Source organism: Macrotis lagotis, chromosome 1 (genome assembly GCF_037893015.1).
Source record: "Macrotis lagotis isolate mMagLag1 chromosome 1, bilby.v1.9.chrom.fasta, whole genome shotgun sequence".
Lineage (NCBI taxonomy): Eukaryota > Metazoa > Chordata > Mammalia > Peramelemorphia > Peramelidae > Macrotis > Macrotis lagotis.
The window spans coordinates 10,540,660-10,684,838 of NC_133658.1; the positions used below are offsets into that span (position 1 = coordinate 10,540,660).

The 144,179-nt window shown below is 43.6% G+C and overlaps 3 protein-coding genes across 3 annotated transcripts; 1 reads left to right on the forward strand and 2 right to left on the reverse strand.

The window, feature by feature from the left end:
• Window positions 1-15,621: 15,621 nt before the first annotated feature.
• STAMBP (STAM binding protein) lies at window positions 15,622-36,814 on the reverse strand. Its single transcript, XM_074195179.1, has 10 exons — window positions 36,708-36,814; window positions 34,277-34,488; window positions 27,495-27,570; window positions 26,582-26,677; window positions 24,981-25,338; window positions 22,421-22,545; window positions 20,705-20,842; window positions 18,173-18,285; window positions 17,634-17,733; window positions 15,622-17,175 (listed from the first exon to the last, which is right to left on the reverse strand). Exons 2-10 carry the CDS (start codon window positions 34,477-34,479, stop codon window positions 17,119-17,121), a joined length of 1,266 nt encoding a protein of 421 aa, XP_074051280.1. The 5' UTR covers window positions 34,480-34,488; window positions 36,708-36,814; the 3' UTR covers window positions 15,622-17,118.
• Window positions 36,815-40,167: 3,353 nt separating this feature from the next.
• DUSP11 (dual specificity phosphatase 11) lies at window positions 40,168-57,443 on the reverse strand. The gene is given in 10 exon segments (XM_074195183.1): window positions 40,168-43,911; window positions 46,884-47,132; window positions 47,274-47,349; window positions 47,586-47,632; window positions 47,793-47,853; window positions 50,395-50,518; window positions 52,047-52,159; window positions 52,162-52,177; window positions 56,783-56,858; window positions 57,328-57,443. Coding segments are annotated over 10 exon segments (1,140 nt in total). The 3' UTR covers window positions 40,168-43,649.
• Window positions 57,444-71,412: 13,969 nt separating this feature from the next.
• C1H2orf78 (chromosome 1 C2orf78 homolog) lies at window positions 71,413-83,020 on the forward strand. Its single transcript, XM_074221800.1, has 3 exons — window positions 71,413-71,833; window positions 77,758-78,525; window positions 80,984-83,020. Exons 1-3 carry the CDS (start codon window positions 71,674-71,676, stop codon window positions 82,882-82,884), a joined length of 2,829 nt encoding a protein of 942 aa, XP_074077901.1. The 5' UTR covers window positions 71,413-71,673; the 3' UTR covers window positions 82,885-83,020.
• Window positions 83,021-144,179: the final 61,159 nt, after the last annotated feature.

Sequence of the window (144,179 nt, forward strand, 5' to 3'; positions counted from 1 at the left end):
GTTGGGGGTACCGCCATCTTCACAGTCACCCAGACTCCCAAGGTAGGAACCATTCTGACTCCTCATTCTCACTAACTATGGTAGAGTCCTTTTTATACTTCTTTCGTAGCATCTTAAATATATGACACTGTGACCACCTTGGTATAGACCCTCATAACCTTACTCCTGGGTGACTGCATTAAATAGGCCACTGCTTGGTCTCCCTGTCTCCGGTCTCTAACCATTCCAATTCATCCTGTCAATTATCTTCCATTGTATTTTTCTGTGTAAATGTGATATTACACAGTAGTATGTAAGCTCCTCAGTCAATGAACATTTATAAAGGACCTACTATGGGCTAGCTAATGTGCCAAGCACTGGGTATTCAAATACTAAAAAGAAAGATGGTCCCTGCCCTCAAGAGTTTACAGTCTAATGGGCTGAGATAAAACAAAAGGGTTCAAGGGCTGGTAGCTGTCTCTGTCTGTCTCCTCATCCCTAGTCCAGTGTTTGGTAATAGGTAGTTATAAATGCGTGTCCTGTTGAACTGACTGTGACTTCATCCAATTTGAGAAGGGAAAGAACAGGGTCAGAGACAATGGTAGGAAGGGGCCTCCTGGTGTTCCAGATTATAGGAAGGGAAAGTTATCTCTAGGATTATGGGCCTGCTATAGAAAGGGCACTGGATTTGGAGTCAGAGCATCTGAATGACCTTAGGCAAGTCACCAATCCTCAGTTTCCCTATATGGAAGAATGATCCTATCTAGAACAAAACCCAAAGATTCTGTAAATCAAGGTTTTGTGCGGCTCTAAGTGATGAGATGATGGACAAGTGACTGTCCTAGAAATAGGCTGCTTCTTTTTCCAGTTTCCCAACTGGATATTTAGAATTGTCCTCGAGGCCTGAGGATTCCAAACTGACCATTCCCAGTGCATAGGGCCCAGAGGGAAGGAGCAAAGGAGCTAGAGGAAATGGCTTCTCTGTAACAAGTCTGGCATTTGGAGAATTCACCTGGCCTACTTTGGGAATGCTGTGCCACCCTGGAAAACTTGAGGACTTATTAGAGATATGATCTTGAGTAAGTCCATTCTTCAGAATCTTTCTCTGCCTCTAAAATAAGGCCCTGTCCATGGAGGAGTTCTTGATGTTCTCCATCTCTGTCTGCCTTTCTGTCTGCCTCTCTGTCTGCCTCTGTCTCTGCCTTTCTGTCTCTGTCTCTCCTGTCTTCTCTTTTCTGTCTGTCTGACTCTCTCTCTTGCTTTTTTTTGGGGGGGGGGATGGATAGTCTTCTCTATCATAAGCCTTTCAGAGTTCTCTTAGAGCAGAGCATTGCTGAGAAAAGGCAAGTCTGATCACCCTACTACATGGCTATTATTTTGGATATAATACATTTCCCATTAAAGCTATAGCACATTTCCCATTGCATCTATCTAGCCCTCTAAGTCTTTTCAGGTTTTACTGAGAGCATCTGGTTCATCATTTCTTATACAGAATAGAATTCCCTTCAATCAGTCTCCAACCGATGGACAGCCCCTCCATCTCCAGATCCTTGCCAAGTAAAAGGAGTGCCGCATCTTTTGAACAAACTCCCCTATCTCCCCTGACACTCTCCCCATCCTGGCGCAGGTTCTCCTGGCTCACATCTGGATTACAGCAACAATAGCTGATGGGTCTCCCTGCCCCAAGTCTCCCCTCTGATCAATTCATCAGCATTCAGTTGCCAGAATGATTTTCCTAAAGCACAGATTTCAGTTGGTCTCTCCCCCTCCCCCCACCCCATCAACTCCAGTGACTCCCTAGTGCCTCCAGGAGCAAATACAAAAAGCAGCCTCTTTCCTTTCTGGGCTTCTTACTCATTAATCCTCTATTTTTCTTCTCCAAGCATTCTCCATGGCCACCCCCTCCCCAGCTCTGCCTTCTGGCTTCCCTGGTTTCCTTCAGATCTTAACTAAGACTTCACCTTCTCCAGGACTTTTAGAATCTTCTCTCTGTTGAATATTCCCATCTATCCTCTCTATTACTGGTCTCTAGTTCCTTGCCCTCAAGGACTGTCTTTTCCCTCCTTTTGTATCCTCAGTGCTTAGCCCGGTGCCTACACACAGGAGGCGCTTAATAAATACTCATTTTCTGGCTGACAATCTGGCTACAGATTCCTCCAGAGACCTTCTTTCCTATTATTCCCATTTTTGCATTCTCTGCCTTCCAGTCTAATTGCCACCTACTCTCCCACCTCCAAGCCTTTGTGGAGGTGACTCCCCAGGCATAGGATTGATTTTCTTAATCTCTTATAATCCCTATTTGCTTTTAAAGCACAATTTAGGAGGTAATTTCTCTGTGTATTGGTTGTTTATCTCCCCTCCTTGAATTAAGCTCCCTGAGGGCAAGAAGTGATTAAATTATTCCTTTCCCCCAGGGTTCAGTTTAAAAGTCCCAGCACCCAGTAGGTGATTACTAAATGTTTATTGAGTCAAACTGAATTAACGGATTATTTGAAGCAGGGTAAACTTGGTAGAAGAGTTCTTTGTCTTTTTAAGGACATGATGCTGAGGTAGGAAGTTCTGGGGCGTGGGGGGGGGTTGGGCAGGGGTTGGGGGGGGAGGGAGAAGGAATTAAGGGAAGACTCAGGGAAAACCCCTCCTGTGAGCCAGGAGGAGCCCAGAACAAGGACTCTATTCTTCTGAGCCCCGGAGCTACTTCCCTTCCTTTCTATGACCCTGCCTAGTTGGACTCCATTCTGCTATTTATTCTCTTCTCTCCCAGCCTGAGGCTCAGGAAGGGGGGTGAGGTCTCTAAGGACCTCTAGGGACCCCATTTCTACTTCTTGCAATGCCAGGCATTGCAAGGCTTCCTTTGGCTCACCTGCTTGCCTCAATTCAATTCAACAAATATTTATGGGGGTGATGGCGGCAAGTTCAGGACATTCCCATTTTATGCAGGAGAAAACTGAGGCTTGGAGGAGCGAAGGACACGAGGTTCACACTTAGAAAGTAGTGGGGCTAAGACTGGTTAGGGACTAGGCCTTTTGACGCCACTTCTCAGAAGTGTTGTTTGGGGTTTTTTTGTTTTTTTTGTTTGTTTGTTTGATTTTTAGATTTTTACAAGGCAATGGGGTTGAGTGGCTTGCCCAAGGCCACACAGCTAGGTCATTATTAAGTGTCTGAGACCGGATTTGAACCCAGGGACTCCTGACTCCAGGGCCGGTGCTCTATCCACTGCGCCACCGAGCCGCCCCAGAAGTGTTCTTTCTAATGTGTGGAGATTCCTAAAAATCTCTGTGGCTAAGATAGTCTAAGATAACATAGACGAGGCAATGTGGCCTAGTGTGCAGGGCTGGACGTGAAGCTGTGGAGATAGATCTGAGTCTGTGCTCAGCCTCTGACACGTCCTGGCTGTGGGATTCTGGGCAAATCCCTCAATGTTCTGGGATAACAGACTCTTCCCATTTCACATGAATTCAACTTTGCATAAAGAATTCTGAGAGAGGGGCAGCTCGGTGGCACAGTGGATAGAGCACCGGCCCTGGAGTCAGGCGGACCTGAGTTCAAATCCAACCTCAGACACTAAACAGTTACCTAGCTGTGTGGCCTTGGGCAAGCCACTTAACCCCGTTTGCCTTGCAAAAACAAACAAAAAACAAAAAAAACCAAACCTAAGAAAAAAAAAGAATTCTGAGAGAAATCATCCTTCTTTCCTTCCAAACCAACCCTCATTCAGTACTGTGCTCTCTCTCCACTCCAGTTAGGTACTCATGCTCCCTTCCAAAAAATCCCACTAGTAGGTATTGGGGGCTTGATGAGATCTCCAGAGGCCCCCCAAAAACCACCACGCATGAATGGAGGCTTCGCTTGAGATCTCTGATGCACCCCCCAAAATGGATTGAGGACTTGGTTTGAGACTTCCAGTGCCTCCCCAAAAAATACCACCATGGATTGGGGGCTTGGATTGACACCTCTGTTGCCTTCCCCCCCAAAAATACCACCATGGAGTGGGGGCTTAGTTTGAGGCCTCTGGTGCTCCCCAAAACACCATTGGGGATTAGGGTTTCCCTAAACACTCCCACACATATCTGTCTTCTTTCAATATAGACTTGGGAAGTCGAGTCTGTCTCTGGTCCATATCATAGGTTCTGTCCAGTTTGGGTCTGTGTTGGGCCACCACCTACATCTTCCTCCTCCTCTCCCTTCTCTATCTCTGGCCCTTATGTTCTCCCTTCACTAGTCCCCTTTCCTGCCTCCCTCGAGCCCTTCCCCATGTCCATGACACAAACATATCTTGAAGGAAAGTTCTGCATAATGTAAAGTGAGAATTGTCTGGCAGCTAAAGAGACTGTGCCAACTGGCATGGGTGGGGGGAGTTCACCAGACCAGTAAAATCTAGGGCCCAGATTCAGGCGTATTCTAAAGTCTTAGATAAGTGAGAATAGTCCCCAAACTAGCAGGTGGTGGCAGACAGAATATCAGACCTGGAGTCAGAAAAAATACCCAGTTAAAATCCAGTCTTCCCACCTATCAGAAATGACAAATGGGGGAAGGGATGAGGGAAAAAAATAGGCATTTTAATGAATCCTTTGTGGAGTAGTAAACTGGTGCAACCATTCTGGAGAACAATCTGGAACCCTTTGACCCAGTAATATCACTTTTAGGTCAAAGAAAAGAGTTCAGAAGAGATAATAGAAAAGAAAAAGAGAAAGGACACACATGGATAAAAGTATTTATAACAACTCTTTTTGAGGTGGCAAAGAATTGGAAACTGAGGGTATGCCCATGAATTGAAGAATGGCTGAACAAGCTGTGACATATCATGGTAATGGAGTATTAAAAGGCCATAAGAAATGGTGAGGTGATGGTTTCAGAAAAATCTGAGATCTAGATGATCTGCTGCAAAATGAAGTGAGAAGGACCAAGAGATCATTGTGCTCAGCTACAGCAATGTAGCCAGGAAAGACTTAGCTACAATGATCCACAGTGATCCAAGAGAATTCCAAAGTTCATGATGATGGTTCCAGACAGGGAACTGCTGCTCTATGCATGAAAATTGAAATATAATTTTCTCACTTTATTTTTTCTTGCTTCTTTGGGAAACAAAACTACTATAGAAGTGTTTTGCATGATTTCACAGTATAATTGATACCATGTTGCTTGCCTTCTCCATAGATGAGGAAGGAGTGGACAGGAGGGAAAGAATCTAGAATGCAAAATGTAAAAAAAGGAAAGAATATTAAAAATAAATATTACATGTATTTAAAAACAAAGCAAATCCATCCTCAGACACTTAATAGCTGTGTGACCCTAGATCAGTCCCTTAACCTCTGTTTGCTTTCATTTTTCTAACTCTAAAATGGAGTTGATAGTACCTACCTCCCAGGATTGTTTTGCAGGTCAAATGAGATAATTTCAGTATAGTGCTTATTCCAATGTTTGGCACATAGCAGGCAATATAAATCATAACAATGATTATTCCCTTTCCCTGTCTTATTCAGACAAGGAATTTGGGATCTGTCTAGAAAACTGGGGGTAAACCAAACCATATCATTCCCTTCTCCCTGGGAACTGAGAAGGACTTTAGAAGTGATCTAGTTTCATCTCATTTTGCAGATGAAGAAAATAAGGCCCAGAGACTCAGTCATTTGATTGAGATCACTTGGGCAAGGGGTGGCAGGGCTGGGACTCCAAATCCCAAGTCAAGTTTGGACTCCACTTCCCTTGAGCCTCTTGCCACCCCTGGGTCCCTGAGCTTGCCTTGGCAGGCCCTAGCTTTCCCTATGGGCACAATTCTCCAGTTATTCCCCCTCTCCCTTTGCCCCCTAATTCCTGTCTGGCACTATACTGAGGCAGACTCCAGTTCTTGCAGATGCTTTCCATTCTTGGCAGCGGTGGTCCTGGCTCCATCAGCCTCCTTTCCTTTCCTTTCTAATTCTCATGGTGACTGGTCCTGTGACCTTTACCACTCTGACCCTCAGTTTCTTCATCTGTAATGTAGGGATCATGACTACCAGCTACTTCACTATGTGGTTTTGAGGAAAGTGCTTTGCAAACCCCCAAGCTCCAAAGAAATGATTTATCAGTATTGTATTGAATTGATGTCATTTACATTGTATATCATTGTATACTGATATTGAGATATTGTATAAGTCTCTCCCTTAGTAGGAAAAAGAACGTCCTGGCAAGTAGGCCAGCAGACACAAAAGGGAGCTCTCCCACTCTCTGGCTTCTGTTCTGTGACCACCTTCCCTCCTCATGCCCATCTTGGAGAATTCCAACCTTCCTTCAAAGCTCTCCTTGAGAACTTTATAAATGGAACTTTTCCTTACACCCACCCCAGCCCCCAGGACTTTATTTTCCTCTCATGCCTCCCCTCCACCCCGCCAATCACCTTGCATTTACTTGGAAAATATTTTATATTTAATTACCCCTTAGGCTGTTTTGCTTGGCAGAATATAAACTCCTTGAGGTCAGGGACTGCCTTGTTTTTGCCCATCTCATACAGCACTTGGCACATAATAGGAGACTGTGTCACCAACCTTCCTTGATCTGTCTCCCAGTGCATTGTAAAGGGTTAAAGATAAGGCACAGTCATCATTTGTGTGGGGTCATTCAGCAGCATCTGGAGCAGCACACTGGGTGCAAATTGGTAGAGATGTCTAAGGGTAGGGAGAGTGAATGCTGAAGGCACATCAATATTCCCACTATAATGCAGAACAATTGGAAATTATCTTAAGAACATCACACAAATATCCAAACCTTTAGATCCAGAGGTCCTACTGCTAAACATATTCCCCAAAGAGGTCAAAGAAAGAAAGGTCCCATATACACCAACCTATTTGTAGTAGTACATTTTGAGGTAGCAGTAATAATGATCACAAGAACCGCTAACAAACATTTATAACAAGTTTACTATGTGCCAGTTGCTTTAAAGATATTATTTCACAACAGCAACCATGGGAAGCAGGTGACATTCATATCCCCATTTTACTGCTGAGAAAAGTGAGGAAGGTTTATTTTTTGGTAAGGCAATGTGGCTAAGTGGCTTGCCCAAGGTCACAGCTAGGAAATTATTAAGTGTCTGAGGTCACATTTGAACTCAGGTCCTTCTGACTCCAGGGCTGGTGCCCTATCCTCTGCTCACCTAGCTGCCCCAGAAAGTGAGGGAGATGGAGGTTAAGTGAACTGCCCAGAAGCACACAACTAGGGAGTAAGGTTGGATTTGACCTCAGGTCTTCCTGACTCCAGGCATCCACTGGGTCAGCAAGCTGCTCTAGGTAAAGAATGGGAAACAAAGCAGATGCCCATCCATTTAGGAATGGGAAAAAATTTGGAACATATATTATTATTATTTATTATTATTAGAAAAACACTGTATATCCTAACAGCAACATGGGGATGATGATTAACCTTGATGGACTTGCTCGTGCCATCAGTGCAACAATCAGGGACAGTTTTGGGTTGTCCTGCAATGGAGAAAACCATCTGTATCCAGAGAAAGAACCGTGGAGTTTGAACAAAGACCAAAGACTATTACCTTTAACTTTAAAAAACCCATTACCTTATTATGTAATTTTGCTATCTCTTATACTTTATGTTTCTTCCTTAAGGATATGATTTCTCTCTCATCGCATTCAACTTAGATGAAAGTGCAGCATAGAAACAAATGTAAAGATAGACTGCCTTCTTGGGGGGTGGGGGGAGGGAAGAAAGAATTGGGGGAAAATTGTAAAATTCAAAATAAATAACTTTAAAAAAAAGAAATAATGTATCTACATGGGGATGATGATCAATCCTGATGGACTCACTCACTCCATCAGTGCAACAACCAGGGACAATTTTAGGAGATCTGTGATGGAGAATAGCATCTGTAGCCAGAGAAGGAACTGAGGAATTTAAATGAAGACCAAAGACTATTACTTTCAATTTTTTAAAAGCTGTCTTATGTACTACATAATTTTGCGATCTCTAATATTTTATTTCTTCTCAAGGATGTGATTTTCCTTTCAACACATTCAATTTTGGCCAATATATAACGTGGGAACAATGGAAGGATGATCAGACTGCCTTCTGTGGGTGGGTGGGGGGAGGGAAGAGAGGGTGGGGGGAAAAGTATAAAACTCAAAACTTTACCAAAAAAATCATAGGTGGTGCAGTGGAGAGAGCACTGGTCCTGGAGTCAGGAGTACCTGAGTTCAAAATCTGACCTCAGACACTTAATAATGACCTAGCTGTGTGGCCGTGGGCAAGCCACTTAACCCCATTGCCTTGCAAAAACTAAAAAGAAAAAAAAGGTAGAAACTACCATTGTATATAATTGAAAAACAAATAAAATATTTATATGATAAAAAAAGAAATGATGCATCTGAAAGATACAGAGAAATACTGGAAAACCATTGGATGAATTGATGAGAAAAGCAGAACCAGGAAAATAATATGCACAAAGACAAGAATGATGATACGGGATAAGAGAAAAACCCCAAACCATTCTGAGTGCTTATTATTATAATGACCATCTTGGGGTTCACAGAATACTTGAAAAAACACCTCTCTCTCTTTCTCCTTTGTTGGACTGATATATTGGTTTAGCTTTTTTTTTCCTTTGGTTTTTGCTAGGCAATGGGGTTAAGTGGCTTGCCCACGGCGACACTGCTAGGTAATTATTAAGTGTCTGAGGCTGGATTTGAACTCAGGTCCTCCTGACTCCAGGGCCGGTGCTCTATCCTCTCCTGACTCCAGACAAATAGAGTGAACTCCTTTCCATTCCTCTTTGCCCAACCACATATCCAGCCCTTGGATTGCTTTCTCATCTCTGAATCTTTGCTTAACTGGAGTGGACCGCCACCCCATCATGTCCCTCTTTCCATCATCCTCTTTGCTGTTCCATCATGTCCCCCTTTCCTTCATCCCATCTGCCACTCCATCACCTGCTCTGCCACGGCAGCATCCTCTCCACATCACAACTTCTTCTTTCAGTCCATCTTCCTCCTCCTTCTCCCACAAGGGCGGAAGCTTAGATCCCATCCCTTGTTGCTCTGACTTGTGGAGGTGAGCTCTGGCCCTCTCTTGCTAGAGCCCATGATGTCATACTACTTCTTGGCAGTCTTGGTGTCCCCCTAGTTCCAGGCTAGGATTTTTCAACACCCCTTCATGTACTGTCTCCAGTTAGAATGTAAGTGCTTTGAAGGCTGGGACTGTCCACTTTGCTTGTTTGTAGATCTCTGGCACTTAAAATAGTTTTGTAATAACTTGGCATACAGTAAGCACTTAATAAATGCTTGCTTCTCTATCAATCTAACTACTCCTTTGCTCTCTTCTCTCTCCCTTTCCTCTCTCTTCAGTCCATTTCTATCTTTTTTTTTTGTTTTTTCTCTGTCTCTTCCTCTTTTTTCCTTTTTTAAAACAAACATTTTTAAGGCTATCTTTTATTTTTCCCGGACCCACCTTTTCCAATCTCCCCCTTCTCTCCTCCTCCCAGGGAACCATCCCTAAAACAACCTCAACTTTCAAGTTACTTCCTCTTCTCCTCCCCCACTGTAGCTGTCAGACAGGGCTGATGGATGGACTCACATACACTGGGACAGCATTTTCTCACCTAGGCCTGAGTCTTATTTTGGGAAGGCTATTTCTAGGGCATAGACTCAGGGCTGCCAAGGCTGGTTGATGGGTCCCAGCTGGAGCTTCCCTGTTGGCTGGGGCACGTGGGGTCAGGAGAGGAGTGTGGCTGGGAGAGGAAGGAAAACTAAGATACCTGGACCAGGGAGATGGATATCCAAGCACTGTCTTGGCCCCTGAGCCTGCCCAGGGCGGGTGCTTGCTAAAGCGGGTTGCTAAGCTGTCCTAGCAATCACTGGGTCAGGGTTCCTTCTCATTCTGTCCCCCCCCCCCCATGTAAGACCATCTTGGGCTTTCAGAGACTTGTAAAAACTATGGAGTGCGCGGAGAACAAGGGCTGTGATGGAAGTGGCCCTGGACTGGGAAGCCAGAGATAGGTGGGTTTAAATGTGAACCTGGCCCCTGGCGCATTGGAAGCCCTGAGTTCAAATCCTGCCCCTCAAGCCAAATCACCTAAACTGTCAGCTTCAGTTTTCTCAGGATGACAGGAGGAGGTTGGAGTTAGGTCCCTCCAGTTAACAAGTTTATGATATTCTGCCATTACCAAGGGATTTTAGGGTGCAGAGGACTTTACACATTTGACTATTTTCCCCATTTCATTGATGAGGAAATAGAGGCAGAGTTGAGTGACTTGTCCAGGACCAAACAGCTCCTAAGTGTCTGAAGTGAGATTTGAATTCAGGTTTTCCTGGCTCCAGCCTCAGGACTTAACCAGCTGTGTGAACCTGAGCCTGGCCAAGTTTCTTCAGTTGTCAGAAACCCTCAATCATAACATGGGACTTTAATAACCGGCCTTCCCGCTGAGGGTGGGTGTGAGAGTTCAGTGGGCTCCCAGATTCAGAACTGGATGGGACCTTCGAGGCAGTCTGGTCCAACCCACCCATTTTACAGATGAGAAGTACGTGACCACCCCAAGTCACACAGGCAGTAAGTGGCAGAGCCGGGATCCGATCCCAGGATCTGGCATCACTCTGGCACTCTAGGAACACGAGCAAGGCTTATGCCATTTTACAGAGACCAAGTCTCAGGCCAGGATTTATAAAGCAGGATTCACACTCAAGTCCCTGACTTCAGGTTCATTCCTGATCCACCATACCAGCTATCTCATGGGGTTGTTGTGAGGCTCCGAAGAGATGGATGACAGTGTTGCGGAGGTCTCACGGGATCGGAGAAATGACAGTGCCTACTGTTAGTGGTAACGGGGCTTACGCATCCAACTGTCTGCTGCCAGAGTACTGAGTCTGGTTTGTGGAAAGCAGAGAGAAAGAGAGAGGGGGGAGAGGAACACAGAAACATACATGGAGGAAGGAAGAGAGAGAGAGAGACACACACAGAGGGAGGGAGGGAGAGAGAGAGAGAGAGAGAGAGAGAGAGAGAGAGAGAGAGAGAGAGAGAGAGAGAGAGAGTCTGTGTAAAAGGATTTGTTTGCCCCGTGACCATCATGTGAGAGGCCTCAGCTCACCTGGCCTGGAAACCAGAGCACTTAGAGGCATCTGAAGGAAGAGAGGGGGTCTGAGCAGTTCTGTCCCCACTGGGACCCAAAGACAGGAGTTCCCAGAGGAGCAGATTTGGCCTCAGTGAACTGGCAAATTTTCTCACATTCAGAGCTGTCCGGGGGGAAGGACCCAACCTGACTCTTCACCAAGTGATCCACTATCTGCTTTGGGGTAAGAGGTCCGACTGCCCAGCCTCCAGGGTCCCTTGGATTCTCTCCTTTAGGATGCATGCCGACTTCATCTCCCTGGCGACTACCTCTGTGAACTGTGCCCCAGCATTGAGTAAAAGAGGAAGTGACCCAGGGCCAGCTGTCCTGGGGTAGCCAAGAAATCCGTTTTTCCCTAATTCTGGCCCTGGCCTTCTCTAGGTCAGGACTGAGTCCTTGAGGCCAGGTACTGGCTCTGACTACTTTGGGGATCGCCAGAAATGGGGCAGGGAGGAAACTGGCTTTGCCCTCCTTGAAGTTACTCTGGGATTGAGAGGTAAGACTGAAAAAATCTAGACTGTCATCAGACCCTAGAGTGGGAGGTGGGAAGGGGCTGCGTCTTGTCCTTGGAATCCAAAAGACTTGGCTGGAGTCCTGGGGAAAGGTTTCTTGGGAGCCACCCTTGAACTGGGTCCTGGACAGACAGGAGGGCAGTTCATGTGGAGAAGCACGGCCCATAGGGCAGTGTCTTTTGGAGGCCATTTGGAGGCCACTAAGGCTACTTCACCTTTGCTTTAACTTCACACATTTTTAAAAAATTATTTAAGCATCAGTGGGGTTAAGTGGCTTGCCAAGGCCACGCAGCTAGGCAATTAAGAAGTGTTTGAGGTGACATTTGAACTCTGGTCCTCCTGACTCCAGGGCTGGTGCTCTATCCACTGTTGCTCCTAACCTTAACATTTTTAAAAGCAATTTTATGTAAGTTTTCCCATTTATTCCATGAAATCTCGAGATCTTAAAAGAACCAGAGGTTGGTGTCTGTGTACTGGGGAGGCCTCCTTTGGAGGATTTACAGGAAGGAAGGCATGCCTACCTTTGGGCATGGCCAATGTATCCAAGCCAATGGTGCTTGCCTATTTTGTTACTTTTTTTATTTTCTTTTTTCTTAGCATAGGAGGCAACGATAATAGATTTATATATATATATATATACATATATATATGTATATATATATATATATATATACATATAAAATGCTTAAAACAGAGAAACATGGGTAGGAATGTCATAGACTCTGAAGCATCAACTCTGCACTGATCCACACTGGGAGAGCCATAGAATTCTTTTTTTTTTTTTTTAGGTTTTTGCAAGGCAGTGGGGTTAAGTGGCTTGCCCAAGGCCACACAGCTAGGTAATCATTAAGTGTCTGAGGCTGGATTTGAACTCAGGTCCTCCTGACTCCAGGGCCGATGCTCTATCCACTGAACCACCTAGCCACCCCCCATCCATAGAATTCTTGAATTGAATCCCCAAGTCCTCAGGACCGAGCTCATTATTCCTCTTTATAGCTAAGCCTTGGGAAGAACCTTACTGAAGCCTCTTGGCTGGCAAGGGATGACACTGGGCTCCAGAAGACGGTACCTTCTATGGAATCCCTGATGAGTGGACCCCCCCCCCCCACTGAGGGGAACCAGAGCTCCACTTGGGGTCATCATCAATGCCGCCTCCTCGGGTGAGCCCTCTGGAGCCTCTCCTGAGGATGGGGGCAGGGAAGGATGATGACCTTAACCTGAAGAGATGCTCATGAACAGCGCCGGCTGAGGCCCAGCTAGGCCCCCTCTCCCTGGGGCCCTTGAAATGAGTATGGGGGAGGCAGATTATTTTCTAAGGGAGGGGAGAGACAGGGGGATTGTTTTAAATATAGACCATTCCTCCCCAGATTTCTGACCAAATATTAGAAACTCCCGCCTACTGGAAAGCTGCCCCAGGATGCTGGGGCTAGGGATTCCTTCCCTTCGGCATTTCCGGACTCTGGCTCCCTTACTGAGGCTGGCAAGGGGCGCTCTCCAAGCCGAACCATATGAGGACTGCTGGAAGGAACAGGAGAGATTGACCCTGGAAAAGAGGAGTCTTTGGGAAGATGGGATTGCTAACTTCAAAGATTCCACTTTTCCCCAGAGGAGACCTCTAGGACCAACTGCAGACACAGATTTCAGCCCAACAGAAAGAATTTCCTCACAATTTGTATGGATTCCCAATGGAAGGGCCAGGCTGGGCGGTGCCCTGTCCTAAAAGCTGAACGATCCATTGAGGTCCCGTGAGGCCTCTTAGGGTTCCAACATGCCATGATCTTCTGGGGTCTCTTGGCCTCTGAGTGGCAACGGGGGGACAGTTAGAAAGGGAAAGCCTCTTCTTCCATGCAGCCTGGAGGACTGGCTTCCATTTGGCGCCTCACGGCTGCGCCTGGTGCCACAGAGGCCATGCTAAAGACCACCCGGTTTCATGCAGCTGGGCCTAGGCAGCCCTGGCATTGGCCCCCTCCCAGCTCCCTTTTCATTCCTCGCTGTCTCTTGGTGGTCTCTCCTTTTCTTTCCTCCCCAACCATTCAGATGCTTTCCTCCTCAGGGGCAGCAGCAGCTTCTTCCAAGGTTATCAGTAATTTCTCACTAAAGGCTTTTTCTCAGATCTATCCCTTGGGAGCCCTTGAGCCCAGAGCTTGGGGCCCCGGAGGCAGCCCTTGCATGGGTTTTGGGGAGTCTCGTCTCTTCACCTTCTTTGTCCTATCAGAAACTGCATCGGTCTCTGGGGACCGAGGCAGAGGGCTTGAGCAGAGCACCCCATCTCCTTGAAGTCTTCCAAGAGAGACCCCAGACGGGGCTGTTTAGTACCAAAGGTTTCCTGTGGCCAAATAAGGCAACACTGCCCGGGTCTGGCCAATCACAGGGGCGAGGAGCCTGGCCAATGGCAGGGGGCGGGCTTCCTCAGTCCTGGGGAGAATCCAGACCCGGACTCGGGAGCAAGTGGCCTCTAGGCAGGGACGCCAGAAGAGACTGGCATCTTGAGGGTGGGGTGGAAAAAGGAGGGCAAGACCATCTCAGAAGGGCTGCTTCCTGCCACGGAGGAGGGGAGGGAGGCAGACAGGAAGCCGACTAGGAGGTACGGGCTAAACTGGAGGTCCATGTGCAAAGTCCAGGTGGGCCAGGGCCCTTAGTGTCACTCCCTCCCAGCAGCACCCCGGTTTCTAGCTCCTCCACATCGTGGTCTGGCTCAGCCCCATTCAGGTCTCTTCTTAAGAAACCCTTTGACCCTGCCTTGGCTTCCCCATCTGCTTCCTAGCCTTCCCTGCTCTCCCCAGTAGCTCACCAAAGCCACTGGTACTCTTGGTCTTTCTCCTTTGTGGCCCCTCCACCATACCCCATCTCAGGTTCCTCCTCTGTGCCCCATCTTCAGATCTATGCCGGGCACCGTCCTGGGCCTGCCTCCTTCCACCGTGCGCCATCAGCTCCCATGAATTCCCCTCTCACCCCCGAGGTCCAGGCCAGATCTCCCAACCACCAGGATGCAGATGCATCCCCTTCCCACAGTGCCTTCTTGGATCCTCTGGCCCGCCCTCACCCACTTTCCTGCAGTCAGGTGCCTAGTCTGATTTGACATGCCTCTTGGAGCTCCCTCCTCATCACTGTCTGGCCTGACGACTCTAGCGGCCTCTCATTCAAACCCCCCTTTCCACGCACCCTCCACTACATCCTACAACACAGGTCTGGCTAGGTCCTTTCCCTATTGGCCAGAGGCTCGATACACGCGGCTGCATGCTGTCCCGACTGCCCAGTGCCCCCTGCCTTGCTTCAGCCCCCTTCAGAACTCAGGTCACCCACTGACCACCTCCTACATGAGCCATTCCCCATTCCCTATTACTCTAGCTGGGTGACATGTTCCCCACTCCCCAATACTTGCCACCATGAAGGGAATACAATGGATATGAAATATGGACGGGGAGGGAGAATAATGGGAAGCAGGCAGAGTTCACCATATGGAAGGCTTCCTAGGCCTGAGGGTGACTCAACTGTGGACCAGCCCCTCCCCAGCTGCCCTTTCACCCCCAAAGTTATTCATTAATTCATTCCTCAAACCTTAGTCCACAAAGCAGGGACTGCATGGGCCTGAGAGGGACCCCCAGGTATATCCTCTGGCCTCAGGGAATAAAGCAGCACAGGACTAAGAACAGTCAGAATCTGGTTCTGATCCCAGTTTGGTGGGGTACACCTGGGGGGGGCAGGTCAGGAGGGGCTTCAAGAAAGACTTCCCAGAAGAGGCCATTTTGAAGCTGGATCAATACAGCAAAGACAGAGAGGAAGGAATTCTGGGGCAGAAGCAAAGGCATCAAAGGGAGTTGGAAAAGCCTGGGGTGCATGTGGGACATGATCCAGGCTGGCCTAAGGGAGGCTCTGAAGGGAGACCTAGGCAAAGTACTGGGATGAATTCATTGGGGCCACTGAACCACTGAGGGAAGAGGAGGCTGAGACAGTTCAGACAAGCCCGGAGTGTGAGTGTGGACTCACAAACAGCAAAAAATAACAGAAATGCAAACAGATCATGTGGGGGGGGGGGGCTGGCAGGAACACAAACACTCTGGCTGCGGGTGTGAACTGGCCCCACCATTCTGGATACCCAAACTGAGTTCTGCCAAGACCCCTGACGAAACTTCTCCACTCTTGTGTCTCTGCTAGAATGTTATCAGCAGTGCTTCAAAGGGGGCACCCAATGGGGGCACGGTGGGGGCCACCCAAACACACTATTATCTGCATGAATGTCATCAAATACTATTGGGTATAAGAAATGACAATACAAGAATTTCAGAGAAATTAGAAGCTTTGTATGAACTGATGCATGGTGAAAGCAGAAGAACCAAAATAACAGCAGAGACAATGACTAACAATAATGGAAATGCAACTATTGGTGAAAGGAAGCCAAAGTATGTTAAAGACCACCACCAAATCCAAGAACAAAGCAACAAGACCCCAGTCTCAGGGCTCCCTCTTAGCAGAGGCAGACAACTGCCAGGGCAGGGCATGGCGTGGGCTGTTGGCTGAGGTCACAGCACTGGCTTTTCTTTGATACGAGGGAAGCAGAGTTGGGAGGGTGGTACTCCCAGAAATAACTGTGATGTAAAAACAAAAACATCCACACAACTTTTTTTTTTCTTAAAGAAAAAGGACAAAAAGCCAACAGGAGTTCTAAACTACACCTTAATTGGGATACAATGCAAATAAAGGGGGGGGGGGGGAGAAAGCCAAGAAAAACCTGACCAAAGATGTTGGGGGCATGAGATGGCCCAAAAGGTGGCACAAGAACCACCCACAGAAAGGCTTCCTGTCCCAGGGAAAGGGGCACCTCTCTTCCCTCTTAGAACAAGCACGACAATGCGGGCGTGAGAGGGTGGGGCTGCTCTGGGTCTTGTCGGCCTCCAGCCCTGACAGGTGTCCTCCTGCTCCAGCCACTTACTCCAGAGCAGAAGGGAATGGAGGAGTTTATTTAATCACTTTATTTTAGGGGAAAAACTCTCTGGAACCATTTGTTAAACAACAACTGAAACATCCCTGGGCATTGGCAGCGAAGCACTACGCCATTCCCTTTTGCCCACCCTGCCAGGTCGGGGTCTCTGCTGCCCCTTGCTCCGGCCTGGCCCCAGGTCAGGATCGGTCTCAGCTGGGAGATGCCTCCCTGCCCAGGGACACTAGGGCGCCTTAATGGGGTCCCCACAGTTCTGCCTGATTGCTGCTCTCAGGCCCTTCAACTGGCAACAAATCAAGACTGAGCAAAGAGAGAGAAAAGGAGAGTCGAATTAGAGATCGACCAGGAAGTTAGACGAGTGCCATCCGTGTAACCAAAACCAAGCCCACCTCGAATCGTATTCCCTTATTTCTTTTTCACCGGGGAGTTCTGCCTAGCTCACATGCTCTCCCTGGGGGATGCCAGATTTCCTTTTTCGGTTAGAGACTCCTGCATCTAAAGGCAAAGCTCCCCCTGAAGCTCCCAAGCATTTCTGAAGGGTACAGAGAAGGGGCTACGGCACACGGAGAGGGCTGTTACAGTAGCTGGAAGGTGTTAAGGCCAACACTTCATCGGAGGTCAGTGATGATGACTGCCTGGTCCACAACGCTCACGTGACTGCAAGTCTAGAAGGGAAGACAGCCCAGCCTCAAAACCCCGGAAAGTCATCTCTCTTAAAAAGCATGGGGTCCAGGGACTGGGGGGCTGTGCAGAGGTTCCCCAAGTCCCTCATACCCAGGACCCGCTCCCCATGGGGTCCCAGGCAGCCAGGTCCCTGGGAAGGAAGGTGAGCTGACTACAGGTTCTCCCAACCCTCTGGGGGCTCCTTCTGGATGTTTCTCAATGACTTTATGTGTGTAGTTTGGGAGTGATTAAACTCACATGATGGCAAAACCTCAGGAAGACCCCCCCCCAAGGCATCTGTCTGTCAAATTAGGAAATCCTACTGTCTCAAAGGGTTTGGCAACCCAGGCTGGCCAGTGGGTCAGTCCAGTGAAGGGGGTTGTTCCACTAGAGCGGGGTGATTTGGGAGACCGGCCATCTGCCTGGTTGTTCCTGCCTTGTTGGCGGCTCCCATACTCACACAGAACAGAGGCGGATCCTTGCAGTGTGGATGAAATCCTTTCTGGCGACAGGAAGAAATCTCCTCCAGGCCATGGTCTGTCAGCCTAAAGAATCCTGTTCTGAAATGAGTCAAGAGGGTCATTGGTGAACCCCAGTTGCCTGGGGTTGCCCCCCCCTTCTACTTGCTCATCAGCTTTGGGGCTACTCTGCATCTACTTGGCGTGCTCTTGGCAAAGGGGGGGTAAAGCCAGAGCAACAGATCCCCTTCTCCCCCCACCAAAACTGACCCTCCTTATAGAAGCAAGGCCAAAGAGAAATCCTGTAGGAAGAAAGGATGATGTAGTAGGATATTCGGGGGGGGTCCCCAGTTCTCTTTCCAGGCACATTTCCAATCCTTTTCTAATTTCCCTTTGATTAATCTCCAAATGTTCCCTTTAACCTCTGGGGGGCTGCCTCCTCAGCCAAGTATTCATGGATGGACCTGCCAGACTTGCCCCAAGACAGAAGCTTCTGGTGGTCCAGGGGCCTCCCACCCAGAGCCCAAGCTCATCAACTCACTCCTGAAACTTGGGGGAGCAGACGATGGCGATCGACTCGGGTAGCATCATCTGATATGAGCAGTGGGTGTGCAGGTCCACGCTGGAGAGGAAGGCCGTCTGCGTGGGATGAGTCTGGGAGCACAGAGACAAAGGTGGATGGAGACCGGGGGTCAGAGTTCCCAAGAAGAGGGACAGCAAGCACTGGGGTCTGCCCGTGGAGGAAGGGCCAGAGCCTTGGCTTCCTTCCCACCTCTACACGTACTCTGATAAATAAACCTCGGAGAAAGTGGGAAAAGAAAAAGCATCCCAGCCCAAAGAAGCTGCTAGGAGACAAGATGTCCTAGGGACCTCCCCAGCTCCCTGGCCTCAGTTCGGCAGCAAGTGAAGATCTGATCACCTGATCCGACGAGTCGGCTCCAGTGGCGGGATGCCCAGACTCAGAGGCCAAGAGGGAAATGGAGATGCCAAAGGCCTGGAACTGGGGAGGGGGGTAAACTAAAGCTGTTTGGACAGAGGGGGAAAGGTGCCCAAGAAAGAAGGATGCCATAGAGGAAGGACTGACTCCCTTCTAGTTTGAAGTTAAAAGGAGCCACTTGGAGGATTTTCTGCTCAATGCTGAAAACGGAACATTATCTTTGTAACTATCTCTGGTGTGGAAAAAGGTGGGGGAGGAGGGAGGAGGGAGGAGAGAGAAACAGAGACAGACAGAAAGAAGAGGAAAGCACAGCTTCTATGATGGAGAAGGAATGGGATTAGTTGCCCAAATGGGAGGGAAGTCAGACCAAAGAAAGACCAAACTGGGCCAGCAAAGAAGGCAGAAAGATGGGGAGCCATGAGAGTGTCAGAAATGGGAATGAGGGAAGGACAGTCCCAGGGAATTGGTGGAAAGGGCCCTTGGGCAACAGGAAAGAAGAGAGCTGGATGGAGAGGTCCAGGGGACGACAATGGACCCAAAGGCCCTCGCTCTGGAGAGCCTGCATTGAGCCCACAGGGCAGCCTGTGGATGGCCCCAAAGACATCTTGGCATGCCACCTCTTGGCTGGTCCCAACTACCACCTGCCTCCTCGAGTGGTGACAGGAAGGTAGTGATGAAGAGACATCCTGGAACACATGGATGTGGGCATCAGGGTTCATGGTAGGAATGGTGGGAAAGAAGGCTGACTTCTCAGGTCGTGATGGACCCCACATGGCCAGCAGTGGGGAGCCCCTGGAGGTTTCTGAGCGCCCAACAATTAGAGGGGAGAGACTGATGGCAGAATCCTGGGAAGGGCCTTTGGCAGCAGCCTGCGTCTGAAGTTAGACTGGTCTGCCAGGAGGGCATCTGTGAGTCTAGAAAGAAAGGGCCACATTGAAGTAAAGAGAAGGGCAGCTCAAAGATCCAGGAAGATGTCAGGCCTGGGGTCTGGACAGATGGGGGCTGTTCAGAGAAATTGAGGGTGGGGACCCAGCTGGATATGGTGGTGGTGCCCCATGGCAGGGATGGAGAGAGACAAGGACAGAGGCCCACATCTGAGCATCACTAACCAGGATGGACATCAATAGGATCACAACAGGAGAGAAAGATGGGAGAAGAGGGAAAGGAAGGGTGGCCAAGGATAGACCTGGGGCACGTCCCGATAAAAGGGACAGAAGAAACCTGCTAGGCTCCAGGCAGAGGAGGACCCAGGGACAGTCTGAAGATGGTCAGGGAGTGGCTGCCCCTATCTCCCACTTTTAGGGTCAACCAGGTAAAGCTGGAGTTATTATCCCCACTTTACAGATGAGGAGACTGAGGCTCAGAGAGGTCAAGCAGTAACAAAAGCTTAGGTGGACTTGGGTCACTGCCTTGCTTAAAAAACTTGGGGCCTTCCCATGGCCTCAAGGATCTCCTGGGCCAGAAGCGCCTCCTCAGCCCCCCCCCCCCCCAAAGTACATGAATGCTTTCTCTTGGTCTTGCTCATATTTCTAGAGCTGGGTAGGATTTGAACCCAGCCCTTTCCAGCCTCCAATTCCAGCACCCTTTCTACAATGCTATCCACCACAATGAGAAGAATCTGCTGAGGGCAGTGGGGACAAAGAAAAGGAAGGAGTTTGGAGGCCCATGCCATGGGAGAAGCAGGAAATTGTTTATGACCACAAACAGCAGGAGTTATGTGTGAACCTGGAAGGGGAAGAACAGTTTGTGGGGAGGCACCCCCCCCCCAGATGCCATCTCCTTCACATGGTCACAGGATGAGCCCCAGAGAGGACAAAACTAGCAAGAGCCTTATAAGCATCTGCCTGGCTTAGGCCTGTTCCCGGACATCAGGGTTCCCTGTCTGAGATGCCTTCGTGGCCCCTGAGCCAGGGCTCCAACCTCCCCTTGACTCCTGGTTTCTGAGCACGGTTCTGCCACACCCCCAGAGACAAAGACTGGCTGTGACACTCCAGTCGTCCCAGCACCCTGCAGGTGGGAGCAGGGGCACTGAGGAAGCCTGCAGTCCGGCTCCAAGGATGGCAGAAGACAGAGAAAGAAAGCAGACGCTAGTGAGACCCTGACCCAAGGGGCCTGGGGGCTGTGGGTAGCACTCACGTGTATCCAGCCCAGAGTGATGAGGCCCTGCTGATCCTGGATGAGGAACAATTCTTCCTCGTTCTCTGTGTTGCAGTAATCGGGTCCAGAACTTTGCTTGGGGATGAGGACGTGGGTGATGGTAAATTCATTCTTCATCTGTCAGAGGGGACGGAAGAAAAAACCATCATGCTCATCTGACTGGCAAGGGTGGCAGCTGCTGAGGTCTGGCAGGGAGAGCTGGGCCCACTCTGGTGGTCCCAATCCCCATCTCCACTCCATGTCCCTCGATGCCCCAGTGCAGATCCTACAATCCAGGCAAACTGGCTAACCCTCAGACTGTTAAAGCTGGACGATCCCCCAAGATCATCTGGCCCGGGAGTTTGGTTCTTGTGCCTAGGACTCTCTGGATTCCTCAGAAAAATGCTTTTAAATGCATACAATCGAATGCACTGGAGCCAAAGAAATTGAAATGTGCCTAACAAAATATTTTTTCCAAACAAATTTGTGAGCCTCATAAAACAAATTCATTTGGATAAATCTGGCTAAAAAGTGTTTGGGGGAGAGGAGGACGGGCACAAAGGGAAATAGCCTCGAAGAAAGGAAGCGCCACACTTCAGATAGAAGTGGTTTCTGTCCTTGGGGCCGGCCTGTGAGTTGGCTCTATGAGCCCATTTATTTTGGTTTTGTGTGCTTCCTCTTTTTTTTTTGCCTTTTTTTTTAGGTTTTTGCAAGGTAATAGGGTTAAGTGGCTTGCCCAAGGCCACACAGCTAGGTAATTATTAAGTGTCTGAGACCGGATTTGAACCCAGGTACTCCTGACTCCAGGGCCGGTGCTTTATCCACTGCACCACCTAGCTGCACCCCCCCCCCTTTGTTTTTTTTTAAACAAGGCAATGGGGGTTAAGTGTGATTTACCCAAGGTCACACAGCTAGGTAGTTATTAAGTATTTGAGTCTGGATTTGAACTCAGGTCCTCTATACTTCAGGGCCAGTGCTCTATCTACTGCGCCACCTAGCTGCATCAATGCTTCCACTTTGATTACTAAAAAGTTCCTCTGATGTAATTATTGGTCAGAGTTGCCTATTGCGAGGAGGCTTTTTAAGAAATTAAGAAAAGTTCTGGTCATCGTTGGGCTTGGGGGGATGTCTGTGCTAGGAAGCAAGTGGAGCTTGGAAAAGATGAGCGTGTTACTCCAGTCTGGGGTGCAAGCCTCTAGAAGTTTCTAAGACAGCTAAATAATTCAAATGCTAAGAAATTCAAGTGACAAACCATCAGGTGGTTTAAGTTCTGAGAGAAAGGTCAGTGGGGCCTGCCATCTTTACTCCTTTGTTCCTGCCAGCTGCGAGGTGTCACTCTTGCACAGTCCCCAAAGAAGCAACATGTGGTCACACCCTGTAGGTCACCAGGCTCGAGGCCTGGTATATGCCAACGACTTGGTCATCAGAGAGTTGGTGTCCCTCACTAATGAGCCCAGCAGAGTGGACGGCTGCCATCATCTTAGGAATATGCTTAAAATTAGGAAACGTGGAAAAGGCAACATCTAGGGGCACTTATTTCTAACAGCTTCTGTCTCTTGACAGGGGAGGGGCAGAGGGAAGAAAGGCCTCTCCAAATAGGAACAGGGGCCCTACCCATCAGGCAATCTTTGGTCAGGCACAAGTTGGGTTAGGTGACCTCCAAGGGCCTTTCCCATCTGATCTCTGGCAAAAGGCCCCACTGAGGAGTTTGCTTACCAGTTTCCCACAGAGGATCCCACACGTCTCCACACCACGGACAGTATTGGCGTCAGCCAGCTGGAGAAACTGCGGGCAGAGCATCTGGGGTACCACCATATGGCGAAGTCCATCAATTGTAGGCACTGCAAAGGGGAAAAGAGAAAGGTCAGGGGCCACAAGCCTAGGATGTTCAGCTGGCCTCTGCTTTATCAAAACAAAGGCCAGTCCGTGGCATGGAAGGTACATTTCTCCAAGAAAACAGTATCTGAAGCTGGAGATCTGTTTTAGCAAAGGCTATGTGCAGCAGGTTGGTCCCATTTGGCTGAACAGCCAGGTTTTTATTTCCTTTTCTTTTCCATGATGCCCCCTTGGCAGCAGAGGGTGACTTGGGGGACCCCACGCAAGTTCAAACACAGAGGCCCAGCTGCATCCCAGGGCGGACATTATTCAGGAGGTTGGGGCCATGGTAATCAGAATTCTGAAGGGAATGTCCCTGGGGGAGTCAGTTCCAGGGGGAATCTGAGACAATGCAAGTGGTTCAAGGAAATATCTTCAGTGAGACGTGGCTTTCACTTGGCACAGCTCCATCTCTATGTCCCCCTGTCCATTTCTGATGTATGGTCCATGTTTGCTGGTTTCTCTTGTGTAGGCTCGGAACATCAAAGATCAAAATAAGGGATGCCAAGGCCCTCACTAATCATACAAGGAGGGGGCCTGGGCCGGAGGAGCTGCACTGCTGCTTCTTCAGAATGGCTCAGCCTCCTCTGCCTCCCCCTCCCCTTCCTAGGGGGCTCCCTTGGCTACTTCCTTCAAGGCCTTGGGCATGTAGGCAAACTCTTCGCCCCAGGCCCACCTTCATTGCTTCTTTGGCACTCACTTCCCCCTCTGGTCCTTGATGCCTGAACCAGACCAAAAGCTCCTTGAGGGGAGGAACTCTTCTTTGGCTCTGCAGCTCCCAGCAGAAGGCTTGGGCCCAGACACTGTCTTACAGGTCTGCAGGGGAGAAGCAGTGGTACAAAGTGTTGGGCCAGGGCATTGAGAAGATCTGAATGGGAATCTTGCCTCAGAGACTTGTCTGTGTGACCCTGTGCAAGGCACTTAAACCTTTACAGCCTCAGTTTACTCATCTGTAAAATGAGGATAATAACAGACCCTCCCTCCTAGGCCTGTCTGATGAGCAGAGAAGACACGTGTCCAGAACTTTGCGTCTGATGAAGTTCAAAGTTCCCTTCGTTCCCTCCCTGGCTTGCTGTGTGACCTGGACACATAACGGATGATCTCTGAACCTTTGCTTTTCCATCTGAAAAATCGAGGAAACACCCTGCTAGCCTTCCCTCTCCACAACAGACACTAGTATCTCACATAAGGCAGATCTCATAGCGCTACAAGACTGACCTTGGGAGTCAGTTGGCCATAAGCCTAAACAAGTCCAAAACCAAGGGAGAAAGGGAAATCTTATTAAATTTCTGTAAAATTTGCCCAAATATAGGGTAGTTAGGTGGCACAGTGGATAGAGCACTGGCCCTGGAGTCAGGAGGACCTGAGATCAAATCTAGCCTCAGACACTTATTAATTGCCTAGCTATGTGACCTTGGGCAAGTCACTTAAACCCATTGCCTTAAATTTAAAAAAAAAATGTGAGTTCACAAAATGAGAGTTAGGCCAAATGTTGGACAGTGAAGGACCTGGATGAAGAGCTGCTCCGGGCTCCTCTTTCCTGAGCTTCTTTCTGTAATTCATTAGGCAACATTCCTTAACTGGAGCTCCAGAACACCTGACTCAGTTTGAATTTCATTGGATTCTCCTTAAGCAGAGCTTGGAGGGAGGTTTCTACCACATTCTGGCTTCCAAGCCCCTTGCATGCCTGGGATTCCCATCTCTCTTGTTTTCTGCACCTTCTCAGGGAGCTAGTCCTGTACCTACTTTCAACAAGGGGAATCAGGGAGGCCAGAATGGCAGGGTCAAACAACAGAAATTTAGGGAGTGCTTTCAGGGCAAAAACAATTCCTTGGTTTTACAAAAAAAAAAAAAAATAATAAAACCAGTTAGGTGCAAATTGGAGTCTAAGAGATGCAGAATTTCCTTTGAACGGATGATGGAGGTACTGAGAAAAACTCCAATCCCTCCATGACCCTCACGCCATTCTCCAACAGTGTGGCTCTCATGCCAAGGATGCTATTCTTAGGAAACCCAGCAGGGCTCCCCACTTGCCACGTGGCCTAGAGTGAAGGCCCTGTTCTCCACTGTAGCTGTAATGCCTAGTGTGTGGTACAGGAGAGGAAGCAACAAAATGCAGGAAATGTTCAAGTGGGTTTCTGCAACCCAACTTTTTTTTTGTTTTTTTTTTTGCAAGGCAAATGGGGTTAAGTGGCGTCACACAGCTAGGTAATTATTAAGTGTCTGAGACCGGATTTGAACCCAGGGACTCCTGACTCCAGGGCTGGTGTTTTATCCACTGTGCCACCTAGCCCCCCCATGCAACCCAACTTTTTAGCTGGTGGGACTGGGGGCATTTTTAACCTGGCCTCTTATGGAGACCAACCACAAAGGTCAAGAAAAGAACTAACGGGGGACTCACTATGTTCTGGGCTGCTCAGAGCTCCGGGCTTCAAGGACCTGTCCACCATCGGGGGTTTGGCTGGCAGGGGTCCCAGGCTGGGTAGGCCAGGTGAGGTCACAACCACATCTGTGGGAGGCCTCTCCACCCCAGGCACCAGGGGACCATCTGTGATCACAGGATCCACATCTGGCTTCCCAAACTCCTGCACTATCCGGAGCCGTTCCTTCTCCAGCTCCTGCCGACGGATCATTTCCTCAAAGGCATGAAATTGTTCCTGTTCTGCTTGCTGCTGCTTCTGCTGGGCTACCCTTTGTCGCTCCTCTTCCAGCTGCTGCTGGATGGCCAGGTTCCGAGCAAACTCCTCCGTTTCTTTCTTCTGCAAAGACACAAAGTGATCTGGGCTCACTCCAAAGTGATCAAACCTCAAGAAAACTCATCAGAAAGATTCCACCCAGGTCTCATTGTGCCCCCACCCCATATACACTTCCCTTCTGTAGCCCCTTCTTTCTGGAGCTAGTCCTCATTCTCTCTTGACTGGGCTATCGCAATGGCTTCTGACTGACTTCCCAGCCTCAAGTCTCTTCCCACTACCCTCAGCTGCTAATGGGATTTTCCCAGAGCACATTTCTGACCACATTCCCCACTCCTCAGTGAAGTTCTGTGCCTCCCTAATACTTCTAGAGTGAACTACAAAGTTCTTTGGGGGGCACTGAAAGCTCATCCCACTTTGGTGGCAGTCCTCCCCTCCATTTACTGGTGAACCACACCGGCAGGTCTGTTGTGTCCTGTCCATTTGCATTCATCTCTCATCTCTGCACCTTTGCCTTGGGCTAGTCTACAATGTTCTCCCTTCACATCTCCACCTCTTAGAAGCCTCCTTCAAGACTCGACTCCAACCCTATGAGGACATGAGGCTCCTGCCTAGGCTTTCTCCCTAAAGCTCCCTTCTCTTCACCCATGCCTATCTATGTATCCAAGGATCAATGTGGGCTCCTGGAGAGCAGAGGTTGCTCCATGTCTCACGAGCACTTCACCCAAGCCTAGACACACTGACTATCCCCCTCCTCTGCTGCTTGGCCCTGGAGCCCCCTCTGCCAAGTCAAGGATTCTCACGTGGTCCTGTGGACTCCAGTCCTTTGTTTCCCTGAATTCCTATTGCATTTATTGGAGGCATTTCTCCATATTTCAGCATTTTGCATCTATATACATCTTGGAATAGGTAGCACAAGCATTCTTGGCTTCTTTTTCACAATTGAGGAAATAGACTCGGAGAGACAAATGGCCTAGAAACCCTCTCCAGACTTTGAATCAGAAAGACTTGGGTTCCAATTTAGACTCAGATGGTTCCTGGCTGTGTGATCCTGGGCAAGTTACTTATCCTCTGCCTGCCTTGGTTTTCTTCTCTATAACATGGGACTAATAGAAGCACTTACCAGCCAGGGTTGTTGGGAGTGCTCCAAAGAGATAACAGACTCAAAGTTTGCCAACTCTAAAGTGCTTATAGAAATAGATGAACTCTGAGGGGGCCTTTCAGAGATGGCTATCTCCTGGCAGGAGGAGCTGGCCTGGCCTGCTAATCCATCATCCCAGGGCTCCCTTTTGTCTTAGGCCGTACTGACCTTTCTCCCAGTGTATTCCACATATTCTTTGGTATATCTTTTTAACAGCTCCTTCTTCAACTCTTCTGCTTTGGGAAAGGCAATCTCCTTTAATTTCTGGGATGAAAACAGAGAGACGGATGTTAAGGGGCACCGCCATCTTGTCCCCTCCTGACTAAATGCACAGTGTTAACAATGAATTAGAGAGCAGATGCAGAAATGACTTAAGAGCCCCCCCCCCCCCCCAAGAGCAATCTGAGACATCTTTTCCTTGCTCCTCTGCAGAGTTGGGAAGCCCGTAGGGAGGGGGATTTCAGATCTTGTCATGATTCTGATCAGTTCTGGGTTATTTTTTTCTCTGCCTCCTCTTTTTCTTTTTCAACTTCTTTGCTGGGGCAGCTAGGCGGCGCAGTGGATGGAGCATAGGTCTTGGAGTCAGGAGGATCTGAGTTCAAATCCAATCTCAGACAAGTTATAATAATTACCTAGCTGTGTGACCTTGGGCAAGTCACTTAACCCCAATGCTTTGCAAAAACAAACAAACAAAAACCAAATCAACTTCTTTGCTATGGGGCATGACTCTTGAGGAGTGGGAAGAAGAGTGATACAGCAATGAAAAAACAGAAGATACTGGTTCAGATAAAAAAGCCAAGAGGGCAGCTAGGTGGTGCAATGGCTAGAGCGCTGGCCCTGGAGTCAGGAGGACCCGAGTTCAAATCCTGCCTCAGACACTTAATAATTATCTAGATGTGTGGCCTTGGGCAAGTTACTTAACCCCATTGCCCTGAAACAAAACAAAACAAAACAAAAAAAGCCAAAAGGACTGCAGCAGGCTGAGTTGGCCGAGGTAGACACTACTCTGTCAATACTGGGCAGGCACCTCTCATGGGGAGGGTGGTGCTGGGGGAGGGTCTGTGTGAGTGAGTCAGCTCACCTTCACTGTGTCTTTCTTTTCAGGGATGACCGCTGTCTTGTAGTCTCTATGCTTCGGTAACTTCTCAAGAAAAAGCCTAAGAGAGAAAAGAGTGAAGTGATTATGCCCCCAGGAAGAAGGCACAAGAACTGGACGTGATGTGCCTCTGGTTGCTGGCCCAGCACGAGTGGTCAGGATTGACCTTGGCAGGCAAGAGCAGGGATATGCAAGGCGGTAGCAATGCCTCCCCAGCAAAGGTGGGCAAGGGGGGCACAGCTCCCAGCAGCCCAGGCCTCGTAGATGGCCCTGGAAAAGCCAGGTCAGGTCCACACAAACAGGCCACCATATGGTCTGAAGAAACTTGACTCAAGCCTGTCCCAGTCCTTGGACATCAAAGTCAAAGATCTTTGGACTTTGCAGAGAAGCATTTTTGAAAGGGAGAACTCAATGGCAAAAGGGACTTTTCAGGAAATAGTTGTGGGACCCCGGGTGCTGGCGGGACTCTGGCAGGCCTGGGGTCTGGTGAAAGGGGGCCCTTTGGGGGCTCCGTGCCCCTTCAGGGACATCTGAGAACCATGCAACATGCTGCTCCCTGTCCCGGAGGCCAGATTTAAACATCGGTGTGTTGGGTGCAAGTTTCTCTTTCTTGGCCAGAGATTACGAGGTTAAATCCTCTCTCCCTTCAGCAGTCCTCCCAACAGACAGGAAGGCAGGAAGGTGGCCCCTCAGCTGCGCCAAGTGCCAGTCTTTAGAGAAAGCCATTGGGCCAGACCGACTTGGATATGTTCAATGAGGGTCTCAATTTTGCTGCACGTAGAAATCTGCCTTCAGCAGTTTGCAGACATGAGAGAGGCCCGGGACTGGGGATGGCTTGGAATAGGCCACAATCCAAATAAACAGAAGCTAAGGCCAAAACAAACACCAGGAGCCTCAACTGCCAAGGGCTGGGAGATCCCAGAGCCGTGCCGCCCAGCTGGGCCCATGGCATTCGCTCTGTTGTCAGGAGTCGAGGCAGGAGAGGCTTGGGCTGGGAGGAGACAGGCCAGAACAGAAGCCTCGGCTGGGGGCCAGCAGAGAGGCCAGGAACAAAGGTTTCTGCCCACCAGTAACCTTGGGAATCCAGATGCTGCTGCAAAGGAAATCCAGGCAGAGCACCCTGTCAGTGTGACCACCCAGGGGCCGGCCTGCCCACTCCCCCGCTTCCTCTGGTGTCTGAGGCCAGAGTTGAGCTCAGGTCTTCCTGACACCAGGGCCCGTGCTCCACCCACTGTGCCACCTAGCTGCCCCTAATTCCCATTTTTTTTTGTTTTTTCCAAGGCAATGGGGTGAAGTGACTTGCCCAAGGTCACACAGCTAGGCAAGTATTAAGAGTCTGAGGTCACATTTGAACTCAGGTCCTCCTGTCTCCAGGGCCATCTATCTAACTGTGCCACCTAGCTGCCCTTACTAATTCCTATTTTTAAGACACTTAAGACTCTCATGAGGGGACAGTAGTTACAAAGAGAAAACAGCTTTGATGTGATGCTGGCAGGAGAGTGACTTGCCCGAAGTCACTAGAAGAGTCAACTTTTTTTCAAAGAGAAAACAGCTTTGATGTGATGCTGGCAGGAGAGTGACTTGCCCGAAGTCACTAGAAGAGTCAACTTTTTTTTTTTTTTGCTAGGCAATGAGGTTAAGTGGCTTGCCCAAGGCCACACAAGCTAGGTAATAAAAGTGTCTGAGGCTGGATTTGAACCCTGGTACTCCTGACTCCAGGGCCGGTGCTTTATCCACTACGTCACCTAGCTGCCCTGAAGAGTCAACTCTTAATGGGAAAACAGTACCCAAGAGTCTTAAGGGCAGCTAGATGGCACAGTGGATGGAGCATTGGGCTTCAGAGTTCAAATCTGACCTCAGACACAAAAGACCAGTGCTGGGACCCTGGGCAAGTCACTTAATTCCATCTGAAACTGGAGATGGAAATGGTCAAACATTGCTGCATTTTGTCAAGAAAACCGCAAGGGCAGTTGGCCCACAGGGACACGAAGGGAAGGGTCAGATGGAACTGAAGAGCAACAGCAGATTAAAAAGAGTTTCAGCTTCCAGAGATGGATGACTTGGAGGTGGAAGGCCTGTCAGAGATCACCTGGTCCGACCTCTCATTCCACAGATCCAGGAAACTGAGGTTCAGGGAGGGTCAAAGCTGAGGCCAGGTGAGAGAGGGGGGAGCTTCCCACCCTGCAGAAGCTATAGTCAGGAGTCCCTTTTCCCCTAAGACCACTGAGGGCCCTTACACCTCCTGCCACCAGGGCCAGGGCCCCATCTGCTCTGCCAAACTCCCCATGGGCAGCTTCCCTGGCCAGGGAATAGAATTCCCCAAGAATTGTCCTGCTGCCAGCCCCCACCACAAAGATGACACCCCTCAGCATGGCAGCAGGTCCTGAACACCCACAGGCCATGCGTGCACATAGTTGTGGGGTCATGGCTGATGGGGGCCCAGGGAAGGCAAACAGGTCAGAAAGAAAAGAGGTTCATTAAAAGCAGCCCAGAGGCCCCTGGCATCCCTCCCTTTGCTGCAGCGCTGGCCAGCAGAGCCATCGGCAAGTTGTGAGGAAGAGATTTTGGTTGTGAGAGAGGAAATGCTGAGCGGCTTCATGGCCCCCTTCCCTGGAAGCTCAACCGATGCCCATAAAAAGCTTTGAAAGTGGTCAGGGCAGGAGTGGCTACTGCTCGTGTTAATCAGGGAAAAATGCACCCCATTTATCCTGCTGAGGATGCTTCCCTTCAACTGGGACTACAAAAGGCAGCACATTCCAAGAGGAAGAGGGCGGGGGGGGGGGTCTTCTGGGAAACCACAGACTCCAGACTGGAGGAGCTCATCTGGTCTTTATCTGCTGCCAACTGCTCATTCAAGCCTTTTTTTTACCTTCTTTGGGGCCTGGACCCCTCAGGCACTCAACCTGGCCAAGCTGGGGCCTGGTTGCCAACATAAAATAAAATATTGGAGGACAAAAGAAACCCTAAGTTAGCAAAAGCAGAGATAAGGGTCCCCCTACCCCTCATCCAAGTACATGGACTGAGAGCTCCCCATGGACTCTGGACCCTCAGGTGAAGAACTCTGGCTTGGGGAGCTATTTGCAGGGTGAGGCTGAGATGGGGAAGAATCAGGGGCCTGGCACACCAGCTACATGGAGAGTGGGGTGCAATCCCAGCAGTTACTAGGCACATCTCATGGCAGAAGACAGACTGGGGTGGCTATCTCACTGAGCCCCTGACCAAGGGCCCCCACTTGGGCCTACCCCTGCATTCTCTCATTCTTGAGGTGGGGGAGGGCTGTCCAAAGGTCTGAGTACCTTTAGTCAGTGAGTCTTCTTTTTGTCTGTCTCAGTCTCTGCAGCTATCACAGTGACCAGCACATAGTAGGTGCTTCATCACACTTGGTCCTTCCTCTCCCAGGGGTGTAGACCTTTCCCTGACCCTGACCTTCTCTCTCTCAATCAAGCAGTTGCCCAATTCTTTTCCCACTGACTTTTGAGAAGGTCCGCTATTTGAGGGCAGGGGCTGTTCTGGACCTTTCTTTGGGTGCTCAGTGCTTAGCCAGGCCCACTTGGCTGACTCTGCCTCAGCCTACCTTTAGGGAGGGCCGCTGGTGAGACTCTCCACTGCCCATCCACAGCTCTGCTCGTCTGGAGTCATAAGATGGGATTCCCTGGGCCCTGTGGCCATAGGGCCCCCCTCCCTTTCCACCCCCCCCCCCACCATTAGACTGTAAGCTCCTCGAGGACAGGGACTGGTTTTCTTTCTCTTATTTGTTCTCAGTTCTAGGTGCTTTAGAAATGTTTGCTGGATTGCCTCGGCTGCTCCCTCCCCAGGCTGAGCGAGCAGTGGGTCTCGTAAATGTGAAAGCATTAGACGAATGGGAATGATCATGTTCAGAAATAGTGGGAAATGCTACCGGGAGGTCAATGACCTGGTGAGCTCTCTGGCAGGACTTGCTGGACCCCTACCTGACCTGATCTAGGGCTGGAGCCCCACTGGGGCAGGGAGACACTCGGGGCCTGGGCCACGTTTTTTCATATTCACTGCTGAGAAGACACGCATCCCCACTCCCTTAGCCTGTGAGAGCTACAGGCTTTCCGACAAGCTCCAAGGAATTAAAGCCCCACTCTCAGCCCTTTCCTCTCAGAGCTTCCTGGGCAGCAGGGAAGCCAGGACTCCTTGGGCCAACCTTGCTGCTTGTTGGCACTCACTGAATGCCCACCCGGAGGCCTGGGGGTGGCCTCACAGCAGGGGCAGATCCTCAGCAGCAGCAAAGCAAATGAACCTGATGGGAAGGAAAGGTGTCTCTAAAAAGGTTTGATCTGTTGGCCTCTTTCTGGGAAGAATCTACTCACGACAGAGGTGTCTAAGTTTTTTTGTGAGACAGAGTTGTGGACCTCTGGGCTCAATATACTTAGGGCACAAAGAAAACCAATTCTATTGACATGAGATCAAAATTGAGTAAAGACAAATTGAGAGAGAGACTGAGTGAGTGTGTGTGTGTGTGTGTGTGTGTGTGTGTGTGTGTGTGTGTGTGTGTATGTGAGAGATGTGGTGGTGGGGGAACACTCATAACAAGCCTGTGGAGCTTCACTCTTAGAGGACGGGGGCGGGGGGGGGGGAGGCACCATCAGGTGGCAAAACCAACACACCTCAAACTAACACCATTTTCTCGTGTGGGGCTCTTCACCTTTGCTGTATCCTGGGCCCCCATAGGGGACCAGAACCTGCACTGTGCAGCTCCTCAAACCCAGAACCAGCACTGTGCAGTTCATCAAATCCTTGGAATGATCTTTTTAAGTGGATAAACTAGAGTAGAAAATAAAGCAAACCAACTGTACACATCCACCTAGCTCTAAGAAAAAGGAGCTCCTGGCCCTGGGTGAGATACCTGGCAGTGCTTGGCATTGCAGAATCACTGAGCAACCTGGGCCCTGAGATTTTCAAGGTTTGCTTGACTCTCTGAGCCACTCACCACCACAGGGAGAAGAGAGAAGGGAGAAAGGGAAGAGAGAAGCCAGTGAGACCAATGATCTCACCTTCTGAAGGTTGTTTTATGCCAGTGGGTGAGTGCTCACCCAGAGAATGGCCAAAAGAGGAAAAGTAGGCCAGTGAGGCCCTGACAGCAGGATTAATTCCTTCTTGATTTAGAAGGCTAATTTTGTTGAGGCAGCTAGGTGGCACAGTGGATGGAGCACTGGCCCTGGAGTCAGAAGGACCTGAGTTCTAATCCAGCCTCAGACACTTAATAATTACCTAGCTGTGTGACCTTGGGCAAGTCACTCAATTCCATTGCCTTGCTACAAAACCAAACAAGATCTCATCTGTTCCTCATGAAAATAACCTGTAAGGGAGGTAGTTCAGGCTATTATTGGCCCCCTTTCCATATAAGAGCACCAAGGCATAGACAGCTAGAGTGGTGAATGCAGTATTTACCCCAGCTGTCTCCTGATTCAGTCTATCTCTCCGTTACACCACACTACCTTCTCTTCCATGTTAATATTATTAATTTTTTCCCAAACAATCCTGACTCTCTCCTAGGACACTGCCTCACCCTGAGATGGTGTGCTCCCTAAACACGATGACTGGCTTCCGGAGAGGCCCTGCACATTGTTTATAATCAATATGTTCCATGATCAGGGTCACTAAGGTGAAGGACAGAGCAGGTGATCTGTCAAAACATTGGGCTGGGGGCCACAGATCCCCCAAAGGGACTGTGGGAAACTTTCAAGGGCTCTGTGAACTTGGATGGTGAAATAGAATTCTTTTCTCTAGTTTCTAACCGAATAGAATCTTTCCTTCAGTTATTTAAAACCAGGATTCTGAGAAAACCCCTAAGCTCGACTAGATTGCTAAAAGGGGGGGGCATAAAAAACTCCCCCAAAAAACTAGGAATGGTTCTTGTAGAATCCCAGATCTGGAGCCAAATCCCCTCCTCTGCCTCCTTCTTGCCTCTCTGGGCCTTGGTTTCCTCATTTGTCACATGCAGGGGTAGATGATCAGATCTAGAGCTCCTTCTAACTCTAAATCTAGAATTCTCCCAACCACCCGGAAAGAGAGGGAATTTCTACTGAATCCATACAACCTCAAAAGCAAGGAGAATTTGGGCTCCTAAAAAATCTTGGCTCGAACTCCAGGCCTTGCTCCCATTCTGGGATGGATGAGTCCACAAGCTCAGCAGCCCGCATGCCTCTCCAAACCTCTCTCCCTCAGTCATCGCCCTAGGCTGGGCCTCACCACCTGTACCTGGGCTCCTAAATAGTCTCCTAAGGGCTCTGCTTGCCTCCGCAGTCTGCAGGATAAGGCCCCAGCCTTTGGGTTTGCCTAGCACTCTGGGTTCTCAGCTGCTACCCTTGTTGGGCCTTCTGTGACCTTTATGATGCAGTGATTCTGGCACTCTTGCCATTTCTTACATGTGATACTTCCTTTCCTACCTCTGAGCCTTTTTCCTGTCAGTCCCTCCTCAGTTCTGACTTTTCTCCATGTCCGCTCTCCTTCAGTACACTGCTCAGAGGTCACCTACTGTCTCAGGCCTCTCCAGCCTGGCTCCTGGAGCACTCCAGGGCAGGGAGTGTCTGTGTCTTGGTAGCCCTGGCACATGTTGGGAACTTAAGAAATGTTTGTTAATTGACCCACAGGTGCTCCTATTACATTATGTCCAACCTTCCGCAGCAGCAGCATCAGAAAGGCTCTTCAGTGCTAGTGGTCAGGAGGAAATGCAGACCCCTGAGGCAGGAACACAACCGCCCCAGGGCAGTGAAGGGTGGAAGGGAAGGGGGTCTTACGTGATGTATTTGTTGTAGAGGATGAAGGCGTGCTCGATGTTGCCCTCCTCAGAGTAAATGGACGCCATGCGGATGATCTCCACTCCCGAACGAAAGTAGCGGCGTGGGGGAACATCTTCACTGACCTCCACTGCACTGCCAACCTGGATGAGGGCTCTGACCCTCTCTTCAGGGGGAAGGCTCACATCTCCGTGGTCGGGCATCAGGATGTTCTGGAATGGCAGACAGAAAACAAGTGGTCCTTAGAGATGTTGCCCACCATGTTCACCCTCACAATTACAATCCCCAGAGGGTATTAGTTCAGCCTGGGCCTGCCAAGGAGACTCTTTTCCACTGATGGTCTCGGGTCTTGTTTCTGAATTCCTTTAGGAAGGTTCCATTGCCCTTCAGAGCATATCTGGATGCTAGAAGTCTCTCCTCATGTCTAGAACCACCACCATTAAGGATAGCTATCATTGTTATAGAAAGTGGGACCCTTGGGGGCAGCTACAGGTGGTGTAGTGGATAGAGCACTGGCCCTGCAGTCAGGAGGATCTGAATTCAAATCCAGCCTAAGACACTTAATAATTGCCTAGCTGTGTGACCTTGGGCAAGTCACTTAACCCCAATGCCTTAAATAAATTAAAAAAAATAAAGTGGGAACCTCACAACACCCTGGGAAGGAGGGGCTGTTCTATCAAATGTCTTTCCCTACAACTTCCCCCCCCCCCCCCACAGAACAAGGCCTTGACATAACAGTTCTTCCAAAGCTTTCAGAGCTGTCCCAGTCCTGAGGGGCTGCCCCCCTCTGGAGGCACCTCAAGTCCATCCTTACTCTTGTGCAATGTTCCTAAGGATTTAGTCTGGGGTGGTCTTGCTTCTGTTGGCTATTGTATTGCATTCATAACTTCTACTAAAATGGCAATCCACACAAAACCTCAGATCTTTTTCAAAACCTATATTCAGCTGGTCTTCTCTATGGCCCCAAGTATCAGAGATTCCCATCTTCTTGTCCATAAGCAGTTATTAAAAGCTGAAGGGGTAAAAACATCACTTGTACAAAACTATTCCTAGCAGCCCTGTTTATGGTGGCAAAGAATTAGAAATGAAGTGAATGTCCTTCGATTGGGGAATGGCTTAACAAACTGTGGTCTATGTATGTCATGGAACACTAATGTTGTACTAGAAACCAGGAAGGATGGGAACTCAGGGAAGCCTGGAGGGATTTGCATGAACTGATGCTGAGTGAGACGAGCAGAACCAGAAAAACACTGTACACCTTAACAGCAACATGGGGGGATGATGAACTTGGATGGACTTGCTCATTCCATCAGTACAACAATTGGGAACAATTTGGGGCTGTCTGTGATGGAGAATACCGTCTGTATCCAGAGAAAGAACTGTGGAGTTTGAACAAAGACCAAGGACTATTTATTACCTTTAATTTAGAAAAAAACCCCATTATCTTATTATGTAATCTTGCTCTCTCTTATACTTTATCTTTCTTCCTTAAGGATCTGATTTCTCTCCATGTAGACCATAGAAACAAAAGACTAACAGAATACCTTCTGTGGGGGGTGGGGAGAGGGAAGCAAGATTAGGGGGAAAATTGTAAAACTCATTACAATCTTTTTTTTTAAGTTTCTGCAAGGCAGTGGGGTTACGGCTTTCCCAAGGCCACACAGCTAGGCCATTATTACCGTCTGAGGCTGGATTTGAGCTCAGGTCCTCCTGACTCCAGGGCCGGTGCTCTATCCACTGCACCACCTAGCCCCCCCCCCCCCCCCCCCCCGCCCCACAATAAAATCTTTCTAAAGAATAAAAGAAGTTGCAAGAAACTTAAAGGGGGACAATTAAAACCAAAGCAGTAACACATTTCAGTTCTACATTAAGACAACCACCCTGGAGCGGGCCAGTCGCGGCCCGGGGCACGAGGAGGGGAGGGGGCGCGGCCCGGCCTGGGGAGGGGGCTGCCCCGCCCGGGGCCCAGGGAGCCGGGCTCAAGGCGCCGTGCCCGGCGTGCGGGGGCAGCGGCCAAGCCACCCCCGGGCCCTGCCGGAGGGCACGGCGCCCCCGAGGCGGGCGGAGGCCGCCGCAGAGACGGCCCGGCCCGGGGGGCTGCCCCGACTGCTGCCCGCTCCTGGCGGGCTCCGGCGGGGCCCGGGGGCCGGGTTCAAGTCCGGCCCGGTCACCGGGCCCCCCGAAAGGCCGCCGCGAGCCGCGGCCCCCCGCCTCCGGGAGGGCCCCGGACGGGGGCCCCGCGGTGCTGGGGAGGGGGCGCCGGGCTGCGGGCCTCGCCCGAGGTCACGGGGGGCGGACTGGCACTCGGGGCCTCCGGGCGCCCCCCAGCTTAAGGAGGAGCCCGTCCGGGGTCCGGGGCGGGGCGGGGGCCGAGGGCCAGAGCCGGGGGGCGGGAGGCGGCCCGCGCCCCTCCCCCCCGCGCCCCACTCACCCGCCTCTCCGCTTCCGCGGTCCGGGCCGCCCCCAGCCTCCTTCTCGGCCCTCCGCGCCCCGCCCCCGGCGCCCAGGCTGACGTCACGTCCGGCGCGGAGGCTCGGGCCCGCCCCCCGGCGCGGCCGGGCCAATGGCGGGTCCGGGAGCGGAGGCCCCTCGGGCCGGGCCGGGCCGCCGCGCAGCCGCGCCCCCCGCCCTCCCGCTCTGCTTGGGTTTTTCCACCCGGAAGGCTCGGCGGGTTGCCCCTCCCCCGCTGCCCGGCGCCTGCTGCACATGCGCGCTGCGGCCGAGGCGGCCCCGCCCCGTGCGCTCCCTGCCCCCGGGCTGCCCCGCCCCCTCCCGGCTGCAGGCCCTGACCCCGCCCGCATGGCCCCGCCCCGCCCCGCCCCCGGCGCACCTGCTACAGGGCCCCGCCCCCAGCCCCGCCCCCGGCGCCTCTGCCGCACGGCCCCGCCCCTCCCCCGGCCCCTCTCCCGCACGGCCCCGCCCCGTCCCGCCCTCTCTGCCGCAGGCCCCGCCCCGCCCCGCCCCCTCTCTGCCGCAGGCCCCGCCCCTCCCCCGGCCCCTCTCCCGCACGGCCCCGCCCCCGCCTCGCCCCCGGCGCCTCTGCCGCAGGCCCCGCCCCCTCTCTGCCGCACGGCCCCGCCCCGCCCCGCCCCTTCTCTGCCGCAGGCCCCGCCCCCGCCCCGCCCTCTCTGCCGCAGGCCCCGCCCCCTCTGCCGCACGGCCCCGCCCCGTCCCGCCCTCTCTGCCGCCCTGCCCCGCCCTGCCCCGCCCTCTCTGCCTCACGGCCCCGCCCCGTCCCGCCCTCCCTGCCGCACGGCCCCGCCCCCGCCCCGCCCTCTCTGCCGCACGGCCCCGCCCCGCCCTCTCTGCCGCACGGCCCCGCCCCGCCCCCGCCCCGCCCCCTCTCTGCCGCAGGCCCCGCCCCCGCCCTCTCTGCCGCACGGCCCCGCCCCGCCCCGCCCCTTCTCTGCCGCAGGCCCCGCCCCCCGCCCCGCCCTCTCTGCCGCACGGCCCCGCCCCCCGCCCCGCCCTCTCTGCCGCACGGCCCCGCCCCCGCCCCGCCCTCTCTGCCGCACGGCCCCGCCCCCGCCCCGCCCTCTCTGCCGCAGGCCCCGCCCCGCCCCGCCCCCTCTCTGCCGCAGGCCCCCGCCCCGCCCCGCGGAGCCGGACTGACCAGAGGCCCCGGGCTGGCGGACTCTGGGCCCGGGCCCCGGCACTGTTCGCGGCCCCTTCGGACCAGACGCCGCCCGTGCTCGGCAGGGCGGGCCCAGGCCCCCGCGCCGCCCCTCCGGGGAGCCCGCAGCCAGCGCGAGATGCCCGCCGCCGTGCGGTGGCCCGGCCCGGGCAGCCCGGGACTGGACAGGGCAGCCCCTCCGGCCGCCCCGCCTCCCCGGGCCGCCCGCGGCCTCGGATCGCTCCCGCAGCGCCCTCGGGCACGGGCGGCTCGAGGCCTCCCTGGGAGGGCTCGGGCCGCCGCCTCACCAGTCGGGCTCCCCGGACATGAAGGTTCACTTGGCCGCCAGACTGGGCGCTTTGGTCCCCGCGAGCCTGGGGGCAGCCGAGGCCCAGGAGACTGGCCCAGGGCCGCACTGCCGGGCCATGCCGACGCGGGGGTTCGGAGCAACATAGGAGAAAACAGGGCACAACGGAAGGAAGAGTCGGCGCCGCGCAGCCCCGGGCCGGGGCCCAAGCCCCCCGGGCCTCCCTCTGCCGGGAGCTCGGACAGGCCCTGGGGAGGCGCCGGGCCCGGCCCTCCGCGGCTCGTGGATCCGTGTCCCGGGCCGATCGGGACGTTCGGGCTCTGCCTCGGCGGGCCGCCGCTGCGGGCCGCGGACCTCACCCTGCCCGTGCGGACGCACAGGACTTGGAACTTTCAAGGGAGACACCGGAGCCCGAGGGATCAGCATCTTCCCCCAATGGCTTCAAGTTTGGGAGCGTGATGCTTTGGAAAAAATAAAAAAAATTTTAAACTATCATTAAATTGAAAGCAAATCCAGAATAGCAGCACATTCGGGGGGGGGGGGTGGACACAAAAACTTGGTCCCAAGATGCTCTCCCCGGAGAGCCACCTCTCTGCTACTTTCCATCTCCTCAATCTGTGCCTAATTACTTCCAGTTGCCTCACCTCCATTCAAATGGGAGCTCCTTGAGGGCAGGCCTTGGTTTTTACTTTTCTTTGAAGCCCCACAGTGATGAGTACAAACTAAGGCCTCAAGAACAAGTACCCCTCCCAATCCAAGGGAGCATAGATTTGTTTCAGTTCATGTGAGGATGGATGGATGGATGGATGGGTGGATGGGTGGATGGATGGGTGGATGGATGGATGGATGGGTGGATGGATGGGTGGGTGGATGGGTGGATGGATGGATGGATGGATGGATGGATGGATGGATGGATGGATGGGTGGGTGGATGGATGGATGGATGGATGGATGGATGAGAGATGTAAGGAAGACCAGAGGAGCACAGTGATCTCAGGGGTAACATTCTCCAAGTTCATTAGAAAGATGAACAAATTTGGGGATATGGAGTAACAAGATCAGAGTCGGTAACAGAAGCAGTATTTAAACCCATATTTTTGGACTGCTGGGGCAGAATTCTTTCCACTATACCATACTGCCTCCAATGATGCTTTATTTAATTTTAACAAAAAGCACAAAGTCCAGAGAGGAGGGAAAACTGGGACATGTGGCTGAGGGACCTAGGGGTCTATTCCATCTAGCTTTGGTGATCTCATCAGCCCCCAAGAACTATCTTTTCGGTGGGGGGTTCTCAAGTCTTTGTCTAGTCCTAAACTCTCCTAAGTAGGCCGTTGGACATCTTGCACCAGAAGTTTGTAAATGTCTTAAATTCAACACATCTAAAACTGAACTACCCCACCCCCAAATGGATACCATCCCCCATCCTCCCAGGCAAGCTCCACATCTGGGGGTTCACCTGACTCAGCATCCTCTCCAATTCCAATCTACCACCATCTTTCTCTTCTTATCCACATGACCTCAGACACACAGCCCTGCTTTTTTTTTTTTAGGTTTTTGCAAGGCAAATGGGGTTAAGTGGCTTGCCCAAGGCCACACAGCTAGGTTAATTATTAAATATCTGAGACTGGATTTGAACCCGGGTACTCCTGACTCCAGGGCCGGCGCTTTATCCACTGCACCACCTAGCCACCCCTAGTCCTGCTATTTCTTAGCACTGCCCCAGCCTGGTAGAGGTCCTAATCAGCTCATTCAGGGACAACTATATAGCCTGCAAATGGAACTCCTTCCTTCAAGGGTCTTCCCCTACTCAAGATGTTAGTGGTCTTCCTCAGTGATAGGTCTGACTGAGACACCTGTGGCCCTCCTCCTATCCCACTCAATGAGCTCTGGAGGTTGTTATCATTTCAGGATCAAATAAAATCCTTCTGTTTAAAAGCCATTCTCAACCTAAGCCCCCCTCCCAGAGTTGCAGTTCACTTACACCCTACTCTTCACCCATTAGCCCATTGCCTGGTCTGCCTCCTGGCTTCCTACCCACCACAAAAATCCTTTCCAGACCTCCCTTAAGAAGGCTTGTTACACCCAAACAAGCCCCTTCTCTCTCCAGAGCTTTCTCTAGAACACATCTGTACATAGCTGTGTCCACACTTCCCCTCCCATCACACCATGAGCTCCTGGAGGACAGGGACCATATTCAACTTTCTGTAGTCCCAATGTAGGCATGGGAGCACATAGCAGGAACTTAAATGGTTGTTGAATTTTTGTTTTTCAAATGTGTGTAGAAGCCACTGTGATGAATAAAATGCCAATTTATTTAAATCTGTGAATTCATAACACCTTTAGGTCACAATGTTTTCTTAAAGATACTAACAGTACAATTACTATTGGGAAGTTTTGTTATGCATTAAAAAATACACATTCTCAAGAAAGTTGGCAAGCACCAGTATAGGCAAAGTTGGAGACAAATTCATTAGTTAAAGGATAGGGTTATAAAACTGTTTTGCCAAACTTCCATGGAGGCCTAAAATCCCCCAATGCCAAGTTTATCCAAACTCTCCCCAGCTTTCAAACATTTAGGAAACAGTTCAGGGTCTAATGGCCATTTCCTTTTCAAGGTAGGGTGGATTTGAGCAACCCAGATCTCTGTGAAAAGATTGTGACTTGGATTCAATAGCCATTCTTAGAGATAGTGAGATGTAGTTGAGACGTGGAAGCCAGGAGATCTGGATTTAATTTAGAATCACTAACTGTGGGACCTTGGGCAAATCTATCAATTAGTTTCTCATTTGGAAAATGGAGCTACTTGGTAAAACCTAGAGTATTACAAAAATAGGTAGAATTATTTCTGCTCACCCAAGCCCTTTCTTGAATCAATCCTAGTCCTCTAGCTGACAGCTGCTGAGCTATATCAGCGCAGCTTTAGGAAAATCAATGAGAAGGAAGGGGGGAGGGAAGAGGAAGGGAGGGAGAGAGAAATGGGGGGGTAGGTGTAGGGTGGAAGACCCAAGAAACCATCTTGTTGGCTTGGCAATGTGATTTCTTAATTTCAAGGCTCCCACAGGGGTCTTAAAGAGCTCAAATGAAAGCACCAGTTTCAGTTTTCTAAACATTCACTTTGTCCCTTCAAGGTTTTTCTGTCCAGTCTGTTCACTTTTTCTATAGCAATAACTTCTCTTCTTCTTTGGAAGCTGCCCTTTGTGAGCTCTTTGAAGAGCTTGGATGAGAAATGAGCTCTTTTCTTCTACTGCTCTCATTTGCCTCCAGTCCTGGCCTTGTTTAATTCCAACTATATTTTCCTGGTACAGCTGGAGGAGTCGTAGCTAGCAGGTCTCCTTGGCCCCTGGTCAGTCACTTTTCTGTAGCCGTCAGTACAAAAAAAGGTTCCCGGCAGCCGACTGCGACTAGGATGGGCTTTGTGGTCACTTGTGTGCCTGGTGGATCCTGGCTTATGAAGGGATGTCTCCACACGTGACAGACAACACAGTAGCTCTGCCTTCTCCACTGGGTTAACACGGAGTTTCTTGAACACAAATTGAATACTGAACATTCTTGCCTCCATTCACGTAATCAGAGGTGATTGTTGAAAAGATCTGAGCTCTTCCTGACGTAGGCCAGGAGACAAGGAGACAAACTGGGTGTGAAGCAAGGAATTCCAAGACAGAACTAGTTTTTCTTTTGGAAGCAATGGCAAGATTCTGTCAGTTCAATCCAAGGAAGGTCCAAGGTCATTTTTCATGACTAGTAGTCTGCTCATTTGTAAAGTGGGAATAATGCTTGTCCAGGTGGTTGTGGGGGAAATGCTCTGTAAAGCTTGAAGCACCACAGGAGGTGAGCCCGATCGATTGTCAATGTGATTCCAGAGCCACCAGAGGGTGGCCAGGTCGGCTGCCAGTCTATGTAGCTCTTTAGAGTTTACAAAGCACTTGAGACAGGAAGTTGCTATCTGGGCCTCATGATGCACCTGTGAGGTAGCAGGCAGCTGTCATTAACCCTATTTTACAGAGGAGCAAATAGTTCTTGAAGTTAAATGAGTGGAAGGTAGCTTGGCACAGTGGAAGAGTTACTGGTTCCAGAGTTAGAGGACTTGGCTTCCAAAACCACTTTTGATGATTACTTCCTGTCCTGGGGCAAGTCCCTTCAGCTCCCTTGGTCTCTGTTTTCTCATGGGTAAAAATCCAAAATGGCCTCCAAGGACCTTTCTCTCTGTCTAGTATCCTTTGAGTAGCCCAAGGGCCCACAGTATTGTGTGATTCAAGCCTAGGATCCAAGAGTGTTCCTCTCAAATGCACAGGCTTATTATTAGTTCCCAAGTCTCCCTAGAAGCAATTTGCTTAAGGACAGAAATGGGAAGATGAGCTACTGATGAGGTTAGAGCCTTCTTTAAATTTCATCCTGAAGCTATCAAATGAATGGAATGAAAGATCAGCTCTAATCTTGGCAGTGCTAGGACCACCTAAGTTTGAGATGACTGATTAAGAACACGGAAAGAGGAGAGAAACGGTAAGAAAAGTTGCTGCCACTGGGTGGGATATTCCTGGAGTGGAGAAGGGCACTAGACTAAGTTTGACAGGAATATTCTTTTGGCAATCTCCAATATCCCTTTCTGATTTTTTTCTCTCCGACAAATAATCTTATGATTTATAATTTTATTACTCGTGTAGGATGACCCACTAGGTTCATGGGGTCTGTAGAAGTCACTGATTCCAACTCCCTCATTTTAAAGATGAGGAAACCAAGGCCTATGGAAATGAGGTGATTGCCAAGGTCACACAAACTATTAAGTGCTATATCTGGATTCTTAACGACAAGACCAGTGCACTCTATTCACAGTGCCACACTGCTGTCCTGGGGTTGATGGCAGATGTCAATTATGTTAAGAAGTCTATTTTTTCCTTTAAACTGGAAATTCTGTTCATTTTGCTCTTTTACTAAGAGATGTGGTTAGCTTGAATATCTCTGGGTAAACTGATCAACTCTCACTTTGGGACTTGTTGACTTGGGACTTAAGCCTGGTTCTTGGGCATCATCCCAGAGCAGCCATTCTCAGAGGCCCTGACAGGTCTAACCCTAAAGAGATTGTCTCCTAGGAAGGTTGTAAAGCTGAATTCTGAACACAATACAAAAAAATGGTGTTAATGACAATGGATCAATAAGTAAACATAATAAAGACCACTTAAAAATGTTACCAAAATAATAAAACAATAAAAAAGTTTAACTGGTAAATCTAGATATGCAAGTTAATTTTTGGTAATCTGCAGTGGAAGCTCATTGGCCAAAATCTAAAATGCCATCTTGTTTTAAAAATTTCAGGTATGACATGGGATTTAAAAAATTTCACCGTCTCAAATATACTTCAACCCCATTAGCAAAGTGGTAAAAAAAATTATAATTTCTCCCTAAGCTTGCCTGGGAAAGCAGTAAAACAGATGGCGATCCTCCCTTGATTTGGCCTGTCTAAACATCGTGCCAATTATTTTCTTCCATTTGATTTCTACATATCTGTGACTGTCTATCTGTTCCCCATTGGTCTGGAAAATATGGTCCATTATAACTGTTAAGTTTCTGTCTTTTGTTCCAAGGAGGGAGATTATAGTTGGGTTTTAGATTCCAAGTATATCTGCTCTGAGAATAGTCCTCTCTAGGTGGGCCTGGAGGAGGCAAAGGGGGATGGCTTCCCACATTTTGGCAAGAATAATTCCGTCTCTGTTGGTTTTTCCTAGAAAGAAGAGGCAAAGACAAACTATTAATAGAGATGTTACAGAAGCTGATGCAATGAGACTCATGAATTGTTAACATCTAAATAAGGCAAGTGATTTCTTCTAAGTGCCTAGGCAAGTTCCAGATGAACAGGGGGCTGGTGGCCAACTGTTCAATGTTGGAATGCAGTGATTTTCTTGATTGGGCATTTTCTTACCTTCCCATTCAGTAAGTGGTTTTTTGTAGAAGTTCTTTAACTATGACTGCCTAGGATTATTGACTAAGAAACCCAAGAAAGACAACAATCAGCCGTCTCCATTGGATACACTTTCCATCAGGTCACATGGAAGTGAGGAAAGGAGAAGGAAGATTTCATGAAAGTTTAGGTTGCAGCCCTTACATTGAAAATTTACATGGGGATAACATACTATTCTAAACCCTTTGCCTGCTTGAAAAAAAAATCACTCTAAAATTGTAGCAAAGGTTCATTTGTTTATGAGGGTAAGACAAGATCTTCACAGAGCAAAGCTTTGTGCCACAACACAGATTAATAATGTGAAATATTAGAGAAATGCAAATTATATCAAATTAAAAACCACTTCACAACTATCAGAGTGGCTGTTATAACAGAAAAGGGAAATGATAAATATTGGAGGGGATAGGTGAAGCCTGGGACATTAATTACTATTGATGAAGCTGTGAATTGATCCAACCACTCCGGAGAACAATGAAGCCCAAAGGGCTATAAAATTACACATATCCTTTGATCCAGCAATACCAATACTAAGTCTGTATTCCAAAGAGATCCCATAAAAGGAAAATTATACAAGAATATTTATAGTAGCTCTTCTGTGATGGCAAAGAATTGGAAACAGAGGGATGCCCATCAATTGGGGAATGGTTGAACAAATTGTGGTATGAATCAAATGGAAGATTATTGCACTATAAGAAATGATGAGCAGGCAGATTTCAGAAAAGCCTGGAAAGACTGATATAACTGATGCTGAGTGAAATGAGCAGAACCAGAACAGCATACACTTTAACAACAACAATGTTCAAGGATCAATTATGACAGACTTAGCTCTTCTCGGCAAAATAATGATCAAAGACAATTCTAAAAGAACCCCAATGGAAAATGCCATTCACATCTAGAGAAAGAACTATGGAATCTGAATGCAGGTCAAAGCAGACTATTTTCACTTTTTAAAATATTTTTCTTTCTCATGGTTTTTCCCTTTTTGTTCCGACTGTTCTTTTACAGTGACTAATATGGAAATATGTTATGATTGTACATGCATAGCCTATATCACATTAATTGCTATCTTAGGGTGGGAGGAGGAAAGATTGGGAGGGAAAAAATTTTACAAAAATGAAATGTTGAAAATGATCTTTACATATAATTGGGAAAAAAAAACAAAAAAAAATTAATGTGAGAAGTGGCATGACGTACTATCTTTAGGTAACCTCAGCAACTCACGCCACTTTCTACCAAAAAAATTCTGTTTAAACTTTGATTCATCATCTGTTCTAAGGGGAAGAAACGTTGCCGTGATATAGTTCAGTGGTGAGAATTGTGACTACAGGAAGCTGTTGTCAACCATCTTTGGATGGGCTTTCCTGCCTCAACTGAAGACCTATGTGACATCAGTATGACTGGTCTGAGGGAAAAGAAGCATTTGGCATAGGAAACTTAAGAGAATGTTGAGGGACCAGGGCCCACTACACATGATGAATGGTGGTTAAATGAGTATCGAAAACCAAGTTTCTTCTACAATCCTAAGAAACCTTCGTAGTTTCAAAAGATCAAGTGTGGGTGCAGCTGGGTGGCATGGTGAACAGAGCACAGACCCTGGAGTCAGGAGGACTTGAGGTCAAATCGAAGGTCAGACACTTAATAATTACCTAGCTATGTGACCCTGGGCAAATCACATAACCCCACTGTCTTGCAAAAAAAATAAAAGATTAAATGCATACTTAAAGAGTAATAATAAAAACTAATGTGACCAAATCACTGCTACAAAATTTAAAGACTTCTAGATCTAAGATTAGAAATCCTAACGATGCTCATTAAATGTTCATCACAACATTTTATTCTGAAAGGGGCAAAACAATTTATTTAGGACACAATACAAATGACATATTACATGGAAATCACTTAACTCCCTGGGGAGGTGCTATACAAATTCAAAACCTTGTTCTTTCCCATATGACTTCACTTTTTAATCTGACACTTATTAGATTTACTGATGCAATAAGAGGTTTGATAACACACTTTTCCAAGAAATTGATCCAGAATCCTCTTCCTCCCTTACCCTCTCTCTTTTTCTCCTCCCCACCCCCTCCTGCTCTCTCTCCCTGTCCCTCCACTCTATTTTTCTTGTAATAATGGTATGACTAGGTGTTCACCAAACAATTATGACTAACTGCATCTCTACTCTGAGGTGAATTGCCTACTTCTCTCCTATTCTGTAGGGTTCAGAACTAACATACGACAATACTGGACAGAACATTTCTCTCTTTAAAAGGTTGACTTTATATTATTTCTTTCAATGTTTATAATTCAGGAGCAAAATAATTCAGGCCACAATAAAACAAACTTAAATAGTAAACAAAAATAGCTAAGGACTTCATAGTTTTAGGTAATGACACAATTTCTTTGCTAAGAGTGAATCATAATAAAATAACAGGCAATTACTAAGAGAGATAAGATAATATCTTTATATCCAAAGAGGGTTCTAAACTTGTGATGTTTCTTTGTTCTCAAAGAAGATCAAGACAAGTATGTGAATTGGATTAGAGTGGGGAGGCTGTGCTAAATCACCAGCCTCACTTTCTCCTCCACAGCCATCTAGGTCCAGAGGGCAGATATGAATCAGGATGACTGGAGATGGCCCTGGATGTGAGGCATGAAAAGTGGCCCTTTGGCATTATGCCTATTTACCAGCTTTGGATTTCATCTTCATTTTAAAAAAATAAGGGGAGAATGTTTACCTGGATGACTGGTAGAAATCTCGGGGCTGTGAGTGGAACTCTCGCCGATGGGATCGAAAGTCTCTGGGTTGAGAGTGGAACTCATGAGCCTGGTAGTGGAAGTCATCTTGGGGCTGGGGGCGGAAGTCTCGAGACCAATGAAAGGTCCGTCTCTGGCCATGATAGTCAGTTTCATGGGTGTTGTAAAAGTTTCTCCTCTTGATAAATGATGATTCTTCAAAATGGTCTGGCCTTAAAGAAGCATCATTCCTTAAAAGACAAACATTTCATACTTCATTTTATTGACGTCGAAACTAGTAGGTTTTCTTGTTTTTGTTAAGAATTCTAGCATGTTAAAAATAACAATAAAAATCCCTTTTCAAGTCTTTACATAAATGACATAGGACTCACTTTCTAATTGGTCCATGCCGGAGATCATCAATGTAATTCTGCCTTTCTATAGCATGTCCTCGACATCTATTGAACACTAAGGAATAGAAGAAATACTAGTGGTCATATATGAACAGAGACTAAACCAAGCTTAAAATTTCACAGTTAATCTCTAATAATTTCAATTTCTCTTTGTCATCTTTTCTTCCTAGACATCAGAATGGTTTGCATTTTCAGTTGAAGTGCTTCTCTTTTCTGTGTGCCCCAGTTTCTGAACATGTTACACAAGGAATCCAATAAAAAGAACAAAGAAATGCAAACTTCCAAACTTACATTCTATCGCATCATTCGGTCTCATGCCTTCAACATCAATCAAATACCTGAACAGAGCAACATAATTCAAGTCAGAGTTCTCATGATGGGACAAAAAGGAATGCTAGGTAGGCAAACAGTTGATTCTGGGTGGCTTGTAAGCTTGCATTAAAAAGCTGACATATTCATGACACGTCCCACCCAGCCTGCCCCGGCTTAAGAACTCACCGGCAAACAAGATATCCTGTTCTGTTTAAACCATGTGTACAGTGGACTCCAATCAGTTTGTCTACAAAATGGGAAATTTACAATTAAGGGAATGATGCTTACATGCTAGTAATAAGACAAATAGCACAATTACCTTCCTCCAAGGCTCAACTCCAGTACCACCCCGCCATCTTTGATCCTTGTTAATACATTCTTACATTCTCTCTTTGCAAAATACTGTGTGTGTGTGTGTCTGTGTGTGTGCGTGTGTGTGTGTGTGCGTGTGTGTGTGTGTGTGTGTGTGTAGTATTTGTGCAACTGTGTTCATGCTATACCTCCCTAGTAGTGTACAAGGTCCTTGAAGGTAAAGCCTCAAGTAGTTTTGTGTTTTCAGCACTAGCTGTTTATTGTTTACATTCACTGGTTCCTCTCATGCGCTTGAAAAAGAATTCCTCTAAAGAGGGGCTGAGAATTAATTCCTTAGAGATGAAGACAAAGTGAAGGGGAAGAAGATCTCTAACAAGACTAGAAATCAAATGACTCCAGGAGATTGAACACACAACTCATTCCAATCTGATAACTAAAGAAAAATTACTGATGGGGACAGGAACAGGGACTGGACAGGTGATTTCACTGGAAGAGAGAATTCCTAAATAAGGAAACTTCTTTTGCCAATGTAACCTTTCTTGTACCACAATCTTAGCTGCCTTGAGCTCTGTGAAGGGAAGAAAAGTGAAGGAACTTGCAAGGCCACAGCCAGGAGGTATCAGAGGCAGGACTTCCTGGTTTTATGCCCTGCCTGCTTCTATTCCCCCTCTATGATGTCACGATGCCACTCAATACTAACTTATGCCATCCATAAATCATATATAATGTGATCCTGTTCATCTTTGCAAAGGTTTTATATGGGGCATGTGGGGCCTGGTAAAAGGAGCCTCCAGGCTCCAAAAGCCAGGGTAGCAGGGAACATAACAGGAAGCTGGTTCAGCAGCTACATCTTTCAGAGTGGGGAAGAAGTGACTTATTTTAAACGGGTGCCAGATTCAAGAACATTTACCCCCTGGGATAAGATTCAAGGAAAAGATCTTCAGAGGGCAGAATTAGAAGGGATGAATGGGAGGAGTTTAAAGGGACAGATGAAGCTTTCAAAAGCAAAGAGGCTCATTACTAAGGTTTCTAGGGTTCATATGGACCGTTGATTCATGGAAGAAAGACTGAAGCCAGAATGAAGATCCATGTGGGTATGCCAGGAGGAAGGGTCTAGTCAAAGGAGACCCTGAAAGTGCCTCCTCCTGTCTGAGCATAAGCCTAAGCTGTGAAGCCACTGGACTTAGAACAAAGGAGCACAAGGACAGTACTCACCAAGAAACAAGAAAATCAAATGTCATAGAAAATGCAACACAACAAGCCAAAAGATTAGAGACAAATTCTCCTTTTCTAGTCTCCTCCTTGTCCTTGCTCACCTCCTAAGGACAGAGGTTGAGAAGCACTTCTTGCTAATACCCCTCCAAAGGTGGGGGAACCGGTTCTCTTGAGGTGCCAAATGACCAAGCAATGACTTGAGAGCTAGTTTTTGGCCTAGGAGTGTCTCTGGGGACCTCTCATTCTGAGAAGAAAGGATGGACCCAATTGAACAATGGAGAGCAGGGGTGGATTGGTCCCTTTCTGGACCTTTTGCTCTCTTCCCTGCTGCTTTTTCCCTAATCTGATATTTCTGTGTGTGCTGAACCCCAAAGAAGCAGGATCTGGAAAAGGAAGAGCCATTCATTTCTTTTCTTTTTTTTTTTCAGGGTTTTTTTTTTTGCAAGGCAACTGGGTTAAGTGGCTTGCCCAAGGCCACACAGCTAGTTAATTATGAAATATCTGAGGCCATCTTTGAACTCAGGTACTCCTGACTCCAGAACTGGTGCTCTATCCACTATGCAAACTAGCCACCCCTATTTCTTTTATTTTTAAAGTATTTTTTCTCTCTGTTGAGATCTTATTATAGTTACATTCCCTTTGGTAGAAGATCCCAAAGCATGACAGAATTAGTTTAATTTCTCCCCACTCGGGGGGCAGGCACATTTCTAGCCTATCATTCACTGATAGTTAGGGGAAGGAAATACAACCTGGCCCTAAAGTCTTGGTTTGTACTATCTGAGAAGGTCAAATGATGGGGTCATTCTCTGTAAAAGTTTATTTTCCTTTTATTTCTTTTTGATTTATAAGTTTCTTTCTACCTTCCCATATTTAGTTTCCTCTATTACACCCTCCCTTTACATAAAAGTTTAAGAAAGCAACTGATTTATGCATCCTATTCCTTTTTATTTTTAAGGTTTTTTGCAAGGCAATGGGGCTCGCACAAGGCCACACAGCTAGGTAATTATTGTCTGAGGCCACATTTGAACTCAGCTACTCCTGACTCCACTGCGCCACCTAGCCACCCCTTATGCATCCTATTCTTAGGATTCCTACCCCACTCTTAAGGCTCAGTTCCATAAGCTCTACTTGGATTTTGGGTGACCCAGCACTATTCTTTTCATGTTAATTATAATAACAGGCACAGATGGCATTTAATTTAAATTCAACATGTAAAGCAAGACTGGGAAAATTAACCAGTTCATGAAAAAGTTAAACTCACCATTATCTTGGTTTTCTTTCAAGAATTTGTTCACTGCACATTTGAATTTAAAAATTGTATCATCATCAGGTACCTGGTGTCCAACAGTAAAAATCTTTAAATAAGGAAGAGCCTCTGGCAACTCCTGCAAATTAAAGTGGGGGAGGAGGGAGATCCATGAATCTTTTTATCTCTTTCCACAAATGAATGACAACAGAAAGGAGGATCAAAAGTAAGAAATTCTCATCTCAGGACCAAAGTCCATCACATCAATTCGGCCTTTGTCTATCACTCACTTTGCCTCCAAATTTGGTAGAAGTGGGCCCTTTTCCTCACCTCTTTCTCAGCCTCCACAATCCCTCATTTCAGGGCTTGGTTCAGGTGTCACATTGTATATATATGAGGCTACTCCTTTACTGACCTCATCTGCTGATGTCTTCATCATCAAACATTATCTTGGACTTTTTCTATCCATTTTGAAGACACTTGTATAATCAAGAGAAGAGAACATTTTTGCTAAGGCCTATAGTCTGACAGGTAACTACAGGAAACTGCTTCCTGCTGGGAAAACAATGAAAAGCTTAAGTTTCCTTGACTTTCACCCATAGATAGTTTACCTTACCCCTCTCTGAATATTTTAATGGCTCCACAGAATTGACTGAGCCTTAGTCTTCCACCCTTTGAATGTAATATGTGATCATTTTGAGAGATGGAATGTGTTTGCAATACTTTGCTTCCTGGTTTGGATTTGATTCGGTTCCTTAATATTATAAAAAGGCTTGCTCTGGCTATTTGAGAGTCTTGCTCCCCCCCCCCCCCCCCCCCGTCTCTCTCTCTCTTACACACAGAGACACACACACACACACACACACACACGCACACATGAGTTAAGGCCACAAGGAATGGAGTGTAGTGGTTACTTTTTTTTTAGGTTTTTTTTTTGGTAAGGCAAACAGGGTTAAGTGGCTTGCCCAAGGCCACACAGCTAGGTAATTATTAAGTGTCTGTGGTGGTTACTTTTCAACAGTTCTAATCCAAGGGCTTCAACTTAGCTGGAAGGAATCTTACCAACAATTTAGTTCAACTCTCATTTTTATGGATGAGAAAAGTGAGGTTGAGACATATTCTGTGATTCACACAAGATCACTGAAGTAAGCAGTTGTCAGAAGTGGGCTTTTAATCTAAAGCCTCTAACTCTTAGCCATTCTCATTTCCATGTTCTACACAGTGTAGTGACTTTCTGTATTGTCTTTGATATCTAGAACAATGCATAGCAAAGAGGTTTAGGAACTACTTGTTAAACTTCTATAGAATAAATATGATTTGATTTTCACTGGATATTTTTTGGGTGGTTTCCCTCCCTGTCCATGGGCACTTCAGTCTACATAGAACACAACAGGAGTACCAAGAAGAGGAAAGATGCCATCCCTTTTTGTTTTGATTTTTTCCCCAAGTATTGGAAGTTTCAAGATGGAAAAAAGAGGAATTAGGATGCCCATTGTCACGGAGGACACCCATGCTTGAAGGACAGCGATGCCCCTGGATGGATCTGACACACCTGAGAGTTCTGTTGGTCCAGGATTAACTAATATCAGAGTAAGAACGCTCGGTCAACTGCAGGATTCCTGCTGTATTTTCAACAAGAAGACCAATTATGAAAAGGTCTCACTTACCTCTGGTTTATAATAGCGTTGAGTGTATGTTAAATCAATGATCAAGCCAAGCTCTTCATTCTGCTCTCGTATTTTGTTAACAAGATCCAAAGGGGAAAAGCGTTCTTCGGGGCAAGTTTTTCTTCAAAACTCTGTTGAGGAGAATAAGAATAAAAATCAATGATGAGAATAACACCACCACCTTATACTCCCAGATTCTCACCAACAACTTGTGAAGAGGAGATAGAAGAAATTACTGTCTCCATTTTACATAAGAATAGACAGAGTTTCAGCCAGGGCAAGTCTCTTGCCCAAGGTCAGGCTATGAAGCTGTTAAGGGACAGACCAAGGAATCAAAGCCCATCATGGCCACCATGATACCCTTCCCTATTGCCTTTTCTGCCCACTCCAGTCAGCTTGAATTCTGTCCTCCAGAGTCCCACACTGCATGACTCATGACAGTCACTGTGTACCCCATTATAATGTTCATGCTATTTTTAAATTCACAAAGTGACAATGAAATAGAATTTCCAATCTCCAAGTTTCAGTCTCTTCACTTTACTGTCACATCTAGTGTTGTCTCTTGAATTAGCCTGTAGGTGTCTAGAGGGGGAAATTATGTCTTACCCTTCTTAGTATATGACAGTGCCCTGCATGGAGTAAAAGTGGCTATTTTATGCATCTCTTAACTGGAAGCACTTCTTATCAAACAGAAGGCCTGCCTTCATAACATTCTTACTTTTTTTAGCCCATTTTATATTGGGTCTAGGGAAGATGGGTGTTACAGTGGCTAAGGATACGATTTGGAGTCAGGAAGACCTGAGTTCAAATTTGGCCTCAGTTTCCTCAACTGTAAAATTCACTGGAGAAGCAAATGGCAAACTATTCCAGGATCTTTGTCAAGAAAACCCAAATGGGGTCATGAAGAATCAGATGGAGCTGAAATGGCTGAACAGCAGCATTTGCCCAGGCTATTTCTTCTCTAGCTCACTTTGGCTGAATTGCCATCCTAGACCCAAGAACCTTCCCAATAGTATTCTCTTATCCCAATGTAGCCAAGCCCTCTGGCTACCCAGGTCAATTCCATTGGGTTCTTTCTTATGAACTGGAACTCCATTCTATTTCAAATTAGCTTTGCTCCAACAAAGACCTTACAACATTCCCTAAGAGCTAGCTATGATTCTAACTCCAGCCCTTCCTCCACCTCTCTTGGTCCTGTCAACCCTGTTCCTCCTTTTTTCACTAACTTGCGTTAGCTGTCCTTACTGGTCCTCTATCCTTTCAGTTTCTGTGACTATTTTAACTGCTTCACTCCTGCTCTCTAGAGATAGGGACAATCTGCCAACAAGTATGCTTTTTAAAAATGGGAGATATGAAGAAAGCCAACAACACAGCCCCTAGAACTCAAGAGACCCCTGAGCTGAATCTTGAAGGGTTTTCTTTAAGGAAGGCCAGAAGAGTAAGAAGCAGAAAGGATCAAGGAACAAGTCAAGCATGGGGAACAGTCATGGCAAAGGCTTGGAAATAGGATTGCTGTGTTCAAGGAATACCAACAAGGCCTTTATAGCTGGATCCAAGGGCATGAAGGGAAGTGTAAGAAGGCTGCAAACCCAGGAAGGACAAGGATTTAATGAGTTGGATGCGCTAGATGACTGTATTTGAGTCCCTAATTTACTGAGCAGGAGGGTGACATGGGTTTTCAGAAAACCACCCTGACAGTCCAGTGGAGGATGAACAAGCGGAGGGGAAGATGGATCTGAAGATTCTGCAATAAGCCAAGGAAGAAATTAATTAGGGTCTGAAAGAGGGCAGGCTGGGTGAGTGGCGAGCAGAGTATGGATATGGAAGAAGTTAAAGCAGAAAGGATAAGAATTGGGAATGGGCTTGTTGTGGCAGTTTTACTACATGATCCTTGAAATTTCTTAATTTCTTTTTTCATTTGAGACCCATCTCATGTGGACCTGTGATGCAGTTTTAATTTGCTGTGGAAATTTACTTGCCAAAACTCCTTGCTTTGGCTTCCTCAGACATTCTAGGTTTTCATCTACAATGCAGCTAGAGCTAAGACTTACCATTGCACCAATGCTCCAGTGAAAGGTCTCATCTCTGTCAAGATGGTCAGAGCAAACACTCCGTAAAAACTCCACTGAAATCCCTAGTATGATATTTGTCCTTCATTCTAGAAAAAGACCATGATGTCAGGGAGGTGATGCCTACCAGGACAAAGATGTGATTTGGATTTGAGAGAAGGGGAGGAGGCTATGAGAAATCACCAGCTTCACTCTCTCCTCTAGAGCCATCTGGGTCCAAGGGCCAGAGAAGAGTCAGGATGACTAGAGATGACCCTGAATGTGAGGCAATCAGGGTGAAGTGACTTGTCACACAGCTAGTAAGAGTCAAATGTCTGAGACTGGATTAGAACCCAGGTCCTCCTGACTCCAGGGCTGGTGCTCTATCAACTGCCCTTCGGAAAAATCCCACTGAAATCCCTGGTACAATGACTAATAGTCCCATTCTCAGATGATCATCAAAAATCAAACCCCTGGATAGGACTCCCTAGGAAATCTCCTTCTCCTTTCCCCATCTCCATTCAGATTACAAGGCTACTGTGCTGCTTGCCTGTGGACCATTACAACCTACCCACCAATTGCCAATGTTGGGAAGTGTCAATGATCCACTAATAAAGCTTCTCCCAATAATTCTTGGGGGTTGTCCTTTCCTGAGAGGATCCAACCAAACCAGCTGGATAGGTTAACAAGCCAAGTCTGGGACATGATTATGTTCCTTGAGTTCATGAGCCACACCCCCCTCAGACAAGGTGGGACCAGCAGGCTCCTTGCCACCTACTGTCTACTCCTTCCTCAAGTGTTCTCCTAAAAGGGAACAGGACTCTCAGTAGTAATTCTACTATCTGGATGGCCACTGTCCTATAAATTCAAACTTGAAAGTAAGGACTGAGGGTCTCATCTTTGAGGCTCAATGATAGGGAATGCTTTCCTCTAGCCTTTCAATTCATAAAGACTGTGTCTAGGGACAGTGACCCACAGGCAGACAGGATTTTCTTACTTTACTGAAGAGATCAAAGTTAGAGTCCTGCCATTCTCCCATTTATTATTATTTATCTCCATTCATGGAGACCAGGAGAGTTAAAAGGTTGGCCAACTCTGGACTACTGTCTGAACCACAGGGCATGGCATAGGGAATTTCCTCCTTCCTACTCCTTAGATAAGTCATTGATTAGGTCCAGGACAGTGAGGAATAGGGTAACAATGAAGTTGTGATGGTGCAAATGATCTGCATAGAGATGATAATTAAAATCACAGAAGGAAGCAGCTGGTAGAGGAAAAAAGGACCAGGACAGAGCCTTGAGGAAACCCAAAGTTAGTGGATGTAATACAAAGGAGAAACCAGCCAAGGAGACTGATAAGGATCTATCATTTATCATGAAAAGATAAAAAGCATCCAGGAGGAGGTGATCCAGCTGGATTGCAGAGAGGTCAAGGAGAAAGGGGATGGAGAGAAGGCCACTAGATCTGGCAACTTGGGAGATCACTAGAGCAGAGAGCAGATTTAGCTGAATGATGAGATCAACAGACAGAGCCTCCATGAATTAATTTGAATGGCTTCAATGCATCCAAATCTTCTCCAGTTTTTTTTTTTTTTTTTTTTAGTTTTTGCAAGGCAAATGGGGTTAAGTGGCTTGCCCAAGGCCACAAAGCTAGGTAATTATTAAGTGTTTGAGATCGGATTTGAACCTAGGGACTCCTGACTCCAGGGCCTGTGCTCTATCCACTGAACCCTTCTCCAGTTTTTCCTAAACTCCCTGTGTTCATTGTGTCTTTAAGACACCATTTCTTAATTCTTCTACATTTGTACTTCCCAAGTTTTCCAGAAATTGCTCAATTAAGAGGTCTTTACTCTGTTTCCAGATCTCTGCTTACATAAAAAAGCAATGCCATGAATATTATGGTATGTAATGGGGCCTTTTTTTGTTCTACTTGTGGAGTTCCTTGGCCTGACAAAATCATCTTAACACTCCAGTTTAGAAATGTTAAGGACCCAGGCCAAACTCTTACAAAAGTGCCAAAACCAGTAGACTTGCATAGCTGTCCACTCAGACGAATTTTCAGTTTTTAACCAAAACCAAATATAAACTGTCCTGAAGACTAAACTTCTCCTGTGGATAAAAGTAGCAACTGTTGAGATTTTCCATTCAAGGGAGTCTTCTCCACAAGGGATACAAGACAATGTGCTGCATCTAGTTTTGTGATCATTCATACCACTATGTGCATAAAAGTCAATCTTAATTTGGAGGGAATTCCTGAGATGAGAGATAGACATTGAAGAGGCACAAGTGTCTTAAATTTTTATCAAGTGTCCCTTACTCCCTTAAATATACACCAGGGAGAAGTAGAAGATATCATGGCAATAGAAACACGGAATTTAGATTATCTACATAGAATTTGGTTTGTTCTCATCTACATCCCATAGGTTTTTCGTCTCATGTTCCTTCCCTAATAAGTGTAAGCAAAAAAGATAGTGTTCAGAGACTTCATGCTGAGGATTTGGTTTCCCTACATTATTCTTTATTTCTATGTTTTTTTAGGTTTTTGCAAGGCAATGGGGTGAAAGGTCATTATGAAGTGTCTGAGGCCGGATGTGAGCTCAGGTACGCCGGTGCTCTCTCCACTGTGCCACCTAGCTAGCTTCCCCTTTATTTCTATTTCTGAAGAGAAATCTTATTGGCTTTTACTGACCTTTTTCAAAGGAACTTTAAAAGCAATGAAACGTGTCCCGGTCATCCGCTGCCCAACAGGGAGGTAGTCTTTCCACCTACAAGACAAACATGGGCACCTGAGGCTTTCTGGGGGCCTCCTTTCCCGGGTCTGCTCTCTGGCCACTGCCAAAGCCCTAGTGCCCTACGGGCCGGCTCGGGGGCCCGACGCCGCACACCCGGCGCCTCCCGGCGGCTGCGGCTCAGTGTCCCGCGCGTGAAGCCGGACCAGCGCGGCCAGTCCGGGGCGGCCGGGCGGGCGGCCGGCACCTGCTGCCCCGGGGCAGTGCCCGCGGGCCTCGGGGCCGGAGGGGACGCGCGGGCCGAGGCAGGCCCGCTGCCCCCTCCGGGCTGGGTCCGTGGCTCCCGCGGGCCGCCCAGGGCTTCTGTCCCGCGGCCCCGGAGCCTCCTCGGGCCCGCAGCGGGGCCCCGCCCCGGGGGCAGGATCCGAACTCAGGCCCGCTCCGTGACGTCACCGCCCCTCCCCCAGCCCGTTGACAGCCGCCCCGCCCCCGCTCGGCCTCTCACCGGTCCGGGAGGTGGTTCGCGCCCTTCCCCCGGCCGCCGCCGCCGCCGCCGCCGCCGCCCCGCCCCGGGGCTCCGGGGCCCCCCCAGCCGCCCCGCGCCTGCTGCCGCCGGCTCATGAGGCCCCGCGCCACCGCCCGCGGCCCGGCCGGCGCCGCCACCTCAGCTCCGGGACCCGCGCCCGCCCGGCCCCCGCGCCTCCGGCCTCGGCCCGGCCGCCCCGCGCCTGCGCCTGCGCCTGCGCCTGCGCGCCCAGCCTCCCGCGCCTGCGCGGCCCACGCGGCCCACGCGGCCTCCGACGCCGGCGCGGGCTCCGCCCTCCCCGCCGCCGCCGGCGTGACGTCGCCGCGTGGGCGCATGCGCCTGGCGGGGGCGGGGCCCGAAGTCCGGCGGAGCCCGCCGCGCCCCCTGGCGGGCCCCGGCTTCCTCTGCAGCCCCGGCTCTCGCGGAGGAGAAAGCCAAGCGCTGCGGGTCCGAGAAGCGCGGGGCGCCGGGGCCGGGGCCGGGGCGGGCCAGGACCCCAGCCTCACCCCGTCCCCCCGGCCCCCAGCCTCACCCCGGGCCCCCGGCCTCACCCCGTCCCCCCGGCCTCAACCCGGGCCCCCAGTCCCCAGCCTCACCCCGGGTCCCCGGCCTCACCTCGGCCCCCGGCCTCACCCCGGCCCCCGGCCTCCCCGGCCTCACCCCGGCCCCCGGCCTCACCCCGGCCCCCGGCCCCCGGCCTCATCCTGTCTCCCCGGCCTCACCCCGGCCCCCGGCCTCACCCCGGCCCCCGGCCTCACCCCGGCCCCCGGCCTCACCCCGGCCCCCGGCCTCACCCCGGCCTCATCCTGTCTCCCCGGCCTCACCCCGGCCCCCGGCCTCACCCCGGGTCCCCGGCCGCACCTCGGCCCCCGGCCTCACCCCGGCCCCCGGCCTCCCCGGCCTCACCCCGGCCCCCCAGCCTCACCCGGCCCCCAGCCTCACCCCGGCCCCCGGCCTCCCCGGCCTCCCCCGGCCCCCGGCCTCACCCCGGCCCCCGGCCCCCAGCCTCATCCTGTCTCCCCGGCCTCACCCCGGCCCCCCAGCCTCACCCTGGTCCCCGCGGCCTCTCCCCCGCGACCACACCCCGGTCCCCCAGCCTCACCCCGGCCCCCAGCCTCACCCTGTCCTCACCCCGGGCCCCCAGCCTCACCCCGGCCCCCGGCCTCCCCGGCCTCACCCCGGCCTCCCCGGCCTCACCCGGCCCCCAGCCTCACCCCGGGCCCCCGGCCTTACCCCGGCCTCCCCCGGCCCCCGGCCTCACCCCGGCCCCCGGCCCCCAGCCTCATCCTGTCTCCCCGGCCTCACCCTGGCCCCCCAGCCTCACCCTGGTCCCCGCGGCCTCTCCCCCACGTCCACACCCCGGCCCCCCAGCCTCACCCCGGCCCCCAGCCTCACCCTGTCCTCACCCCGGGCCCCCAGCCTCACCCCGGCCCCCGGCCTCCCCGGCCTCACCCGGCCCCCAGCCTCACCCCGGCCCCCGGCCTCCCCGGCCTCCCCCGGCCCCCGGCCTCACCCCGGCCCCCGGCCCCCAGCCTCATCCTGTCTCCCCGGCCTCACCCTGGCCCCCCAGCCTCACCCTGGTCCCCGCGGCCTCTCCCCCACGTCCACACCCCGGCCCCCCAGCCTCACCCCGGCCCCCAGCCTCACCCTGTCCTCACCCCGGGCCCCCAGCCTCACCCCGGCCCTCCAGCCTCACCCTGGTCCCCGCGGCCTCTCCCCCGCGGCCACACCCCGGCCCCCCAGCCTCACCCCGGCCCCCAGCCTCACCCTGTCCTCACTCCGGCCCCCAGCCTCACCCTGGTCCCCGCGGCCTCTCTCCCGCGGCCTCACCCCGGCCCCCGGCCTCACCCCGGGCCCCCGGCCTCCCCGGCTTCACCCCGGCCCCCAGCCTCACCCCGGCCTCCACGGCCTCTCTCCCGCGGCCTCACCCTGTCCTCTTTGCCCTGGCCTCCGCGGTCCCGGGCTGACCCTGCCTGGGAGGCACTTGAGCCTAGGTGACTTGTCCAAGGTCACACAGCTGATCGGCCTCGGAGGAGCCGGGAGGAAATGGCCCCTCCCGAGAGTGGGCTCCATTTCCACGAGTGCGGCTGGTAGGACACAAAAGAACGGGTGGTCTGGGGACCCTCTTTAATGTGGTTTGTATTTTTTCCTGAATTACACCTAAAAATATTTTCAAATTTTGAGTTCCAGATTCTTTTTCCCTCTCCCCATTGAGAAAGCAAGTCATGTGTCATAGACTATACATGTGTAGTCATGAACAGCACATGTCCTTGTCAGTCATTGTGTGCAAGAAAACACAGACAGCCCCCCCAATAAAGTAAACAAAAGCATCCACACTCATACTCCTTCAGTTCTTTCTTTGCAGATGGATAGCCTCTTTCATCACGAGTCCTGCAGAATTTTCTTGAATTACTGTATTGTTGAGAATAACTAGGTTATTCACATAATATTTACAATATTATTGTTCCTATGTTCAATGTTCTCCTGCTTCTGCTCATTTAACTTTGCAACAAATAATATTAAGTCCTTCCATGTTTTTATTTCTCTCTTTTTTAATTACATGCAAAGGTAGTTTTTAGCATTCCTCTTTCTCAAGCTTTTGAGTTCCCATTTTTTTACTACCCTTTCTTCACACCCCCCCCCCCCCCCCACTGCCATGGCAGGGAACAATCTGATATAGGGTCGTACAATTTCAGTTGTATTTAGCTGAAGTACAATATCAATGTTTGTGAAATTCCTGTATAGAAAGGGGTCCCTGACATCCTTCTGGGCCCTGAGAAATTCCTTAGAAATATAAATTTGGCTAGGCGCCTTTGGGTCTGAAAATAATCTGACAGGACCCAAATGCTTGACTCTGGGGGGTCACAGATGTACCATAAATTAGGCTAAGATTCAGAAAGCCGCCTTGTTAGCCTAGTTATCTTGCTGTATCTGTGAAATTCCTGCTTCCTCCCAGGACTACCTACCCTTCCCTGGATGTGACTGGAACCATAAGGTAGTAAATTTCACTCCCTCAAACCTGTGGGAAGCCCATGAATATGTGACTCCCTCTGTCTCAGGAAATATGTTCAGACATACATAACACACAGACACTTTTCAGACATAACAGACCCTTTTCCTACTCTGTCTAGCCCCCTATCTCTACTGAGCCATGTTTACATATGTTTGTAGTAGTATGACAAGACAATATATCTAACTGCTGTCTTTGCTTCTGTATCCTGCTTGCTCTCAGTACCCTGCCCCAAGCACTATAAAAACCCTATCCCCTGAACACTCAGGTATTGTCTGATTGGGTACTCCCCAGGCAGTCCCTGGGAATATTAAAGATCTCCAAACTTATCAAATTCTGGACTCTGTCTTGTTCTTTGGGTTCAACATAGCATATTTCCATATTAGAAATGTTGTGTCATATAAAAAATTGCTCTAAATCATTATTGATTAAAGAAATGAAAATTAAAGCATCTCTGAGGTACCACCTCACACCTCTTAGATTGGCCAATATGACCAGAAAGGACAATGATAAGTGTTGTAAGGGATGTGGGAAATTTAGAATACTAATACAAATGTATTAGTTGGTGGAGCTGTAAACTCATCCAACCTTTCTGAAGAACAATTTGGGATTATGCCCAAAGGGCAATAAAAATGTACATACTCTTTGACCCAGCAATGCCACTACTGGGTCTATACCCTGAAGAGATGATGAAAAAGGGTAAAAACATCACTTGTACAAAATTATTCATAGCAGCCCTGTTTGTGGTGGCAAAGAACTGGAAATTGAGTGAATGTCCATCAATTGGGGAATGGCTGTACAAACTGTGGTATATGTATGTCATGGAACACTATTGTTCTATTGGAAACCAGGAGGGATGGGAATTCAGAGAAACCTGGAAAGACTTGCATGAACTGATACTGAGTGAGATGAGCAGAACCAGAACACTGTACACCCTAACAGCAACATGGGGGTGATGATCAACCTTGATGGACTTGCTCATTCCATCAGTGCAACAATCAGACACAATTTGAGGTTATCTGTGATGAAGAATACCATCTGTATCCAGAGAAAGAGCCATGGAGTTTGAACAAAGTGCAAAGACTTACCTACAATTTTAAAAAAATGTTATGTATTACATAACTTTGCTATCTCTTATATTTTATTTTTTTCCTTAAGGATATGATTTTTCTCTCAAAACATTAAATTTTAATCAATATATAGCATGGAAATGATGGAAAGACTATCAGATTGCCTTCTGTGGGGGGTGGGGAAAGGAAGAGAGGTTTGGGGAAAATTGCAAAATTCAAAAAAATAAAAATAAGTAAATACAAAAAAATATGAAAGAAGAATTAGAATTATGGCAGAGGGGAGATCAGGAGAGAGAGAAAAAAATATCAAAACCTTTTTATTTCTCCCCATTCTATCTTTCCCCTACTTGTACTTTCTCCTTTCCCCTAATTCTTCCTCCTCACCATTGCTGCCTGCCTCACATTATCCTTTCCCTTTTTCCCTTCTACTTCCCTGTAGACTAGGATAAATTTCTAAATCCAATTGGGAATATATATATATATATATATATATATATATATATATATATATATATATATATATATATATATAAAATTCCTCCTTTGAGTCAAATCTGTTGAGAGTAAGATTTACTCTGTTTTTACACATTGCCTTCTTTCCCTGAACTATAATGAGTCCTTTGTGATATTATCTTCTAATGTCTCCACCTTCTTCTCTCAGTATAATCCTTTTTTTCATGTTTTCATGTTTAATTTGTCTTGTAGTCCCACCCTCTGTCAAAATATCCTCCTTTCAGTTATCCTGATAGAAGTACAATTCTCAAGATCCATAAGCCTTATTGCCATCATGATTGATTTGTTTCCCCATCCTCTGTTCAAGTACACTCCTATCAATCTTCCCAATGGAAATATAATGCTCATGAGCTAAAAGTACCATCACTTCACCCCCAATTTATATCCACACCCTCTGTCTGAGTAGCTTCCCTCCAACTGGCTGAATAAAAAGACAGCTCTCATGGGCTAAAGTAAATCATGTCATGATCCCACATCCTCTGTTTAATTATGTTCCTTTCAACTGTCCTAAGAGAAATACAATTCTCAAGAGTTACAGGTGTGTCTTGGAAAACCTCTTCAAATACAGGTTTTGGAAGGAGTGTTTTGCTCTGCTTTTCAGTCCTCTGCTCAGAGGGATAGAAAGTATTTAAGGTACTGATCAAGACTGAGTACCAAAGCTTATGAAATCTAAATAATGATGAATTTCCTGATGAATTTTTAAAATATTATTTTTAAATTTATTTAAGACAATGGGGTTAAGTGACTTGCCCAAGGTCACACAGCTAGGCAATTATTAAGTATCTGAGTCAGGATTTGAACTCAGGTCCTTCTGACTCCAGGACCAGTGCTCTCTATCCATTGTGCCACCTAGTTGCTCCCAGTGAATTTTTTTAAGGGGTATGTTGGAGCCCAGTCCACGGAGTGTGAGGTAGTGGGACATGAGCAGTACTAGTATACTGTCGGTAAAGCTATGAGTTGGTCTTGTCTTTCTGGAAAGAAACTTGGGACTATGGGCAAAAAGTCACTACAATATGTATAGCCAGATATACAAACTCAATGCCCCCAAAGAAATCAAATAAAGAAAAGAACCCATAGATACAAAAATATCAATAGTATTTCTTTTCTTGGTAGTAGTAACTAGAAACTAAGGAACTGTTTTCTGATTGGGGAATATCTAAACATATTACAACATAAAATGATACAGAATGTCAACTGCATTTACAAAGTGCTTACCATGTGTCCCATTCTGTGATGAATGTGGAGGATACAAAGAAAGTAAAAAGTGAAAAATAGTATCTGTTCCCAAAGTTTTGTTTTTAGGATTTAAAAAATTTGCTTAAGGGGGATTATTAGAGAGAGGAACAGAAATAGAGATAAATAAAGGACAGAGGGGAGGAAGGAAGAAAAAAGGAAGAAGGAAGGAAAGAAGGAAAAAAAGTCAAGAGGGCAAGAGCATGACAAATCCTAGGTATGCTGGTGGTGATTGCCACACTACCACATTTGAACAAGAAATGTATTTGAACACTGTACTAAATATACTGGGGATGCAAATATGAAAAGAGAAAAATGAGGACTCAAAGAGGATTCACTGGACTTTCAGGGATGGTTAGCATGCATAATGCAAGCATCATTAATAGATAGATCATTCAGTTGAACAATTCAGCAATCAATCAGCAAGTCTTTTTTATAGTCATTGTGTGCCAGTAATGTGTTGGGTGCTGGAGTTACAAAAACCAAAGTAAAATGGAACCTGCTCCCAAGGAACTTATACCAAATTAACACCTACAGCGATCAACAGCATGAATCAAGAATTTCAGCTTTTGATTTAGTAGGAATCTAGAGGTTATCTGGTTCAATCACCTTAGTATAAGTCAAAAGAAAATGTTTAAAAACTCCTTTTTTTAAGACCGAGTTCTATTTGAACACATTTATGGTCAGTGTGAAGGTGCCTATAGACAGGAATAGGATAGAGGTGGGGATGGAAGCTGTAGTCACTTGTATACAGAGCTTCTAGATGAAGGACCCCTATTTCAAATTCTTGATTTCGTTGATACTGACTTCTTGGTTTTCCCCAGGGAATGACTGCTTCGGATTTTGGGTAGGGCACTTTATTACCATACCTTCCTACTGGTCTTCTGCTCTGAGTCTGTTACCAATCCACACACTTACCAAAATCACTTCCCAAATGTTCAGAACTGATCATATCCTATCCCATAAGGAGACAGAAGAAGCTCTAGCTATTGGTGGTAAGTACTGATAAAATATTTAGCGAAAGAGGACAACTATTTTACTCCCTCTTGGACAGCTCCCACCCCTATAGGGGTAGAGCCATTCTCCTCCAGCTATTACTTTTTCTCTTCCTGGGCATGACTTTGTCTTTAGTCATCATTTGAAGCATTCAGGAAATAAGGGTGTATGTGTGGGAGATCAATGGAGGGGGGGCAAAATTTGCCACCAATTTCCTGCTAACACATAAGATTTAATTATGACTCAGGTTTTCTGTTTATGCTGAAAACCCTGTTCACACTTTGACCCAATTTCAAAAAGTTATAGAATATAAATCAATAAGATTCTTTTTCATTTAGCTCAAAATTCCCAGACATTTTGATCCTTCAGTTTTTGACAGTATGTTTTCCCTAGCTTCTTTCTTCTTATGCCTTTCTTTGCCAATCAGTGCATCCTCTGGAAGTGGACAGTATTTTTCATTTGAAGTTCTTGGGGAGAATTCTTCAAGATTTCATTTCCCCAAATCCAAAGACAAGAATTATGTAGAATCCTCTCCACTAGAGACGTCTCTTGCCCTGATATTAATTTCTTAATCCATCAATCAACTAAATATCATTATTTAAGTCCATATCTGTTTATCTTGGCCATGAGGACATTGTGTTACATTATTAATAGCTGGCATCCACATAGCACTTAAGGTCCACAAAACATTTACTATACATTTCCTCAAATCTGATCCACAGTTCCATGAAGAAGAAACTTCAGATACCATCATCACTCATTTTATAGAGGAAGAAAACTCAGAATCTGGAAGGTTATTTGCCCAGTCATGCAGCTTGTAATGGCAGGATTTGAACAGATATCTCTCCTTATTCTACTTTTCTTTCTTCACATGTGAGAAATTTTTTGGCTAAAATCTAAGTCTGGCCATAGGATTCTCTGATCAGTCAACTCTTGTTAGAATGAAAAGGAAATTATCAGGGCAAGACATTTAGAACAACAAGTGTTTAATTGTGGTAATTCAGTGAACCACACTGAATCCATCTTATGACTCCATTCTGGAGCTTTCTCGGTTCCCTTTCTATCCATTTACGGTTCTGGTCCAATTTCTGTCTTGTGAGAAAATGGTCTTCAATTGTAGCAATTATGAGAAAACATGATTGTAGTGTTTGAACCTAGTCCTGTGTGACTGGGAAGGCGGACCACCTCTTCCTACTGCTTAGAGACTTTTAATTCAAGACCTGGGATGTAGATATATTCAAGGAAGGCTACTATCTCTGATGTGAGGGCCCTTCTCAGGACTGCTTTTCACCTTTGATGTCCACCTCAGCCACCTAACAGTCACCTGTAACTATAAGAAGCTGTAGCATGCATAGTGTTCACACCCTGGTAAACTGTTTGGGCAGACAGGCTAAACCAGCTTGCAGGGGTCCTGAATCCATTGGTGAGTTAGGGGGATGTCTACACCAAGCATGTGAAGTCTTCCACTGATGGAATGGATGGATGAGAACAATTTGTTCCAACAGTCATAAAGGCAGCTGAAGTAGGTACTGTGTAGTGCTTAGAACTTGGTTAGACATTGAATATGCTAAGGTCACTCACTGTATCTAGAACCCTCAAAGACCACTTCATGCAATCCTGCCTCACTTAAATCCAATTTATGCACAAATCAAAAGTCATCACTCATACCATATTACCATTCCTATCTCAAAGTCTTGTGGCAGTAGGCAAGTGATGAAGTAGAAGGCATGGATATACTAGGAACTATAGTCAAAATCCTGCACCCAGGTGACAGTCATAGGGTATCTCCTCACTGGAAAGAAGTAGCAGTGGAACTGAACAACTTCTTGGTATCTGAGTAGCCTTTTAAGAATCACACTGCTCACCTCTTGGGGTGAGGAAGGAACCAGAAAAGGTACCCTAAAAATTGTCTGCTTACTCAACCCTGCTCTGATTACCATGGCAATCAGGGATCCCATGCTGTGGTTGAAAAATAAAAACACATTTAAAAACTTCTTCAGAGAAGATTCCACTCACCATCAGAATATGGACTGTGCACATACACATAGACTATACAAAGTCCCAATAGATCAAAAGTTGAACAGCTCTTATTGCAAGAGCCGCTATCCTATCCAAACAGGAGCCTTGAGTGAAAGAAGGTTGGCGAAAGAAGGCCAACTTACTGAAGTCAGAATTGGATACATGTTTTTCTAGAGTGGCCACTTTGAAGGGTAGTACAGTGAAGCAGGGCTAGGTTTTGCCACAAAACTAATCTAGTCAACAAGTTTGTATGCCTAACAAAAGGAATGAACCACAGGCTCATGATAACGAGATTGCCACTTGCAGGAAAATGCCATGCCACCATTACCAGTGCCTATGCTCCCACTCTGAGGAAGTCAAGGAGAAATTTTATGAAGACTAAAGACCCTTATCATCAATGTACCAAAAGAGGACAAGCTTATAATTCTGAAAGACTGTAATGCTAGAGTAGACACAGACTACAAGACATGGCAGGAATGGAGGAATGGAGCTGGAGACAAAAACAGGAATGGTTCCTTAGTACTGAAGATTTGTGCATCTCATGATCTGCTCATCACAAATGCTGTCTTCCACTTACCTAAATGAAATAAAACTTTCTGGATGTATCCTCACAGCAAACATTAGCGTTTAATAGACTATGCAATTGTAAGGAGGAGAGACATTCAGGATGTGAGAGTGACAAAGGCAATGTGTGGTGTAGAGTGATGGGCTGATCACAGACTCATCCTTCCCAAGCTAAATATTCCCATTCAACTGGTGGCAGCCCCAAGACAAAATGACTCCTTCGAAGAATTAATGTCAAGAAAGTAGAGGGCTTTTCTGAGTGGGAATGGTTTATTGCTAACTTGGAGGGAAAGGTGAGCCAGCACACCATTGGCAACAATGGAGCAGAAAAGAAATAGGCAGCTTTCAGAGATCTGGTATACAGCACTGCATTTACTCACCTGTCCATTTCTAAGAAGGCAGCATTTAATTTCATCAAAAGAAAAGTACATATGAAGTTTAGGGAGAGTCAGAATTCTTGACTCAGTAAGAAGACAGATTAAATTCAGTTTTATGTGGATAGTAATAATCCAAAGGACTTTTATGATGCCCTGAAGGCTATTTATGGGTCAAAGATATATGGTGCATCTCAGCTACTCAGTGCTGATGGATCCACATTGATTGATAGGGACATGATCCTAGAGAGATGGATTGAACACTTCCATGGTGTTTTTAATGTTAACTGTTTACCTCAAGTTGAAGTCAATCTGTCCCTTGAAGTTTCATCTGAAAAAGAGGTTTTGAATGCCATTAGGCTCCTTTCATATGGCAAAGCACCTGGTGCCAATTCTATTCTAGCTGAGATTTACAGTGTGTGTGTGTGTGTGTGTGTGTGTGTGTGTGTGTGTGTGTAATCCATTGCTTATCCAAAAGCTGACTGAAAATTTCCAGGTCATTTGGCATAAAGAGGTTATCTCCCAGGAATTCAAGGATGCTTCCATTGTCCATCTCTATAATGGTAAAGGGAATAGATTGTTCTGTGACAATCATAGGGGCATTTCTTTTTTTGTCATTGCTGGTTAGATTCTTGTCAGAGTCCTTCTCAATAGGCTAGTCCTTCACCTGGAAGATGTCACCTCCCTGAGAGTCAGTGTGGCTTCAGAAAGGTTTGAAGAACAGTCAGTTTGGTGTTTGTTGCCCAACAACTCCAGGAAAAGTGCTAGGAGCAGAGCAGAGATCTGTAGACAAACAAAGACTCTGATCAAGGCCTTTGATACTACCAACCATGAGGGTTTATGGCAAATTATGGCAAATTTGGTTGCCTGGAGAAGTTCATCAGCACTGTGCACCAATTTCATGATGACATGTTTGCCCAGGTTCTGGATAGTGGAAATCTCTTGAGATTTCCTGGTCACCAATGGAGTAAAACAAGGTTGTGTCCTTGCTCCCATGCTTTTTAGTATGATATTTTTAACCATATTATCAAACTCCTTCACTAAGGATGAGCACCACATCAAGGGCAGCTACTATACTGATGGTAAATTCATTAATTTAAAAAGGCTACAAGCCAAGACCAAAGTGGAGGGAGTGTTGGTGCATGAGCTTTTTGCAGATGATTGTGCCCTCAATGAAGCTTCTGAAACTGAGATGCAACAAAGTAGGTATCAATTGCCTACAACTTGTGCTGAATTTGGCCTAACAACACCAAGAAAACCCAGGTTCTCTATCATCAGTTCCCCAGCTTCCATATATTGAACCATTGATTGCAGTAAATAGAGTTTTGAACACTCTGGATAATTTCACTTTCTTTGGTAGTGTATTTTCCAGGGAGGTACACATTGGTAATGAGGTTGAGTTCGTTCAGTGTTTGGGATGCTCTGAAAGAAAGTGTGGGAGAAAAGAAGTATTAGTCTCACTACCAAACTGAAAGCTTACAGAGCCCTTGAGCTGACCTCATTTTTGTGTGACTGTGAAACCCAGATAGTCTACTAGCACCAGGCCAGGAAACTGAATTACTTTCATTTAAATTATCTTAGGAAGATTCTGAAGATCACCTGGCAGGACAAGATACTAGGCACTGAGGCCCTTTATCAAGCTAAACTGCCAAGCATTCAAATGTTACTAAAGAGAGTGCAACTATGAAGGGCTGACCACACTGTCAGAATGCCAAATGTATGTTTCCCCAAAATATTATTTTATGGAGAACTCACACAGGGCATTTAGAGGGTCAGAAGAAGTGATACGGGGACACCCTTTAAGATCTCTCTTAAGAACTTTGAAATTGATTGTGCATCATGGGAGACACTGGCATAGGATCACCCAGTAGGACAGAGAGGGTACTGTACTCTATGAACAAGGCAGAATTGAAGTAGCTCAAAGGAAATGTGAGATACATAAGTTTAGAGTAACCATCTCAGGTGTTCACATGAACTATTTATGCCAGATCTGTGGTAGAGCATTCCAAGCTTGTATTAGTCTGATGAGCCACAGTCAGACATACTGTCATCTGTCTCTGACATAGTGATGTCATTTATAAGACCTAGATTATGCTGACCAGAAACCCAGTCACATCAAAAATTGATGGAAGCAATTTTTTCACAATTCTACATCTCAAGCAATCCATAGAGTTTATCTGAAAATTGGTCCTCTCTTGGTTACTCAGTTATCTATCATTTCTCTGTTCCTTTGATTGAATAGACACTTGAGGGCAGTGATCTCATCTAATCATTTTCTCCCTCTGGACTTGGAAAATCCCTAATCTTTCCTCCAATTTGAAATCAAATGACTTGATTTTATAATCAGGTTAATTTTTTATTCTAAATTAATTTCTTGTTTTTAATACATAAAACATTTGTTTCTCCCTGCAAAAGCTAAGAGACCGGACCCTGATTACCTAATAAGGTAATTGCCATGCATTTCTTAATAAATCCATATGCGGGGCAGCTGTATGGCACAGAGGATAGAACACCAGTCCTGGAGTCAGGAGGACCTGAATTCAAATGTAGCTTCAGTTACTGTTTAGCTGTGTAACCCTGGGCAAGTCACTTAACAATGGCCTCCAAGAAGAATTGATGTTCTTGGAAGTTCTAACCTGTTTTCTTCCTTCAATCATTTCATCTTTTACAAGTCTCAGAGATCATTAGCTTTAAGGGACTGTCACCTCCCTCTTCCCCTCCCCCAGTTTGGTTGATAAGGAACCTAAGAAATACAGAAGTTCAGCAGTTTGATCTAATTAGCAGCAGAAACTAGAACCCAGAGGAACGACTAGCCCAGGTTTATTCTATTAGATCCTCTTGTGCTGCCTTTGAAAAATGAATGTAAGTACCATGTTCCAGGAATAATAGAGAAATCTACACTGATGGGACTTCTCCTACATCAAAAAATTTTTTTATAGCATGTTATGTCCAACTAACAGGTTGCTTACAGCCCAGTCACTGGGTTGCTTGAAAAACTACTCCAGTGTTCCTAGTTGGGTGACCTCTCTTTCGCCCCACCCCCAACTCTAGGCTATTCTCCTTTGTTCTAACTCAGGAACATCCCAAGATAGACAATGAGTATAGAGCTTTCCAATAATAAAAATGGGGACTTCTTGAGGACAGGAGCCGGTTTGGGGATTTATTTTTGTGATTCTTACTATTTAGGACGCAAGAGCTTGTTATGCAGTAGTGACATAATGGCCACTTGTTGATGGACCCCCCCCCCCCCAGGGTCATATTAGGAACTCTAGAGTTCCAAGGTTCCAGGGTGGCAGTTGGCACTAGGGGTAGAGGAATGTGATTAACTGGCAAATAGGATAATCACACTGGGGTCCTCCCCTTGACTTCTAGGATACTTCAGCAGAGACAGAAGAAAACCCCCCAAGATGTCCCCTATGCAGAAAAGGGAGTGGCAAGGGGCCCTGCATGGTCCTAGACTCAAGAACCAGAGAATTTAGGAGATGAGGAGAGGGGGCTCTAGAGCAAAAGGAAACCCAGAAGAGAGAGGCTATGCCTTCTCTGACCCTGACCATTTTTCCAAGGCCTGCTGTATGTAACTGGGGGTTATTGTTCCCAAACCAACAGGGAACTTAAGGAAAGGATTCTAGAAGCAGAGAGGAAGGGGGAATCATGGGGGGGGGGGAGGTCAAAATGCTTGCCTAAGCCTAAAAGAGGAGGGCAACATTTAAAATTAAGCAAGGAAAGAAAAGCAAACCTAGGGAAATGACCCTGGGCCCAAAGGTAGGATTCAAGAGAATGGATGGGACCGGGGAAAGAAAACTTTGGAGTTAGGTTATGTGTTCATTCTCCAGAGCTCAGGATCAATGGGATTTTGGAAAATGGAACAGATGCACATTTTAGTACTCTCTTGTTGAAGAAGAGAAAACAGGCCCAGAGGGTCATATAATATTTATTCTTCTTAGGATGTATGAAAGGTTGCAAGGCTTTGAGGTTGGTCTAAGTTACATCTATTTTTTTTTTCATTTTTGCAAGGCAAATGGGGTTAAGTGGCTTACCCAAGGCCACACAGCTAGGTAATTATTAAAGTGTCTGAGGCCAGATTTGAACTCAGGTACTCCTGACTCCAGGGTCGGTGCTTTATCCACTATGCCACCTAGCCACCCTTTAATTTTTTTTTTTATGGATATCTATTTTGTTTTAGGACAGCTTTGTTAATATGTCCTTAGCTAGATAGAGATTTTTTTAATTCAAAGGAACAGATATGTCTAGTATGTCAACTGTATCCAATAGGTGCCTTAGGAAGTAGTGGAGAGAGACTGGGAAAAGGCCTGTTCCCATCAGTTGCTTTGGGCTCTTCCCGTCTTCATTTCCCAGTCATAGGAAAGTATAATAAGATACTTAGCAGTTTTCTTAGAAAGGGCTCTCACCCTTACCCCCCCCCCCCAGCTTACTGCCCCAATTCTGATCTCTCCATTGGCTGCCCTATCCTTTTAAACTGACTGACTTTGTGACCTCATTCTCCCGCCAAACCTATTGCCCACCTGGTGGAATCTTTGAGGTTTCCATGGAGCTGCCTGTAAATAAACTTGGACCATCGCAAGTGACCAGTCACAGTCATACTGGACACATGCTCTCTTTGACTTCAGTCACCTGGACAGCTACAGGAATCATTTCTTCATACCACGTGATCTTAGTTGACATTTTCTCTTCTCTAATCATGGCAGGTAAGGGAAAAGATTATTTTAATCATCTTGAAGATATTTTTTAAAGAGCAAAATTAAAATATTAGGAGAGATATTTAGAAAAGAGATCAGGGCCTTCCACAATACGACAATATGAAAATATGTTTAATATGATTGTACATGTAAAACCTATATTAGCTGACTTGCTGTCATAGGGATGGGGGAAAGAATGGAGGGGGATAGAAAAATGGAAAACTCAAATCTTAAAGAAAATGAAGGGTGAAAAATATCTTTACCTGTAATTGGAAAAATAAAATAAAAATTAAAAAAGTAAAAAGAATGAGATCAGGGCTTTTTGGATATTTTGTAGAGTCTGGTAAGAAGGGAAATCTTACAGTAGTATGAGTGCTGTTTTTTAATAAACAAAGAAAATATTTTTCTTTGGAGAATGACTACTGAGATTTTCATTTTGTCATTTCAAGTTTCCTTCACTAATTTATCCACCTTCATGTCTCTCCATGAGATGAGTTGTGATGACCTTGAGATATTTGAATTGTTGATCAAAGGCATTTGAGTTCTGTTAGGTGCCTTGATAGCTGGGAGGGTGTTGGACTACAGGTCTATTTTTCCCAAACTGTCCTAGCTAAATAAGCAGAGGTGCACCTTAGGTGAGGATATTCTGTTATCTACTGAAGTTCATGAAGAAGTTAAAATGGATATTTTCATTTTATTTCAAGTTTCTTTCATGGATTTATCCTCTTCAGGTCCCTTCATCAGATGAGTTGAGATGACTGTATAATTTTAATTGTTGGTCAAAGGCATTTACGTTCCATAATAAGCAGAAGTGCCCCTTGGGTGAGACTACTTTGTCATCTACCAAAGTTCATGAAGAAGCTGAAGCATGGGGGGATCAAGATTCATACCCAAGAAGGATGACCTGTCCCTCCTATACTGATGACATTCTAGATTCTTAAAGTATTTCAGAGTGATTGAAAATTTTATTCTATTAAGGAATACTTAGCACAGTTATTGTTAATTATAACTTAAAGTTGCAGATACTAAGAGGAGAGACTGGGAAAAGCCCACGGGGAAATGTTGGGAGATAAAGGCATGCTTGGAAGTCTTGGAGGGTTTGGTTTCAGCACTGATCAGCTCCTTTCCAATAGAGGGAAAGGATTTGGAGAGTTAGAGAAAATAAGGAAAGAAAAATATGAAAAAGAGATAGACTAGAATGAAGGGAGCATGGGGGCAGGTAGATTCCAGAAGTTGAGGTGGGGTTTGTGATGGAATGTTGAAGCAAATAATTCAAACTGAAAAGAAAAAAAAATGAACCTGTAAAAACATTGTTCCCAGAAAGGGAAAGTTGAAGCCATTCTTAGCAAATAACTATTTTTTTTTTGTCAATGTTCTTGGCAGGATCAGAAAAGTCTATGGGGACAAAGGCAGTTGATTACAATGTCAATGCCATTCTACAGAAATAGTAAATGCCTTAATTGACAGAGACAGAGAGAGAGGGAGGGAGAGAGAGAGAGAGAGAGAGAGAGAGAGAGAGAGAGAGAGAGAGAGAGAGAGAGAGTTTCTTTGTGTGTGTCTGTGTGTGTGTGTGTGTGTGTGTGTGTGTGTGTATCTAGCACTTAGAATCAAGAGATTTTGGTTTGGATTCTGACTCTGGGATCTGAGTCATCTCTGTCTGAGCCTTGATTTCCTCACCTTGTTAAGTGGAAATAATATTTGCATTGTATAAGATTTTCTGTGGAAAACATTTTATAAATATGAAGTGTTTTGATTATATAAAGAACTTGGTGAACATTGTATAATTAAACATTGTACAAATGTATACTGCAGCTATTATGGAATGGGTGAGGTCTTCTGCAGAGTAACTGCTCAATTTTTTAATTGAATGAATGAATGGAGGACTATACTAAAGTTGGGTTAGTTATACTTCAGAAGGGATCCCTGCTTTCTTCCACTCAGACAGATAAGGTGATGTCAAGTTTGTAAAAGGGAAAGGATCAGTTTCCTTCTTTGGATTTATTTCCTGAGATCATGAATGCTGAAGATGAGGATGAGGATGAAAATGATAATGATGATGATGGTGGTGGTGATACTGATAGTTTTATGTGATCTCCACAAACTGAAAACAAGAAAAAAATGATTGTAGATAGTGTAGCAGCCTAAACTATGACTCTCCATATTGTCTGGTCACATTCACATCCCATGTTCCTGACTCCACAATGGATCATGGAAATATGGATTTAGAAATGGGAGGGAGTTGAGGTCCTTAGAGGTACTTTGTCCAAATAGTGTATGTCAGAGGAAGGATTTGAACCCAGGTTCTCTGACCTTAAGTCTAGTGTTCTTTCCATTGAGTAATACTGTCTTTACCAAGCTCAAAACAATTCTGAGGAGGTTATGAAGTCTTTTTTCACACTTTCAAAAGAATAATTCTTCATCATTGTCCAGACAAGCTAGTCAACTAAAGGTGTGTGTGTGTGTGTGTGTGTGTGTCCAGCACTTGGAATCAGGAGATTTTGGTTTGGATTCTGACTCTGATACTTGGTAGCTGTGGGGTCTGGGTCACCTCTCTCCGAGCCTTTATTTCCTCACTTGTAAAGTGAAGATAACATTTGCATTGTGTAAGAAGATTTTCTTTGGAAAACATTTTATAAATATGAAGAGTATTTTGATTATTATGTAAAGAGCTTTGTGAACCATAAAACATTGCTCAATCTAAAAATAAACCTTGTAGAAATGTAAACTGTATGCAGGAAATATGAATGCAGGAAGCCTTCTGTAGAGTAACTGCTCAATTTTTTGAATGAATGAATGAATGAATATGTTAATGTTTGATCAGGATATATTTCAGAAGACATCCCTGCTTTCTTTCACTCTAGAAAGATAAGGTGATGTCGAATTTGTATTGGGGAAGGCTCAATTTTCTTCTTTGGATTTACATCCTGAGATCATGAATGTTGCGGATGAGGATGAAAATAATGATGATGATAATGGATGATGAACTGAAAACAAGAAAATAATGATGATAGACAGATAGTGAAGCAGCCTAAGCTATGACTCTCAATATTGTCTGGTCACATTCATATCCCACATTCCTGACTCTCCAATGGATCATGGGAATATGGATTTAGAAATGGGAGGGAGCTAAGGTTTCTAGAGGGGTAACAACCTGTCCAAATAGTATATATACCAGAGGAAGGAATGCCATATATATTTGATATATTGATATATATATATATATATATCTCAAAGGAAATATATATATATATATATATATAGTCAGCAGACTCTCTGGCTTTGTCTAGTGCAATCTAGTGTTCTTTCCATTGAATAATAATAATGTCTTTACCTAGCTCAAAACAATTCTGAGGGGGTTAAGAAGTCTTGTTCACATTTTCAAAAGAACAGCTCTTCCTCCTTGTCTAGGCAAGCTAGTCCACTAAAGGGCTGTGTATGTATGTGTGTGTGTGTGTGTGTGTGTGTGTGTGTGTGTGTGTGTGTGTGTGTGACTATACTTGAAATATATAATGGAATTACCCTCACCCCACCACTTTCTTCCTCTTAAGATAGTTCTGCTTGTTTTGACTTGGGATAGAACTAGATAGAAGGCGAGAAGAATATACTCCTCTAAATTGATTAGCCTACAGACATTCTTGACCTTTTCTGCATGGATCTCTTTATTCCTTACTGGACCATATGGGCTCCTCAGATGTATGTCTTTTAATGAATAAATACAGAGAATTACAGAGGAAACCAATTACATTAAAAATACAGGAATCAAAATACTAGATTCAACAAATTGCAAAAGCCCAGTTTTATAGTGACCACCTTTAGGTTAAAAGGTGTGAAATGTAAGCCCAACTGAAATAGTCTGAATAAACTCAAAATGAGTGAAAGATTTTGATTCCTCTGGTCTCTGTAAGCAGGACTGCATCCTCCCTTCCTCACAGGAAACTTAGGGAGACCTCAAGAAGGACCAGGTTTGAATTCAAACTCTGATGCTTCTGAGCTTTGGAATTCTGAAATCACTTGGGTTACTTCCAGGAACCTCAGTCTCTTCAACTACAGAGACAACATAGAAGCATTTTCCTGACAGCAGACACTCGAGAAATGGGGAGCCTGCATCACACTTATTACTATTAACACAAGGAAGTGTGTAGAAATGGGAAGGAAACCAATCTAGATAAGATATCCAGAAACATTTGATAGTGATTTGAGTTTGTCAGACAAGGAGGAGGACTGTCTTATTTCACAAGAAGTCTTCCAGCAGGGTGGCTGGGGTGGGATAACTACATCCTTGTCAACCATACTGTATCTTAGAGGGTTGTCAGGCATGTAGAAAAACTTGACAACATATCTGATGATCTGGAACTCTGTCCTATTCTGAGCTTATGAAGACTAGCAAAATGAATGACTACACACACACAACATTCATAGGCACGCATCATCACAACACACATACATACAAAACACACAACATAGAATACAAGATACACATCACAATTATTATAACCACATGCACATATACACAAATATACACACAACATAGACAATACACACATACAATACTTATACATAGACACATACATTCATGCATATGCATATATGCATATACATGCATATTACACACACAAACACAACACAACAGTAGTAAAATGCACTTGGCAACACACAATAACAAATAAACACAGACTGCACATTGTAACACCCAACATGCATGTACACACATGTGCATAGACATATACATGCAGGTCCTCTTCATAAAGTAAGGTTTCCTCATGGGTTTAGATGGCATAGTAGATAACCTTGGACTAAAAGAAGATGACTCTGGGTTTAATTCCCAGTCCTACCATTGGCTGATCAAAAAAAAATCACTCTGAACTTCAGATTTTTCTTTTTGAATCTAAAGGAGTTGGGATTAATTTAATTCATTTTCTTAAGTGACTCCTGGGTATAAGGCAGGCCCTGTCCTAGGTGCTGGGGAGCTGAAAGTGGTCAATATCCTCTAGCAGACAACGTTTCACTGAGCAGAACCTTGGCAATACTATCTATCCATGAAAGATATTCAGGTCTCAGTAGCGTATACGTTCTTGGATAGCAGTTTCATTTCTCTTTTTGAGTCCCAGGCACATAATGTTTGTGCTTGCACATAGTAGGTGCTTAATAATTACTTTTTGATGAATTGATTTGGAGTCAGAAGACTTGGTTTCAAATTCTTCCTCTGACACTCTTTGTGTGACACTGGGTGGGTCAGTTAACTTCTCTAGGCTTAGCCATAAAATAAAGTTGGAAAACAGGAAGTTTTGACTTCTTTCAACCAGTGGCATGCTGGTAAATGTTTGACAACCAGCTCTCAGGGGGAAGGGAAGAAGTATGTTGGGAAAAACTTTTATTAGGAACATGTCCTCATCATTTTCTTAGATTATCAACTAGGCACTAAACAGAGCCCTGATTTGTAGCACTTGCTGATTTCTCAGGTATCGTTTGTCCTTCATTTTTGAAGAAGACCATGATAACAGGAGGTGATGCCATGCCAAGCACATGAATTGGATTTGAGTGAGGTGGGGCTGTGCTAAGTCATCAGCCCCAATTTCTCCTCCAGAGCCATCTGGGTCCAGTGGTCAGATGTGAATCAGGACGACTGGTGATGGCTCTGGATGTGAGGCAATCAGAGTTAAGTGACTTGCCCAAGGTCACACAGCTAGTAAGAGTCAAGTGTCTGAGGTTGGATTCAAACTCCAGTCCTCCTGACTTCAAGGTCAGCCCTGGTTTCTGAACTATGACTGCTCACAGTGAAAATTTCACCATAGATTCTCCTGAGTTGGTTCCAACATACTCTTGACACAGTGATGACTTAAGAACCACCATTTTAGTTTGGGATTTCTCTTGATTTAGAGCAAGTGTGTGTGTTTGACTTCAGTTGCTTCATTTCTGTCTTTTGTCTTCTTCAGAAAACTTCCAAAACCCATCTCTGCTTGGAACCCCCAATTCTCTGCACCTTTCCTTCCCAGTGGTGAACAGCTCTGGCAACCTCTGCAACTTTTCCAGAGTCTCGGCCCCAGCCATTGGCTCTGCATGGCTCTTGCCCTCTACCTCTGGTGTACCTTTCCCCCCACTCATGGGCAATACCTACATCTACCAGCATTCCAGCACCACCATTTTGTCTGGGGTCCCTGGACAGGGACAGCTTTCCACTCCAGCCACTTCCTCCTACCCAGGCATCTATGAGTGGGACATGTCTGGGAATGGTGGGGAGAAACCATCCCTTGGAGATTTTACTGTGACAGTCATTGGCCAGGACACACCAACTTCCTCATTACCAGCACCAGCCCAGTACGATAAAGCTGCAGATGCCAATACTTTGGTTCCTCTCTACCCACAGCTATCGGCCAGTCTCGTGCAGCAGGGGGCTTCCCCACAAGTGCCAAGTCAGGGCCCCAATAATGTATCTGCCCCTTACCAGAATGGAAGTCAGATTTATTACTACGACCAAGGAACCCTGGGTCCCCTTCTGGCGGGTGAGCTCAGCCCTTGTGTACAGTCCTACGGCTCTGTGTCTTACAAAGGAGGTCGGACCCCTTCTGTGCCAGTAGCATCTCAGCCAGAGATGGTGATGGTGCTCAAAGAAGTCCAGCCCCCTGGGTCTCGACCACCTGTCTCCACTTCAGGTCTATACTATCCTGTTCGTGCCCAGTCGGTCAAAGATTCGGGCTTCCAAGGTAAGTATTGGTTGGGCAAAAAGAAAATGAAAGGTAAGGAGGTTAATATCAAAGGGAAGAACCAAATTGGGGCTGAGAAGGGATGAGTTTCTTTACCATTTCACCTTCTAAGCCTATCTACAAGATTTTGGGAAAGTCTCCTAATTTCTTAAGCCTTCATTTCTGTCATTTGTGAAGTGAAGGGATTGGACACTATAGTCCTTAAGACTTTTTTTTTCTAGTTCATAAAAACCTTCTGATTTTATGGAATTGGAGAGAATTGGTCCTTTGTGGTATTTCTGTTGAGATTATTTCCCTGGCATCAACATATCAATTACTTTAGCATATTTAGGAGCCTAAATGGAAAGAAATACCCTTTAATTCCAGTTTTTAGTCAAGAGGCACCATTGTCTGATTGTCCTATTGCTCCCTAATTTTTCTTACATTTCTCTATTATTCTAGGCTTTGGGTCTTATATTCAAGATGATAAAGCCCCTAGCTAATCAATAAAATTACTTATTAATCATGCATTAATATATACACTATTGTAATAAGCTCTTTAGATACAAAGACAAAAATAAAATGGTTCCTCCCCTCAAGGAACTTACATTCTATCAGGGGAGACAATATATGCCTAGAGAAACATAAGCACCCCCTTTGGGGAGTATCTATTCAACTCCTTATCATTCTCTAGCAGATGGCTGTGACTCCATTTTGGGATCCTAGAGGAAAGATTAAAATCACTTTGCTTATGAGCCCCCATTGGTATGATTCCCATTTATAATCAGTTAGCAACGATTAGCTTCTAGCAAAGGTATAGCAAAACTGTTGGAATAAAACATTTTCCCCTTAAAGCTTGGGGTATACATTCTCACAAATCCAGAGACCAGGGGAAGAGTGGGATTTAATTTATAGTACAATAGTAGTGAGTTACACATGTAAGAGATATGTGATTATAGATAGCTCACAATTCCTGTATGGAAGTACCTTTTTGTCAGGTGTACGTGATAATGCTCCTTGATTGCTTCATTTAAAAGGTAACTATACCTCTATGTCCATGTTTGTCCTTAGTGTATCTCTCTTTACTCATGGGTATTGCATTTCCTTTCTTCAATGACTCTAGAATTGGTTGGTATGTCTCTGCTCTTACTTTCAACTACTTTCCTTGTTTCCTACTATTCTGGAGGCATGAACAAGTATGGGAAGGAAGTGAGACAGAAACTTTCTTCTCTGTCCTTCCACATCCCCTAACATAGTATTTCTATTGCAGAAATATGAACCTGTTTGACTGAATAAATGATTGACTTTTCTCATCTATTTAAAACCCCCAAGGGGCTATTAATATTTTATTTTGTTATCCAATTACACTTTTCCCTTCTCTATCCAATTAATAAATTATTTAATAATTTAATAAAATTTAATTTAATAAAGTACTTATAAAAGGATCATAAAGACTTTTTAATATACACAATTAAGAAAAACCTAGCTATGACTATTGATTATAATATGGGGTTTGGAATCCCCTTCATTGTATAAGTATATACAAAATATATACAAAGTAAATATAAAGGAATTTGAGGGTGAAGCATAAGCATCTGGAGAAATCAGGAGAGGCTTCTTATAGGAGATGCTTCCTAAGTTGAGCTTTTTTTTTTTTAAGTAAGGCAATGGGGTTAAGTGAGTTGCCCAAGGTCACACAACTAGGTCATTATTAAGTATCTGAAGCCGCATCCACATTTGAACTCAGGACCTCCTGACTCTAGGGCCGGTGCTCTGTTCACTGAGCCACTAAGCTGAGCTTTGAAGAAAACTGCAGATTCTTTTTTTTTTTTTTTAAATATCTGTTTAGAAGTTCTCTATTCCATTTATTTATTTATTTATTTGTTTGTTTGTTTGTTTATTTTAGGTTTTTGCAAGGCAAATGGGGTTAAGTGGCTTGCCCAAGGCCACACAGCTAGATAATTATTAAGTATCTGAGATTGGATTTGAACCCAGGTACTCCTGATTCCAAGGCTGGTGCTGAGAAATAGTTTCTCATCATGGGCAAGGTAGTTCTCCAGGTCATCTAAGCAGTTATCTAGAAGTCCCAAAACAAATCAAGATAGAGTTCTGGTCCAGGGAAGTAGGTGGAATGAAAACAGACCTTTAAAAATTGCTTAATGTTAGCTTTGTCTAGTACTGCCTACTCTGAAGAGCACTGCCTTGTAGGCGCTCTCCTTTTATCTTCTCTATGATTCCATGGGGAGAACAGAATACATGCTTTCATACTGATATTATAGAGAAGGAAACTATGGCAGAGCACAGTGTGCCAACGACTGAGCCAAGTTTGAAGTTTTGGTTTCATGTTTCTTACAAAAGGTGATTGGACAAAGTAGACATATCTATTTGGTGATTGGACAGAGTGTCTGGTATTTCTAGGTACCTAAGGAAGACTCTACTCAGTTATTGGGGACTAACTCTTTCTTTGGTTCCTTTGCAGTGATGGAGACTTCCCTGGGGCTGCAACCTACTGCCAGATCATTCTCATTGCCACAATCCTTAGAACTCTCCAAGTCCTGGGGTGGCAATGGAAGCAACCTTCAGATTCTTGAGGCAACTCCACCAGCAGAGGTTGCTGGGGATAGCTCATTGGCTATCCCAGGACAGAATTCAGGCAATCTACTTGCCTTGCCTCCTGCCCCAAACATTGAGCACAATGATAAGAATGTGGCATGCCTTGAGAAGGAGAAATGGAAAGTGGAGGGAGTGAAGTCCAAGTTGCCCCAGACCCTGAATGCCTGCCAGATCCCTTTGGAAATACAGGATCCTCCACTCCTTCCCCTGGAAATCCCTGACATAAACCAGTTTCTGGCCTGTATCGAGCCTCTCTGTCCTGATACACTTAAGGAAGGGACTAGTCCAAAGGAATGCCATCTAAAGAATGGCCTGAATCTCGGTGACCAAGAGGCACCAGAGAAGGGGACGGAGCCCATTCCCAGCCTTACTGACATCAACAAACTGGTGGAAGATTTCCACCTTCCTCGTCTTCTCTCTCCCTTAAAGGAGGTCGATCAGTCCAAAGGTCTCAGGGCTACCAAACCCAAAGTAGTCAAAACAACCAAAATGGTCCGAGTTCAGGGGAAACCGTGTCCAGGGAAGGAACCCTCAGATCCAAATAAGAAAACTAAATGTAAAATCCCTGAGTTGATGACCACTATGCCACCAGTCAAAGTCTTGTCAAAGAACCCAGACTGCCTTATTGCTGGGGATGTGTCAGCTATCTCTGGTTCTATGGTCAATGAGTTCTCTCCCCTGGACGTGGTAAAGTCAGTCATCAAGTCCCGAAAAGCCCCCAGCAACCGGACCAGCAAGGTCAAAGGCCCCAACCAGGAAAAAATGGAGGGAACTGGAGATTCCCGGTTTGAGAAAGTAGAAGGGAACGAGCCACCTGGGGGGCGAGCTAAGCCAGAAGAGAAGCTAGCTCTCCCCAAGATGAAGCGCAAGAAGAACCATCCTGAACTTAATCAAGAGGCCTTTAAAAAGCCCCGAAGCTTCCTGGGCATGCATATGTTGGAATCAGTTCAGGTGTTTCATGCTCTTGGCAAGAAGAATGATAAGATAGCTGGCCCTGTTCAAGCCCCCCAGCCAACTCCAGGGATCAAACAATGGTTGGAACCCCCAACAGAAGGTCAAGGTCCCATGAAAGCCCCGGTTAGCCTACTTGCAGCTGCCAAAGCCAAAGTTCGGAAACCGGAGGGTAGTGCTGAGAACCAATGTCCATCTCCAACCCACACCAAGCCACCACCTCCGGGGAGAGTCAAGTTGGTACCTTTGCCTTTTCCTACCTTAGACAGACCTTTGACTCGTCCCATTCCTCGAAAGCCACAGCCCTCAGCTCCCCACCGGCTTTCTTCTGCCAACCCTGCACGCTTAGGCAATACAGCTCAACCTGGACCTTCCAATCCAGCCCGGCCTGTATCAGCTGTGCCTCCTCAGTCAGCTCCTCCTCAGCCTATACTTTTGAAATCGGCACCCTGTCCTTCTCCCCAGCTGCAGTCATGTCTCCCGAGCCACTTGGTTTTGTCTATCTCCCCAGAGTCTGCTCCTACCAGCTCATCCAAACAAGCTGTGGTGGTCATGACTCAACCGCAGCCCCAGGTCCAATTCCAACCTCAAGATTTCTGCTTTCAACCAATTCCATGGAGGAAGCCTAACGTCCCTGAACCTGTGATGTCGAAGCCCATCACCAAAGAGCAGAGGCCTGAACGGGAGGCCATGAAGAAGCAGGCTCAGTGGGAGCGAGAGAATGCTGCCAAGTATACCTCCTTGGGCAAGCTGCAGTTTTTCATTGAGCGGGAAAAGGATTTGGAAATTGCAAGGCGCTATGGCTACATGATCTGATCAGAGCAGCTAGGACTCCTGGGTCCTCTGGGTACCAAATATTTGTACATATATATATATATAGATACACATGTCCCCATTTATTCTGATACTTCAATAAACCATTAATAGAGCTGTTCTGGTCAGGGACAAGATAGATGAGCAATGAAAAGACTTCCCAGATATCTAACCTTGGGCTCTTTGAGTTTTGGGTAATATGTTATATACATATTTACATACATTATATATATGTATATGTATATATATGTATATACATATATATATATATATATATATATATATATATATATATATATATATATACACATACACATATTTTGGGGGGAGGGGGTTGGAATCAAAGGTTGGGGAGGATTAGTGGGAAAGGAACCACACTTGGAGGAGAGAAAAGAAAGTGGGAACTACAAGGATGAGGGAAAGCTTCTGAATCTTGTCCATAAAAGTTCTAGGAGGAAGGAAATGAAGGATTAGGGCAGCAGAAAAGGAAATAACAAGAAGCAAAGTAAGGGCTGGAAGTATAAGGCATTGAACATGTAGTCAGGAAGACCTGACTTCAAGTCCCACCTCAAATCCAACATATCTGTAGTTGGTGGTGGTGATTGTCCTTCATTCTTGAAGACCATGACATCAGGAGAGGTGAAGTTGGATTTGAGTGAGGGGGTGATGTGATAAGTCACGTCTTTCTTTGTCTTCCTGAGCCAACTGGATCCAATGGCAAGATATGAGTTGAGATGACTGAAAATGACCCTGAATGTGAGACAATCAGGGCTAAGTGACTTGCCCATAGCTAGTATGTGTCAAGTGTCTGAGCCTGGATTCAAACTCCCATTCTCCTGACTCCAAGGGCAGGTCTTTATCCACTGCCCTACCTAGTTACCCTTGTTTGTTGGTGAGTGAGTGTCCTGGAGTCAGAAAGACCTGAATGCAAATCTGGTCTCCTGGGATAGTAGCTGTGTGAGTCTGGGCAAGTCACGTAACACTTACTTTCCTTATTACCTGGAGAAGGAAATAGCAAACCACTCTCTGTAATGTCTTTGCTAAGAAAACCCTAAAAGGAGTCTCAGAGTTATACACAACTGAAAATCACTAACCCACAAAGTTTAGGACCTTAGAAGTTTCATTTCTTCACTTGTAAAATGAGGGGATAGGATGTGATGACAACTGAGGTCCCATCTAGCTGTAAAGCTATAATTTTATGAATGGAATAAGAGGTGAACAAAGTTTGTAGAAGGTAAGGATGTGGGATAATTAGGTAGCAAAATGTCAATGTATGATTGCATCAACATGGATATTCCATTAGTAGATAGTCATTTGATCATTGTGTACCTATCAATGGAGATGCAAATTCTAAGATGAAATTACTTGCTTTGGGGAGTTTTTTAAAAAAGCACTATTGACTTGGTACCTTTTATATTTTCTCATCCTGGACAGTTCTCATCTTTCTGAAAATCCCCTATAGAGGATTTATCCAGAATTCTGGAAGCTTTTTCTGGTTTCTAAAAAAACTGAGTCCCAGTGAAGCCCTCCAATCAGAAATCATTAGTGGCTTAGAAATCTGTTCAAATAAGCAGCATGGAACAGAATGGCATCTTTCAGCCATCTCATTGCTCATGATGGTCTGTCTATGTGGATGGGAATCTGGGGAAGTTGGGGATGAGAAGGGGGGGACAGTAGCAGCCAAGTTCCAGCTCAGTCCTATGCAAAGTATTACCACTTATCATGCCAAGTCCCAAATGTATTGCTGGAATTCCTAAAGCCCCACCCATTGGCATGCTTGGATGCTCTTGTTCTCTTGCTAATTCCAATTGTACTATTCCCTACATGACCACATGCATAAACACAACACAAATGCCTGCTCCTTGCTACTTTCTTGAGACTTCAAGACCTATGTGTCTCTTACCAAACCATCTCTGTTGATTTTTGGGTTACCTCATGTTGTGCCTAAATGATCCTTTTCCCTCAGCCATGCCTTCCTAAATTATAGAATTTAAGGATAATAGGATATGCCTTCAGTCTAATTCTAGAGAGTTCATTGATAATAGGTAAATAACCAATGATGGTACCTGCAGAAGGAACACATGAATTTTCTGTCAATTGACTGCCAGTCATACACATTTTCAGCTATTTTTCTGGTTCTTGAGAGGTAAAGGTAGGTGATCTAAAAAATCACTAAACTTATCCAGCATTATAGGTTTGGGATGAATGGTGGCATCATCCAGGAATGAGCCTGCTTTATCAAGAGAATACAGTTCTTCAAATATACTTTAGACCTTCAAGCAAACATCTACCCTGAATTTTATCTCCCAACTATGAGTAAGTTATTAAAGGTGCTCATAGGGCATGATATAGTTTCTTGTCATACTGAAAGGGTGAGATTAGGTTTCACTCAAGGATCATATGGTATTCTAGCTACATCTGGGAAGGAGAGGGTTAGCCTACCTCTTTCCCACAATGGCAAACACCTTCCTTCACAGTCTCAATAAGGTGGGAGTCCCAGAATATCAGCTGAAGGGATATGGTCTGAAATAAATAGAAATTTTCTCTACAGCATACTTGACAAGCAGTCATACAACTTTTGATTTGGGAAGAGGAGCCCACAACCTGCATTTGCCAGGCTCCAACTTAAAGCTTAATAAATGCTAACTTCCACAAGGACACAGACTTAAAATTTGGAATCTTAGAGGTCAAATAGTTCAAGCACCTTATGAGAAAACTAAGGTTCAGATGAACAGATTTGCTCATGGTTACAAGTCTAGCCCTTTAGCTACTATGTAATTGCTTCTCTTTTGGACATTTCTAATTATTAGGAAGTTTTCCCTTCTAGACAGGCAAAGAATTATTCTTGGAAGAGTTGATCTCCTTCCTTCCTCTTGGTCCATCCTTTACCCAACTTACCTCAAACACTTTATTTTTGCTCCACAACTGATCTGCTTCCTGGCTGGTCACAAGTGTTGACAATCAGAACTGGCCTGTAGCTTTTAGGTGGCTAGATGTGAACGTAGCAGGCCCGAGACAGAAGGCTAGCACTCACAACTTTAATTTCAAAGTAAGAAAATAGCTTGCAAGCAAGGCTATATGCTGGAGCTAGACCCTTAATGAGCTGCCTTACAAAGATGGCAGTCTAAAGAGTTGGGCTGCTTGGAGAAGAGATGGATGAATGAATGAATGAATGAATGAATACCTAGTAAGTTCTTTTGAACCACCACAGGGATAAATGTTGTAGAAAGGAATAATAGTGAAATAATCTCTGCTCAAGGAGATGATACTCTCATCATGGGAGGAAATGCTCAACATTTGACCACAGGGTAGATAGAAAGGTTTGGAGAATCTCAGAATGTATCAGTGGGTGAATGGCAAGACCCAGGTAACCCAAGTATAAAATTGGATAAGACGACAGTGTAGAGGAACTGGTAGATATAGAGGGAGAACAAATAGTTCTGGAGGATCTCAAGGAGGCAGTCATTGGAAATAAATAAGGTTTCTTGGTGGACCTCTATCTCACTGAAATATTAGAATTAGTGATTTCTACCTCATTTAATCAGTGGGAACAGTCAAGCAGTTAAAATGGGTTTTGGGATTAGGGCTAGGTGAGGATGCAAAGGGGAAAGCAAAGGGGGAAAAGTGGTGGGTTCCTTTCTAGAAATCTTCAAAGATTGGATTGTCAGATGTTGAATTGTTAGTCAGGATTTGTGATCAGATATAGAATGGGATCCAGGGTGTCTTCTCTCCTGCTGTCTCCCATCCAAACCTTTCATAAAGTTGTTATGAAATGGGTCTAAATAACAAAACTTCATGCTCTACTCCCTAATGGATCACCAAAAGGAAGAAGTCAATCCAGTTTGGAGAATGTGAAAGTACCCCTGGCATTAATATGACTATTTTCTATATGTTACCTGACCAGGTGGGGTGTAGGGTGTGTTCAAGAAAGACTTGTACCAATCACCTGTGTTGGGGCAGCTAGCTGATGCAGTGGATAGAGCACTGGTCCTGGAGTCAGGAGGACCTGAGTTCAGATATGACCTTGAACACTTAATAATTACCTAGCTGTGTGACCTTGGGCAAGTCACAACCCCATTGCTTTGCAAAATAAACAAACAAAAAAGCAAAACCAAAAAAACCCAGTTACCTGTGACTCCAAGAAACAGTAGTATACATAGTGGTCACACCAGGTAAACTATTTGAGCAGTTAAACCAGGTTGAGGATATCTAAGGGGGTCTCAAACCCATTGTTGAATTAGGGAGGGTGTCTACCCAGGACATGTGAAGCCTTCTATTAGTGGAATGGGAAACAGAACAATTTGTTCCAATGGCCACGAAGGCAACTGAAGCTGGCACTGTGGAGTGCCTAGAGCTTGGGGAGAGATTAAGGATACCAAAGTTATCCACTGTATCCAGAGCCATCACTAGTTTCTTGACTCTGTCTTTCCACCAAATTATGATGAATTGTAAGAGACAAGAGTGACCACTTAATGTGACTCTGCCTCACTTAAGTCCAGTTTGTGCACTAATCAAAAGTCATCACTCATACCATTTTACCATTCATATCTCCAAGTCCTAAGGTGACAGGCAAGTGATACAACCGCAGACGTGGATATACTAGGAGCTATAGTCATAACCCTGCACACAGGATCAATGGTTATCTCCCCATTGGAAGCAGCAATGGGAGTAGGCCCTTGGGTATCCGAGGAGCCTTTTAAGGAGTGCACTGCTCACCTTCTGGTGTGAGGAAGGGGCCAGAAAAGTGCTCTAAAAACTGATGACCATAGCAGGCAGAGATGTCCCAGTGTGATCGAGACATAAAATTCACTAAAACATCAAAGATGCTTCCACCCCCCATTGGTACATAGAATATGCCCCACTCATAGACCACACAAGATCATGTAGACCTGAAAGATGAAGTTATTGTTGTAGAGAACTCAGCAGGTATCAAATCCAAATAGCAGCCCTGAGTGAAACAAGGCTGGTAAATGAAGACCAGCTTATCTAGGTTGAATGGGTATACTTTTTCCCAGAATGGCTTCAGAGAAGGGTACTGCCATGAAGTTAGGGTAGGATTTGCAATCAAAACTAATCTAGTCAGCAAACTTGTAAATCTACCAAAAGGGGAGAATGACAGACTTCATGACAATGAGATTACCACTTGCAGAAAAGTGCCTTGCCGCTATTGGTGCCTATTCCACCATCAAGATGATTGCTGATTAAGTTAAAGAAAAAATTTATGAAGACTTGGAAAACTTATCAATGTATTAAAAGAGGACAAACTTATAATTCTGAGTAACTTTAATGCTAAAGCAGACTTAGACTAGTAGATATGGTAGTTAGGTGGCACAGTGGATAGAGTACCTGCCCTGGAGTCAAGAGGACCTGAGTTCAAATCCAGCCTCAGACACTTAATTACCTAAGCTGTATGACCTTGGGCAAGTCACTTAATGCCTTGCAAAAAAAAGAAAGTGGTAAAAGAGTTGGAAATAGTAATTGTCATGGTCATTTACTACTGAACACTTGCATCTCATGACCTTCTCATAACAAATATTGTCTTCTATTTACCTAAATGACATAAAATTTCAGGGATGCACCTCCAGAGCAAATATTGGCATCTAATCACTATGTGATTGTAAGAAAAGCTAGACAGGATTTGAGAGTGATGAAGGCATTGTGTGGTGCAGAGTGCTGGACTGATCACAGACTCATCCTCTCCAAGCTAAATATTCCCATTCAACTGAAGTGGCAGCCCCAAGGCAGAATAACTACCACAAGAAGTAATGTCAAGAAAGTAGAGTATTTCTCTGTGTGGGAACAGTTTGCTGCTAACTTGGAAGGAAAGTTGAGCCAACATACAGTTGGCAACAGTGGATCAGAAACAGAGTGGACAGCTTTCAGAGATTTGGTGTACAGCACTGCATTTGCTCACCAGATTCAGGGCATTCACTAACATGAAGATTGATTTGATGAAAATGGAGAAGTATAGAAGTTACTAATTGAAAAAATGATATTTCCCCAGGGTTTGTAAGAAGACAACATTTAATTTCATCAAAAGAAAAGTACAAGTGAATCCAAGAAGGTGAAATTAAGTTTTATTTGGATAGGAACAATTCAGAGTGCTTTTATGATACCCTGAAAGCTATTTGTTGACCAAAGCCCTATGGTACAACTTCACTAATCAGTGCTGATGGAGTCAAATTGATTAATGATAGGGATGTGATTCTAGAGAGATGGGCTGAATACTTCCAATGTGTCTTTTTTTTTTTGCAAGGCAGTGGGGTTAAGTGACTTGCCCAAGGTCACACAGCTGTGTAATTATTAAATGCCTGAGGTTGGATTTGAACTCCCTGACTCCAGGGCTGGTACTCTATTCACTGCACCACTTAGCTGCCCCTTCCAACATGTTCTTTTTTTTTTAGGTTTTTTCCCCCCAATATGTTCTTAACAGGTAACCAACTGTTTACCTCAAGTTGAAATGAATCCATCCCTAGTTGAAGTTCCAACTGAAGAAGAGGTTTTTAATGCCTCTAGACTCCTTTCATGTGGCAAAGCACATGGTGCTGATTCTATTCCAGCTGAGATTTACAAAGGGGGGGATCCATTGCTCATCCAAAAGCTGACTGAAATTCTCTAGGTAATAAGGCAGAAAGAAGTTATCCCTCAGGAATTCAAGGATCCACCTATCATCTCTTCAAAGGTAAAAGGAATAGATTATTATGTGACAATCTGAATCTGTGCTAGTGAGATTCTTGCTAGAGTCCTCTTCATTAGGCTTATACTTCTCCGGGAAGATGCTCATATATCTGAAAGCCATTATGATTTTAGAAAGGGTCAGGGAGCAGTCAATATGGTGTTTGCTGCTGAAAGCTCCAGTAAAAATGCCAGGAGCAGAACATTTGTAGATTTGACCAAGGTCTTTGGTACTGGTAATAGAATCAAAAATTAGGTCAAAATTTGTTTGCCTGAAGAAGTTCAGCAGTATTTTATATCAATTTCATGATGGCGTGTTTGCCCAGTTCTGGATGGGGGATGATGATGCTTCTGTGATGTCCCAGTCACCAATGGAGTAAAAGGCTGTGTCCTTGCTCCCCTGTTTTTAGCATATTTCCAGACATATATTAAATGTCATCACTGCCAGCTACTGCACTTTGATGGTAAGTCCTTCAACTTTAAAAGACTACAAATCCAGACTATATGAGGACATATTGGTGCATGGTTTTCTGTGTGCAGATGATTGTGAATTCACTGTGGCCTCTGCAGCTGAGATACAGCAAAGTATACATAGATTCTCTGCTATTTTTACTAATCTTGGACTAAAAATAACACCAAGAAAACACAAGTATTCCTTCAACCAGCACCACACCTTCCATATATAGAACCATTGGGTACAGCAAATGGATCTTTGAATTCTATGGATAATTTCATTTACTTTCCAGGGAGATATACATTGACAATGATGTTGACACATACATTTCCAGAGCTAGGAAAGTGTTTCCAGAGCTGAAGAAAGTGTGTGAGTGAAGAGGGATTAGACTGATCACCAAACTGAAAGTCTACAGAACCACTGTGCTGACCTCACTGCTACATGCCTGTGAAACCTGCACGGTCTATCAGCACCATGCCACGAAACTGGATTGCTTCTATTTAAATTGTATTAGGAAGATTCTGATGATCACAGGAGGATTAAGAGGTCAGACACTGAGGTTCTTTCTCAAACATAGAGCTATGCATTCAAATGTTACTACAGAGAGCACAATTCCAATTGACTGGCCATGTTGTTTGAATGTCAGTTGCATGCTTGCCAAAAAGACTCTCTTGCAGAGAACTCAGAGAGGGCAGAAAAAGTGATATAAGGACACTTTCAAGGTCACTCTTAAGGACTTTGGAATTGATTGGGCAACATAGGAGACAGCGGCATGGCATGCTGTCATCAGAGAGGATGCTGTTCTTTATGAGCAAGGCTCATATGAAATGTGAGATGTGTAAATTTAGAGTACCCACTCCCGTGTTCACATGGATTATTTGTGCCGGACCTGTAGCAGAGCATTCCAAGCTTGTATTGGTCAGATCAGTCATAGCTGGATACATCGTAACTTGACTTTGATAAAATGATGCTGTTTTGGTCATCTTCAATAATGAAGTGTAAGAGTCAATGAAGCACCTCACCAGGAAGGTGTATTAGACACAGGGTAAGCCTGGGTGCTGAAGGGAACCAGTCAGGAACCTGCAGTGAGTCAAAGTCAAGCTAACTCCCAAATGCCATTGCTATTATTCAATGACTGACCTTGCTGACTTCTACTCCCCAAACCGACCTGAACTAACCTTGCAGGCAACTGTTTCTGCAAAAAATTCTGCTTCTGTGCTTCATCTGTTCCTTAATAAACTGTCCATTCTTTATTCTAACCCTTCCCTGAATCTTCGCTTTTGTTAATTAACTAATTAATTATTTTTTTTACAAGGCAGTGGGGTTAAGTGACTTGCCCAAGGCCACACAACTAGGTAATTATTAAGTGTCTGAGATCGGATTTGAACTCAGGTCCTCCTGACTCCAGGGCTGGTGCTCTATCCACTGCACCACCTAGCTGCCCTTCCTTTTTTTTTTCACATTTTAATTTTCTTTATTATTCAAGACCCATCCTTTTTATTTACTCTTTGGACGCTGTGCTTGTGCTTTCTGTGCTTTCTGCTCCTCCATCAGGAAAGCACGCTGGATCCTGGCACGGGCACATTTAGCACACATGGCGCCACCGTGAGCCCTGCTGCCATGCTTTTTTGTCTTTGATAGCCTCATAAGAACTTTAGGTCTTACTGCGCGAACACCTCGAAGGCTGCTTTTGGTGCTTTTCCAACTGTCTTGGTGTTACCTGGAGTTGGTGACGGTCGAGGTTTGTGGGAAGCTCTCTTGTAGGCCAACCTATGTCAGGCGCTGAACCATTTTTAACTTCAAGCGCCAAATGCCGGGCCCTCAGGAGTTCTCCGGGACGAGCGGCACGGCCACGCCGAGCAGGGGGCCTCCCCGCCGGCCAGGCTCTCGGATCCCAAGGGCTCCGGCCCCGGAGCGCGGCCCGGGGCGTCCTAGCCGCTTCCTCCCACTCCCCACCCGAGACGCCGGGGCTCTGAAGCCAGAGAAGGCCGCTGGCGCTCCGAGTCGCCGCCCGGGCTCGTCGGGGAGTCCCATTCTAACTCATCCTCCCCCTTTTTTTTTGTTTTAGGGTTTTTTTTTTTTTTGCAAGGCAATGGGGTTAAGTGGCTTGCCCAAGGCCACACAGCTAGGTCATTATTAAATGTCTAAGACTGGATTTGAACCCAGGGACTCCTGACTCCAAGGCTGGTGCTTTATCCACTGCACCACCTAGCCGCCCCTTTCACTCTTTTTTTTTTTTAGGCCCTTTTGGTTTTCAAGAAAACATTGCCCCTACATCTTTTAGGATGGGTGCTCTTTTGTACTTTTTACTGGACTATTTCAGAACCGGTGTCTGATTTTCCTCTAATAAAATTTTTCTGCTTTCAACTCAGCTTGGACTTCTCTGCATTTCAAGAGGGGGCTTTCGTTCACTAGGCATTTCTGGTGTCAAAAATGGAATTCATCATGGTGAGGTGTTTCTTTGTACCATCATGCAAGGTGCTTTGGTACCAGTTTGGATGCTCTGATGTCCAGCCTGCCATTTCCTCCCCAGGGATCTGGTGAGTGCCTCCTTGCTCGAATTCAAAACTCCCATGCCTCTCCATTGAGCTCATTTATTGGGAGAAAAATCAGGTTTAGATATCTAGATGTTTTGGGACAGGTAAAGACCTGGAAGTGGCAATATTGATCAATGACTGAGCCTGAAAGGTCTCAGGGGTTTGTAATCACAGGCTGGAGACCCTGATGAAGGTTCCACAGGGTAGGAACTGGTGAAAACATGCAGGTTGGGACTGATAAGTCCCAGGTATTACAGTTTAGTCAGGGGCAGAAACAGACTAAAGTCTCAGGTTTTTACTTTTGATAGCCCACATTACTTGTTAAAAAGAAAGTTCTAGAATGAATTAAGATTTTGGTCAAATTCCCCTGGGTAATCAAACTTAATGAGATGCCAAAACTAAGGAATCCTTAAATAGAATTAAAAAAGACTGGGAAAAGGGCAAAAGAGATTTTTGTCTTCCAGAGTAAAAGCTAGGATTGTATTACTCAATTAAAAAAGGAGATCAGGGACTTGAGTGATTGTCAGATCAAATTGCCTCTCCCCAAATAGCTTTATCCACATATGTCCATGTTAGTCATATTGTGAAAGAAAACTCAGATTAAAAAAAAACCCAAGAAAAATAAAGAAAAAATATACTTCAGTCTACATTGAGACTCCCTCAGTTCTTTCTTTAGAGATAGCTATCTCCCCCCCCCCCCACTATAAATGCTTCATAATTGTCTTGGATCATTGTATTCTTGGGAATTACAAAGTCACAGTTGATCAATATTGCTGTTACTCTATACGATCTTCTCCTGGTTCTGCTCATTTCACTTTACATCATTTCATGGGAGTCTTTTCAGTTTTTTTTCCTGACAGCATTTTGCTCATTATTTCTTATAGCAGGACAGCATTCCATCACAATCATATAAAACAGCTTATTCAACCATTCCCCAATTGATTGACACCTCTTCAATTTCCAATTGTTTGCCACCACATACAGGTCCTTTTCTATTTGCATAAAATGCAAATCTGTTTAAGGATACAGACTGGTTAGTGTTATTGCTTGGTCAAAGGGTATATATACATGCTTTTATAACCCTTTTGGCTTGGTTCCAATCTATTCCAAAGAATGACTGAATCATTATTGCCACTTTTCCAACAGAGCATTAGTGTCTCAATTTTCCCACATGGTTTCCAACATTTATGATTTTTTATATGTCATATTGGCCAATCTGATAGATGTGGATTGACAGCTTTGGAGTGGTTTTAATTTGCATTTCTTTAGTCAATAGTGGTTTGGATCATTTTTTCATATGACTAAAGATAGCTTTGATTACTTTGTCTGAAAACTGTTCATAGTTTTTTAACATTGAAGAATGAGTCTTATTTCTATAAATTTGACTCTATTCTCTATGTATTTGAGAAATGAGATCTTTGTCAGAGAACCTTGCCATGACTTTTCTACAATTGTGATCACTATACATTTCTCTCCATCCTATTTCCTCCCTGTTTATCCTACTCTCACTCTCCTTTCACCCTGTCTATTCTCAAAATGTTTTGTTTCTGAATTTTCTCTCTTCCAATCTGCTCTCTCAACAACCTCCTTTTTTGTCTCCTTGCTATTCTTACTTCCCTGTATTGTATGATAAGTTTCTATTCCAAACTGAGTGTGTATATCTTTTCTTCTTTGAGTAAATTCTTACACCCCTCACCTCCCTCATCTGTTTTACTGTGAAAACTCTTTTGTGTCTCTTTTATGTCAGATAATTTATCCCATTCTACTTCTCTATTTCCCCTTCTCTCAGTGCATTCCTCATCCTCACCCCTTAATTTTATCTTTTAAAATAATTATCTTATCATATTCAATTCACTCCCATGCTCTCTGTTTATGTATACTCCTTCTAGGAGTTTTAATCATGAGAAAGTTTTTAGGAGTTACAAATATCATTTTCCCAGGTAGGAATGTAATCACTTTATTTACATAATATTTATACTCCCTTATGTTTTTTTTCTATTTACCTTTTTATACTTCTCTTGGGTCTTGTATTTAAAACTAAAGTTTTTTATTTAGATCTGGTCTTTTCATCTGGAATGCTGGAAAACCCTCTATTTCATTAAATGTCCACTTTTCCCCTGAAAGATTACATTCAGTTATACAGGGTAAGTAGTTCTTGGTTGTAATTGTATGTCTTTTGCATTAAGGAATATTATATCTCAATCCCTCTTATTCTTTAGGGTAGAAACTGTTAAATCTTGTGCTATCCTGAATGTGACTCTAAGATATTTGAATTGTTCCTTTTTGACTATTCACTATTTTTCTCCTTGACCTTGGTTATAATATTCTTGATAGTTTTCATTTTAAGATCTTTTTCAGGAGATGACAGATGGATTTTTAAAAATTTCTCTTTTATTTTTTATTTTATTCTTTGATTTTTATTTTTTTTTATTTATTTTGAGTTTTACAAATTTCCCCCTCTTCTTAATTCCCCCCCTGAAGGCAATTTGTCAGTCTTTATATTTTTCCATGGTATACATTGATCCAAATTGAGTGTGACAAGAAAGAAATCATACCCTTAAGGAAGAAACATAAAGTACAAGAGATAGCAAGATCAGACAATAAGATGTCAGTTTTCCTTTTTTTTTTTTCTAAATTTAAGGTAATAGTCTTTGGTTCAAACTCCACAGTTCCTTCTCTGGATACAGATGGTACTCTCCATCGCAGAGAGTCCCAAATTGTCCCTGACTGTTGCACTGATGGAATGAGTGAGTCCATCAAGGTTAATCCTCACCCCCATGTTGCTGTCAGGATGTACAGTGTTCTTCTAGTTCTGCTCATCTCACTCAGCATCAGTTCATGCAAATACCTCCAGGCTTCCCTGAATCCCCATCCCTCCTGGTTTCTAATAGAACAATAGTGTTCTGTGACATACATAGACCACAGTTTGCTAAGCCATTCCCCAAATGAAGGACATTTACTTAATTTCCAAGTCTTTGATACTACAAACAAGGCTGTTATGGATATTTCTGTACAAGTGATGCTTTTACCCTTTTTCATCATCTCTTCAGGAAATAGACCCAGTAGTGGTATTGCTGGATCAAAGGGGATGCACATTTTTGTTGCCCTTTGGTAATAGTTCCAAATTTCTCTCCAGAAAGGTTGGATGAATTCACAGCTCCACCAACAATGTAATAGTGTCCCAGATTTCCCACAACCCTTCCAACAATGATCATTATCCTTTCTGGTCATATTGGCCAGTCTGAGAGGTGTGGGATGGCACCTCAGAGAAGCTTTAATTTGCATTTCTCTAATAAGTACCTTGATAATTTCTTAAAAGTGATTGTAGGCTTTTTTTTATCATGACTTTCAAGTGGTCCAATAATTCTTAAAATTATTTCTTCTAGATCTATTTTCCAGGTTTGTTGCTTTCCAGTATGCTATTGCACATTTCTTCTGTTTTTTTCATTCTTTTGACTATTTTATTGTTTCTTGAAATTTTATAAAGTCAACAGTTTTTGCTTTCCCAATTTTAACTTTTAAGGCATTATTTTCTTCAAGGTATTTTTGCACTCCCTATTCCATTTGGTCAATTCTGCTTCTTAAGGAGTTCTTTTCTTCAGTGAATTTTTGTATATCTTTTCCCATTTGGTCAATTATGCTTTATTGGAAGTTTGTTTCAGGGAAATTTTGTATAGCTATTTTGCATTTGGCCAATTCTGCTTTTTCAATCTTCATTAGATTTTTTTGTACCTCTTATTATTTGTTCTATTGTATTCTTTCAGGTGTTATTTTCTTCAATATTTTTTGTTCTTTCCTTGCCAAGCCATTGACTCTACTTTCATGAATTTTCTTGAATCATTCTCATATTTCTTGTTTGTTTTCGTTTTTTCAAGGCAGTGGGGTTAAGTGGCTTGCCCAAGGCCACACAGGTAAGTAATTATTAAGTGTCTGAGGCTGGATTTGAACTCAGGTCCTCCTGACTCCAGAGCTGGTGCTCTATCACCTGCACCACCTAGTCACCTCTCCACTGTGCCACCTAGCCACCCGTACTTTCCTCTTCTCAGGTGGCATTTTTATCATCTGTATCTGTACAGTAACTTTTTCTAAGGTCAACATTCTTTTTGTTGTTTTTTTACTCATTTTTATTGTTTGAGCTCTGCTTCTGGGGTAAAGGGAGTTTAGAACTAAACTTTTTGTGCTGGGAATACTTATTGTTGGTGAAGATGTTGCCTATGCAGCCCAGGGGCTGTCTATGCAGAGGTTTGATTCCTCCTTTATGTCCAGGTTCTGCCTATGCAGTGGTTTGTTCCCAACCCAGTCCTGTGTTTTGCCTCAGTATTCAGACTGTCTGGGGTTGGGAACTGCCCTGCTGGTTTACTCTCTAGCATCTGGGACTTGGACTGCTCTGTGGATAAAAGCGTCCTGCTGCTTTTCCTTCTCTTCCCCCTAATTGTGCTTTACTTCCCCCTTCCCTCCCCCAAAGACAGACATTTGCTGAAGATCCTCCACGATGTCCACAGTTGAAAACTGTCTTTAGAGAGGTTTTATTTATCATTGTGTAGGGAAAAGCTCCCAGAGCATGGGAGCTTCCAGCTGCCATCTTGGCTCTGCCACATGTATAGCTAATTTCTACAATTGAGCAAGTAGAAGATAGGAGTACATTGTAAGAAGATAAGAGCATACTTTCCCCCATCTGAATGTGTACTTATCCTGAAGTAGAGGAAATATTCAGAGATATTTTATCTGTACACCCCTGGCATATTCAATATTTTTCTGATTTCCATTCAGTTGTTTTCTAGTACCTCAATGTCTTAGAAAAATAAATGTTTTGGCTTTTTTTTTCCTCCAAGCTAATCCAAAGGTATCTTTCATCACCATGAGATCATTTGAATGGTCTCAACCTGTCCCTCCCAGAATGTGCAGTATGTCCTGCATTGTCATATTAACCTGCCTTTTCCTTCTATTTTATGCCCCTCTTTATCAATTCCAATTTTTCTTCCATACTCTGCTCTCACTCTTCCCCCCCCGCGCCCCCCGATTTTGGCTTCTCCTGCTCCTGCTACAGAATTACCTAAGGGGACCCATTACTTCCAACTGTCTCAAATTTCTCTATCTCCCCTTTCCTTTAACTTCTGCTTGCCACTATATTTAGATAAAACTATTTTTTTAAATCCCTGAGTATTATTGGTTAGACCTTGCTTCTTTTGTGAATTTGTTACACATTCCAATCAGAAACTTGACTATACATATTTCAGGGCCACCTATACAGGCTTTGGACTAACTGCTGTAGATATAGGGAAAACCTTGTAGAGGAAGAAGCTCTCAGAAATTTGAGACTATTGCTAACTTCCAGGCAACTTTGAGTCAATGAGAGTTTGCAACAGTGGAGTGGAAAAAGAGGGATCTACTTTCAGATACTTGCTGTACAGCACTGCATTTGCTAATCTGATTAAGATCAGTTACAACATCAATGCTGGTTTGATGAAAATGATGGGGAAATACAGATGCTGCTAAGTGAAAAATGAGAACTCTACAGGGTTCACCAGCAGCATTGTTCATTCATATGCATGAAGGTAGCATTTAATTCCATGGAAAATAAATCACAAATAAAGCTTAGAGACATGCAGAATTCTTGGCTCAGTGAGAAGGCTGATGAAGTTCAGTTTTATTTTTATTTATTTTTTTTAGGTTTTTGCAAGGCAAATGGGGTTAAGTGGCCACACAGCTAGGTAATTATTAAGTGTCTGAGACTGGATTTGAACCCAGGTACTCCTGACTCCAGGGCTGGTGCTTTATCCACTGAGCTACCTAGCCACCCTGAAATTCAGTTTTATGCTGAATAATTCAAAGAACCTTTATGATTTCCTGAAGTCTGCGGTCCAAATATATATATATATATATATATACATATATATGTATATATATATATATATATTAATTACATCTCAACTACTCAATGCTGATAGAGCCACATTGCTTAGTGATAGGGACATGATCCTAGAACTTTCAGAGTGTTCTCAATAGACCATCATTATTCATTGCAGAAACTGTTGACCATTTACTTCAGGTTGAACTCAGTCCCTCTGTAGCTGATATTCCAATGAAAGGAGAGGTTTTGAATGCCATTAGGTTCCTTTCATGTGTCATGGAACCTGTTGCTGAATCCATTCTAGCTAAGATTTATGAGGGGTGTGTGTGTGTGTGTGTGTGTGTGTGTGTGTGTGTGTGTGTGTGTGTGATTCTGTAGCTCATATAAAAATTGACTAAATCTTCCAGGTTATATGGCATGAGGGTGTTATCTCTTATGACTTCAAGGATTTTCTTTTGTCTATCTTTACAAAGGTAAATGGAATAGATTTCCCTGTGACAATCACAGGAGTGTTTCTTCTTTTAATGATAAAATTTTAATACTGTGGCTAAGTTCAGTTACTTAGCAGAATGATTTCTAGGACAGTACACATTGATAATGTGATTGACACATATATTTCCAGAGCTAACTGTTTGGGAGACTCTGAAAAAAGTGTGAGAGAAAAGAGATATTAAATCGACTACCAAAGTGAGGGTCTACAAACCTCATTGTTAGATGACTACGAGCCAGGAAAATCTCCCAGTGCCAAATCAGGAAACTGAATCATTTCCATTTAAATTGTCCTAGGAAGATTATGAAGATCACCTGGCAGGGCAAGAAAGCAGACACTGAGATCCTTTCTTGAGCTAAACTGCCAAGCATTCAAACATTACTACAGAGAGCACAACTCTGGTGAGCTGTTCATGTTCTTCAAATGCCAAATACATGCTTGCCAAAAGATTATTCTATGGAGAAGTCACAAAGGGCAAATACTCACAGAGGAGTGATGCAAGGGTACTATCAAAGTCTCCTTTAAGAACTTTGGAATGGATTGTGCATCAAGGGGGGCATTGGCATAGGACTACCCATCATGCTGTGCTCTTTGAACAAAGTAGAATTGAAGTAGTTCAAAGGAAATGTGAAATTGAAAATTTAGAAAAATCTGTCCCAAATGTTCACATGGAATATTTCTGCTTGATCTGTGCTAAAGCATTCTGAGCTAATATTGGTCTGATCAGTCATAGTCAGACACAATGTGAGATCCTAACATAGGGATGTCATTTTGATCCTCATAGTGTAAGGATATTCAACTATAATTGTAGGGAATTCCCCTCTCTTCCCCTTTCAGAACTAGACAAACCTAACTAAAAAAAGAAATAATAAAAAAGTTATAGAAATGATTAGAATTTTAAATAAGCTTGATATGTGTCTGGAGAGAACTGAAGTGGCAGAGAAAGACCGCCCCCCCCCTTTTTCTCAGTAGTTCATGGTACTTCTTCAAAGATTAACCTTATATTAGTACATAAAATTAGGACATAAAAATTAGTACATCAAAATATTATAGTTAAAGACAGTAAAGTAAAAATATTAAAAATATCCTTTAGGGGCATAATGAAGGAAATTATTTTTAACATGGGACTAAGGAAACATTAAAAAATAATTGAGGTTTAAATAATCTAATCTTAAAGTATGAATGTGTTAAGGAACAAATCATAGAAACAATTTCATTAAACAGAAAAACCTTGAAAAAATATATCAAAATCTTTGAGATGTAGCAAAAGCATTGATTAGAGAAACATTTATATCTCTAAATGCTTACATCTATAAATAGAGAAAGAGCGGCTTAATGAATTGAGAATGCAATTAAAAAAACTAGAAAAAGAAAAAAATTGGAAACAACCAATTTAACATTAAATTGGAAATCCTAAAAATTCAAGGTGAGAGTAAGAAAACCATTGAATTAATAAACTAGTAGTTGGTTTTTATAAAAAAACTCAAAGAAAATAGGTAAATAATTGATTAATTTCATTTTTAAAAGGAAAGAAAAACATTATTTGTAATAAAAAAGAAAATGATGAATATAAAACCAACAAAGATGAAATTAAAGCAATTATAAGGAGTTATTTTGCTCAGTTACAGAGCAATAAATTTTAGAATTCATGTGAAATGAAAAATAATTACAAAAAATAAATTGCATAGATTAGCAGAAGTGGAATGAGAATGTCTAAATAGACCTAATTTAGAAAAAAGAATTTGAACAATCCATTAATGTATTTACAATGAATTCTATCAAACTTTTAAAGGAAGATTAATTAATTCTACTATTAAATAAATTATTTGAAACAGGTATAGAAGAAATTCTACCAAACTGTTTTTATGAAACAAATATAATATTTGTTACCTAAATCTGGAAGAGTTAAAATAGAAAAAAATTATTGACCAATTTAATTAATGAATATGGATGCAAAATTGTAACTAAAATACTAGCTAAAAGATTATATCAGTATATTACAAAGATTTTACATTATTGTCACATGGAATTTATGCATTCAGGGATGGTTTAACATCAAGAAAACTACTTGAAAAAGGATCAGTCAGTCCTAAGAGAGACTGACATTCTGAAGGTATAGACAATAGTCTCTTTGCTTTCAGTCAATTGAAAGGGAGTCAGGTTCATGTCCCCAAATCCAAAGTGGTAGAGATAATGCCAATGGAACATCCAGTGCAGTAATTCAACTGATCTTGAAGTAACCAGTGGGAGCCCTGGAGAGAGTTCTCTTTTCTTTATAAAGAGCAGGATCACCCTGGAATGGATGTACTCTGAGAGAGGGGTCCATGCCTAGGAAAGCTTTGAGGACCCAGCAGCATCCATTGAGATCAAGTTCAAGGCAATGTGCTAACAATAGAGCAGTTGAGCTCTGTGAATGGCAAACTGACATGGTCCTAGTCTTAAAGTATTGTCAATTGTATCACACTGATGAGTAGTTAAAAATTCAAATACTGAAAGTTCAAGAGGAAAGACTATTCTGATGAGGAGCCCATGAAGACACAGGTTAGTATATCCTGGATTGTAGCATTGACTGACCTTGATGATGTGCTATGATGGCTAGCTGATACTGGAGCAATTGAAACCATTTAAGACCAAGAGACTCTTGCATCAGTCAAACCTTCTCCTGTTTCCTATAAATCAGGCCCTGGTATGGAACAATTTTGGTAAAGGCAAGTGAGAAGGAGACTTTGCACAGATTACCCTTCATTATAATAAACATAATTGTGCAACTCAATCCTCCAATTATTTAGTTGGATGGTATGGTCCTGTTTGATACTGAAGGACTATTAGTTGTAATAGTGATTGATTACATCAATAATAATACTAAAATATGATTATATCAATAGATGCAGAAATAGCTTTTAATAAAGTTCAACATATTAAAAACACTCAAAAGTATTAAAAAGCATTTATTCAAAGTCTTCAGCAAGCATTATTTGTAATGGGGATAAACAAGAAATTTTTCTAGTAAGATCATTTGTGTAATACCAATATTATCCAGTATTGTACTGAGAATTTTAGCAATAGAAAAAAAAGCAAAGAAAAAGAAATACAATGAATCAGAAGTTAAATGAGGTAATAAAACCCATCTCCTTTTGCAGATGATATGATAATATACTTGGAAAATCCCGACAATTCAACTAAAAAGCTAGTTGAAACAATAAGTTTTGCGAAATGATGGAATATAATGCAAATCTCCATATATCAATATTCATATATGTCGCCAACAAAAATTCTCCAGAAGCCCCGCTTAAAATAACTCTAGACTATATGAAATACTTGGAAGTAAACCTGCCAAAATAAAGCTATGGACAAAATTATTAAAATACTTTTATACAAATAAAATCATGTTGGATGGGTAGTCATGGCCGATATAATGAAGATCACAATTTTATCCAACTGTTTATATATTCAATGCCATCCCAATGATCATTTTTACTGAACTAGAAACAAAAACAACAGTCATTAAAAGAAGCAAAAAGTCAAGAATGCTAAAGGAAATTATGAAAAAAGTAAAGCAAGGAGATTTAGTAATACCAGATTTTTAATGATAATGCCAGTAATTATTAAAATTACTTGGTATTGATTAAGAAATAGAAAGGTAGATCGATGGAATAAAGTAGACATATAAATTACAGCAGTAAATAAACAATAACCTTGTTTATGATTAGTAGAAAGATTTCAGATTTTTAGGGTTACAATTCACTTAAAGCAGTGGGATTAAGTGACTTGTCCAAGGTCACACAACTAGGTAATTAAATGTCTGAGGCTGGATTTGAACTCAGGTCCTCCTGGTTCCAGGGCCAGTGGTCAAAAGATATGAACAATCAGTTTTCCATGGAAAAATCAAAGCAGTTTATAGTTATATAAATAGCTCTGAATCATTGGTTGGTTGGTTCTTATCCTTCATTACTGAAGAAGACCAAAATGACATCACTATGTTTGAGACAAATTACAGTGTGTCCGACTATGGCTGATCAGATCCAAAGGAGCTTGAAATGTTCTACCACAGACTGGGCACAAATGGTCCATGTGAACACCTGGGGTGGGTACTCTAAACTTACAGTTGTCATGTTTCCTTTGAGCCTCTTCAATTCTGCCTTCCTCGTTGAGTGCAGCCCCCTCACTGATGAGGGCACGCCATGCTGGGCAGTCCTGTGCCAGTCTCTTCCAAGCTGTACAAGCAATTCTAAATCTCTTCAATGAGACCGACCTTCAGGGTGTCTCAGTATTGCTTCTTCTGACCCCCTTGTGAGTACTGACCTTGTGTGAGTTCTCCATAAAATAGTTGTTTTTAGCAAGCCTATGTCTGGCATTCTAACAACATGTCCAACACATTGTAATTTTCTGCAGTAATGTTGTAATGCTAGGCTCTGAACCATTATTGATTAGAGAACTGCTGATTTAAAACAACCTTGAGATATCATTTTACACCTACCAGATTGGCTAAAATGATAGAAAGGGAAAGTGACAAATGTTGGAGGCGATGTGAAAAATTGTGATATTAATTCATTGTTCTTGGAATTTGTGAACTGACCCAAGCATTTTGGAGAACAATTTGGAATGATACCCAAAGACTTATTAAGCCACCTATATCCTTTGTCTTAACAATAACTTTTTTTGAAATAATTAGGGAAAAAAGGAAAGAACTTATATTTTCTAAAATATTTTTAGCAGTTTATTTGTGTTGACAAAGAAAATTGCAGGGATGCCCATCAATTGAAGAATGGTCGAATAGGTTGTTGTTTATGATTGTGATGGAATACTTCTGTGCTATAAGAAAGGATGAGCTCAATGGTTTTTAGAAAAACATGGAAAGATTGCACAAAATAAAGAGCAAAATGAGCAGAATTAAAACCAACCTTGTTTATGCTAACTCCAATATTTTGAAAGATCAACTTTGAGCAAATAAGTTATTTTGAATATTACAAATACTCAAATTAACTATAAAAAGCATAAGAAGGAAGGCACTATCTTTACCTAGAGAACTAATAAATAGAAGAATTCATAGAATAATTTTACATTTATATATATCTATTTGTGTCAAATGATAGTCATCTCTGGGAAAGGGACAAAAAAGTGATTTATAGGTTAATTTTGTTGTATATTTGTACTAGATTTGCAGTTTCTTGTGCAAACATCTCCAGAAATGACTGAGGAACAGTCAGTATGGAGTTTGCTGCCTGACAACTCCAGAAAAAAATGCCAGGAACAGAATGGAGGTCTGTATACATTTGTTGATCTAACCAAAGACTTTGATACCATCAGTCACAAAGGGTTTATGAAAAATTATCTCAAAATTTGGTGGCCTGGAGAAGTTTATCAGTATTGTACATCAATTTCATGATGGCATGCATGTCCAGGTTCTGGATAGTGGATGAGGCTTTTGAGATTTTCCAGTCACTATTGGAGTCAAACAATGATGTATCCTTGCTCCCATACTTTCAGCATGATGTTTTCAGCCATGTTATCAAATGACTTCAAAGAGGATGAAGATGGCCACAAGTTCAACTGCTGCATCGATGACAAATTCTTTAACCTGTAAAGGCTATAAGCCAAGACCAAAGTGGAGGGAATGTTGGTACATGATCTTCTGTTTTCAGATGACTGTGCACTCAATGCAGCCTTTGAAGCTGAGATGCAACAAAATATGGATTGATCCTCTGCTGCTTGGGTTTTGGTTTAACAATTTTGGTCTAATAATTAACACCAAGAAAATATAGGTGCTTCATCAGTCAGCACCACAAATACATATCTGGAACCATTTATTATGGCAAATGGAGAAGTTTTGAGTATTATGGATAAGTTCACTTACCTTGGCAGTGTCCTTTCTGGGGAGGTTCACATTGCCAATGAGGTTGACCCTCACATTGCCAGAGCTAGCTCACTAAATTTGGGAGGCTCCTGAAGAAAGTGTGGGAGAGAAAAGGTATTAGATTGACTACCAAATTGAAGGTCTACAGAGCTGTTGTGCTGACCTCCTTGTTATATGCCTGTGAAATTTGGACAATCTACCAGCCTCATATTGGGAAACTGAATTGCTTCCATTTAAATTGTCTTGGGAAGATTTTGAAGATCACCTAGTAGGAGGAGATACCAGACACTGAGGGTCTTTCTTGAGCTAAACTGCCTAGCATTCCAACATTACCAGAGTGCAACTACAATGGGCTGGGCACATTGTTAGAATGCCAGATGTCTGCTTGCCAAAAACCACTATTTTATGGACAACTCAACCAGGACAAGGGCTCACAAGGGGGTCAGAAGAACCAATACCAAGACACCCTGAAGGTCTCATTAAAGAACAGCATAAGGGACACTGGCATAGGACTGCCCAGCATGGTATGAGCTCCTCAATGAGGGTGCTGCACTTTATTTTTTAATTTTATTTTTTTTTAGTTTTTACAAGGCTTTGGGGTTAAGTGACTTGCCCAAGGTCACACAGCCAGGCAATTATTATGTGTCTGAGATCGAATTTGAATTCAGATCCTCCTGACTCCAGGGTTGGTACTTTATCTACTGCACTACCTAGCTGCCTGAAAATAATTCCCTAAAATTTAATTGAGCAAATGGAAACCAATGAGAAACCAAGATACAATAAATCAAATCCAATAGAATAAAATAAAATAGAAGACAATGTGAAATATCTCATTGAAAAAAAAAACCACTGATCTTGAAAATAGAGCTAGGAGAGATAATTTAAAAAGTATTGAAGAGGCTCAAAGTCATGATCAAAATAAGGCCTAGCCATCATCTTTCAAGAAATTGTCAAGGAAAATTGTCTTGAAATTCTGGAGCCAGAGGGGAAAAATAGAAATTGAAAGAATCTATTGATTATTTCCTGAAAGAGATCCCAAAATACCCCCCCCCCATAAATATTATAACCAAATTTGAAAGCTCCTAGATCAAGCAGAAAATATTGTAAGCAGTCAGAAAGAAGCAATTTGAGAGTCATGGAACCACTTTCAGGATAACATAAAAAATTAGTAGCTTCTATGTCAAAGAATCAGAAGGTTTGGAATATGATATTCCAGAAGGTAAAAGAGTTTGGATTACAACCAAGAATCAACTACCCATAAAAAGTGAGCTTGCTCTTTTAGGGAAAAAGATGGACATTCCATGAAATAGGGGACTTTCACATGTTCCTGGTGAAAAGACAAGAGTTGAACAGAAAATTTGACTTTTAAATATAAGACTCAAGGGAAGCATGAAAAAGTAAACAGGAAAAGGAAATCATAAGAGACTTAATAAGGTCAAACTGTTTATATTCCTTCATGGAAAGATGATATTTGTAGCTCATAAGAATTTTTTCATTATTAGAGAATTTGGAAGGAGTGTAAATAGGTAGAGGGTGTGCAGGGTTGATGAAGGGTTGATATCCAAAAAATAAAATTAAGTAATGAGAGAAATATACTGTGAGAAAGGGAAAGGGAGAGGTAGAATAGGGTAAATTATCTCACTTAAAAGGCAGCTAGGTAGTCCAATGGAGAGTCAGGACCTTGGAGTCAGGAGGTTAGGAGTTTAAATCCAAAATCAGACACTTTCCATTTCCTTGCTTTGTGACTTTGGGCAATTCTTTTAACCCTTTTAACTTGCAAACAGGGTCATCTCCAGTTATCGTGATACATATCTGGCCACTGGACCCAGATGGTCTGGAAGAAAAAGTGAAGGTGGTAACTTAGCACAGCATCCCTTCACTCAAATCCAATTCAAATGCTTGACATGGCATCACTTCCTCTGATGTAATGGTCTTCTTCGAGGATGAAGGACAAACATTTCATTTAAAAGAAATGAGAAAAAGCTTTTATAGTGGAAGGAAAGAGGAGGGAGTGAATAAACCTTACTGTCATCAGAATTGACTCAAAAAAGGATCCATATACACTTAATTGGGCATAGAAATCTATCTTATTCCCATTGGTTGGTTGAATCTTGTCCTTCATTATTGAAGAAGTTCAATGATATCTCTATGTTTGAGACAAATTACAATGTTTCTGACTGTGGCTAATCAGACCGCTACAAGCTTGGAACGCTCTGCCACAGGTTGGACACGTATAGTCCATATGAACACCTGGATCTCTTGTTTACTTTGTGTCGCTTCGATTCTGCCTTGTTCATAGAGTACAGCACCCTCTTTGATGAGGGCATGCCATGCTGGGCAGAACTGTGCCAGTGTCTCCCATGCTATACAATCAATTCTAAAATTCTTAAGAGAGACCCTCAGAGACTCCTGCAGGAAAGTAGGAGGGGAAGGGGATAAGAGAAAAGGGAAGTGATGGAAGGGAAGGCAGATTGGGGTAGTGAGAAGGGGTGTTCAGGAAGAAAACATTTTTGAAGAGGGACAGGGTGAAAGGAAAGAGAAAATGAAAAAAGGGAAATAAGATGCTGAGAAATACAGTTAATACTAGTAACTGTGAAAAAAATTTGTAGCAGATTTCTATCATAAAGACTTCATTTCTCAATCAGCATAAATGGGATAGATCTAGGCTTGGATGAGGCTTTATGAGCTATTGTAGGAACTGTATTATAAACCATAATGCATCATAGAAATCTCCCAGTTGAACCTGATAAATCAGTGGGACTCCTCCTGTGGCTGACTCTCAGATAAGGAGGGTGGTTGAGAGGGAAGTGTTCATTGTTTCTCTCATGAAATATTCTTTATCCCAGACCAGGTGGAACACCATACTTCTGCTCTATCTTGCTTATGTCTCACCAACATTTGCTTCTAACCTTTGAGTACAGTTACTTGTATGACTTTCAATTCAGTCCTGCTAGGTAATCCTGAACAGACTTAATGAAGCATTGATAATGTTTGCCACCTCTGGAGCTACTCTGACTGAAGAATGGGGGATTTCATATTCTCCCCAGATTTGGTTCACAATAGATAGTTGTTATATTCTTGAAGGTTATCAAAATGATGAATAGATATGGGTTGTCTCTAAGGGCACATTATAGATTTAAGCTTTTGTAAAATTTAGAGAAATAAAAATACAAACTAATAAGAGACATCATTTTCAACCTTAATGATTAAAACTTCTCATACTAATTTGCTTTGGGAATTTTAAATAATAATTTTAAAATTTTTATAAGGTCCATTTTATCATCCATTTATGGGTGCATTAGTTTTCAGGGGTGTAGGGATGTTCAAGGAAGACTAGAATCTCTGGTGTGAGGGCTGCTGAGTCCTTTTCAGAACTGCCTTCCATATTTCATGTCCATGTGAGCCATTTAACTCTCATCTGTGGCTCCAAGAAACTGTGGCATAGACAGCAGTCATACCCCAGTAAACCCTTTTGGCAGATGGCCTAAAGCAGATTGAGGGTAACTGAGGGGGCCACACACTTATTAGTGAATTAGGGGAGTGTCCACTCCAAACATGTGATACCTTCATCTGATGGAATGGGTAGATGAGAACAATTTATTCCAATGGCCATGAAGGCATTTGAAGCAGGTGCTCTGGAGGGCTTAGAGCTTGGTTAGACATTGAACATACCGTGGTTATCCACTGTATTAGAGTCATTATCAGTTCTCTTGATTCTGTTTTGCCACTGGACTATGACTTTGGAAGATAGGCAAACAGCTTTGTTCAACTCTGTCTCCCTTAAATCTAATTAACACATGATTTAAAAGACATCACTCATACCATTTACCATTCCTATATCAAGGGTCCTGTGTTGATGGTCAAAGAATTGCAATCACAACCCTGCACATAAGTGGCCCAGGCCATGATGTTATCTCCTCTTTGGAAGTATCAGTGGAATTTGGCAATCTCCTGGGTGTCTGAATAATCTTTTAAAGATTGTACTGCTCACTTTCTGTTGTGAGGAAGGGTTAAAAAAACTTCAAGTTGCTTCCTTTCAGGGTGGCTAGGTTGCACAGTGGGTAGAGCACTGGCTCTAGGGTCAGGAGTACCTGAGTTCAAATGAGGCCTCAGACACTTAATAATTACCTAGCCGTGTGGCCTTGGGAAAGCCACTTAACCCTATTTGCCTTGGAAAAACCTTAAAAAAAAGCCACCAAAGTTACTTCCTTTCTTCATTGGCACATAGAATATACGCACACTCATAAGTAACAAAAACACAATTTTTAGGTATTTTTTAAAGAGTTTAAGAATTAATTGTGAGACATGGGAGACACTGGCACAGAACACCCATCAGAGAGGGTTCTTTGCTTTATGAGCAAAGTAGAATTGAATTAACTCAAAGGAACCATGAGGTATGTAAATTTAATGTAAACCATCCCAGATGTTCATTTGGACTATTTGGGCTCAACCTGTTGGTAGGGCATCCTCAGCTTATATTGGCCTGATTAGTCACAGTTGGACACACGCTAACTTATTCTACATAATGATGTCATTTTGGCCTCCCCCAATAATGAAGGACCAGAATCAACCAACCATTATTAGTTTCCAGTTAACACTTTCTCAGACTGCCAGGTCAGGAGAAGCATATCCTCTTTGGCTACCTGATCTAAATTCATTTATCTATCTATCTATCTATCTATCTATCTATCTATCTATCTATCTATCTATCTATCGATTGATCCATTCATTTATTTATTTACTCATTTATTTATATTTAATATTTATTTATTCTCATTTTGTACAAACAATGTTTTCTTATACATTAATAAAATATTCTTGTTTAAGAGTAAACAAAATACCCCCCCTAAATATAGACTCACTTGAGCGATAAAGGGGAGAGAAAAAAATTAAAATTGAAATAAAAAAATAATAGTAATAACTGTAGGTATGGCCAGGTGGCACAATGGATGGAGCACCAGCCCTGGAGCCAGGAGCACCAGGGCCCACATCCAGCCCCATACACCCAACAATCACCCAGCTGTGTGACAACGCAGGCCACCCCAACCCCACTGCCCTGCATAAACCAAAAAAAGAAAAAAAAGGCCTAAAATAAAATAAAATAGTAATAATAGTAGGGGTGGCTGGGTGGCAGACAGAGCTCTGGCCCTTGAGCCTGGAGCACCTGGGTACAAATCCAGCCTCAGACACCCAACAATCCCCCTGCTATGTGGCCCCAGGCAGGCCACCCAGCCCCGTTTGCCCTGTACCCCCCCAAATAATAATAATAATAAAATAATAATAACAATAATAATAATAAATGTGCTTCGGTCTGTGTTCCAACACCACCAACTCTGTCGCGGGTGGATCACATTCTTTGGGATAAGTCCAACACAAAAGTTACTTCCATATTTTTCCAATGTTGCCATTGCTGATCACAACTCCCTCCTTTCTTATTTCTCCACTACCATGTACTCTATTTTCTCTCTCCTTTCACTATGACTCTGCTGTAGGGTAGCTGATTGGTGCAGCAGACAGATCCCTGACTCTGAGGCCAAGAGGCCCTGAGCCCCCATACCAGCCCTTAGGCCCAGCATCCACCTGGCTCTATGGTCCCAGACAGGCCTTCCAATCCCAGCCCCTTGCAAGAAGTACAAAAGAAAATGGATTATATCTGACCACTTTCTCCCTATTGTCCATCCTCTCCTCCATCACTCACATCCACCCCTTCCCTCTGCTTCCCCCTCCTTCTTACTCCAGTTGTCTGTACCTCATTGAGTATATTTGCTGTTTCCTCTCCTAGCCACCTCTGATGAGAGCAAAGATTCCCTCATTCTCCCTTGCCTTCCTCCCTTCCATATCATTGCAATAGCTCATTGTAATAAAGAAAAATCTTATTATATGAAATATCTTGGCCTATTCCCCCTCTCCTTTTTCTTTCTCCCATTATATTTTCATTTTTTCTATTGACTCCATTTTTACACCATATTTTATCTTCAAATTCAGCTTTCTCCTTTGCTTCAACTATAATTAAGCTCCCTCTACCTGCTCTATTAACTGAGAAGGTTCATATGAGTATTATCAGTGTCATTTTTCTGTGCAGGAATACATGCAGTTCATCATCATTAAGTCCCTCATATTTTCCCCTTCTCCTCCACTCTCTATGCTTCACCTGAGTCCTGTATCTGAAGATCAAACCTTCTGTTCAGCTCTGGCCATTCCAACAGGAACATTTGAAATTCCCCTGGTTCATTGAAAGTCCATCTTTTTCCCTGGAAGAGGACATTCAGCCTTGCTAGGTAGTTCATTCTTGGCTGCATTCTAAGTTCTTTTGCCTTCTGGTATATTATATTCCAAGCCCTACGAGCTTCCAATGTAGTTGCTGCTAAGTCTTGTGTGATCCTGACTGCAGCCCCACAATATTTGAACTGTGTCCTTCTGGCTGCTTGTAATATTTTCTCTTTGACTTGGGAGTTCTGGAACTTGGCTATGATATTCCTAGGGGTTGGTTTTTTGGGATCTCTTTCTCGAGGTGGGGGGAATCGGTGGATTCTCTCCATTTCTATTTTGCCCTCTGCTTCTAGGATATCAGGGCAATTTTCCTGTAGTAATTCTTTGAAAATGATGTCAAGGCTCTTTTTCTGATCATGACTTTCAGGTGTTCCAATAATTTTTAAATTATCTTTCCTAAATCTGTTTTCCAGATCAGTTATTTTTTCAATGAGATGTTTCACATTTTCTTCTAATTTTTCATTTTTTTGGTTTTGAAGTAATGAGTTCTGATTTCTTGTAAATTCACCAATCTTCCTGAGTTCTATTTTTTGTCTGAAGGATTTGTTTTCCTCAGAGAGCTTGCTTATCTTTTTCCATCTGGCCAATTCTGCTGTTTAAAGCATTCTTCTCCTCAATAACTTCTTGAACTGTTTTATCCATTTGACCTAAGCTGGTTTTTAGCATGCTATTTTTTTTGCAAGGCAAATGGGGTTAAGTAGCTTGCCCAAGGCCACACAGCTAGGTAATTATTAAGTGTCTGAGACTGGATTTGAACCCAGGTACTCCTGACTCCAAGGCTGGTGCTTTATCCACTATGCTACCTAGCCACCCCTAGCATGCTATTTTCTTCAGCATTTTTTTGGATTTCCTTGACTAGGCTGCTGACTTCATTTTCATGTTTTTCCTGCATCTCTCTCCTTTCTTTTCCCAGTTTTTCTTCTAACTCCCTCATTTGATTTTCAAAGTCTTTTTTGAGCTCTGTCATAGCCTGAGCCCAATTTCTGTTTTTCTTGTAGTCTTTAGATGCAGGAGCTTGTACTGCCTCATCATCAGACTGAGTGTTTTGATCCTTCTTGGGCTCACAGGCAAAATATTTCTCAATGGTGTTCCACTTTTTTCTCTGCTTTCTCATTTTCCCAGCCTTAGCCTGTTTTGGGATGCTTCCTGAGCTTTTGGGACACTCCTACAAGGGTCTCAGTGTGTGAAGCTCTGTGGTCCCTCTTGGTCTGTGAATGACCATATGTGCCTCCCTCTGCCATGGGGCTGAGGTGGGGGGGGGGTCCTGCTGTTCTATGGGGAGGCCTAGACTGTGATCAGTGTCTGAATTTGGTCAGAGCCCCAGAGTCCTGTTCCAGGGGCAGAGGACAGAGCTCTGCAGTCTCTCTTCACTCCCCTCCCTAGGTTCAATGGGCTCACGCCCTGGGGGCTCCTGCTTACTGGTTCTGCCTGCTTCTGGTTCCTGGAACTTGGCTCTGCTGGCCACGCTGCCTGCTGTGTGCCCTGAGGGCTGGGTTTCATGCTTGCTCTGGCAGAGGTCCCCCCTGTTCGCAGGCTGCCCCTCCGACCCCGGGAGCAGAGCCTTTCTGCTCTTTTCCAGGTTACCTTGAGTAGGAGAACTGCCTCGCTGGGTCCCTTTGTGGGTTCTGTCTCTCAAAAGTTTAGAGTCCTTAGTTTTGAAGTTTTATGAGAGAGCACCTAAGACTGGATCCTTTCTTGTTGCCATCTTGGCTCCCCGATCTAAATTTATTAGACATTTTACTGCAGGGTCATGTCAAAATTGTCCTGCATACAACAAAACTTCAGTTTTTGAATGACCCTTAAATTGAGGTTTACAATAGCAGTCCTTCTAGTCTCACAGTAGCTGATTAAAGTTTTTATAAAATTTGAAAATAAATGGAGTAGGAATTGCATCCTAATAAGAAATTTGTCAATAGTTAAAATTTAAGTAATATTTAAAAATTTTTTGTTTGTTTTTGAATAAATTTTTCTTGATATTTTGTTTTTTTTTATATTATTATAGCTACCCCAACTATTCCTCCCTCTGCTCCCTCCCAGAGAATCACCCCATATAAATAAAGAGTATTTTTTTAGAGAGGAAAAAAAATCAGTCAGCTGATCAGGTTATTGAAAAAGTCTGAAAACCTGTGCAATGTGGAGTGCTTGTGAATCTCCTAATTCCATGGATGGCTGGGTCAAGGGCAGCAAGACATATCTTGTCGTTTAAGTTCTGTTTGAGCTTTGGAATTTTATGTTCACTTGATTTCTTGGAGGATATTATTATTTATATTGTTATTATCACTATATATATATATATATATATGTATATTCCTTTCTTGGATATGCTTATTTCACTCTTCATAAGTTCATATATATTTTCCACACATCATTTCTTACAGAGAAATATTTTGTTACATTAATATGCCTCAATTTATTTAATCATTCCACAATTAATGGACACTTGCTTTGTTTCTAATTCTTTTCTATCATAAAAGTGTTTCTGTAAATGTTTTGATATATAATGGGAATTTTCTCCTTATTAATGAATACCTAATGAATTCTCTGGTTCAAATATCTCTTTATTTGCACAAAATGTGTTATAGCACTTCACAACTCCACCAATAATGAATAGGTATGTCTATTATTTCACAATTTCTTCAAAATTGACTATTGGCATTTTTTTTTTTGCCCATTTGAAGAGTATGAGGTTATTTTGATTTATAATTCTCTTCTTATTAGAGATTGGGAGAAACCATTTATGGGATTTTGAATTCTTTACAATCCTTTGGAGACATTTTTGTTTATGTCCTTTGACTCCTTATCTAGTGTGTTATACACACACACACTCACACATATGATATATGTATGATATTTATTTCTTGGATATGAAACTTTTTTGGTGTTTATAGGATTATCCTTAAGAAGTTAATAAAACTTAAAACCACACAAAGATTTTTGGGACATTCTCTATGATTTCATTTTATTCTCACAACAACTCTGGTGGGGCAGGTTATCTATTTTTACAGAAAAGAATACTGAGGTGGAAAGAGAATAAAAGATTTGTTCAGGGTGATGCAGATAGTGAATGCCTGAGGCAGACTTTGAATTAAGTTTGACTGTCAGTCTTAACAACCTATCTTTGGCTTTCTTCCATTAGAGCCAGGAGAAGGGATTTGTGCTCTTCAGTTCTAGTCAGCAGAATCAGAATAAATTTAGGTCAAGATGAACTAATCCTGGAATCAAATATGCAAATCTTGGGTAGAAAATGAACTGTCACTGCAAGCAGGCATCAGTTCTCATCTCCCTGTGAGGAGGGCAGGCTGTGCTGGGTGGGCCTGTGGGAGTGTCTTCTATGCTGCAAACCAGTTCTGAAGTTCTTAGGGGAGATCTTCAGGGTATCCCTGTATTTTTTCTTTCTTCTCCTCCTTCTCCTTCTCCTTCCCCCTCTCCTCCTCCTCCTCCTCCTCCTCCTCCTCCTCCTCCTCCTCCTCCTCCTCCTTTCTTCTTGGAAAGGCAATGGGGTCAAGTGACTTGGTCACACAGCTAAGTAAGTATTAGTATCTGAGCCCAGATTTGTGCCACCTAGCTGCCCCCAGTATCTCTTCTTCTGATGCCCTGTGTGAGTTCTCCATAAAATAGTCTTTTTGGCAAACATACATTGGCATTCTAACACCTTAGCCAGCCCATTGGAGTTGTGCTTTCTGTAGTAATGGTTGATTGCTTGGCAGTTTAGCTTGAGAAAGGACTTCAGTGTCTGGTATCTTCTCCTGCCAGAAGATCTTTAGAATCTTCCTCTGTCAATTTGAATGGAAGGGATTCAGTTTCCTGGCATAGTACGGGTAGACTGCTCAGGGTCCGAAGGCATATAGCAATGATATCAGTACAATGGCTCTGTAGAATTTCAGTTTGGTAATCACTTTTTTGTTTTTTTTCCCAAGGTGATGGGATTAAGTGACTTGTCCAAGGTCAGACAGCTATGGAAGTATCTAAGTCTGGATTTGAACTCAGGTCCTCCTGACTCTAGGGTCATGCTTTATCCAGTATACCATCTAACTTCCCCTTTTCAACTCCTTTCTTTCAGAGAATCCCAAATACTGAGCTAGTTCTGAAAATGTGTGCACGAACCTCATTATCAATGACTACATCCCTGTAATGCCAAAATAAGCAAACATCCACGATATTCAGAATTTCTCCATTTGCTGTAAACAATGATTCCACATTTGGATGGTGTGGTTCTGGCTGATGGAAGACCTGTGTTTGATTAGTGTTAATTGTTGGGTCAACAATAGCACAAGCAGCAGAGAATCATTGAATCTCAGCTGCAGGGGCTGCATTGAGGGCACAGCTCTCTATCTGCAAACAGAGGAACATTCATGAACCATCCCTCCCCTTTGATCTTGGCTTGCAGCCTTGTCAAGTTGGAGAATTTGCCACCAGTGCAGAAACTGACCTTGATGCCGTGTTCATCCACAGAGAAGGCATTTGAAGATATGGATGAAAACATCATACTAAAAAGCACGGGAGCAAGGATACAGCCTTGCTTCACTCCATTCGTGGCTAGGAAATCATGAGAGCATCTTCCACTATCCAGAACCTGGGCATGCACATACAGTACTGATGAGTTTCTCTGGACAACCAAATTTTGACATAATTTTCCAGAAGCCCTCATGACTGATGGTATCAAAGGTCTCGGTCAGATCTGTTGGATCTTGTGTTGTCTATGAATGTGTGCACATTCCATGTACCAGTGGGGAGTGGAATCTTCTTTGAAAAAGTTTTTATACTTTTTTGTGTCTCTGGCAAGGGAAAAAACTGTATGGTCTGTATGCAGGATTTCAACTATATTTCCAATGTATCTGCACCTTATTGCTTTGGCACTTTCTATTGCTACAGGACTTTGATATTAGAATGGCAAAAATGGTATGGGTGATATCTTTTAATTTGTGCAAAAACTGGATTTAAGCAGGCAGAGTTGCACGAGGTCATCAGCCTCACTCTGTACTCCAAAATCATCATGATTCACTGGTAAGACAGAGTCAAGTCATCTGGGGATGGCTGTAGATGCAGATAGCATCTTCATTATCTAAGCAAGTTCTAAGAACTCTACAGTGTCTGCTTCAGTTGCCTTCATGGTCATTGGAATGAACTGTTCTCATTTGCCCATTCTACTAGTGGAAAACTTCATCATAGGCATCCCCCACTCCACTCCCCAATGAATTTGAGACTCCCTCAGTTACCTGCAACCTAGTCTGCTGTCTGCCAAAATGCTTTATTGGGGTGTGGCCACTGTGCAGTTTCTTGAAGCCCTGGGTGAAAGTTAGGTGGCTCAGGTGGACATCAAAGGTGGAAAGTAGCTCTGAAAAAGACTCAGCAGGGGCAGCTAGGAGGTGCAGTGGATAGAGCAACGGCCCTGGAGTCAGGAGGACCTGGGTTCAAATCCAGCCTCAGACACTTAATAATGGCCTAGCTGTGTGGCCTTGGACAAGCCCCATTTGCCTTGCAAAAACCTAAAAAAAAAAAAAAGACTCAGCAGCCCTCCCACCAGAGGTCCCAGTCTTCCTAGAATACACTCTACATCCCGTATCAAGAGTCTGAGGTGGAATTTGGCCTCAGATCTTCCTGACTCCAGGGCTGTTGTTCTGTCCCCTGCACCACCTGCCTCAACTTCCAACTTGTTACTTTCCCAATTAACTTTTTTTTTTGCAAGGCAGATGGAATTAAGTGGCTTGCCCAAGGCCACACAGCTAGGCCATTATTAAGTGTCTGAGGTCGGATTTGAACTCAGGTCCTCCTGACTCCAGGGCCCGTGCTCTATCCACTGCACCACCTAGCCACCCCAACTTGTTACTTTCAAATCTGTTTTTCTTGAAAACACCTGTGATGACCTTCTTGTCTGTCTTTCTTTCCTGTTTTGTTTTGATTTGCTCCCCAATGACTATGCATGTCTTATTTTGCATGTGAATCTATTACTTCCTTTTCCAGAATTGGGTAGAATGTTTCCTCATTGGTCATCTGACCACACTGTACTCAACACAGTTCTCAGCTATTTCCAGGTTGTTTTTCTTGGGACCCTTCTAATTGTTAACATGATTTTCTCCCCAATACCAAAAATCAATTGACCTCTTTGAAACTTTATGCATTTTTTCTAATTTTACCCTTTGGGGTTAAATGGAAAAATCCTTCTTTTACCAGACAGCCCTTCAAATATTTAAGCACAGATATTATGTCTTAAATCTTCTCTTTTTCAGATTAAACATCTCCCAATCCTTCACATGACGTGACTGGACACTTTCACCCCCCCCATTTTCTCTTCTTTGAATACTTTTGAGCTTATCAATCTACTTCTTCAACTGCCCAGAAGTGAACTAAGTATTCTAGTTGTGCTCTCTCTGACCCAGAGTATAAATGACCACGTCCTTATTCCTGAAATCTGTGTCTCTCTTTGGGGAATTCAAGGTCTTTTTGGTTTTTATGACTGTTATATCAAGCTATTGGTTCCTATGGAGTTTGTAGCTCAATACATACATGCCTTAGACCTTTTTTTCCCAGAGAAAGTGCTTTCCAACCATATTTCCTCTTTTCTGCTTGTCTTCTTCTGCCATACTTTGCATGAATAAACTGCCCCAGCAGAGAAGAAATTCTTAAAGTCTTGTGGGCACTGGTTTTTCTATTCACCTTCCTGTGGGTTATCCAACCCTTAAGCATCAAAGGGAGATGCATTTGTCCCAGCCCTCAAGGCTCTCACATTATACAGGGGAAAATAGTATGTAAACCACCATGTATGAATCAGATACAGACAGAATCATCTGAAGCTAATCTTAGGAAGAAGATCCTAAATTCAACCTAGAGGGTTTCTTGCAAAGACTGGGATTTCAGTTGCAACTTGAAGATATCTGGGGGAGCCAAAAGGCAGAGATGATTTATGTTCTACCTTGGTCCCTCAAAGAATGAGAACTATTTTCTGCTATTTGACTCCAATTGAGATGAATTGGCTATCCAATCAGTTATCATGTCTTATTGATTCCCATGCACATTTCTTTTAGTTCAGACACTCATCATCTCTTGTCTGGATTGCTGCTCTAGTCTTTTAATTTGCCTCCCTGTTTTCAGGCTCTCCCTTTTCCAGTTCCTCCTTCTATCAAATCGGTATTTCTCAAACACAGTTCTGATTTGGTTTGATTACGATGCTTTAGTGGTTCCTAATTACTTATAGAATTAAACACATGGACCTCTGCGTGAATGGAGTTTAAGGACTTTAAGAATCTGACCCTAGTCTATCTTTGCAAACTCATTTCACATGACTCTCCATTATGCACTCTGTTCCAATCAAACTGGCTTGCTTGCTCCACTCCCTATACATTCTATGCTGTACTCTCTTGACGTAGTGCTGCCTATCATCTATGCCTGGAGTATGCTCCCTCTTCACTCTTGTTTTTTGTTTTTCAAGTCTCAGTTCAAGTGTAATTTCCTAATCCTGATCCTCCCAAATGTTAGCACTCTCACCCCCACAACACTCATTACTTTTGTATAGATTTATTTTGAATTTGTGTTCATTGTAAATAGAAGAGAAAGACTCACTGTGAGAGTTATCCTTTACAAGCTAAATATTCATTTTCTTTCTTTTTCTTTCTTTTTAGGTTTTTTGCAAGGCAAATGGGGTTAAGTGACTTGCCCAAGGCCACACAGCTAGGTCATCATCAAGTGTCTGAGATCGGATCTGAACCCAGGTACTCCTGACTCCAGGGCCAGTGTTTTATCCACTGCACCACCTAGCCACCCCTAAATATTCATTTTCAACAAAGGTGGTGGCACCAAGGTAGAATGACTACCAGAAGAATTAATGTCAACAGATTAGTAATTTGAACAGTTTGTTGCTAACTTGGAGGGAGAAATGTGGAGCAGAAAAGGAATGGAAAGAATTTAGAGATATGGTGTGCAGTATAATATTTGCTCCTCTGGGTCAGAACACTCATAAACAATAAAACTGGTTTGATGAAATTTAGAAGTGAAAAAATCAGAATGCCACAGGGTTTATCAACAGTATAGGTCATACATCTCAGGTTGTTTTTTTTTTTTAAGGCAATAGGGTTAAATCAATTACCAAAGGTCATACAGTTACATAATTATTGTGTCTGAGGTTACATTCGAACTCAGGTCTTCCTGACTCCAGCACTGTGCTCTATCTATCCACTTTGTCACCTAGCTGCCCCTAGTTTATACATCTCTAAGAAGGCAGAGTTCAATTCCATCAAAAGTAAAGTACAAATGAAGCTTAGAGAGATGCAAGCTGCTTAGTAAGAATTTTGATAAAATTCAGTTTTATGATGATTGTAACAATCCAAAGCACTTTTATGATGTCATGAAGACTATGGGTCAAATACCTATGGTCATTGCAACTCCTGAGTACTGATGGAGTCACATTGATTAGTGATAAGGATGTGATCCCAGAGAAACAGGCTGAACACATCATAAATCAACACTGAAGTCATTGACCATTTGCCTCAGGTTGTCCCTCTCTAGACACATTTCCAATTGAAGAAGAGGTTTTGAATACCATTAGACTCCTTGAATGTGCCAAAGCACCTAGTGATGATTCTATTCCAAATGAGATTTACAAGGTGGGAGCAGGGCATTCATTGCTCATACAAAAGTTAAATGAAATTTTCCAGCATATATGACAAGAGGTGGTTATTCCTCAGAATATCAAAGATGCCTTGATTGTCCATATTTATAAAGGTAAGTAAAGGAAATAGATTGTCTTGTGACAATCACAGAAGAGTTTCTCTTTTAATCACTACTGGCAAGATTCTTGCAATAGTTCCCCTTAATTGATTGATCATTCATCTAGAACATGGGCATCTAGCAGAAATGATTGAGGAATGATTGAGATGGTGTTTGCTGCCTAACAAATCCAGGAGAAATTCCAAGGGCAGACCAGAAGTCTGTACACATTTGTAGATCTGCCCAAGACTTTTGATCAGAGTCAAGGTCCTATGGAAAATCATTTGACTTCCTGGAGAAGTCCATCTGTATGGCATATCAGTTTCAAGATGGCATGCTTTATGAGTTTCCAGATAATAGATAATGCTCTTGAACTTGCCCAGTTATCAATGGAGTGAAACAAGGCTGTGTCCTTGCTTCTGTGCTTTTTAGCATGATGTTTACAGCCATGTTATAGAACACCTTCACTGAGCATGGACATAGTTTCAAGATTGTTCAACACACCGATAGGATAATTTCAAATTCTTCCATTTGAAAAGGCTACAAGCCAAAATCAAAGTGGAGAGAGTTGGCACATGATTTTCTGTTTGCAGATGATTGTATTCTCCACATAGTCTCTGAGGCTGAGGTGCAACAAAGTAGAGATGAATTCTCTGTCACTTCTGCTAATTTTGACCTAACAGTCAGCACCAAGAAAATGGTAACTCCATCAGCCAGTATCACACCACCCATATGTGGAACAATTGGTTACAGCAAATGGAGACGTTCTGAATGTTGTGGGTAAGTGCACTTACCTTGGCAGTGTCCTTTCCAGGGATGTAGACATTGATAATAAGGTTGATGCATATATTTGCAGAATTAGGTCAATGTTTGGGAGACCCTGAAGGAACGTGTGGGAGAGAAGAGATATCAAACTGCCAGTCTCCAGATCTACAGAGTCATTGTGTGACCTCATTGTTCCATACTTGTGAAATCTGGTTTATATAGCATGCCACATCCATTTAAATTGTCTTAGGAAGATTCTAAAGATCATCTGGCAGGAGAAGATACCAAACACTGAGGGCTTTTCTGGAATGAAACTGCTAAGCATTCAAATTCTTCTGCAGAGAGTGCAATGTCATATTGCTCGAATGTCAAACATTAACTTGCCCGAAAGATTATTTTATGGATTATTTATTTCCTGATTTCACCTAAGGGAAATGCTCACGTGGTGGTCAGAAAAAGTGATACAAGGACACTCTCAAAGTGTCTCTTAAGAACTCTGAAATAAATTGCCTGACAAGGGAGACACTAGTACAAGACTGCTCATCATGGCATGCCGTCATCTGAGAGGGTGCTGTGCTCTATGAGCAAAGCAGAATTAAAGTAACCCAAAAGATTAACGAGAATCCACCCGAAATATTCATATAGACTTTATCCCTCATCTGTGGTAGAACATTCTGAGTTCATATTGGTCTGATCAGCTGCAGCCAAACACACTGCAACTTGACTCTAACACAGTGATGTCATTTGGGTCTTCTATGAGAGTGAAGGACAACCATATACACCCTATATTTGTGAATATATTTTATATCCAAGTAGAATGCAGACTTCTTTAGGGCAGGGTTGACTTCATTTTTATTTTTGCATTTCCAGTGCCGAGCCACACAATATTCGGCACATGGTAAGTCCTTAATTAATGCTAGTTGAATTAATGAATAAATGGATCACACTAAAAATGATGGAAAGATCACTTTTTTGCTCCCTTTGGGTTTCTTTTACACCATAACAGACACACCAGTGTAGACTCACACTGTGGCATAACCAGATTCTGCACAAGTCTAGGACTCCTTAGCCTCTGGGATCTCTGTGTATACTTCTCCCTTTTGCTGTGTGTGTGTGTGTGTGTGTGTGTGTGTGTGTGTGTGTGTGTGTGTGTGTGTGTGTTTAGATTTTTGCAAGGCAAATGGGGTTAAGTGGCTTGCCCAAGGCTGTGTCACACAGCTAGGTCATTATGAAGTGTCTGAGGCTGGATCTGAACTCAGGTCCTCCTGACTCCAGGGTCGGTGCTCTATCCACTGCACCACCTAGCCACCCCAATATAACCTCTTTTTAACATTGTAGATAAAACTTATCTAAGCTTTAGCTTGGGTTGTTATTGATCTTCTCCTTAAGTCTTTCAGAGAGAATCCCCCTACTCATATATCCACGATACTGAAATACTTCTCTTAGATCTTTTACTGTCTTTCTGTCATACCTCCTCCAAATATGTAGTCTGCCCATCTCTTTTTCTCAGCATATATATATATATATATATATATGTATACACACACACACATATATATATATTCATATATATTTGATTATTTCTTCTTCACTACTTACAGAAGCACTTTTCGGATATTACTTTTTCACATCTAGCCATGTTCTCCCCACCCCCATAACCCTTTGTCATAGGAAAGAAAAGTAAGCAAGCAAACCCAATTGACACAGCAACTGGGTCACAGGCTGTAACACATTCTACACTTGTCTTTCACCTCTCCTGTGAGGGGAAGTTGATAAATTCTGAGTGAATGAATTACTTAGTAGAATAATGGTACAAATCAACGCATCACAAAATGTCAAATAATACAAATGAATCATAAAATTTTTCTTTCACTGTGGGATGTTTTGTTACAGAAGGTTTTCATTCCTTAGTGTCCTTTGGGAAGTGGGCAAGTGTAATGAAATGAGACAGCCAGAAGATGCCAGTATGTTTTCAGGTGTGAGAGGCAAGAAATCTTCAGGTAATCCTCAAAGACTGAAAACAAATAACCCAGGGAGACTCTGCTCTTGAAAAGCAAAAATCAATCTCTGGTGTTCTATGTTCCTTTGTTTTGGCATTACCAGAGGAAGGATAAGGAGAAATTCACAAGGCCTTGTCATTTTGGGGCAGTGTTTTCTGTTTCTTGAAGAACAAAACCTTCTTCTCGGAGATTTGAGCAGGGGGGTGATTGACTCTGTCTGGGTCCCAGACCCATAGAACACGCTGCCCAGGGTGGGCAATGGTCACGTCTACGTTTGATTCTGTAAATCCAGTCAGGCTAATCAACAAGCTTTATTAGGTGGTGCAGTGAATAGAGCACTGACCGAGGAGCCAGAAGGACGGCAGACCGAATCTGGCCTCAGCCAGTGCACACTTACTAGCAGTGTCATCTTGGGCAAGTCACTTAGCCCTCATTGTCTCACATTCAGGGCTACCTCCAGCTGTCCTGGTTCTTCTCTGACCATTGGATCCAGATGAGTCTGGGGGAGAAAGTGAGGCTGGGGACTTAGTGCCTACTCCCTCACTCAGATCCAATTCATGTGGTCATCATGTTGTCACTTTGCTGATGTGATGGGTCTTTTTCAAAAATGAAGGACAAACATCATCATTAGACACACTTTCTTTCACAGACCTTGTGCTAAGCTCTGGCAATACAAAGAAAGGCAGGCATTTATAGCCTAATCAGGGTCTAATTAAGTCTATAGTCTATTTCAAATAGCTTTGCGCAACCAAGTTAAGGACAAAATAAATTGAAGATAATCAACAAAGGGAAGACACAGACAATATTGTGACAGTCGAGTTTTTCTTTTCTGATTTGTTATATTGGATCTGGATCATGATTAAGCCCAAACCTGCTCACTCAATTTAATAAACTTTTAGGTTTTTGCAAATGGGGTTAAGTGACTTGCCCAAGATCCCACAGCTGGGTAATTATTAAGTGTCTGAGGTCAGATTTCAACTCAGGTCCTCCTGACTCCAGGGCTGGTTCTCTATTCACTGTGCCATCTAGATGCTCCAATTGGTACACTTTTAGTGGGGGCCCTCAAAAAGATAAGCAGAAACCGAAGCATTTCCTGCCTGTAAAGAATTTTCATTCTAATAGGGAATGTGATGACAAAATACACATTTATACAAAGTTGATATGAAACATTTTGAAGAGATTTGGAGGATAACACTGATCCTGACTTGAAAACCAAGATGTCTATTTGTTATTTACTGTCTGGATTCAATTCTCTATGTATTTTCTCGTTAGCCTAGAGAAACAGTGAGTAGCGTTTGACCTTTGTAAAATCACAAGTAAAGAAGGATCGACCTCCTAGGGTTGAAATGAGGCTTATATTAGGTCATATCTATGAAGAACATTACAAACCTATGACACTATATAAATGACAGCTGTTAGCACTGCTTCAGTTCAGTCGCACCTCAACTCTCTGAATACTACGTACTATTATTAAGTCATTGTAGAGAGGAGGAAATGGAGACCTGAGATTAAATGATTTGACCAAGGTTATACACCTAGAGACTGAGGTAGGATTTGAACGCAGGGCTCCCAAGTCCAGTCTCAGTGCATTAACTATATTGAATCAAGAGAGATTTGCCAACCTTAAAGTACTCTATAAATAAAATTTATTATTAACCCATTATATGTTATTTCTTCTTTCTTGATATTGGTCTGTTTGTACCCATCTCATTTCCTCTGGTCCTCTGGTAATGTTGACAGACTCCCCTCCTACCTCTAAGAGTCAGCCACATGACAGAGGGGTTTCCCTTCTCACAGACTTCCCTCCCTGATATGAGCTAAGGAAAAATTCTGGTAACAAAAAAACTGGTAACCAAACATCCCACAGTGAAAAATGTCTACTTACCCATTTTTACTAATCCAAATTCTACAAAAGGGTCCAATCCATAGACAAAAGAAATCCCCACTCTAACCTACTTATTAAGTGGTCCTTCAGTCCTTTTTCTTTTCTTTGCAAGGCAAATGGGGTTAAGTGACTTGCCCAAGGCCACACAGCTAGGTGATTAGTAAGTGTCTGAGGTCGGATTTGAACCCAGGGACTCCTGACTCCAGGGCCAGTGCTTTATCCACTGTGCCACCTAGCTGCCCCATCTATTCCTTTTCTTAAAAGTCTTTAAGGTTCTAGTATACAATTGAGACACACAGGTCCCCACACCCTGCAAGTCTTCTCCAGACTCAAGCAACCCCATTTCCTTTCATAAGAAAGGTTGTTTAAAAATTCTTAGTAGCTTCTTATCCTACAACCATAGTGTGTGTTGGAAGATGCCTCAGAGGAAATTACATACACACACAGTTGGGTATAAGAATCTTTTTACCCTAGAGGAAGAAGGAGAGGAAAGAGATGGGAGAAAGGGGGAGGGGAGAGGAAGGGCACATAGGGGATAGAAGAGAGGGAATATTTTGGGAGAGGGCAGTTAGATGCAACACACTTTTGAGGAGGCATGTGGTGAGAGAGAGAGAGAGAGAGAGAGAGAGAGAGAGAGAGAGAGAGAGAGAGAGAGAGAGAGAGAGAGAGAGAGAATAGAATAGAATAAATGGGAGCGAGGAGGAATAGGATGGAGGGAAATACAGCTAGCCATAGCAACTGTGGGAAAAATATTGAAGCCACTTCTCTGATGGACTTCAGATAAAGAAGGCAATCCATCTCAGAGACAGAGCTGATGGTGTCTGAATACAGATGGAAGTAAACTTTTTCTCTCTCACCAATTTTCTTGAGATTTCTCAATCTTTGTGGGGGGAGGGGGCATTATATTTACCTTTACATCAAGACTATTGTATTAATGTGAAAATAAATAAATAAATTAAATGTAGAGATGCAAAATAGTCATCAAAAAAGAAAAGAGAGATAACTCAAAAAGTAATCTGATGCAGGAATTCCATCTAAAACATTCTGCCTAGTCATGAAGTTTCTCCTTGAAAATCTCCAGTGATGGAGAGTTCCCTACTTCCAAAGCTCTCAAGACAATTCATTCCATATTCTGCAGGGAAGGAAATCTATCTCTGGGTACCTTCTACACTTCTTTTTCCTATTTCTTCCTTCTGGGAACACAAGAACATGACTTAATCATTTCCCCCAGGTATACTCTCTTACACTTCTCTCTGGAGAAACTCCAACTCCAGATCCAATGTGGAATAGCTAGATTTAAAGCATTTGGTGTCTGGGTTGCTATTCTTCATTTGGCTCAATGGATCCTTTGGCAACCCCATGGTTCAAAGCCACAATTTGACTAACCAATTCTTTGAATAATATCATATTCTATTACCCTTTGGTTGAAGCAGTTCAGGAACATAAAGACTACCAATAAGAAGGTTGGAAACAGTTGGAAAGCAGGTTTGCTGAGGTCTTTAGGCAGCAACTTCCTGCCAAAAGACTAAGACAAACACAACCCCCACAAAAACCAAGTCCACTTTTAGCCTTTTTTTTTTTGTCATAAAGGACCCAAAGGTCAATTCTATTACCTTGGGTCAGAATTAACCTAAACTACATCAATTCTATACCGCGGTGTGTTAACTGCTAAACAAATATTATCTCAGATGATTTTGACAACAACGTTGGGAGATAGGTGCTACCATTATCCTCAACTGTAGTTAAGGAAACCGAGGCAATCAGAGATCAAATTGCATTAACCTGGGTCCCACAACTAGTGAATGTCTGAAGTTGGTTTGGAACTCAGGTATTCCTGATTCCAGATTCAATGCTTTGTCCACTCACTACTTAGATGCTTTCAGCTACTTGGGAATGAGCATTATACTCCAGGTAAGAAATGAGAAGGTTCAAGTCTAGTATGACTATTGTTTTTGAACCCTGTTATTTTCCACCTCAGTCCAAGATAGCATTGCTTTTTTGATGACCTGGTGATGACTTGTAGGGACCTTGAGGACTAATATTACAACTTCAAGATTACATTAGCCATTTCAGGGCCACCATTCCTTGCCATTCTATTTTAATGCAGTTGATTTTTTTCCAGTTAATAGAATTTTTCCAGTTAATAGAATTTTATTCCCCCTCCATTCCATTTTTCTCCTTTCTTCCCTTTCTCCCCTCTTCAAGACAGCAAGTAATCTGACAGAAGTTATAAATGTACAATGATGTTAAATATATTTCCATAATAGTCATGTTGTGAAAGGAGAAGCAGAACAAAAGGAAAGACCATGAGGAAGAAAAAGCAATAAATAAATAAATTTCAAAGTGTGAAATCGTTTCCTTTGGTTTACATTCAGACTCCCCATTTCTTTCTCTGGCTATGGATGACATTTTCCATCACAAGTCTAAGAGAATAATCTTGGATCACTGTACTGTTGAGAAGAGCTACGTCTATCATAGTTGATCATCATGCAATATTGCTATTAATGTGCACGATATTTCCCTGGTTCTCTCTTTGCATGAGTTCATGTCAATCTTTCCAAGTTTTTCTGAAATTCGCCTGCTCATAATCTCTAATGGGGCAATAGTACTTCATTATAATCCTATACCATAACTTGTTCAGCCATTCCCCAATAATGGGCCTCCTCTCAATGTCCAATACTTTGTCACCACAAAAAGAGCTGCTATAAATATTTTTGAACATATGCATCCTTTCACCCTTTTTATAATCTCTTTGGGATACAGAACTAGTAGTGGTATTACTGGATCAAAGGGTATTGACTTTTGAGCTAAAGCATGTTCTTTTTCCTTCCCATTTTTCCTTATTTGATTCAGGCTATTATTCTAACTTGCCCCGAGGAGTCTTTTTGATCCTGACTCTGTCATCAAGGGTATAAGTCATCCTTCCCATTTCCTGCCCCTTACAGATCTGATCGCCATGACACCCAGACCTTCATCCAAGTGATTGATAAATTAGCGACCTTGCCTTTTTTTTATCCCATTTCCTGCAGTGTCAGCTAGCTAGATTGTTGGCTTGACACTTGAGCCTGAGCCACGACTGTTTGATAGCAAAACAATATCTCCCAATGCACTCGGAGTCTCTCCATGTAATGAAAAAAGTGATGGGTGAGAATAAGTCCTTTGGCAGCTCCTCTCTCCTTTCCTTACTTCTTTAGATAATAAAAGAAGCTTTTGTTGCTCGTCACATCAAAAAGTCGCAAATCACAGCATATCTGTGTTCTTTGACCTTATCTTATTCTCCTCAGTATCCCAAATCTAGGTCTTTGTTCTTCCCCTGTTAGACCACAAAATTCTTGAGAAGAGGATTCGTGTCCTTTCTGATTCTCATATAAAAGGGAATCCTAGTTGAGGGAGTTTTCAAAGAAGCCCATAGTAAGATATGGTGGATGAAGGTAGGGCATAGGATCATAGGATTATAGATTTACATTTTGATAGGGACCTTAGAGGTCCTTGGCTCTTGTCTTTGACTGATGAGGAAACTGAGACTCAAAGCATTTAAGTGATTTGCCTGAAGTCACAAAGCATTATCTCTGAGGGGGTCAGAATTTGAACCCAAGACTTTCTGACTTAGGGATTATAGTTTTTTCCCCTTACAACTCCATAAAAAGTACCTTCAGCAACTCGAAGGGATTATAGGGTGTTGGTCATTGGATGAAAGCAAGTAGGAAACAAACATGTGGTGATGCAAGTTTTTACAGCCTCATAGGCATAATGTTTATCCTTCATTCTTGAAGAAGACCATGACAGCAGGGAGGTGATGCCATGCCAAGCACATGAATTGGAGTCACCAGTCTCCCTTTTTCCTCCAGAGCCATCTGGGTCCAGTGGCTAGATATGAATCTCAGGATGACTGAGGCAGTCAGGGTTAAGTGACTTGCCCAAGGTCACATAGCTAGTAACACCCAAGTGGCTCAGGTAGGGTGGATTCAAACTCCCATCCTATTGACTCCAAGTGCCACCTATCCACTATGCCACTTAGGATGCAAGGTCCTCAGCAATTTGAGGATTAGGTATAGTCAAGTCTTGGAGCAATTGTGAAATGAGATCCCTTTGGAGGAGAGGATTCATCAACCATAGTATTTAGCAATAGATATACTCATCAAAAAGGTAAAACCCCAGAGACAACTAAGTAACTCAATGAATAGTAAGTTGAAGTCAGTAAGACCTAAATTTAAATTCATATATTTAATGACTGTGAGGATCATTCGGAGTCACTTAACCTCTGCCTGCCTCAGTTTCCTTATTTTTAAACTGAAGAAGTTGAACTTGATAATATTAAGTTCCCCTTCATCTCTCTCTCTCTCTCTCTCTCTCTCTCTCTCTCTCTCTCTCTCTCTCTCTCTCTCTCTCTCTCTCTCTCTCTCTCTCTCCCCGTATATTCCAGTAGTAGCAAAGTCAATATAAAAGAGAAAGAAGTTCAGGTGAAGAAGCACTGACTTGCAATCTAGAGAGATCCAGAGAGAGACCATCCCCCAAGAGAGAAAACAGATTCAAGGACTATCATTCCTTCAAGAAAAGAGCAGGTTATTGCCAATGCTAGCCCTGGCAATAGAGAGTTTGGCCACAGGAGTTATGCGAGGATGAAAAGACCTTTAAATCCTGTAGGTCGTTTTGGAGTTGAATTACCTTGACATATGTATTCCTCACACATAGACCTCATTCTCAGTGCATTTTGTTTGCACCCACTCTTTTCATGGATTCTGTGTATTTGTGGGAGGATGTGCCCCAGTTTTCTCAGGGGAAATTTTTGCAGCTTTTTGTAGGTAAATGCATTTGCTAAAAGCTAATTGTGCCTCCTGGCTGGTTGCCAAAGGGAAGTAGCCTGGAAGGAACTTGTGAACAATAATTTTAAGAGTAATAATCCATAGGGCACTCTAGAACCTATGGGGGGGGACATAGCCATCCTGAGGAAATAGCCCAACTATTGCACCTATATGCATCTATACCTTCTATTATCTACCACAGCACGCTGAATATAATAATATGCTTTCAAAAGATGTTTATTGAATCAAAATATGAATTAGAATGGAGTTAAAAGATAATCTAGAATTTCTACTTTCTCACCTATAGATAAGTGGTTATCAATATCACATTTTTGACAGTCAGAAAAATTTTATATATGTATTTATAAAGAATTTAAGGACAGGGGCATCTAGGCGAAGCAGTGTAGAGTACCTGTCCTGGAGTTCAGAGGAGCTGAGTTCAAATGTGGCCTCAGACACAAAATAATTACTTAGCTGTGTGACCTTGGGCAAGTCACTTAACTCCATTGCCTTGCAAAAAACAGAGAAAAAATAGAATTTAAAGACAATTTCCTTCCCTTTCCCCGTTTTCCTCCTGTTATTCTATCAAACTTTATTTGGGCTTTGAGATCCTCTACTTGATTTTTTATATAAATTCCATTGGGAATTCCCTCTTTCTTTGGCCTGGCTAACAAACTGCATTCTATAACCCACGCCCAAATAGATTAGTTAGATTTATAAAAGGTTATTAATTCAAGGAGCATTAGTCCATGTGATAGTTGTCATGAAACTCTAAATTGTCTTTACCCAACACACCAAGAATTTGATTTTTCACCAATTCCTGCGCATTTCTACACCAAAAGAAAAGAAACTAGGCGACCTCATTCACACTCTTCTCATAAATCATTTGGGAAAAATGACAAAGTTGATTTGATCATGGTCCCTGGTTCCTGAATTGGAAGAAAAGTGATGTGCTTGGTTGTAAGACAGTTGCTGAGGCTATGGAGGAGATGAGCATAAAACTGAAATATAGCAACTGGGGTTTTCCTGAAACTGCAATGCAGGAGACGCAATCAGGATCGGAGGCAGAAGGAATATCTAGGACCCTAAATCATTACATTAGATTGGAACAAAGATAGAATAAGCCACTAACTTTGCCATTGTCTAATTTTTGAATCTGCAATTTGCTTGGAGGCAGCTCTTTAAGACATCTTCTACCTGTCTAATTTAGCTCTTGGTTGATAAGAATCACAGCAAAGGGAAATGGTTCCTTGTGATTAGAAGATGCTGTGACCTTAACCCTAAGCCCCAAACAGGTGGAGAACTCTTTCTATACCATGCTATCAGCTTCCATTACCTGGACTTTCCTCATCCTTTGTGATAGGAAATGATAGTTTCTAGCATTAGACTGGGGAAATGAGGCTTCATGAGCAGCTGGGTTGGTCACCAAAGGAAAAATAGAAATGACAAGGTTATTCAGGTGATTTTTTTAAAAATTAATTTTAGGCTTTTTTTCTTTTTGGTAAGGCAATGGGGTTAAGTGGCTTGCCCAAGGCCACACAGCTAGGTCATTATTAAGTGTCTGAGGTGGATTTGAACTCAGGTAACTCCTGGCTCCAGGGCCGGTGCTCTATCCACTGTGCCACCTAGCCATCCCTCAGGTGATTTTCTTTGAAGAGTATTAGCTTAGACAGAGGGGAATTTGTTACCAGTGTTTAGGACAACTTTATCTTTAAGGGAAGTACCTTGCAAACTAATGATGGATGTTACCATGCTGTACCATTCATTTCGGAGATCATGGAAATGGGTTTTAATTTCTTTTTCATTTGAAAAGTGTTTTACTGATGCTTTTAAAATGACTATAATCAGTCTCTAGTCCTCCACAGCAGAACCCTCTCATCACAGAGCAACAATGATCATGTCGGACAGTGTGTACCTGTAATCATCACTTTGCTTTTGCTTTTAAACTACTTCTGTGAAACCAAGATTGTTCATTATATTAATTTCAGTTCTGATGAATTTTAACATTTAAAAAATCTTTCCAAAGTACTGATCTGATCAGGTAACCCTCCCCCTTTCAATAAACTCCAATGACTCCCCATGACTCCAGGATCAAATATAAAATTTGCTTCTGGGTTGGCTAGGTGATGCAGTGGATAGAGCACCTGGTCCTGGAGTCAGGAGGACCTGAGTTCAAATCCGACCTCAGACACTTAATAATGACCTAGCTGTGTGACTTTGGGCAAGCAACTTAACCCCATTGTCTTGCAAAAAAAATTTGCTTCCACAATTGTCCTTGCTCTCTAGCTTGCCAGTCTTTTTTATTTTACCCCTTATACCCTTATATGCTTCAATCCAATGACCATGGTGGTCTTGTTATTTCTTTAACAAGACACTAGATAGTTTCTCTGACTGTCCCTTATTCATGGAATATTCTCTTTCCTCAACCCATCTACCCCAGAGTGAGACCCCTTGGTTACTCTGCTCCTGGTCCTGAAGGTTGCCATACATTCCCGATGATAGATACATTTGTAGAATGAACCCACTATGTCTATGGGAAGCTGTCATCTGAGATCTTTCAGTTGAAGGATTAGCCACATTCACTAATGAGTCTACATTGGGTCCCTAGCCTGGCATGACCCAAATATACCAATAAATCTTGCCTAGGTGAAATTCCTGCATTCTTTATTTAAATCTAAATGCTGATCAATGGGTGCCTTTCCTCACCTCTTTTCCTTTTTCAGTGAAGATGAGAAGACACAGAGGAATTATGATTATATTACCTTTCTCCTCAAACTCACCCTCCCTTTCAAATCCACTGCTTTTCTGTATGGGAGATTACAGAAATCCTTCTAATGTTTCACAGTTTCAATCTGCCCCTTATTCTTGATTCCCTAGACATTCAAAACTGCTCTTTCACAGTGACAATAAAAAATCTCCAGAGCCTGGATGGCCACTAATTGAGGATATGTAGAGGGAAATGCTTCACCAGGTAGAGTTGATATTAGATGATTTCGAAGATCCTTTGAGCTTTGAGCATCTGTCTTCCTACAGTTCTTGTGGATTATAGAAGGCCTAGCACCCAGGCATTCCATCATCTGCGAAATGAAATTCAATAGTAATTGATAACTTTTAAATTGTTCACTAATGCATATTCTCCTGTCAGGAAGGATATTTTCTTAAATGTGAGTCAGTTTTAGGCAGTGATTTGGAGCATCACAGAAGAACCAGATTGATTATCGAGTCCTGGAAGTAATTGGGCTTTATTTGGAACCTTTTAGTTGATCCAAGGCAAAGCATCACACTATAACTTGGAGCCCAGAAGGAGAGGCTTATCAGCAAAGGAAGGATATTGGGGTAAGATATTTTCTCAAGGAAGGGGCAGCAACTGAAGCCTCTATTATAGAAATGGAAAAAGAAATTATAGCATGGGAATGGCTAATAAGACTCCCAAGCTCAGGACAGGAGCAGTAGAGGTTTCCTGCATCCAAGACGCATAGTGGTGATGGTGGGAGGCATGAACTTGATTTTGAAAATGCAGGCTCATGAGGGCAATATTTTGGCCCTGATTCAGAGGAGGTGGTAATATTAGTATTAGAGAGGTGGTGCAGTGGGGAAGAGTGCTAGCTTGGACTTGGGACATGATTTCCAACTCCACTTCAGGGACTTACTAGTTACCTAACCCTCATTTTCTACCAGTTGAACACCTTTTAGTCTTCTTTATTAGCTTTCAAGTAACCTTCTCCCCTCTGCCCCCCCCACTTTTTAGCTTCTTTTTAAGGGGTGTCTTTCCTTTTTTAATTGCATGTACCTTAAAGGCAAAGACTGTCTTTCTTTTTCTTATTTGCATTTTCTAAATTTATTAGCATAGTACTTGATTGACTAGTTAATAAATGCTGATTGACTAGTTGTGTGACCCTGGACAAGTCATTTAATTTCTCCTGGCCACAGTTTCCTCATTTGTCAAATGAGTATAATCATAGTACCTATCCTTCTGGGATGTTGAGTATCGAATGAGATAATCCCCAGATAATCCCCTTAAATCTTAAGGCACCAGAGAAATGCTATTGGTAATGATAAGGATATGAATGGTCCCTGTCAAGTAGCAATGGAATTGACTTCTGTATGGCCCACCTCCCTTCTTACATAGGTCCTGTCCTCCTGGGACCTTAGGTTGGCTCTGGCTTCATTCTCTTTCCATCTCTTTTCCTGTCTTCCTGGAGATTTCACAACTATGCACTTTACCCCCCCCCCCCCCTTCCTCCATCCTTTAAACTGTCTTTTATGTGTTCTTAATTCATTAGAATATATGCTCCTTGAGGATAGGGACTAACTTTCTTTTTGCCTGGGTTTGTATTTCTAGTGACTGTCACACAGTAAACACTCAATAAATTTTTCCTTCACTTCCTTTCCTTCTTTCTTTATTTCCTTCCTTCCTCCCTTTCTTCCTTCCATCCCTCCTTCCTCCCTTCCTTCCTTCCCTTCCTCTCTCCCTCCCTCCCTCCCTCCCTCCCTCCCTCCCTCCTTTCCTTCCTTCCTTCCTTCCTTCCTTCCTTCCTTCCTTCCTTCCTTCCTTCCTTCCTTCCTTCCTTCCTTCCTTCCTTCCTGTACTTTGATATGCCAGAGACCCAGCACTGGAAGTCTATGGAAGTGTCTGCCAGTAGCAGAAGGAGCCAAATCCAGGAGTGACCACCCCACTTGATTTAGTCCATCAACGGATTGAGCTGGAAGCTGTAACTTGTTATTGCTGTGGCCAGAAATAAATCCAATGAAGGGAATATTTGGTAGCAACTACTTTAACTGAGTCTACTTTTGCCAGGGATTAAGACAATCAAGGTAAAATGGGATTGAGTTGTGGGGAGTGGGGACCATGCCATTTTTGCTACATCTTTTTTAGTAGATCTCCCTTTATAAAAACTAATTGTAACTCATAAAAGCTGGTTAAATTATATAAATACGCTAATCTCTGGTATTGATATCATTGAAGAGATCTTAAAGTCAATCATATTTGGTGGGGAATGTGTCAGATGGTGCGAAGAGCCAGAGCACTGGAGGAATTCCACAAGCCCTTAGGGTTGTTACTAGTTTTTGTTTTAGTCCTTCTTTATCCAAGAAAGCCATGACATCAAGGGAAGTGATGCCATGACAAGCAAATGAGCTGGGCTTGAGTGACGATGGTGAACCAAGTCATGAACCTCACTTTCTTCTCCAGAGCCAATGGTGTCCATTGGCCAGATAGGAATCAGGATACTGGAGATAATCCTGAATACAAGGCAATCAGGGTTAAGTGACTTGCCCAAGGTCATAATAAGTGTTAAGCATCTGAGGCCAGATTTGATCTTCCAACCTCCTGACTCCAAGGCCAGTGATCTCTATCCACTGTGCCACCTAACTGCCCACTAAAACCCTGAAGGGAGATGGAGCAGCAGTCTTACTCTGGGGATCTGAAGTGTCTGTAGTTAAATCAGGAAAGTAGCTTCAGAGACATAGAAAGATTCAATTTTGGATTTTTTTTAGTTTTTTTTTTGCAAGGCAAATGGGGTTAAGTGGCTTGCCCAAGGCCACACAGCTAGGTCATTATTAAGTGTCTGAGACCGGATTGGAACCCAGGTACTCCTGACTCCAAGGCTGGTGCTTTATCCACTATGCCACCTAGCCGCCCTTCAATTTTGGATTTTGTAAACAGCTAGCACTCCATGATATCCAAGAGGAAAAAGTTAATTATCATTTTGTCAGAGATCACTTCCTGGACTCAATGCATTTTTATACCAAACTCTCACCCCATTCCCTTTTCTCTTCCTGACTTTCATAGGTGGCACTCTTGGGTCCATGACCCCGATTTAAGAAGCCTAGGGCTTTGATGGGGAGAGGTATGGTTTTACTCAGCCATATTTGATTAATTTGTCACCTCTGATGTTACAGACCGGGAGATGTCCCATAGACAGCATGGGAGGTAGAATCTTCTAGCAAGGAAACTAAAAGCTACATAAAAATCATGGAAAGGCAGGGGTTACCAAGGAGGAAGAGGACCATGTCTAGAGCAGAGACAAGAACAACAGGGCAAGAAAAACGAGAGACTTTTTCAATCTGCCATACTAAGTACATGATTTTTCACCCTTCTTCATGAAAAGGTTAATGATGATAAGGACCATCTCCATAGTTTCTATAGGGCCAAGCACAGCAAGGGTTGAGTAGAGATGTGTGTTGAAGGAAGGAAGGAATGAGAGAATAAATTCCTCGTAGACCCAGATTATCAATGTAGATGGTGGAAAGAAGCTGGACATGCCAGGGTTAATCCATCTGACATTTTCTATACTCCTTTGAGTTTCATGGTTTATTGCTTCAGATTATTGTATAGGCGCAGAGATTAATTAGCAGATTTAAAACCTTGAAAGCTCCATTACATAACTTCAGTCATCAGCAAACCTTGGGAAAATGTAGAAAAAATGAAGGCACTAAATCATTTTAATTAGAAATTTCAAACCGGATGACTAGCTAAATTTTTTCTATACCTTGTCTTTTGCAAAAAAGAGCAGCCACAATATGTTCCTAGTAATGTGTATCTCACCCTGAGAGAATTTTTTCTCCTAATGCTGCAACTTTGAACAGCTTCCATACAACTCTCCAAATAATTTTCCTAAGCAGCAGGTCTAACCGTGTCACTTCCGTACTCTAAAATCTTTAGTGGTTCCCTATAATTTGTAGACAAAACAAACTTCTTAGATTGGCATTTAAGACTGTCCACAACCTGAATACACTCTACATTTTTGATCCGGTTTTATTCTTTTTCCCTCAAGGCACTCTGAATTTCATTCAGACTAGATCTTACATCTTTCCTGACCTAATTCAGTTTTCTCTCACCTCCAGGCATTTTCATAGATTATTTCCCAGACTAAGAAAACATGCTCTTGTCATCTCCACTAAAGTCCTTCTCCTACTAAATACTTTGCTTATGGCCTCTAATCTCTTCTCTCTCCTAAACTACTGGAAATTATCTCCTATCTTCTTCTTAAAGGGTATTAAACAATTTGTTGTTATATACTGATCAATCATCATCAAACTTTATCTTTGAATATGCAAAATATATAAAGTGTTTAATAATGCCTAGCACATAGTAAGTTTTTAATAAATGATTCCTATTTATTTGATACAAAAAGAGTGTTGTGTATGGAACCATGAACTTCTGTTATATAACTTCCTTGATGACAATTGTCTTTTAAATTTAACAAGGCAGTAATAATAATCACTAACATTTATATATTCCCTGTTACTGTTGTTCAGGAATTTTTTGCTTATGTTCAACTCTGCCTCATGAGTCTCCCTGACTCCAGATCTGGCATTCTATTCCGTGTGCCATTAAATGCCTACCACATGCCAATAGGGGGCAAACTAGGTAGTGCAATAGATAGTAGATAAGCACCTGGAATCAGAATGAGATAACTTCAGAAATGTTCTCTGACACTTACTAGTTGCATGACCCTGGGACAAGTCACTTAACCCTATTTGTCTAAATTTCTTCATTTATAAAATGAGCTGAAGAAGGAAATGGCAAACCAGTGTCTCTGCAAAATATCAAAATATTAGGAAAGACTTTGTTTTCCAGAACTAAGATTCGGCAAGCAAGTTGTTCCCTGAGTTTGGCATCACAATAAGCTTTTTCACTCACATTCTGCAACTGATGGTCCTTGAGCTTGGGGAAGAATTAGCAAGCTCAGGCATGAAATTTTGTTGAGAATGGGTTTTTTTTGTCACTGTACCTTGCCACACTGTTGCTATTGTGCCTCGTTGCTATAGAGCCTCACCACTGTTGCCTCACTACTGTGACTCTCTATTTAACCACAAGTATAGAAATCAAAGGTCAGTCATACTAAAGTGGGTCCCCCTACTAGAAGTAGGACCCTGGCACATGGGTCTAATTTCCCTCACTTTGAACGTCATTTACTTTTTGAATCCAGACTTTCCTGTCTCCTACTTATTCTGTTTGGCTTTGGCCATCCACAGATAAGAGTCCAGTTTGGTTCAATTGACACGAGAAAATCCCAGATGATCTCACAAAGCATGAGACATGAGAAAAAAGACCAAATAGCAACAGCAGTGGCAGCAACAACAAGAACAAATGTTCTCTAGACCTAGGTACAATGTCTATTCCCTTCTCCACATTCCTTTCATTGTCTGTAAGATGAGATTGGACCAGATGACTTACCTTCAACTCTGCTCTATTCTTCAGGTTATAATCTTGCTAAGAAATCTAAGCCCAACATCTCTCACTCTATACCAAGGGACAGTTGAAATGGACACAGAACTTAGACATAAAGGGAGATACCTTGAGTCAATTAGTAGAACAAGGAGTAGTTTATCTGTCAGATCTATGGAATGTGAACTTTATAACCCAAGAAGACATAGAGAACATAATAATAATAATATGCAAAATGGATAATTTTGACTTCATTAAGTTAAAAAGGTTTTGCTCATACAAAACCAAAGTAACCAAGATTAGAAGGAATGCAGAAAGATGGGAAATGATTTTTACTAATGTTTCTAATAAAGGACTCATTTCTAAAATATATAGATAACAGTCCAATTTATAAGAATACAAGTCATTCTCTAATTGATAAATGTTTAAGATATATATGAAAAGGCAGTTTTTAGATGACAAATTAAAGCTAACTATAGCCATATAAAAATGCTCCAAATCATTTTTGATTAGAGAAATGCAAATTAAAACAACTCTGAGGTACCAGCACATGCCTACTAGATTGGCTGAAAAAGGAAAATTATCAGTACTGGAGAGAATGTGAGAAAATTGAGACATAAATGCATAGCTCGTGGAGTTGTGAACTTATTCAACCATTCTGGAGAGTAATTTTCAAAAAAGGCAATAAAACCAGGCCTTCCCTTTGATCCAGCAATACCACTCCTGGGTCTTTATTCCAAAGAGCTTATAAAAAAGGGGAAAAGACTTACAGTTACAAAAATATTTAGAGCACCTCTTTGTAGTGGCAAAGAATTGGAAATTGAGGGGATACTCATCAATTGAGGGGGAATGACTGAATGAGTTGTGGTTATAGGAATATAATGACATATTATTGGTCTATAAGAAATGGTGTCCAGGTAGATTTCAGGAAATAACTTGGAAAGGCTTACAAGAAATGATACTTAATGAAGGGAGCAGAACCAGGGGCAGCTAGGTGGTGCAGTGGATAGAGCACCTGTCTTAGAGTCAGGACTGAGTTCAAATCTGACCGCAGTCACTCAACAATTGTGGCTGTGTGACTTTGGGCAAGTCACTTAATCCCATTTCCTTAAATAAATAAAATTAAAAAAAGAAAGCAGAACCAGGAGAACATTGTGTACATTATCAGCAATATTGTGAGGTGATCAACTCTGATGGATACAGCTTTAGTGATTAAGAACAATCCTGCGAGACCTGTTAAGGAAGAGGTCATCTACAACCAGAGGAAAAATAGTATGGAATCTGAATGCAGAACAAAGCATACTATGTTCACTTTTTAAAACTTATTTTATGTATTTTTCTTTCTCATGGCTTCCCCCTCTCTTAGTTCTAATTCTTCTTTCACAACATGACAGTTACAGAAATTTGTTGGACATATTTGTACGTGTAAAACCTAAATCAGATTTTTTGCTCCATAGAGAGGGGGAAGGCAAGAGAGGGTGGTAGAAGAATGTGGAACTCAAAAGTTTGCAAAAGGCCGATAGGTGAAAATTAACTTTGCATGCAATTGGAAGACAAACAAACACACATATAATTAAATAAAAAAGAATGAAAGAAGAGAAACCTCTAGTCATACCTCCAACAACCTATAAGGAATCTGGAGCTGAATGTTCCAAACTGAAGCCATAATCTTTCTTTGCAAACATCCCCCTCCCTAGTTTTCCTATTAACATCGAGGGTGCCCTTTATATTCTCCCAAGATGTTAGACATCACCCAGGCTCTCAACCTAGATGACATGCTCTGCTTTTCACACATATTGTCTCTCCATATCTAATCACTTGTCAAATTCTGTTATTTTTACCTTCCTAGCATCTCTCAACCTGCCTGTTTGACCCATCTTGGTACGGACCCTTCTCACTTAATGCTTGGACGACTGCAATAGTTTTCTGGATTGCCTTCCTATTTCAAGGCTTTCCCTACTCTAATTCAACTCCATTCATCTGTCAAACTTACCTTCCTAAGATGCAGCTCTGACCACATCAATACATCAATCTCCCTTCCACTCAATCAACTGTTGTGACCCCAAAGAATCTCCAGGATCAAATATAAAATCCCTTCTTTCGCTTTTAAAACTCTTCATAGCCTAGCCACCTCCTACCATTTCAATCTTTTTACACCTTAAAATCCTTTGTGTTCTGCAGTTCAATGACACTGGTCTCCTTGTAGTTCCTTTAACAGCATATTCCATTGACATATTGTAGGCATTGTCCTCATGCTTCGAATGTTCTCTCACCTTATTTCTTCTTCCTAGGTTCCCTAGGTTTCCTTCACATCTCAACCAAAGTCCTGCTCCCTGTAAGAAATCTTTCCCTGTCCTCCTTTCCTGAGCACTTTTCCTCTGAGGTGATTTCCAGGTTATCATCTCTCTCTTGTTTTGCCATAATTGTTTGCTTGTGGTCTCCTCCAATAGACTATGAGCTCCTTGAGAGTAGAGATTGACTCTTGTCCTTCTTTGTATCCCCTTTATATTACCCGGCTACTTCTAAGTGATAGTTGACTATAATGTGGTGACTCAAACCATATCCAGGACTGTAGACCCAGGTTAAACAGCAATGGTGGGTCAAGTTCCTCCAATCCCTAAATTTATAACCCCATAGCCCTCCCTAGTGTCTGATCTTTAAAGTTGCAGGCGGTAACTTCTTAAAGACCCTATGAATGAGGCTGGTGGTGATGGTGATATGGCTATGTAGAGTAACAAACATTTGTTGAGTACCATGTTAGACACAAAGGACAAATGAAACACTGCTGAGTACTATTGGTTGTCCCCTGACCCTCTTTGAAATCTGGTTTTTGAGAAAAGTTATTTAAAATATTTATTTTTTTTTTGTTTTTGTTGCAAGGCAATGGGGTTAAATGACTTGCCCAAGGTCACACAACTAGGTAATTTAGTGTCTGAGGCAGGATTTGAACTCAGGTCCTCCTGACTCCAGGACCAGTGCTCAATTCACTGTGCCATCTAGCTGTCCATAAAATATATTTTTAAAATATAGTTTTTGAAATAAAATTTTTTTCATCCAGATCTTTTATTCTTGTATGATTAGAACTACCCAAGCCCTGAAATGACTTTTAGAGGATGATCAGTTCATTTGGCTTTTATGGACCTCAGGGTTATGTCTCATATTTTTTAACAGCCCCTTGAATTATGTTATCATCTTCATGTGCTTATGTGGGCATGACTGAAGAATATGGAGAGGCTGTTTTCATTTCCCCAGACATCTTCATTTCCAAATGAATTAGAAACTTTTCCTTGGAAGTCTCTTCAATAGGAGTTTTGGTTTTCCAAGAATTTTTGTGAGATTTCTCTAGATTATTTTCTAGATCCCCCCCCCCCCCCCACCAAGTGCAGAAAATGAGACCTAGAGAGGTTAAGGTACCTGCTCAAGGCCATGCAGATAGTAACAGAATTTAAATTTAAATCTTCTCTTTCCATTGCACTTCACATGCATGTGTGTGTGTGTGTGTGTGTGTGTGTGTGTGTGTGTATGTGCATCCAATGTCATTCCATGTTCTGTGATACTGACCAGAAACCATTTCAACTCAATCCAATACAAAAAGTGTTTGGGAAATATTGACTTGATGCTAAACTCTGGCTAAGTTGCTGAGAGAATAAAGACAAAAAGTCCTATTGTAAGAAATATTTTACGTTCTACTGAAGGCAAAAAAAACCAATGTGTAAATAAAGCTAACAAACTTTGTAAGAGACACAAAACTCTTCATTCTAAGCAAGTTCCTTCCCACTTACTTGGACCTGTTTCCTCATTTATAAAATGAAGGGCTTAGTCTAGATGACTCTGAGGACCCTCTCATTTTTGATTTCTATTTCTTTGACCTTGTGGCCTGATTTAGAATGCTGGGTATGTATCATATTATCTGTGAAATCTTGGGCAAATCATTTCTCCTGGTTGGGGCCTCATTTTCTTCATCTGTAAGGTTAGACTGCCTGGACTTTGATTTCACTTCTAGATTTATGTTTCTAGGATTTTAGGATTGAGTGTAATCCAATTCAATAACCCTTAATTAAGCAACTGATCTGCACAAGACATTGGGAGAAAACCCGGGAAGACAAAGTCAACTTCATGACTGGTGGTATCTCGCCAACTCAATAAACATGGCGAAGCTCAACCAGCTTTCCTTCTTTGCTATATTCTTCTCCCAGGCCTAATTAACTCAGCTGAAGACCGTCTTGGTTAAGGTGATTCAGGACTAGAATTCAACTTAGTTTTTTGGAGATGTCTGGAGTCACTTCAACCAGATTCACAGTGTTTTCTTTCCACTGAGAACATTGATTAAAACGATTCCACATTTCCTTACAGTAGGTCGCATCGTAGGATTATAGAGCTAAAACTAGAAGATAATAAGAGCTAGAGCATAGAATTATAAAGGTAGAAACTGAGGCCCAGGGAATGTAAGTGACTAGCCCAAGGTCACACAGGTGGTGAGCATCCAAAGCAGGATTTTGACCCAGCTGGCTACAGAGTTTCTTTGACCTCCCTAGAGAATTTCTTCTGTTGTCATGTCCCACTGTACATTTGGAATTATTTGATTTCTTAAAGTGCTAATTGAAATGTAATTTCATTTGCATAATATAAGACTGTGATGGCAATTAACACTCTACTTACTAATTGCTGTCCAATTAACCTGCTTTAGTTGTCTTGATGTTAGTACAGCATCTAAATCTTGCCTCCTGGCCTACGTTGATTTGTAGGGCCTGTGATTATCCATTTATGGATGATAAAATTTGCAATTAATTGCATTGCAACTGGGGCTATGGCTCATCTTTATTAAATCTTGAAGAGGGCCAATTTGGTAATTATTTGATACCTAATTCAGATTTAGCCATCTCATTAAATCAAACTTAAAACTCCTGGTGATTATAAAATACATTTATAATGTCACACAAGACTCCCGGATGGTCACCCTGAAAACCATACTGATTCTGGAAACTACCTCGTGAAGGCAGATTCATTGTGATAATATTCTTTCTGGGGCCACTCTCTGCCTCACTGGAGGACACTGCCCCACCTGAGAGTGGAAGGTATTTTGCCTGGGACTGAAATTCATATCAATTCATTCAACAGGCATCTATTTTATGCTCACTGCTATTTAGTTAGTTTTGGACACCTGACTCATCATGAGCTGTAATTTTCTTGACAGAGATAATGGAGTGGTTTGTCATCTCCTTTTCCAGTCATTCTTAGTGATGAGGCTACTGAGGCAAATCAGATAAAGTGACTTTTCCAGTGACACACAATTAGAAAGTATCTGAGGTCAGATTTGAACTCGGGAAGATTTGTCTTCCTGACTCCAGATCTGGTACTCTATCTACTGGGTCACATAGTTGCCCAGGAAAATGTGTGCTAATCACTGCACGGATAAAAATTAATTAATTTTATTTTTTTAGGTTTTTGCAAGGCAAATGGGGTTAAGTGGCTTGCCCAAGGCCACACAACCAGGTAATTATTAAGTGTCTGAGGCTGGATTTGAACTCAGGTATTCCTGACTTGAGGGCTGGTGCTCTATCCACTGTGCCACCTAGCTGCCCCACAGATAAAAATTAAATAGTACCTTCCCCTAATGAGTTTTCATTCTAATGGGAGAAGACAAGTATCTTGGACAAAGTTAATATTTCAACTTTTCTTAAAGACCTCCAAATGAGAGGGAATCAGCAGCTTCTAGGGCAACCTGTTCCATTTGGGCATACCTTGTGTTGTTTCTTCACATTAAGCCTAGATATGCCTCTCGGTAGCTTCAATCCAGTGGTCTTTGCTTAAGTCTCTGGAATAAAGAAATAACACCCCCCTCCAAACCAAACGGAATCTCTCTCTCACATGAAACTCTTTAAATAATTGAAGCTAGCTACCATGTCTTCTCATCTCCCTAAATCTCTCCACTTTCTTCAACTCAATGATATACATTAAATTAAAATATATACATATATATTTTAATTTAAGGCAATGGGGTTAAGTGACTTGCCTAAGGTCACACAGCTAGACAATTATGTAGTGTCTGAGGCCACTTTTGAACTCAGGTCCTCCTGACTCCAGGCCTGGTGCTCTATCCACTGTGCCACCTAGCCACCCCCAACTCAATTTTACATTGTATGAACTTCTGTCCTTTTAATATCCAGCATACTCTCCTCTTGACTCTCTCTATTTTATCAATTCTATTCCTAAACTAAGAACATTATATGCCTAGATATAGTTCTCCTAGGGAAGTAAATTCCTGCCAAATGCTGAGGTCTTTCCTCAGTTTCCTTTATTATTCTGTAGCCAGACAGAGCAGTGCTTCTCCTGTCTATCCATTATCCAGTCCTCTTGTATGTCTTACCCACTTTTTAGGGTTTTTATGGTTATCTGTGTTCCCGAATTCTATCTCATATGTGATTTCTTATGGACAAATCACAGTTCCTAGGAAGGCACAAATAAATTCTATACTTTATAAAACCACAAGATGGCATTGCAAGTCACTGGCTTGAAACTATTTGGTTAAAAAAGTTCCAGGTAACTGTGGAAAGAGTGTTGGTCTTCAGTTAGGAAGACCTGAGTTTCAATCTAACCTGGGCAGGTCACTTGCCCCTTTTGTTTCAGTTTCCTTAACTGTAAAATTGAGATAGTACTATTGCCTTCTTTTGAGTGTTGTCATGAGGATTAAATGAGAAAATATTTGTAAAATGCTTAGCAAAATGGAAAGCACTCTATAAAATGCTCATTATGATTACTATAATCATTATTATTTCATTGTTCTTGGAAAATTACATGTATTCACCTTAGCAAAAGGAACTGCCAGGAAAGTATCCAATTCT

Bases quoted from the DNA above. Each gene is read 5' to 3' on its own strand.
- STAMBP (XM_074195179.1), bottom strand. From the start codon at position 34,479: ATGCCCGACCACGGAGATGTGAGCCTTCCCCCTGAAGAGAGGGTCAGA. The intron at 26,678-27,494 runs GTGAGCTGACTC...TTTTCATCCCAG, and splicing joins AAAAGAAAGACACAGTGAAG to AAATTAAAGGAGATTGCCTT. The intron at 20,843-22,420 runs GTAAGCAAACTC...CCCCTCTGACAG, and splicing joins GGATCCTCTGTGGGAAACTG to ATGAAGAATGAATTTACCAT.
- C1H2orf78 (XM_074221800.1), top strand. From the start codon at position 71,674: ATGGAGCTGCCTGTAAATAAACTTGGACCATCGCAAGTGACCAGTCAC. The intron at 71,834-77,757 runs GTAAGGGAAAAG...TGTCTTCTTCAG, and splicing joins CTCTTCTCTAATCATGGCAG to AAAACTTCCAAAACCCATCT. The intron at 78,526-80,983 runs GTAAGTATTGGT...GTTCCTTTGCAG, and splicing joins CAAAGATTCGGGCTTCCAAG to TGATGGAGACTTCCCTGGGG.